We start from the raw sequence: 101985 nt of genomic DNA on the forward strand, positions 1-101985 counted from the left end.
AAGGGCTGACTCAGGGAACAGATCTCAGCTCAAGGTGAGGTCATTTCTGTTTCCTGCATGTCCCTCCAGCTGCTGACATTTTACCTCTTCAAGGACTGACTCAAATGCCATCTCCATTGTGGAATCTTCCTTGATCACCCCCCAACTTCCATCTGAGACTTCTGAGTTTCTCCCTCACTAGATCTGGAGGGTAGGAGTGGGTCTTGTTCATTTTTTGTTCTCACAGTGCACTTGCTAGAGACTGGCTTGGGAAGCCTTTGTAGGATTGGACTGGCCCTCAGCGAAAGTTCAGCAGTTAGGAGAACTGCCTTAGTACTTAGGAAGCTTCCTAGGGTGAATGCCAGCATCATCACTTACTAGCTGTACTTCAGTTTTCTCATAGGGTTGTTGTGAAGATTAAATGAAGATTGGACAAAGTCAGTCAATGTTTATTTCACAATCACTGAGCAGCAAGTATTCCTTGTGTACCAGTCTCTGTTCCAGAAACAACGTCATAAGAGATCATCAAGATTATCTCTGGACTTAAGGCATATCTTCTCTTTCTCTCTTTTATTTTATTTTTTTGAGACAGAGTCTCGCTCTGTCACCCAGACTGGAGTGCAGTGGCATGATCTCGGCTCACTGCAACCTCTGCCTCGTGGGTTCAAGCGATTCTGATGCCTCAGTCTCCTGAGTCACTGGGATTATAGGCATGTGCCAACACGCCCAACTAATTTTTGTATTTTTAGTAGAGGCAGGGTTTTGCCATGTTGGCCAGGCTGGTCTCCAACTCCTGACTTCAAGTGATCCACCTGCGTCGGCCACCCAAAGTGTTGGGATTACAGGCGTGAGCCACCACGCCTGGCCCAAAGCTTATCTTCTCAATGGCACACAGCAGAAGAGAATGTGATGTTTCCCAGGAGAGGTGGGAGCCAAGTGCTAGAGGGCTCTGAGTAAGGAGAGGGGGACACATTCGTGGGTCTTGGGGGCTTTTACAACTTTTACTACTTCCCAACATGTAAGCTGAGTCTTGACAAGGAGCTAGAATTTCAGCCAGTAGAAGTGGGGCAAGAGGGCATTGAGGCTGAGGGAATGGCACGACCATAGGCATGGAGAGGTAAAATATGGGAAGCATTTGGGGGCTGGCCAGCAGTCCTAGTTGGCAGGCGCTCCAGGTCTTTGGGGCTGGAAGGAGTGGTGGGAAATCAGGCTGAAAAAAGACAGTGGTGTGAGAGGAGAGTGCAAGAGAGAGCCAGGAGGTTTCAGAGCCGGGGCGAGCCCTGGTCAGAGCTGTGCCTGAAGGGGAGGGCAGGTTGGCAGGTGAAGAGGCTGTTGTAAGAGCCTGGGCCTGAGGTGGTCTGGCCCGAAGGAGGGCAGGGGTAACATTGGGGATGGAGGAACTGTGGGAGAACACTTCAGGATGGGACTGCCAGGGCCTGATGAGGGGAAGGGGCCCAATGGAAAGGGACTGATAAAAGCCCTCCTTCCTGACAAGGCCACAGACTTAGCTGCAGTTTATTATTTAGGTCATAAAAGCCCTTGGGATCACTTCTCTACTGCACTCATCACCTCTCTGGGTGGGTAGGCAGCTCCTCTCTGGATAGAACCCTTCCCAGGGTAGGGTAGCAGAGACCTGGTTTAAACACCTGACCTCCCCTGGCACCCAGCTAGAGGCCTGGCCATCAGCAGGAACTCAGGAGTTTGTAATGGACAGGGAGAGGACAAGGGGAAAGGTGAGTATGGATGTTATTTCTTCAGAGAAGCATTCCCTGACCTCCAGGTTAGGTTTGAATCAGGTTGCCTGATTTTGCCTTGCCATAGCTCCTTGCTCTTTTGCTTCTTGGCACAACAGTTTTAATGATGTGTGTGACACTTGATTGATGCCTGTCTTTCCTACCGGACACTAAGCCCCAGCACTTAAAATAGTTCCTGGCATCTAGTTGACCCTCAGAAATATTTGTTGAGCTAAATAGACAGATTAGTAGTTGCCTGGGATTGAGGACGGGAGCGGGATTGACTATAAACGGACACAAAGAACATTTTCATATGCTCAAAAACTGGATTGTGGTGATGGTTGTGCAACTGTTTACATTTACTAAAAATCATCAAACTGTACACTTACAGTGAGTAAATGTTACTATATATAAATTATACCTCAATAAAGCTGGTAAAAAATAAAATTCGGCCAGTCGCAGTGGCTCACTTTGTGAGCCTGGGGCAAGCAGATCGCTTGAACTCTGGAGTTCCAGACCAGCCTGAGCAACATAGCGAGGCCCCATCTCTACGAAAAAAAAAAAAAAGAAAAAACAAAGTTGGGCTGGGCTTAGTAATTACTTGATCCCAGGAGGTCGAGGCTTTGTAGTGAACCTGTTCGCGCTACTGCACTCCAGCCTGGGCGACAGAGCGAGACCCGGTCTCAAAAAAAAAAAAAAAAAAATCAAAATTTGTGGAATAAGAAAATTATGTGTCTTTCTCCACGGGATTGTAAACTCTATGAGGAGCGCTATATCCCCAAGATCCTAGAAGATTAATCAGCACCTAGTAGGTGTGGAACAAACCTCTTACCTTAACAGCGAGTCAATGAACCAGGGAGGGGAGGAGGAAGCTTTCCCGGAGATCCCGGCCCCGCAGTTTCCGGGTCCGCCTGGCGCTCAGCCAGGCCAGTCACAGAGAGACGAGCCCGGCGATTGGCCAGCGGAATGTCCAGGGGCGGGGCAGCGAGCGAGCGCGAAGCAATCCTGAGGCGGTCTCGGGGGCGGGGCGTTTAGGGGGCGTGGTCGTGCAGGGGCGGGCTCCGAGCGTGGGGTGGGCGCTTGCGCACTGCTGCTGCCGCTGTTGCTGCGGAGCCAGGAGGGGAAGCGATGGCTGGGCCCGCGTGGATCTCCAAGGTGAGCGCTGGCAGGCCGGCGTGTGGCAGGCAGGCTGGCCGCGAGGGCTGGCAGGAGAGCCGGTCGCGTGCCGGGTGTGGGCGGGCGCGTGGGCCAGACAGGGAGGCGGTGGCGGCCCGCGGGGACAGCTTGGGAGCCGGTCCTGGTCGCCCGTGCCCCGCGCTCCGTGGCCGGCTCGCAGTGTATGGGCCGCCCCGGGCCGGGTCAGCAGCGCAGAGGCAGGGACGGCGTCAAGGTCAAGGCGGGGGAGCGCCGGCCCTGCTCCTGCCGAGACCCGGCTGCCGTCACCCGCATCCGCCCCGGCCAGAGCCCAGGCTTCGCGCCGAGCCCGGGAAGGTCACGGGAGCCTCTGTCCCGGCTCCGCCATCCGGGCCGCTTCCCCGGCTGCGGCCCTGCTGCGGGACTGATCCCCTCAGCACCGCCCAGACCTCTCATCCGCTGTCTGCGCGGCCCTTGGCCGGGGAACCGCAGGTGCCACGGGCACTGGCGTTGAGCTTGGGAGGTTTTCCCAGGTGAGAGAATCCTGGGGCTCTTTTCCCTGTCAGATTGTTTTCCCTTTGGCGCTCTTCCCAGTCAGACCTCTAGTGCTCTTGTAGCTATTTCCCCTTCATAGGACATAGGGCATCTTACACCTTGAAATTACCGTCTGAACCTTCGGAGAGAGAGACCAGCAGAGCCTTCCTTTTACCTTTCATTGGTGGGAATCCTGCAATCTGGAATGCTTTAGCTCTCCTTGACAGCTCAGATGCCAGAGCTGGAAAAGGTTTCAGATCATCTATGCAGTTCCGTAGCTTCTCAGTGGAACTAACCTGTGCCTGAAGAAGAATTTGCTCAAGGTCACACAGGAGGTCGGTGTCAGAGCAGGGAGACGAACCTAGATGTCTTGGTTCCCATTTCCCAAGGTCACATAGCAAATGATGGGTACAGGCCGTCAGGCCTCAAGTCTCCTGTTGCTATGAAAGGGTGGTCCCCTAGAAATCTATAAACAATTTAACGTTTTTCTATAAGTTTGATACTACTTTTCTGCCTTTTTTTCGGTTTAAAGAGAGGTCCAGAGATGCACTGTTATTTAAGGAAAAGATCTCTGTACTGGAATTTAGGAGTCTCAGATTTAAATCCTAGCAATGCCACTGATTGGCTGTGTGACCCTAAGCAAATTACTAAACATCTGTAAGCCTTAATATGCCCATCTGTGAATATCTATACTTACATCACAGAATTGTTTGAGTATTAAATAAAATAATGTACATGAAAGCACTTGGTATGTACAGAAGGAAAACAGAAATCTGAAGCTTTCTTATCAATATGTTTATCTGTCTCCAACAGACAGTGGTTTTCATGGGCATCATTAACTGTTTTTTTTGTTCAATAACTAGATTCTACTTTGTCACCCTCTTCAGACCCAGATTTGCTTGTGATGATAACTCTTATGTCACATTTGCTGCTAAAAGTAAAGCAACTTCTGTGTCACTGTGAAAACTGAACTCAGTCCTTTAATCTCTGAACTTACATTTAACACCCAATTCATCTTTGGTAGGTACATTTGCCTTCACAGTGAGGCACTAAGGCAACACTTGATAATGATTGTGCTGGTAAATCTGTTTTGCCTTTAGTGTGATCTGCACGAAAAAACCCTCATAGTAGGTATTCAGAAAGTGTTGGGTTGTGGAGTCAGAAGATGAGATTCTCTGACATGCACTCCCTGTGTGACCTTTGGCAGAGTCATTTGACTTCTGGGCTAGCTTCTCACTTTAGGGATTGGAGCAGAAGGTGGCTCAGAGGCTGACCCCAGGATGGTGGAGGTGCTGAGCTGGATGCCGGTTTCAATCAGGACAGTTCCTCTGTTGAGTTTCCATTTCAGATTGTGGCCAGGCATGGTGGCTCATGCCTGTAATTCTAGCACTTTGGGAGGCCAAAGCGGGCGGATCACTTGAGGTCGGGAGTTCAAGACCAGCCTGGCCAACATGGCGAAACCCCATCTCTACTAAAAATACAAAAATTTGCTGGGTGTGGTGGCGCACGCCTGTAATCCCAGCTACTCGGGAGGCTGAGGCAGGAGAGTCACTTGAACCCAGGAGGTGGAGGCTGTGGTGAGAGAATATCATGCTCCTACCTGGGTAACAGCAAGACTCTGTCTCAAAAAAAAAAAAAGATTTTTTTTTAAAACCCATCTCAGAACCCGTGTAAAACACTATTTACATGTTTTTAAGTTAAAAAGGAAATGAGTTGTGGATTAAGATGGCCCACGACCTGAAGTCCAAAGTTCAGGGTTTTGGTCCAGGCTTCATGAACCTGGCCTCAGTTTCCTCATCTGAAAAGTGCCACTAATGCCTATCTCTACAGGTTTTATATAAATAAAATGATGTGAGAGAGATATATATATATGCATATGAGTATTCTATAAAGTAGAAGTCCTGCCATCTCAGCCTTCCATGTAGCTGGGACTACTGGTATGTGCCATCATACCTGGCTAATATTTAAAATTTTTTTTGTAGAGGTAGGGTCTCACTCTGTTGTCTAGGCTGATTGGTCAGGTCTTCTGTCACAGAGACATAAGCTAGTTTTGTGTGAATGTCTTTTCCCTCTTTTTTGGGCTGGGAGAGGAGAAAGGACTCATGTCAATTTTTTTTTTTTTTTTTGAGACAGAGTTTTGCTCCTGTTGCCCAGGCTGGAGTGGAATGGTGAGATCTTGGCTCACTGCAACCTCCACCTCCTGGGTTCAAGCGATTCTGCTGCCTGAGCCTCCCAAGTAGCTGGGATTACAGGCACCCACCATCACACCCAGCTGATTTTTGTATTTTTATTAGAGACAGGGTTTCACCATGTTGGCCAGGCTGGTCTCGAACTCCTGACCTCAGGTGATCCACCCACCTCAGCCTCCCAAAGTGCTGGGATTACAAGCGTGAGGCACTGCGCCCGGCCTTTTTTTTTTTTTTTTTTTTTTTTTGAGATGGAGTTTCGCTCTTGTCACCCAGGCTAGAGTGCAATGGCGCGATCTTGGCTCACCGCAACCTCTGCCTCCCGGGTTCAAGTGATTCTCCTCCCTCAGCCTCCTGAGTAGCTGGGATTACAGGCATGTGCCACCATGCCTGGCTAATTTTGTATTTTTAGTAGAGACAGGGTTTCTCCATGTTAGTCAGGCTGGTCTTGAACTCCTGACCTCAGGTGATTTGCCTGCCTCAGCCTCCCAAAGTGCTGGGATTACAGGCGTGAGCCACCGCACCCGGCCTCATGTCAGTTTTATGCTCTGCTTGTCACAAAGTAACCTTTAAATGGTGCTTCGGAAAATTTTATTTTACTTAAAGTTCTGGGTCGTTGTGATGACTTAGGTGCAGTACTGCTTTATTCTAAGATCATGCAAGAGAGATGACAAACATGGAAAAGACTGGTCATTAAAGAAGATCATTGCAAGTATTAAGGCTACTTGTTGGGTTGGAAACTCTTAGATAGAGATGTGACTGAGGCTGGACTCAGTTTTGTTTGATTGTTGTTTTTTTTTTTTTTTTAAATTATTGAATACCTTCTATGAGCCAGGGACTGTTCTAGACACTAGATACAACAGTGAACAAAACACAAATCCTTACACTCCTGGGTTTACATTGCTGCCCCCAGCATATGCAGGTAGGATGGGTTTACATTTTAAAATCAGTTGTTTGAGTCGGGTCTTTTTCATTCTTTCTTTCTTTTTTTCTTTTTTTTTTGTCCATTACCTAGGCTGGAGTGCAGTGGCATAATCATAGCTCACAGAAGCCTCAAACTCCTGGGCTCAAGCAGTCCTGAGCTCAAGCTGACTTAGCCTCCCATGTAGCTGAGACCATTGGTGTGCACCACCATACCTGGCTAATTTTGTAGAGACAGGGTCTCACTTTGTTGTGCAGGCTGGTTGGTTGGGTCTTCTGTCACAAGGACATGAGTTTTGTGTGAATGTCTTTTCCTTCTTTTTTGTTCAGGGAGAGGAGAAAGGACACATGTCAATTTTCTTGTCACAAAGTAGCCTTTAAATGGCCTCCCTTCCAATAGCCCACTCGCTGGGGGATGAATCATGCCCTAGGATTAACATTTTGGCCAATGGTTTTGGCATTCTTTTGGATTTGGCCCAGTCTTATTTTCAATGCAGAGTCATGACTATAGATACCAGAAGATTAGAGAATAAAATTCATTCATACCTTTCTTGGCTGTTGGTTGTTACATGCCAATAAATATTTCAGCAAAGGTTCAGACCCCAGAAAAAAACATCAAGATAGGATATAACAAATGTGTCTTTGCTCATGTATCTAGCAGGAGAAAAAGTTACTTTTTAAAAAATTTAATGCAGCCGGGTGTGGTGGCTCACGCCTGTAATCCCAGCACTTTGGGTGTCCAAGGCAGGTGGATCACCTGAGGTCAGGAGTTTGAGACCAGCCTGGCCAACATGGAGAAACCCTGTCTCTACTAAAAATACAACAAGATTAGCCGGGCATGGTGGTGCATGCCTGTAATCCCAGCTACTTTCGGGAGGCTGAGGCAAACCCAGGAGCTGGTGGTTGCAGTGAGCTGAGATTGCACCATTGCACTCCAGCCTGGGCAACAAGAGTGAAACTCTGTCTCAAAAAAAAAAAAAAAAATTTAATGCATTTTAATGCCTTTGGTCTATGTACCCAGTTTCTTTTTTTATATTGTTTATAATAATGTAGTATGACTTTGTACCAGTTCTCAAGGACTAAGTTATTAAAGTTTATAATAAACCTTTAAAATTTATATTTCTGGTATATGATAATGTTAATTGGAGAGAGACAAAAAAAAAACACGTACCAGTGGTAATATCTTGGTGTGGTGGGATTACTGGGTAACTTTTATTTTATATTTTGTATCTTTTCCTAGTCCCAGCAAACTGACAGTAATGACCACATTACCTATATTATCAGAAGAAGCAGTAATTTATTTAAAATCTTTATTCTGTATGGCATGGGCATCAGATGGTATTAAATAAACTTTCTTAGATTTTACTATAAAGTGTAATTTCTTAATATTCACAGAATAGATATAATGTATAATTGAAGGAGCACTGGACCAGGAGTCAGAAGACCTGTATGTGGGTTTCCATTTTGCCAATTATTCGCTGTGTGACCTTAGGCAAATGCTTTTCTTTGGGACCAGCGTCTCCGCTTATGAAATAAGCAAGTTGCCAGGTGTCGTGGTGCACACCTGTAATCCCACCTACTCAGGAGGCTGAGGCAAGAGGGTCACTTGAGCCCAGGAGTTGGAGGCTGCAGTGAGTTATGATTGTGCCTTTGAATAGTCACTGCACTCCATCCTGGGCAACCTAGGGAGACCCCATCTCAAAAAGCCTAAAACAACAACAAGAAATAAGTGAGCTGTGCTCTGGATTTCATGAGGAACATCCTGGCTCTAAAATTAATGGTAATTTTCTTAGAATATATGTTACCCCTAAATTGACCTAATGGTCAAGAATGTTGGCACAAAATGATCCACTCATCTGAGAAGAATCTGTATGTTTGAGCTGAAAAAGTAGTTTTATTCTACCTTCAACATCTTTTATTTGACAACTTATATTCGTTAAATTGACTTTGAAAATATACAGTACTTAAGTTCTCAATCTAAAGTAAAAATCTGAGTATTTAGGCTTTCAAATCTGAGATAGCTTGCCACATTGAGGTAATACATGAGATTTGTATTCCTGGGAAGCTACTGAATATATCTGTGCCAAGTTGCAGCATTACCATCCATCAGGACTTCCTCGCTCTTGTTTACTGTATGTGGTTTAATTCTGTGTGTGATATTTCTCTGTTGATATTAATATAGGTCTCTCGGCTGCTGGGGGCATTCCACAACCCAAAACAGGTGACCAGAGGTTTTACTGGTGGTGTGAGTATAATTATGTCTTTTATTTTTTCCTTTTAGAAGTTTCTCAAGAAAGATGCTCTAACATATTTATTATATAGCATTTTATCTCCATTCATTTAGAATTTGGGAAAATTGGCCATATTTATAATGTATGTTGAAATTATTGGCTGACATGCACAAATCTGTTAGGTTACTTGTGCATTTGAAAGAATTATCTTACAGCTGGCTATGTAAGTTTGTCACATTAATATCTTGAGGGAGCCTTGTTAAAAATAGAAAGTACCCTTGAGCCTGTTATTTTATTTCACAATCTCATTTTGGTGAGACAGCTTTTTTCAAAACTAGTACAAGTTGAGAGAAAATTGTTGAGAAGCTTCAAAACCTGCTTTGCATTTTTATTTTATGAGCTTCCCTAAACCCAGTAGATCGAGTGCCAATTAGGAATGCCTCGAACATCTATAAGCCATATAGGCTTATACTTGCCTTATATAGGCTTTGTAGACTATCACAGTAGTAGATCATCTATTGTTCATTAAATCTGCTGCTTTTAGAATTCCCAGCATCAGAATTCTGTGCTTTAAAAGCTGATACCACATTTTTGGAACATTCTAAGACTGTGGGTCAGTGACTTCCTATTTGTTTTGATCCCCGCCCCGCCTTTTATGGAATCTGATTTGGATTTCATAATTCCTATACTCCCATATAACATCTATGCCGTGAAAGATTTATAAGACCATAGTACATTTTTTCCTCCATTTACTTTCTGTATTGTGGAAGAAAAGCAGATTTTCTGGTGACTGGATGACATTTATTATTACATGTTGGGAGAACAGGAAGAAGTAGCCAAAACGTTCTTTTGGCTCTGCTTATGCCAAAAATACAGGATGGGGCTTGCACTTCAAGCTCGAGGATAGCCATGCTAGCATTTCAAATGCATTCTGAAAGCTAATAAGATGATCATTGCTCTCTGCTATCATTTAATTTTCAGGCTATTTATTTGAAAAAAAAATTAGCTTGATGGAGGAGGTTATTTTTGAAGAAATAAGAGGATGTATTAATCTTTCTAAAGATTTCTTCAACCCGAGAAAACTGGTATGAGCCTTAGCCCTGTCTAAGAATGAGGTGGGAGATTTGCTTAAGGCCAGGAGTTCAAGGGTGCAGTGAGCTGTGATCACACCTGTGAGTAGCCAGTGTGCTCCTGCCTGGCAATGTAGTGAGTCCTCATCTCTAAAAAATAAAAATTGAAAATCAGAAAAATGAAAAAAATAAAAATGTTTCTTCAGTTGTACAGAAACTAATCAGAAATAATTAGTCCACGTATCTGGGCAGACATCATTGGAAGGCAAAGGACCAAGGAAACTTGAATTAGTGACTTTTTAAAAATGCAGTTCCAGCAACTAGAATTGAAAAAAAGCCAAGCCCCTAGGTGGGGTAAAGTCCCAAGATAATAAAATATATGGTTCCCAAATGGAAAAAGAGGTGCTGATCTTCTCCCTTACATATTTTTATTTCTGCATTTGAAATGCTGGCTTCGTTTTGCCTGAAGCCTTAGAATAAATCATTGCTGTTACATTATAAAAACGATAATTGTCATTCTAAGTGTGACTCAGGCTTTGCAGGTATGATGACATATACTATTCTTTTTGGTTGCAGATCAACTTTGCCAAGCTTATGTAGATTACTCTTAGATTTAAGCAGACAGTTTTATAGAGGAACTAAGAAAAAAATGGAAGCTCTCTTGATAAAAAGTCTGATTTTCCCTGAGTACCAAAACAGACCTCAGTAATATTTTGGAAATGTGTCTGAAAGTGTTTTGCAAGACTGAAGAAGTTGCATGAGAAGCTTTCCAGGATCACAATGGAAAGGAAAGGAAAACACTTGCCTTCATGAGAAACCCTCTAAATTTTAGTGAGAGAACATTGTTAATTTTTTGTTGTTGTTGTCTTTGGTTTAAAAGATTTGAATTAATTGGTCTCCTTGCAGCTTGTCTGAAAAGAAATATCAATTAGGAAATCTACTTGGTAGTTTAATTTATTTTCGTTTTATGTAAAGAGTATCATTTGGGTTCTTTTTAAAACCTCTGAACTCAGGTAAAGAGTAGGATTGCAGAGTCTCTCCTCTGTTGATTCCTGCCTCCCCTTTGATGACCCCCGGGGAGGTATGTTTGTTTTCTTAACAGCATTTGAATCTTCCTGAGACATCTCATAAAGTGGATTTCTCTGTCAAAATATTCTTTTTTAAGCCTTCAAAAACAAAAATTCTTACTGTCTTCTTTGATGATTTCTTATGTTCAGGTTCAGACAGTAACTTTAATTCCAGGAGATGGTATTGGCCCAGAAATTTCAGCTGCAGTTATGAAGATTTTTGATGCTGCCAAAGTAAGTGGGCTTAAAAAATACATTTAATGATGATTCACTGAAAAGTTTTCTTAGCCAGTTGGATTCTGTGAACTTTTAGGATGCATTGCACCCATTTCTATGAAATTTAGTAAGGTCTGTTGTTAATCTCCACCGATTGTCACTTTAACAGTGTGTGTCTCAGTGTTTGCTACTGCCATTCTTTCTTTCTTTTTTTTTTTTTTTAATTTAGAGACGAGGTCTCGCTCTATTCCCAGGCTGGTCTTGAATTCTGGGGCTCAAGCGATCCTCCCACCTTCACCTCCCAAAGTGCTTGGATTATAGGCGTCAGCCACCGCACCTGGCTGGCTGCTCCTGTTGTTGATAGTTCAAACTCCTGCATTGGCATCAGTTATATGTAAAGTAATCAAAGTAGTACTGCAGTATTTGTGGATCTTTAAGTCCTGCTTGGGTTTAAGATCTTTTAAGCCCTGCCAAATCACCCACCTTTTTGCAAAAAATAAAATAAAATAAGACTAGAATTGCTGTTTCTAAAATCTATACAGGCGCTTTTGAAATAATCTCTTTAAAATAAAATTTCTGATGTGTTATCAAGAATGGAATGTTATTACTTCTAACAGCTGAGCCTTTGGTACAGGTAGATAATTTAAAAATTCTGTAAGTGGATTCAGCTGTAAGCTGCTTGTGAACAGCACCGTGTCTGACTGAGCTTGTGTCCTAGGACATGTTCAGTGTGCTAGCTGTACACACATGAAGGATGTAGGTAGAGAGAAAGGGATGCTTGTTTATACCTCCAACTGGTACATTCATAGGTTATGCAATACATACATACATACATATATATATATACATATATATAATATATATATATTTTTTTTTTTGAGACAGAGTTTTGCTCGTTGCCCAGGCTGAAGTGCAATGGAGCGATCTCGGCTCACTGCAACCTCTGCTCCCGGGTTCAAGCGATTCTCCTGTCTCAGCCTCCCAAGTAGCTGGGATTACAGGCGCAAGCCACCACGCCTGGCTAATTTTTGTATTTTTAGTAGAGACAGGGTTTCATCATATTGGTCAGGCTGGTCTCGAACTCCTGACCTCAGGTGATCTGCCCACCTTGGCCTCTGCACCAGGCCTGGCCTATATATATTTTTTAAACAATGTAATATTGTTTTTTAAAAACAGCTTTATCGAGATATAATTCATCCTTTTATTTATTTTTTATTTTTATGTTTCATTTGTTTTGAGACATTGTTTCGCTCTTGTTGCACAGGCTGGAGTGCAATGGCATGATCTTGGCTCACTGCAACCTCCGTCTCCCAGGTTCAAGCTATTCTCCTGCCTCAGCTTCCCGAGTAGCTGGGATTACAGGTGCCTGCCACCACGCCCAGCTGATTTTTGTATTTTTAGTAGAGGCGGGGTTTCACCATGTTGGCTAGGCTGGGCTGGAACTCCTGACCTCAGGTGATCCACCCACCTTGGCTTCCCAAAGTGCAGGGATTACAGGCATGAGCCACCACACCGGGCCTAATTCATCCTTTTAAAATGTACCTTTCAATCCAGTGGTTTTTAGTACATTCACAGAGTTATGCAACCATCACCACAATCTAATTTTGGACCATTTTCCTCACCGAAAAAGAAACCCCATACCCTATGCAGTCACTCCCCATTTCGTCTCTCTCCCTCCCTACCCCCTCCTCCTTTTTCTTCCCCCACCCTAGGCAGCCAACCACTCATCTACTTTCTGTACCTGTAGGTTTGCCTATTTGGGACATTTCATATAAATAGAATCTTATATGGTCTTTTATGATTGGCTTCTTTCACTTAGCATGATGTTTTTAAGTTTCATCCATGTATCAGTACTATATGATGTTTCTGTGAACCATATTCCTCTGCTACTTATGATATTCTAATTATAGCCACTGTTAAGAGCCCTTGTGAAAAAAAATAAGTGGGCAGGTGGTAGCTGGGAGTGATGACTGGGCACAGATAATGTAGAGAATCCCTCTGGGCCTGCTAGAGAATGACATCTCTTCTTGCATGCCAGGAACTTTCTGGACCTTTACTGTTTTTAGCAGTCACATCCAAAGTTGAAAAAGGGCTGGGCCCGGTAGCTCACGTCTGTAATCCCAGCACTTTGGGAGGCCGAAGTGGGCAGATCACCTGAGGTCAGTAGTTTGAGACCAGCCTGGCCAATATGGTGAGACCCTGTCTCTACAAAAAAAATACAAAAAAATTAGCTGGGTGTGGTGGTGGGCGCCTGTAATCCCAGCTACTCAGGAGGCTGAGGCATGAGAATCGCTGGAACCTGGAGGCGGAGGTTATAGTGAGCCAAGATTGTGCTGCTGCACTCTAGCCTAGGCGACAGAGCGGGACTCTATCTCAAAAACGAAGTTGAAAAAGTTTGTTCATCATTGCAGTATGAATGTCAGTTTCCTTTAAGTCTCTCCAGCTCACTGTGCTCTGTGATGTGGCATCTAGGCGCCTATTCAGTGGGAGGAGCGGAACGTCACTGCCATTCAAGGACCTGGAGGAAAGTGGATGATCCCTTCAGAGGCTAAAGAGTCCATGGATAAGAACAAGATGGGCTTGAAAGGTAGCACTGAAGTAGAGACGGGGGTTTTTACAGATTTCCGCTACAGGGGTTACATAGTTTTGAAAATTTATGCATTTAAACTGAATAAAGCCTGGCCATCTGTGAAGGTAACGCCATTCTTTTATGAAGTAACTACTCATAGTAAGATGTTTTATTCATTTGGGACATTTTTTTCCCCCAGTAAAAAACATTAAAGTATTACTGGATGATGCCAAATAACAGTATCTCTATTTAATCTTCAACTATATATATCTTTTGCTTAATTTTTACATTTGTATATTTATTTACTTACTTAATTTTTTTGTGACAGAGTCTTGCTCTGTCGCCCAGGCTGGAGTGCAGTGGTGTGATCACAGCTCACTGTAGCCTTGACCTCCTGAGCTCAAGCAATCCTCCCACCTCAGCTGCCCGAGTAGCTAGGACTACAGGTGTGCCACCATGCCCAACTAATTTTTAAAAAAGTTTTTTGTAGAGATGGGGTCTCACTATGTTTCCCAGGCTGATCTGGAATACCTAAGCTCAAGCAATCCTTCTGCCTCTGCCTCCCAAAGTGCTGGGATTACAGGCCTGACTTAGCCACTGTGCCTGGCCTACATTTTTATCATTATTTTAATTAATACATGTTTAAGGCCATAATTCAAAAATACTAGCATGTGGTAGATTTAAATTCAGCATAGGCTTTATTTTTATATTTTTTGAGAGTCTCACTGTGTCGCCCGGGCTGGAGTGCAGTGGCGTGATCTCGGCTCACTACAACCTCCGCCTCCCGGATTCAAGCTATTCTTCTGCCTCAGCCTCCTAAGTAGCTGGGATTACAGGCACACACCACAACGCCCAGCTAATTTTTGTATTTTTAGTAGAGACAGGGTTTCCCCATGTTGGCCAGGCTGGTCTTGGACTCCTGACCTCAAGCGATCCGCCTGCCTTGGCTTCCCAAAGTGTTGGGATTACAGGCCTGAGACTGTAGGTTAGAGCAAGCATAGGCTTTAAAGCCACAGACAGAACCAACATTGAATCTCATCCCTGCTACTTACTGGCTAGAAGGCTTGGGCAAATTTTTTATTCTTAGTTTATTTTTTCTTTTTTCGTCATTTTTAAATGACAGTAACAGAGTTGCTGTTGTACAGGGTGATGATAAGGATTATATCATGTCAAGCACATGATTACAATGCTTGATCCTCAGGAAGTTCTGAAGATAAGAAACACAGTTAATGTTCCAGAAAGCTCCCATGAGGAAGTTTTCCTCCTTCATTTGAATCTCAGGTAGAGAGTGAACTAGAGGCAGAACACATTTCACAAGGTAGCCGAGGTGGGTTAGTAGGTCACACGTGAGACCAGAATGCCTTCTAGTGTCATCTGGGTTTTCTTCTGTATAACAGGCCCTTTGAAGACCCCAATAGCAGCCGGTCACCCATCTATGAATTTACTGCTGCGCAAAACATTTGACCTTTACGCGAATGTCCGACCATGTGTCTCTATCGAAGGCTATAAAACCCCTTACACCGACGTAAATATTGTGACCATTCGAGAGAACACAGAAGGAGAATACAGTGGAATTGAGCATGTGGTATGTTCACTCCAGATTCTTTTTTATTCCTGCTTGGACTGCTTTCTGTGCATCTGGGACCCCAGAGACAGATCTGCTTTATCTCTGTGGGGAGTTGTGGGTGTTTGTCTTGGTGCTGGGTGTCTGGCTGACAGTACTCAAACAGATGTAAGGCATGGTGGTTCACGTCACAAGCTTGGGAATATGCCCTCTGAATTTTGAATCCCCCACTTCACAGGCGTGCTCTTCCGCAGATGACTGTCTCTGCATCTCAGTTTTCTTCATCTGTGCAGTGGGGCTCATAATACTTACCTCTTAGGGCTGGAGTTAACATGAACCCCATTGACGTAGCAGTGTGTGTGATTAGTCATGCTAGCTGGCACTGTGCAGGTCTGCCACAAATGTTACTGTCTACTCCCCACCCTCTGTCTCCCACTGCGTTGCTGTCACACTCTTTCCAGTGAGGTGGGACTTCCTGTCTTGCAGATTGTTGATGGAGTCGTGCAGAGTATCAAGCTCATCACCGAGGGGGCGAGCAAGCGCATTGCTGAGTTTGCCTTTGAGTATGCCCGGAACAACCACCGGAGCAACGTCACGGCGGTGCACAAAGCCAACATCATGTGAGCTCCTTGCGGGGGCCGGCACCCCATCTTGCTTTGTTGTGGGAGAGCAGTGACAGGGCTTCCCTTTCTCCTCTTCAGCTTGCTCCTTGATTCCTAATATCTTTGAAAAAGAACTCTGTAGCAATCCAAAGATATGGCATCTCTCTTCTGTCGGAGTCTCCTCTTTTCTCCTCTTTTTTTTTTTTTTTTGAGACGGAGTCTCTTTCTGTTGCCCAGGCTGGAGTGCAGTGGCGCGATCTTGGCTCACTGCAACCTCCGCCTCCCGGGTTCCAGCAATTCTCCTGCCTCAGCTTCCCGAGTCACTGGGACTACAGGCACATGTCACCATGACCGGCTAATTTTTGTATTTTCAGTGGAGATGGGGTTTCACCATGTTGGCCAGGCTGCTCTCAAACTCCTGACCTTAAGTGATCCGCTCGCCTTGGGCTCCCAAAGTGCTAGGATTACAGGCATGAGCCTCTGCGCCCAGCCTGGAGTCTCCTGTTTAGTGTGCCTCCCTGGGCGAATGACAGGAGCAAATGAGGAGGGGATGGTGATTCAGGTCCTGGAAGCTCAAGGAGGGACTGAGGGTTATCAGGAAAGGAAATTGGAGTCTTGGGGTCCCCAGATGCTGTGGCCATCAGCAGAGGCCACGTAGCATACGTTTTAGAAGTGGAATAGTGGGAGGCTTAAAGTAGTGCTAACAATACCTGATGTGTTACTCCAGCAACTTAAATTCTCATCCGGAGGCTGTTAACGTCCTCTGAATATATTAACAGTTTTCCTAACCTAAGAAAAGCATTGAACATGCAAAATAGTAAAACTATTTAAGTTACTATGTTAACCTTTTAAAGCAATTTTAATAATATTAGTGGATATTTCTTCATTCTTGTTAGATAACACTATAAAAATAGTCTTCTCTATTATGATCAAACTATTTTACATTTTTACTCTTTTATACTTTCAGAAGGATCCTAAAACATTTTCAGCTTATATTTTATTAACTACCTAAGAAATAATTTTATTGTAATTGGGATCAGGTAGCTTGGCTTCTGGAACTTAAATGTCTTGAACTTACTTTACTTCTTTGATTTGATTCTTTTCTTCCTGTAAGACTTTTTTTTCAGCAGTTTTTATTTGATTAAATACAGGCGGATGTCAGATGGGCTTTTTCTACAAAAATGCAGGGAAGTTGCAGAAAACTGTAAAGATATTAAATTTAATGAGATGTACCTTGATACAGTATGTTTGAATGTAAGTATATATTCACACTTACCTGCTACTTTTTATGGTGAATGGTGTCTGTGTGTTGTGGGGATGCAGATTTTGATTACTAAATGCACAAATGTATTCCTTGTAGATGGTACAAGATCCTTCCCAATTTGATGTTCTTGTTATGCCAAATTTGTATGGAGACATCCTTAGGTGAGTCTGGCCGCAACCTATTTATTTTAGCCTATGATTTACTTATAAACATCCTAAAATAATTATGGCTTAACATTTTCAGTTGAGTATTGTAAAATAGAGTATTTGTTGTAACATATGAATTGAATTCTAACAGTTCAGGTTGTGATATGAATGATTACATGTTGGGTGGCTTGTTCCTTCATTGATTTGCCAAATCATTGCTGGGCTCTTTCTCCCTAATCATTATTAGCTCACTCTTCCCAGTTTTTAAGTGTTTGATTGATTGATTGATTTCAAGGTTTTGTTATGTATAGCTAGGTAGGTGGGTGGTCATTGTTACTATTTTTTGGTAACTTTTGACATAATTTCAGACTTACAGAAAAGTTGTAAGAATAGTACAAAGAATTCCCTTGTACTTAGCACCCAGATTCCACATTCTCCAGATGTCAGCATTTTATCACATTTACTTTATTACTCCTTCCCCACTTTCCCTCCCTTCCTCTTCCTCCTCTCCTTTGTCTGTGCTTCTCTCTCTCTCTCTCTCTCCCCCCCACACACACACAGACATAAGATGTTGGCCAAATGGTGATTTTCTTTTTTTTTTTTTTTTTTGAGGCGGAGTCTTGCTCTGTCGCCTAGGCTGGAGTACAGTGGCACAATCTCGGCTCACTGCAACCTCTTCCTCCCAGGTTCGAGTGATTCTCCTGCCTCAGTCCCCTGAGTAGTTGGTATTATTACAGGTGCGCACCACCACACCTGGCTAATTTTTGTATTTTTAGTAGGGACGGGGTTTCGCCATGTTGGCCAGGCTGGTCTGGAACTCCTGACCTCAAGTGATCTGCCCACCTTGGCCTCCCAAAGTGCTGGGATTACAGGCCTGAGCCTGGGCTCAGCCTGGGCTGTGGACATGGTTTTCTGTTTCATTCAGTGATATATCCATCATCATAATCATGAATATTGATGCATAGGTTGTCCTAACTTGGCTGATGGGGGTCCCTTCACCATGTCTTCTGTGTCCTTTAGACACGGCCCTTCGTTCTTTGAGCCTTGCCTTGCTTTCTGACACAGTAAGATGCTCGAGGCTCATCTGTATTTTCCTAACCTTTGCCCTGGAATCAGCCATTTATCCAAGGAATGCTACTTCCTTTTAGTGGAGAATGATAATTAAAAACTAAAATCTGGGTGCTAGGTGAGATGTTTTATTTTTAAAAATATTTTTTGAAATGCTTTTCTTCCGCTAGTGACTTGTGTGCAGGATTGATCGGAGGTCTCGGTGTGACACCAAGTGGCAACATTGGAGCCAATGGGGTTGCAATTTTTGAGTCGGTAAGGATCCTGACACCTGAAACAGAACTCAGGTCAGAACAGCGTGTGAACTCAGGAGGAGTTATCTGTATAAGTATGCTTTAACTCCAGTTTTTCAAATTGTCAAAACAAAATGATGCTTTTTTTTTTTTCTCGAGACAGAGTCTCGCTCTGTCACCCACGCTGGAGTGCAGTGGTGCGATCTTGGCTCACTGCAACCTCTGCCTCCCAGGTTCAAGTGATTCTCCTGCCTCAGCCTCTCAAGTAGCTGGGATTACAGGTGTGAGCCACCACACCTGGCTAATTTTTGTATTTTAGTAGAGATGGGGTTTCACCATGTTGGCCAGGCTGTTCTTGAACTCCTGATCTCAGATGATCCATCCGCCTTGGCCTCCCAAAGTTGCTGGGATTAGAGGTGTGAGCCATTGCACCCAGCCTATGTTTGTTTTTATATATATGTTTGGGTATATATACATATATATATATATACCCATATATAAACATATATATATGTTTGGTTTATCTCTTCATTTCCCTCCAGATATTTATTATGTATCCTTCCTTACTTAAAATATTTTACCAAAAATTGACTGAAAAAGATTGTTGGTCCATATTTTTATACTTAAAAAAATTACTTTAGCTCTTTATTTCTCCAAGTCTTTATTTATTTATTTATTTTTGAGTTGGGGCCTTGTTCTGTCACCCAGGCTGGAGTACACTGGTGTGATCATAGCTCACTGTAGGCTTGAACTGCTAGGCTTAAGCAATCCTCCTGCCTCAGCCTCCCAAGTAGCTGGCACTGTAGTCAGGCACCACCATGCCTGGCTAATTGCTAATTTTTTTTGTAGAAATGGGGTCTCACTATGTTGCCCAGGCTGGTCTTGAACTCCTGGCCTCAAGTGATCCTCTTGCCTTGGCCTATCAACGTGTTGTGATCACAGGTGTGAGCTATCACGCCCAACCCAGAATTTATTTCTTCAGTCCGTATCAGATGAATTGCACGCAGTAGCTTTCAGTGCATATTTTGTATTGCTGAGGAAAGATGGTTAAGACTCCAGCTTCCCCAGAAGAGGACTGTTAGTTCTTGTCTCTCCCTTGATGATGCTACTTTTCCCGATGTGTAGGTTCATGGGACGGCTCCAGACATTGCAGGCAAGGACATGGCGAATCCCACAGCCCTCCTGCTCAGTGCCGTGATGATGCTGCGCCACATGGGACTTTTCGACCATGCTGCAAGAATTGAGGCTGCGTGTTTTGCTACAATTAAGGACGGAAAGGTAACAGGAATCTTGATTTACTTGTGCTGGGTAAAATGCATTGCTTCCATGTGTTTTATCTGAGTGAAAGGGACAGTGACAGATAATAGTTCTCAGGCGGGCCCAAGCATTTGATGTTGAACAAGGATTCTTAATGTGGGTCCCAGATTGAACGGGGTATGTGTGCACATGTGTGCATTTTCTGAGGTGAGGATCTAGATATTTCATCCAAAAAAAGAAGCACTGATGTAGAGACATCAGTGTACAGTGGAAAGGTCAGTGGTTTGGGAGGCAGCATCAGGTGCACACCCAATTATCCTAGTGTTAGCTGTGTGACCTTGGCCAAGTTCATTGACTTTTTTTGAGACAGAGTCTTGCTCTGTCACCCAGGCTGGAGTGCAGTGTCATAATCTTGGCTCACTGCAACCTCCACCTCCCGGGTTCAAGCAGTTCTCCTGCCTCAGCCTCCCTAGTAGCTGGGATTACAGGCGTGTGCCACCACACCCAGCTAATTTTTGTATTTTTAGTAGAGATGGGGTTTCACCATGCTGGCCAGGCTGGTCTCGAACTCCTGAGCTCAAGTGATCCTCCCGCCCCAGCCTCCCAAAGTGCTGGGATTACAGGCATGAGCCACCGCACCCGGCCAAGTTCATTGATTTTTATAGACAACTTTTTCCTCTTCACAACAAACGTCTGTTGAGTGTACCTTATAAGGTGTGAAGAGTAAAATGATGAATAGGGTAAGATGCTGAGCCTCAAGGAGCTGGGAATCTAGTGGCAGATACAGATGCAGATGTACCTCTAATACAATAGTCTTATATGTTACACTGTGTGCATCTATAATACAAAAGCAATACAGAAGTTTTATAAAAGTAATAACTAATATTAATTGAATACTTATGCAACTTTTAAGTTCTTTATATATCATCTCAGCAAAGTTTTTCTACAACTCTTTGAAGTAGATGCTATAATTCCATTTTATAGATGAGGAAACTGACGTACAGAGAGAATAAATAATTTGTCCAAGGTTTTACAGCTCCTAAATGACCCAAGTTGGTATTAACACGCAGTCTGGGTCTTACCCAACAAGCTCCACTGCCTCTGTAAGCAACTGTGGCCTGTGGAAGAAGTGTCGTGGGCTATTCCGAAGTTAGGGGAAATAATGCACTTGAAGACTCATCCCTAATTTGAGGTCCTTTTTAACAAAAATTGTGAAAAATATGCATAACATAAAATTTGCCATTTTAGCCATATTTAGGTATACAGTTCAATAATGTTAAGTACATTCACATTGTAATGTAACCATCACCATCAATCATCTCCAGACCAGTTTCATTTTCTCAAACTGAGACTCTGCACCCGTTAAACAGTAACTTTCCCTTCCCCCTCCCATCCTCTGACACCCGCCATTCTGCTTCCTGTCTCTATGAATTTGACTACTCTAGGTACCTCATGTAAGTGGAATCATACAGTATTTGTCCTTTGAGTCTGGCTTATTTCACTGAGCGTAATATCTTCAAAGTTGGTCCCTTCTTTTAAAAAAATTCTGTAATTTGAAATTATATCGTGTGGCCAAAATACAAGAAATTCAGGCTTGTTTTTAACAGCCTGATAGTCACATTGGAGGTCATATGATTTTCTTATTCTTTAAAGTTATATTTGGGAAGTTATAGTCTACAGCCCAGTAGAGAGGTGCCTGAATTACATAGTGGGCCCTTTTATTGTGTAGGATGGAAAGATAAAGAGAATTAAATATATTGGGGTCTGTATGCAGGAAAGAAAGGATAAGCTGGTAGAACAGATCGGTTGTATGGGAGGCTTTCTTTCCTAAAGAGGGAGGTTTAAGAGTTAATGATTTAGGCAGGTGTGGTGGTGCATGCCTGTAGTTGCAGCTATAGGCTGAGGCAGGAGGATCACCTTAGCCTCTGAGTTCAAGACCAGCCTGGGCCACATAGTGAGACCCCCGTCTCTTAAAAAAAAAAAAAAAAAGAGTTAGTGATTTAAATATTTCTTTTGTATTTGTTTCCCAGCCTCCAAAAATAGATCAGATACAAAAATTAGTTGGGTATGGTGGCATGCACTTGTAATTTCAGCTATTCAGGAGGCTGAGGCAGGAGAATCACTTGAACCCAGGAGGCAGAGGTTGTGGTGAGCTGGGATCGTGCCACTGCACTACAGCCTGGGCAACAGAGTGAGACTCCATCTCAAAAAATAATAATAATAAAAACAAAAATAGATCAAAATATGTCTCAGGTCTATTCCTGAGACATATTTCCCAAAGATTTTTATGAAACTTATTTAGATTTGCTTTTATTTAAATATCCATGACCAACTAATCTGTATTAGGGTCTATTGTGTGAACAAAGGGAAAATTTTGGTAAAGCTCCCTGCCTCCCTTTGCATCAAGAGCACCTTATTCTTTGCGGAGTGCTGTTGTATACACTATGAGATTGGATCCCGATCCTCCTGGGCTGGGTAGATGGTGGTGGAGTGGTTCCTCACTTTGAAATGAGGAACTAAATGAAAGAGCAGCCAAGTAACTTGCCCAGGTGGCATCTCACTGAGGGCTTTAAAATCTCCTTGGTTTAGTTTAGTTTGCGGATACATCTTTTATTTTTGCTTTTTCCTTTTCTCAGAGCTTGACAAAAGATTTGGGAGGCAATGCAAAATGCTCAGACTTCACAGAGGAAATCTGTCTCCGAGTAAAAGATTTAGATTAACACTTCTACAACTGGCATTTACATCAGTCACTCTAAATGGACACCACATGAACCTCTGTTTAGAATACCTACGTACGTATGCATTGGTTTGCTTGTTTCTTGACAGTACATTTTTAGATCTGGCCTTTTCTTAACAAAATCTGTGCAAAAGATGCAGGTGGATGTCCCTAGGTCTGTTTTCAAAGAACTTTTTCCAAGTGCTTGTTTTATTTATTAAGTGTCTACCTGGTAAATGTTTTTTTTGTAAACTCTGAGTGGACTGTATCATTTGCTATTCTAAACCATTTTACACTTAAGTTAAAATAGTTTCTCTTCAGCTGTAAATAACAGGATACAGAATTAACAAGAGAAAATGTCTAACTTTTTAAGAAAAGCCTTATTTTCTTCGGTTTTTGAAAAACATAATGGAAATAAAACAGGATATTGACATAATAGCACAAAATGACACTCTTCTAAAACTAAATGGGCACAAGAGAATTTTCCTGGGAAAGTTCACATCAAAAAGAGTGAATGTGGTATATTTCTAAATGATATGGAAAATAGAGACAGATTTGTCCTTTACAGAAATTACTGAGTATGAATAAAAACTTCAGATCCAAGAAATATATAATGAGAGATATAATTTTTGTTAATAAGACAAAGGTAATATATTGGATACAAAGACACAAATGTATTGTGTGTTCAATTATTTTGTTGTCTTGAGATTTAATATTCTTTCCAAGAGCTTTTAATGAAGCAGAGAGCTAGTACTTTGTTTTCACTGGATACATTTTCAGCATCATGAGTTGTCACAGCCTCTGAGCCCCTGATCTTAAGCCAGAAGGGCTGAGTGTATTGTAAACTTATTCTTGCATGTTGCTGTCTGGGAATGGACCACACTACAGCAGGTAGTTCTGGGGGCGATACTGCCGAAAGGCCTGAACACATGTATTTTGGCTGCAATTGAGGAACTTGGGATGCTATTAATTTTGTATTTCAGCAACTGCCCCTTCTCCTATCCCAAAGCACCAATTACTGCCCTCTGCCTCAGCAGTACCCGTATAAGATGACATTCCAAAGACTGGAGGCAACTCAGCCTGAGTTAATTCACAAAATTATGCCATGCTGGGGCTTGGGCTTGAGCTTGAGCTTGGGCTTAGGCTTGGGCTCAGCTTTTGACCCTCAGGCATCTCCTTTCCCTTCCTGTCTTCCTCTCCCTTCTCCTCTACTGCAGCATGATTTTCTTAATCTTCAGACACTCACTATTTTCATGAACAGTTACCCTCTGTCCCCACAACCAAAGACAACTCATGGCCTCCTTTGGCCCTTGTGTAACATTGCAAACCTGTGGCTTTGCAAAATGTATCCAGGTCACAAGGGGATTTTTTTTTTTTAGCAATGATATCCCTGTCTGGGTCACTTTTTAAGCTTGTAACCGCCCCCCCCCACCAGACTTATAATCTTAAATGTATTTTCCTTTGTTTAAGCTGCTGCTTCCTCTGTTTCATTGGATTGTGCCAGTTATCAGTGGCTCTTGGGTTCAAAGTAATAAAGAATTCCAAAACTGAGATGTTTGCTTTCTCCACCTGTTTCCTGTTCAGATGCCTTCGGTCATTTTGGCTCAGCTTGCACTGAGAATGGCTGCTTCCCGTATTCAGAGTGGAAGCGGGGTGGTCTGGTGGTGACAGGCTAACGTAGAGCTGGCTGCTTTTATGAGAATGCGCCACTTGACCCCATCCTGCACCTTTGTTTATTCCAGGGCACTAATGGTCACTCGCATGCCTGCTGTGCACAGTCCTGTGAGTTAAATGCCCACTACTCTCTGCACTGGTCCCACCTGCTCAATTGACAAAAAAAATCAGGTCCTTGTTGACAGTTCTGTTAAAAGGTTTAATATTCAAATTATACATTAAATAGAATCAGGCAGCAGCAGTTTTATTAAGCATCAAGTCAGTTGGCATGTGTGTGGCGGAGGAGTGCCTGGTAATGGAATAATAGGGTCGGCGATGCCCGCCAAGATTCCAGAGTAAGTCAGGTCGCTAGGTGAATTGTAACTGATTGCTTTTCCTGCAGCGCATGTGAGCAGTATCAGCCATCTCTCTCCTACCCCCTCCACAGCCTGATGCTGGCTGTCCTGTATGTGAGCTAGCAGCTTTTTAATCTACCTGGAAGTAAGGCCAAAAATTATCAGCCCTTTCGTTCTGGAAGGAGAGCTGATCTCATTTGTCACCTGAACAAAAAGCAATACTTAAACTGAATTAAAACTACCCACACGTGAAGCTTCTCGGAATTGTCAGCTATTGTTGGCGTAAGACCTGGTAAATGTAGAGCCAGTGCTGTGCCCTGACCTGGAGATCTAACAGACTTGCCAGAAATGCCTGTGCCCAGACTGAAGAGACCTGGGGCTCAGGAAGAGGCTCGGAACGCCTGCCCTCTATTCTATAGAAACTGCAGGCATAGGCCCTGATTCCATTTTTTGCTCTTGGTAAAAGGAGTCAATGATACCTTTGTACTTCTCCAAAACTGTGAGCCGTTTCAGTTTCATCGTGGGACCTAAAAGGGAAATGAGAAGAAATGAGTGAGGCCCAGGCTCTGAGAACTCTGAGAATGTGTGTGGTAAAGACTCACACTCAGTCCTATATATAACTCAGGAATTAAGCCAGATAATCAGGACAGTCAGTAGCCAGCCTCCAAGACAGTGATCGCTCCTGGTATTCATATGGCTTGTGTGTAGTCTCCTGTGTTATACCACTGGTTGTGGCCAGTGGAGTATAGATGAAGGGTTGGTATGTCACCTCTGAGAATAGGTTATAAAAGATCAGTTTCTTTTATATACATAGGAAAGTGGTGTAAGCTACATCTGCCTTTTCCTTGACCTGTACCCAGTTTTGACCTTCAGTCCATTTTCTCTGAAATGGATTTATTTGTTCCATCTCTTGAATGAATAAATTGTTGAAGCAATTAAAAAATAGACTAGGTTTCTGTCTTGGGCTTTCTCTTGGACCATTCTTCCTGGGCAAGCCGGCTGCCATGTTGTGAGGATACACAGGCAGCCCATGAGAGGCCCACTGGCCACACACGGATGTTTCTGGCCAGCAGACAGCAAGGAGCTGAGGCCTGCCAACAGCCACGTAAGTGAGCGCGGAGGTGAGCCTCAGCTGCAAGTGACTGCACCCAGCTCACATTGACTGTAATTCCATGAGACCCAAGCCAGAACCACTCAGCTAAGCTGTTCCTGGATTCTTGACCCACAGAAATGTGGATAATAAATGTTTATTGCTTTAGGCTGCTACATTTTTGGGGTCATTTGTTACACAGCAATGTATTAGATAGCTAGTACACATCATCTCTGCATTTTTGTGAATGTTTATACAACGTTGGACATTATGCTTTGATGGTTGTGATGGGGGTAGGGGAAGCCCAGGTTATGGGGAGCCTCTGCCATGGTCTTTATGAGAGGTCTTCCCCTAATTACTTTTCTTAACCTTGATTTATCCCCCAAAAGCAAGTTTGAAAGAACTCTGATTTGAGGTCCTGGGTAGCTTAAAGTGCCTAACTCACTCTTGACTGTGTAACTGGAAACTTTCTGTGTTAAAGTCATTGTATTAACTGCTTAGTGAAGACATCTTCTGTCTCTCTGACCTTGCATTCAATATGCTGGCAGCAGACAGCCAGATAAGCTCAAGGTCTCTGATTGCAGCTCAGCTTTGCTGTAGACAATTGCATCTGGGTTCAGCTGTGATGAATTTGAGGGAATCACACTGGTATAACCATTTCTACCTCTCCTGTTCTATGAACATCCCATGAACATCTCTTGGCTACAGCCAAGAGTGACTTCAGCTGAGGCTGCACCAGAGCCCTCTCCTGGTTCTGTGGGCAGTGGTCCAGAATAGCCTTATCCCTTTGTCACACAAGCTGACTTGCTGGAAGATCACAGTACTCTCACCCCTAGAACCATACGTGACTCCAGCCTGAACACTAGCAGGGCCTTGGTGTTGGCCTGGTAGTTCCATTGTGATTTTCGGAGAAAACAGTCCCATAGTCAAGGCCAAGTTAAATGTCATGTTCAGATTAGAAAGTTCTAGCACATATCAGCCGGGCGCAGTGGCTCACGCCTGTAATCCCAGCACTTTGGGAGGCCAAGGCAGGCGGATCAACTGAGGTCGGGAGTTCGAGACCAGCCTGACCAACATGGAGAAACCACGTCTCTACTAAAAATACAAAATTAGCCAGGCATAGTGGCCCATGCCTGTAATCCCAGCTACTCGGGAGGCTGAGGCAGGAGAATCACTTGAACCCGCGAGGTGCAGGTTGCAGTGAGCCAAGGTCACGCCATTGCTCCCTAGCCTGGGTGACACAGCGAGACTCCATCTCAAAAAAAAAAAAAGAAAGTTCTAGCACATATCTTATACATTCAACAGACTCCACATAACCACAAGCCCATGCATGGAGCCATCGATGTCCTCCAACAGGAAGTAGATGGGTGTCACCCAGATTCCTGCCATGACCTTCTCTTTGCCGTGGCTGCTTCCTAACAATCACCTCCTAGGCACTGCCATGGCCCTGTCTTCCCACACAGCCCTTGCAACGGTGAAAAGGAAAAACCTACCCAACTCTCCACCCGAAATGGAGAAGTCTCTCTCGAGAATGGCCCACTTCTGGATGTGGTAGGGCCGGGCCGCCGCGTTCATGTTGACCCTCCGGATCCCCTCTTCGATGGCCTGGTACACGGCCTCATCCTTCTTCTCTACGATCTCGGACACTGTGGTGGCTCTGCTGCCCACCCTCTGGCAGAACTCCACAGCTTGTTCAGTCAGATTATCAGTCGGGTCAGAGGTGTCTGGGTCCAGAGTGCACTGAAAAGCCAGAGATCAGATGAGGACCAAGCCTTACCCAACAAGACGTAAGCCCTGGTCCTGGAGGAGGTCTTACTGCTGTCGGCAAGGGTGTGAATCATGTGAGCTCTGTTTCAAAGAGACGGTTCTAGAATGAGTAGCTGCTACTGTGTTGAGCCTCGTGTTATCGTGGAAGGAGCAGTGATCTGAGAATTAGAAGAGCTCGGTCAGTGACGTCATTGTCTGTAAAGCAGGGACCGTAACTCCTGCCTGTCTACCACCCTGGGGTCCAAGTACCTGCAGAGAGCAATGAGGGAGGGCAGCAGCACTTTGTAGACGGGAAAGTGCCAGTAACATGTAAAGGATCATCACGGTGGCTTATGTGGGACAGAAGGAATTTCCACGTGCCACAGTTTTTCCTACAGTGCAGGCAGCACGGACTTGAGTCATTCCAGAATGAAGCCATGAGATCTGGATGTGCCCTGTGCTGAATGTGGCTTCTGCCAGCCAGACCCACAGACCCCCTCACTGGCTGCTCCTTCTGAGCTGGAGCCCCCCAGACACACCTTCAAGGTGAGCAGCATGGACAGGAACTTCCTCTGGTCCCCAATGAGCATGGCGTTGCTGATGATGGGCAGCTCCATCTTCACAGCCTCCTCGATGGGCACAGGGGGCACATTCTCCCCACCAGCTGTGATGATCAATTCTGGGGAGGCAAGGCCAGGCCCCCGGCACAGAATGTAGTCCAGGTGCCCCAGCTGAACCACAACCCAAGCCTCAGCCACAACCCGGAAGCCTCAGCACAGCAGGCAGCACAGCTGGAGATGCCCCCTTTCTGGGAGCCAAGAAGCAGTGGCAGGCCCTCCAAAGCAACTCACACCTGCTTGGGGGCTGGTGGCAGCACCCCGACGACAAATGCTCACCCAAGTTTCCCTCTCCTCAGCTTGTCATCCACGACTCAGCCTGCTCAGACATCTCATCCATGGCCCCCTTCTGCCAGTCCCAGTTCCTGCCCCCAAATAGCCCGTGTCATTTCCCTTCCCTGCCTTTGCTTAATAACTACCATCCCTGTCACTCACACAGCACTCACCACCATGCTAAGCACTTCACATGCAGTAATTCATTTAATTGTCACAATAAACCTATAATGAAGCAGACACTCTTATTTTTTTGCAGATGAGGAAACTGAGGCACAGAGACATTCAGTAACTTGTCCAAGCTCACATGCTAATAAGTGGCAGAGCTAAGGTTTTAAATCCAGTCCATTTCCAGAGCCCATGCTCTCACCTGCCCTGCTAGGATGCATCTCCCCTTGCTTGCACCCTTCTCCCTGGAAGGTCCTCTCCCATTCTTTCCTTCTGTCCAACAGACTGCCAGGCACTCAGTGCCCTAGCCTGCTGTTGTCTGATAGTACTGATGGCTTACTTCTAGGCTAGATGGCAATAACTTCAATAAAATAAATTTAACGAATGTACATTGACTAATTTTAGTGAGACTGTACTCCTGTCCCTCATTTCTATCTAATTCAAAAAAGATTAATTGGTCACATTCTGTGCACAGGTCCTGTGCTGACATCAGGCACAGAATAGAACAAGGCTGCCCATGGCTGCAAGGAGCCCACAGTGCAGGGGGGCAGTGAGACAGAGGGAGGCACAGGGGCTGCAGGGCCAGGGCAGGGAGGCACCAGGCCCAGCTGCATGCTAAACATGAACGGGAGTTGGCAGGCAGAGGGCAGGACAGAAGCTGAAGCTTACAGGCCTTAAGGGAACTGCAGGTAGCAAGTGAGGCAGAGGCTGGAGAGGAGCAGGGAAGATCTTAGAGGCCTCCAGTGCTGGCTCAGGAGCTGGATTGTGAGCAGGCAGCTGGGAATTACTGAATGGTGTGAGATCAAAGTTTTAGGGTACTCTGGTAGCTGGGGTGAAGAGTGGTTATTCAGGGGACAGGCTGGCTAGAGAGGAATCCATGGCAAGTGTCTATATGATCAGGGTTTGTCTAGGACAGCAGAAGTCAGGTGAAGAGGAGAAGACAGACTCTGGAAATGTGGGAAGACAAAAACCCAGCCTCCCCAACATATGCCTCATCATTGCTACCTCATTCCTGCCCTTTTCTCCTCACTACCGCCCTCTGCATTCTTACCAGCATCTTTTACCATTAGTAAATGATTTAAAAATCCCTTAGCAAACTAAGGCTAGAAAGGAACTTCTTTAATCCAATAAGGAACATCTAAAAATTTTTACAGCAAACATACTTTTTTAAAGATTTAATAATTTTTTTAAATAAATAGAGATAGGATCTCACTATGTTGCCCAGGCTGGTCTTGAATTCCTGAGCTCAAGCAATCCTCCTGCCTCAGCCTCCCAAAGTACTGGGATTGCAGGTGTAAGCCACTGTGCTCAGCCAAACATACTTAATGATAAGTTAGTGAATGCTTCTCCCCTGATATCAGGAACAAAACAAGGATGACCACTATCACCACTTCTATTCAACACTGTCCTGGAGGTCCTAACCTGTGCAATATGGCAAGAAAAAAATTCATCTGCTACTTGCAGATGATATAGTTGTGTCCATAGAAAATTCAAAAGAATATACACATTACTGGATTGAATATGTGGTCTGATCAAACGATCCACAAAAGGTCATTTGATACAAGGCCAATATGCAAAAAGCAGTTGTATTTCTATATACCAGCAGCAAACAAATAGGAGAAAAAAATTTTGCAGCAACATCTGAGCTGAAAAAAAATTTTTAAGTGATATTATTTAAAATACCTTAAAAAATTCTTAGAAGTAAATATAAGGAAAGATGTGCAAAAATCTCTACACTAGAAAACATAGGCTGGATGCAGTGGCTCACACCTATAATCCCAGCACTTTAGGAAGCTGAGGCAGGAGGATGGCTTGAGCTCAGGAGCTCAAGACCAGCCTGGGCAACATGGCAAAACCCCGTCTCTACAAAAATAAAAAATTAGCCAGTTGTGGTGGCTTGCACCTGTGGTCCCAGCTACTTGAGAGGCTGAGGCTGGACCGGAGGATCACTTGAGCCCAGGAGGTAGAAGTTGCAGTGATCTGAGATCACGCCAGTGCACTCCAGCCTGGGCAACAAAGTGAGACCCTGTTTCAAAAATAAATAAATAAATAGCACATTATTGAGAGAAACTTAAAAAGACCTAAGTAAATGGAGAGATTTATCATATTTGTGAATTGGAAGAGACAACACTATAAACATGTATTTTCCTCACCAAATTGATCTATAGATTCAATGAAATCAAAATCAAAATTCCACCCAGTTTTTGAGGAAACATATAATGATTCTAAAATTCATATGGAAATGAAAATGGCCAAGAATAGCCAAGGTCATCTTGAAGAAGAAGAAGAGCAAGGCTGTAGGACTTAGCCGGATATCTATCCCTGTCATAAAGCTATAGAAATTAAGACACTGGGTAATGGTGCACGGATAGGTGAATAGACCAAGGGAACAGAATAGAGTCCACACATAGACCTCTCATAGACAGTCACTTCATAAAGGACAAAGGTATCACTGCAAGGCAATGGGGAAAGGATGCTGTGTCCGTTGGATATGTATTTGGAGAAAAGCTATTTGGACCGTTACCTCTCACTATACTAGTTCTAAAAGGAGGGCCGGCTCTGGTTGAATTTGGTTTTCTGGCTACTATCCTCCCCCATGCAGGGATGTGGGTCCCCTCATCTGCCATTACAAAGAGGCACACTAGGCGGCGCCCATGGCACATCCAAGCAGTCACCTGTTGCTCCCGGGGTCTCACTGGAGGGTACCTGCCAGGGCTCATCAGCCTGCACATCCCAGGGCCCAAATGCCACCGTGACCTTTTGTCCCTCCCTGGGGTGGCCGAGCCTCCATGGCCATCAGTTGGGTCCTGGGCACGGTCGCACACTGCCTGCATGATGTCCACAAAGTAGTTTATCCACTCAACTTAGTTTCAGTTTCCCCCATGAAGCCCTGGTGCAGGATTCCCACGTGGATGTTGCGGGCATGACACCAACTTGGGTGAAGCAGGCAGAACATTCTTCCACAGAGGCATCCCCAACTATTTCTGTCTCTGTGGGAAGTTTGTCTTATTTTAAATTTTATATCCAATTTGCATTCTATTCCCCATCATATCCGTGTTTGCATATAAAAATACATAATACTTACGCTCTTGAATCTTCTGGAAAGATTTGCCTTGTTTCTCTAGGGGTCTGATTTCCAGCTCTGCCATTTACTAGCTGGGTGACCTTGGGCAAGTTACTTAACCTCTCTGGATGTCCTCATTAGCAAGTTAAGGTTAATAAGTACCTGCCCCATAGGAGAGTGGAGTAAATAAAACGATGTCACTAAAGGTGCCATCTTAATAAAGGCTCAAGACCAGCAGCTGGTGTAAACAGTGCTGGCAGTGGAATTCCTGCCCCCACCCCACTGCAGCTGTCCAGGGCGCTTGCCTTTTTTTGTTTGTTTGTTTTGGTTTTGTTTTTGGAGACAGAGTCTAGCTCTGTCTCCCAGGCTGGTGTGCAACGAGGCAATCTCAGCTCACTGCAACCTCTGCCTCCCAGGTTCAAGTAATTCTCGTGCCTCAGCCTCCCGAATAGCTGGGATTACAGGTGCATGCCACCACGCCCAGCTAATTTTTCGTGTGTTTTTAGTAGAGATGGGGTTTCACTGTGCTGCCCAGGGTGGTCTTGAACTCCTGAGCTCAGACAATCTGCCCGCCTTGGCCTCCCAAAGTGCTGGGATTACAGGCATGAGCCACCGCGCCTGGCCTGGGGTGCTCACCTTTGAGGCGCCCAGTGATGTAGAGGAAGCCATCGGCGTCCAGGCGGCCAGCATCGCCCGTGTGCAGCCAGCCTTCCTCGTCGATGGCCTCACAAGTCTTGTCCTCCATGTTCAGGTAGCCCATGAAGATGGTGCGGCCCCACAGGCAGATCTCGCCAATGCCCTCTGCGTCCTGGTTCACCAGCTTCACCCGACAGCCGGGCACCACCTTGCCTGAGCTGGCGAGGGAGGGGCCGGGAGACTGGTCAGAGGGAGCTGTCTCCTCCAAGCCCCCACTGGGGAGCCGGGGTCCCAACTGCTCGGTCTTCACTGATTGCTAGAAGGTATCCCCTCACAGGGCTTTTGTATTTTTACAGGGGACTTAGAGCTGAAAGGTAGAGCCAAGTAAAGGGTTTTAGGGAATGAAGGAAGGAAGGAACAAATGAAATGGTAATGGTAGAACTTGGAGCACTGTAATAGGCTGGCAGGGAGAGGAGATATTTAATCATAATAGATGATCCTGCAAATCACTCCCCAGAACTGACCGCCCTCACCATCCATTAGGAGGCTGGCCTGGTCCCCCCAACTCCTACCCCAGCTGGCCCCTGGGCCATCTGCTCTCCTAGAACACACTGGAGCACACCCCACCCCAAAAGACGGAGGGGCCAGAGGAAAACTGCTCCATAGGTTCAGGGGGCACCTGGGCTAGGCAGGCTGTTTTCAACCACAGACTCATGACACGGTGGCAGAGGCCACTCCCACTAGACTGAGGATAAGCTAGGGACTTGGCCCAAGATGGCATTGTTGGCTCTCAGGGGCTCCATAGCCCAGTGGCCAGGTCTCTGGGACCCAACTGGCATGCAAAGAGAAGGGGATCCCCAGGGCACTCAGCAGGCGGGCACAAAGTACCAGCAAGGGCGCATGGGTGTGCATGTGTGCGGCAGCCTCGAGCCTCACCTGTACAGCCGGTAGTTGTAGGGACTGGACATGAAGTGGGGGCCTGAGGTCTCACTGAGGCCGTAGCCCGCATACAAGCGGATATTGAGACCCAGGAAGAAGTGCTGTGTCTCTGCCGTCATGGGGGCCGCTCCATAGAAGTTCTTCTGACACTTGGCAAATCCCAGTGCCTGGCGGACCTTGGCTAGCACCAGGTAATCTGCCAGTCTGGTTGTGAAGGGCTTCAGGTCGCTGGTGGGAGAGGGAGAATGGTTTACAGAAGAAATCACACACACACACACACACACACACACACACACACACACACACATTAAGAGGGTGGTATGGTGGTATTCAGTGAGAACACCCTGGCTCGGCCATTCCAGTTGTCTGTTCCAGTTGGTTGGTTTGAATATTGAACCTGCCCATGAACATGCATGCAGATGTAGGTATGCAGGCACATGGTTGTGTGCAAATATGTCTTGACCCAGGAAGTCAGATTCAGCTGTGTACAGGTGTATGGGCAACAACACAGATGCATGCCATTTTGCACACACAATACACATGCACAGAAACTTGAAGTATGTATTCATGTATACACATGTACAAACGTGGGACCCCAGTGAAGCCCACAAATGCTTTGTTCATGCATGTTCATGTTTCGTGTCTGTGCAAATGAAGCTGTGGATGCACAGATATGTACACACATCTCATGAAACATACCATTTCACAGGCACATGGGGAATGGAAACTACTTCTAAATTGAAACCGAGCCAGCTTTACGTCACTGACCCTCTATAGAACTATGTGGGAATTTTAAAAGCTATAGAAAGATAGAAAGGGCAAAATATCTGAGGGGTCACTTGGGATGCTGAAAAGGCCGGAAAGCCTAAGTCCTGATCACTGTGGCCCCTTCTCCAGCCACGTACTGAGGTCAGGAGACCTCAGGAGATTGTGCCAGAAGCTGCTCCTGGGGAGGTGAATTTCACTTCAGAGAAAGCAAGTTAGTCCTCCCAGTCAGAATCCAAAGGTGGAGCGACTGTCCCCAGCAGGCCTTGGGAAACGCACAGGAGCTCAAGCCCAGTCATGGATGGGGCCTCTGCACGGGGTCTCCAGAGCTGCCCGGCCACTGGAACCAGGACAGGCGTGGCGTATCAGACCCTCACTGTGTTTTGGGTCAGCCCGCTCTCTCCCCAGGCCTCCCGCCCGTGGGCCCTTCGTACCTGCCAGGGCAGGTGAGATTCTGCTCCAAGGTCACTGACATGGCCCACAGCAGCATCTTGCGCCGGATGAAGCCAGACTGAGCTGCCACCTCCTGGATGCGCTCCATGATCTTCTCCCACACCCGGGGCACCCCCATGTGTGATGTGGGCTCCACCTCCCGCAGCGTGTTCACCAGGCTCCCCTGTTCACACCAGAAGAGGCAGGCCTGTTGGGTCAGGGGCATCTGGGGCCCAGGGGTCCCCTCTCACCAGCCAGGCATGCCAGTGGCACACACATGCTCCAACGGGCACCCACACACACCTGCACGCAAGGTGTGGCACATACTGTTTCCTCAATGGCTGTCGCCTTGCTTTTTGCTCACAGAACCCTGGTGGCAGGCAGCAGTCAGGCAGCCAGTGCTGACCTCAGTCTCATCCCAGCCCTGAGCGTGGCGACTCTCCATGAGTCTGACTCAGACACAAGAATCCCATTCCCCTCGGCAGCATTTGGTTTGAGAACAGACAGGTGACACTTTGGGACACTGAGATGCTGGTGGAGGGAAACTTGCTGGGGGGTTTCTGGGAAAGTTTTCCTCACAGTTAAAATAAGGGTCCAAAGAACAGGTATATCCTGTGAAGCTGGGATTCAGGGAAGGGCTGTAGCCTTCTGGTGATACTCTGAGGATGCCCGTCCTTGATCATGTCACAAGTCCCGTGAACCACTCTGACTCGACCTTACGTAATGGCATCAGGTTTCCTTTTTTTTTTTTTTTTTTTTTGAGACGGAGTCTCGCGCTGTTGCCCAGGCTGGAGTGCAGTGGCGTGATCTCGGCTCACTGCAAGCTCCACCTCCTGGGTTCACGCCATTCTCCTGCCTCAGCCTCCCTAGTAGCTGGGACTACAGGCACCTGCCACCACTCCCATCTAATTTTTTGTATTTTCAGTAGAGATGGGGTTTCACCGTGTTAGCCAGGATGGTCTCGATCTCCTGACCTCGTGATCTGCCTGCCTCGGCCTCCCAAAGTGCTGGGATTACAGGCGTGAGCCACCGTGCCCGGCCTAGTTTCCCTTCTTGTTTGGTCATTCGAGTCAGGCTGTGCCCACTGCAGCTGACAGAATTCTGACTGATACATGCACAGGAACAGCACACACACAAATGCACTCAGGGCCCACGGACACATGTGGACGTGGCCTGGCACATGGGCTCAGACGGACACACGGTAAAGGCAGACTGACCTTCAGGGCGTCAGGTTCGGCAAAGCAGACCTGGGCCCCCCACTGGATGCCTGTCCACAGGTCGTAGATCTGGGCGGCAATGTGGCTGAGGGGCAGGTAGCTGACTACCACCTCCTGCTGGACTTCTGCCGGCTGGATGTCACCAGCCTGGCTGCCGTACCGTGCCGTCCACGTGATCTGGAGGACAAGTAGATGGATCCCAGCAGCGTCCACAAGCCAGCCCTGGCGGTGCTCACAACTGTGGCCACCCTGGGGGCCAGCCCCACTGTGGTGCCCCCTGTGGCGATTCTGCAGGCTCTGAAAACCCCAGGACAGGCATCCCCTCCCCCTTGCTGAGCTCAGTCTGGGCCACAGATTGATGGGCTGTTCTACCTATCCCAGCTCCTAGAGCAGAGGGGCCCAAGGAGCTTTCCCAGGGGCTACTGGGGCAGAGCCATGGCCCAGATTCACCCATAACCCCCTTGCACCCCGCCCCCCCAACCCCACCGGGCATCTGTCCTACATTGTCTTGACTCAGCATCACGCCCTTGGGGTTCCCAGTGGTGCCGGAAGTGTAGACTAGCACACAGCACTGGTTGGGCTGCTGGGTGTCAATGATGGCGTCCAGGGCTTCCTCAGGCACTTCATTCCCCAGCTCCATGAATTCCTCCATCTGTAGCCAGATACAGGGAGCAGGCAGGCTAGGTCAGCTGGGTGGGCCCAATAGGCCCCACCTGGCGCCCAGGGCCCCACTGCCCATACCGTGTACACATTGGCCATCTTGTTTGGAGGAGGTTCTTTATATATCACGACTGCCTTTAGATGTGGCAACTGTTTCCAGATCTGCATTGACAGGAAAAATAGATCAGGTTTCAGTAAGAGAAATGTCACCTTCTAAAAAGTACCCCATCTCCCTGTGTGAGTCGGCTTAGTAAAGGTCTCTGGGTGCCCCGTCTCTGACCTTTGACCCCAGCAGGACAACTGCCACCCTTCACCCATAGTTTCCCTCCTGAGAACTTGGGAGCAGTAAAGGTGGGGATAGCCAGGGGACTGGGGATGGCTCCCCATTGAAGGAAAACCACCAAACAAGCTGGGGCTTGGTTGAACAAACCATGATCCAGCCACACAATGGAGTAGTGCTATGTGACTATAGGAGAAAGAGGGAGAGGAGCAGAGGGCAGAGGAGAGAGGGAGAGAATTCTATGTGCAGAGAGTGAGTGGTTTCTAGGATATATTATTAAGTGAAAAAAGGAAGTTTACAATATGTGCATAGTATGCTATATTCGTGTAAGAAAGGGGTGCAATGTAAATATATGTATGCAAACATGTATTTACTTATGTTTACAAAAAGAGGCCGGGTGTGGTGGCTCATGCCTGTAATCCCAGCACTTTGGGAGGCCAAGGTGGGAGGGTCATTTGAGGTCAGGAGTTCGAGACCAGCCTGGTCAACATGGTGAAACCCTGTTTCTACTAAAAATACAAAAATTAGCCAGGTGTGGTGGTGCATGCCTGTAATCCCAGCTACTCGGGAGACTGAGGCACGAGACTCGCTTGAGCCCGGGAGGCAGAGGTTGCAGTGAGCCGAGATTGCTCCTCGGCACTCCAGAGAGAGACTCTGTCTCAGAACAAACAAACAAAAAGAAACTCAAAGGTTAAACCAAAACCTGATTGAATTCACTGTGTATAGGCAGAGCGGGAATAAAGGGAAGAAGAAAGGGATGGAAGCAAAAATTCTTTGAGTGTTATCTCACATGATTTTGACTTTGGAATCATGTAAATGTCTTAACCATTTGAAAAATAAAGTTATATGTAAAAGGAAGTCAGGTGTGGTGGCTCATGCCTGTGATCCCAGCTACTTGGGAGGCTGAGGCAGAAGGATTGCTTGAGGCCAGAAGTTTGAGACCAGCCTGGGCAATATAGTGAGGCCGTATCTTTGGTGGGGGGACGGGGCGGGGAACACTACACAATTTTTAGAAAGGGAAAAAATGAGTTCCTAAAACTTGAAAACACTCTGAAAGAAATGAGTTAGCCCAAGATCAAGGAACCAGAAGAAAAAAAGAGAAAGAAATGAATTAGACCACATACTAAGTTAGTAACATAACCACACACACACAGAATTACATCAAGATCAAGGAATTTTATAATAGTGCACTTTGATCCCTCTTTTTCAGTGGCACTTACTCTAAAGGCAAAAGGGAATTTCAAATTCTATGCAATAGTCTTATTGGTTTCTGGGGTTTTGTTTTGTTGGTTTTGTTGGTTTTGTTTTGGAGACAGGTTCTTGCTCTGTGGTATGATCATGGCCCACTGCAGCCTCAAACCCCTGGGCTCCCATGATCCTGCCTCAGCCTCCCGAGTAGCTGGGACTACATGTTCACACCACCACATCTGGCTAATTAAATTTTTCTTTTTTTTTGTAGAGACAGGGTCTCACTATGTTGCCCAGGCTGATCTTGAACTCCTGGGCTCAAGAGATCCTTCTGCCTTGGCCTCCCAAAGTGCTGGGATTATAGGAATGAGCTGCTGCACCTGGCCTTATTGTTGGTAATAATACTGATACTACTATTTCAAAATTATTTGATATATACTGTCGGATTATGTTAATCCTATTAGGAACTAAGATTCTAAGGTAAAATAAAAGAAATACAAGAATAAAATGAAGTAAGCTAAAACCTCACAATATAACATTTGAAAAGTTATAGAAATAACAGAAATATCAGTGTGAACTCCTGATTTTTTGCTAAAATATATATTCCTGAGACTTCTGATTCTGATCACAAGGGAGTAACATCCATCGTTGCACTGTAAATACTAGGAAACTGGACAAACAGAATAGCTGGGTGGGCCCAGCAGGCCCCAGCTGGTGCCCAGTGCCCCAGTGCCCATATGGTGTACACATTGGCCATCTTGTTTGGAGAGAAAGCAATTGATTTCAGATACTGGACTACAGACAGCTCAGGACTGATATCCCTGAGAGAGGGAAACAGATGGGGTGAGCCTCTAAGTGTGCCCCAGCTTTCTGCCCAGGGGCAATTTTTGAGCTATGGGAGAGACAGACAGAGGGAGAGAGAGGGAGAGAGAGGGAGAGAGAGGGAGAGAAAGGGAGAGGGGGAGAGAGAGAGAGAGAGAGAGGAATACAGAACCCAGTTGTCTTACTGAGTTGAGGTGACCAAGATCAGAACTCAGGAAAGCTGAGGCGGCTAGAATTTGTGAGATAGAATATCAGCAGACAGGAGAGAACTATATAGAGAAAGGGTTCTAGAAATTCTTTTAGGGTCTTTGATTGACTCCCCATCTGCTCATGCATAGGGTGAAACTCCATGAAGCTGGAGGAAGACCAATGACCAGGGCTGGAAGTCAAACAGCAGCTGATGTAGGAATTGCTCATGTTTCCCCCCACCAGAATGGAGGGACCCCATCAGGCATTAAGCAGAGCCCAGAAGGGTCACGTCTTAGTGATGAGGCTAAATTAGCCTTAGAGTAAAGGCTACCTGAAGGCCTGGCCTAAAAAGCCTTAAACATAGCCTCAAAATAAAGTTCAGAGAGAAAAAAAAATGGAAAAAAATTACCTGTGGGACAATATCAAAAAATCAAATATACATGTAATTGGAGTCCCAGAAAATTTTTTTAATTGAAAAACAGTCTGAGAAATTTTCAAATATAAATTGGTGGATTAAAACTATAAATCTACCAATTTCAGAAGCTGAATGACTCCTAAGCAGAATAAACACAAAGAAAACCACCTTAAGATACAACATAACCAAATTGCTGAAAATCAGCGAAAAGGAAAAAAATCTTAAAAGCAGCCAGAAAAACAAAACACTATGTGGAGAGGAACGAAAATAAGATATCGTAGACTTCTTGTTAGAAATTATGCAAATAGAAAACACTGAAATGAAATATTTAAAGTGCGGAAAGGAAAAAAAAACACCCTGTGAACCCATAAATCTAAATCAGATAAAATGACTTTTAAAAAATGAACAGAAAAACAAGCACATTTTCAGACAAAGACAAGCTGAAAGAATGTATTGCCATCAGACCTGTATTATAAGAAATGTTAAAAAAAAGTTCTTAGTCTCTTTGTAGGTCACTCAGGACTTGCTTTATGAATCTGGGTGCTCCTGTATTGGGTGCATATATATTTAGGAGAGTTAACTCTTCTTGTTGGATTGATCCCTTACCCTTATGTAATGGCCTTCTTTGTCTCTTTTGATCTTTGTTGGTTTAAAGTCTGTTTTATCAGAGACTAGGCTTAGACTCCCACACAATAATAACGGGAGACTTTAACACCCCATTGTCAACATTAGACAGATCAACGAGACAGAAAGTTAACAAGGATACCCAGGAATTGAACTCAGCTCTGCACCAAGCGGACCTAATAGACATCTACAGAACTCTCCACCCCAAATCAACAGAATATACATTTTTTTCAGCACCACACCATACCTATTCCAAAATTGGCCACATAGTTGGAAGTAAAGCTCTCCTCAGCAAATGTAAAAGACCAGAAATTATAGCAAACTGTCTCTCAGACCATAGTGCAATCAAACTAGAACTCAGGATTAAGAAACTCACTCAAAACCGCTCAACTACATGGAAACTGAACAATCTGCTCCTGAATGACTACTGGGTACATAACGAAATGAAGGCAGAAATAAAGATGTTCTTTGAAACCAACAAGAACAAAGACACAACATACCAGAATCTCTGGGACACATTCAAAGCAGTGTGTAGAGGGAAATTTATAGCACTAAGTGCCCACAAGAGAAAGCAGGAAAGATCCAAAATTGACACCCTAACATCACAATTAAAAGAACTAGAAAAGCAAGAGCAAACACATTCAAAAGCTAGCAGAAGGCAAGAAATAACTAAAATCAGAGCAGAACTGAAGGAAATAGAGACACAAAAATCCCTTCAAAAAATTAATGAATCCAGGGGCTGGTTTTTTGAAAGGATCAACAAAATTGATAGACCGCTAGCAAGACTAATAAAGAAGAAAAGAGAGAAGAATCAAATAGACGCAATAAAAAATGATAAAGGGGATATCACCACTGATCCCACAGAAATACAAACTACTATCAGAGAATACTACAAACACCTCTATGCAAATAAACTAGAAAATCTAGAAGAAATGGATACCTTCCTCGACACATACACCCTCCCAAGACTAAACCAGGAAGAAGTTGACTCTCTGAATAGACCAATAACAGGCTCTGAAATTGTGGCAATAATCAATAGCTTACCAACCAAAAAGAGTCCAGGACCAGATGGATTCACAGCCAAATTCTATCAGAGGTACAAGGAGGAGCTGGTACCATTCCTTCTGAAACTATTCCAATCAATAGAAAAAGAGGGAATCCTCCCTAACTCATTTTATGAGGCCAGCATCATCCTGATACCAAAGCCGGGCAGAGACACAACCAAAAAAGAGAATTTTAGACCAATATCCTTGATGAACATTGATGCAAAAATCCTCAATAAAATACTGGCAAACTGAATCCAGCAGCACATCAAAAAGCTTATCCACCATGATCAAGTGGGCTTCATCCCTGGAATGCAAGGCTGGTTCAATATACGCAAATCAATAAATATAATCCAGCATATAAACAGAACCAAAGACAAAAACCACATGATTATCTCAACAGATGCACAAAAGGCCTTTGACAAAATTCAACAACCTTCATGATAAAAACTCTCAATAAATTAGGTATTGATGGGACGTATCTCAAAATAATAAGAGCTATCTATGACAAACCCGCAGCCAATATCATGCTGAATGGGCAAAAACTGGAAGCATTCCCTTTGAAAACTGGCACAAGACAGGGATGCCCTCTCTCACCACTCCTATTCAACATAGTGTTGCAAGTTCTGGCCAGGGCAATTAGGCAGGAGAAGGAAATAAAGGGTATTCAATTAGGGAAAGAGGAAGTCAAATTGTCCCTGTTTGCAGGTGACATGATTGTATATCTAGAAAACCCCATTGTCTCAGCCCAAAATCTCCTTAAGCTGATAAGCAACTTCAGCAAAGTCTCAGGATACAAAATCAATGTACAAAAATCACAAGCATTCTTATACACCAATAACAGACAAACAGAGAGCCAAATCATGAGTGAACTCCCATTCACAATTGCTTCAAAGAGAATAAAATACCTAGGAATCCAACTTACAAGGGACGTGAAGGACCTCTTCAAGGAGAACTACAAACCGCTGCTCAATGAAATAAAAGAGGATAGAAACAAATGGAAGAACATTCCATGATCATGGGTAGGAATAATCAATATCATGAAAATGGCCATACTGCCCAAGGTAATTTATAGATTCAATGCCATCCCATCAAGCTACCAATGACTTTCTTCACAGAATTGGAAAAAAACTACTTTAAAGTTCATATGGAACCAAAAAAGAGCCTGCATCGCCAAGTCAATCCTAAGCCAAAAGAACAAAGCTGGAGGCATCACGCTACCTGACTTCAAACTATACTACAAGGCTACAGTAACCAAAACAGCACGGTACTGGTACCAAAACAGAGATATAGATCAACGGAACAGAACAGAGGCCTCACAAATAACGCCACATATCTACAACTATCTGATCTTTGACAAACCTGACAAAAACAAGCAATGGGGAAAGGATTCCCTATTTAATAAATGGTGCTGGAAAACTGGCTAGCCATATGGAGAAAGCTGAAACTGGATCCCTTCCTTACACCTTATACAAAAATTAATTCAAGATGGATTAAAGACTTAAACGTTAGACCTAAAACCATAAAAACCCTAGAAGAAAACCTAGGCATTACCATTCAGGACATAGGCATGGGCAAGGACTTCATGTCCAAAACACCAAAAGCAATGGCAACAAAGGCCAAAATTGACAAACGGGATCTAATTAAACTAAAGAGCTTCTGCACAGCAAAATAAACTACCATCAGAGTGAACAGGCAACCTACAAAATGGGAGAAAATTTTTGCAACCTACTCATCTGACAAAGGGCTAATATCCAGAATCTACAATGAACTCAAACAAATTTACAAGAAAAAAACAAACAACCCCATTAAAAAGTGGGCAAAGGACATGAACAGACACTTCTCAAAAGAAGACATTTATGCAGCCAAAAAACACATGAAAAAATGCTCACCATCACTGGCCATCAGAGAAATGCAAATCAAAACCACAATGAGATACCATTTCACACCAGTTAGAATGGCAATCATTAAAAAGTCAGGAAACAGCAGGTGCTGGACAGGATGTGGAGAAATAGGAACACTTTTACACTGTTGGTGGGACTGTAAACTAGTTCAACCATTGTGGAAGTCAGTGTGGCGATTCCTCAGGGATCTAGAACTAGAAATACCATTTGACCCAGCCATCCCATTACTGGGTATATACCCAAAGGACTATAAATCATGCTGCTATAAAGGCACATGCACATGTATGTTTATTGCGGCACTATTCACAATAGCAAAGACTCGGAACCAACCCAAATGTCCAACAATGATAGACCGGATTAAGAAAATGTGGCACATATACACCATGGAATACTATGCAGCCATAAAAAATGATGAGCTCATGTCCTTTGTAGGGACGTGGATGAAATAGGAAATCATCATTCTCAGTAAACTATTGCAAGAACAAAAAACCAAACACCGCATATTCTCAGTCATAGGTGGGAATTGAACAATGAGAACACATGGACACAGGAAGGGGAACATCACACTCTGGGGACTGTTGTGGGGTGGGGGGAAGGGGGAGGGATAGCTTTAGGAGATATACCTAATGCTAAATGATGAGTTAATGGGTGCAGCACACCAGCATGGCACATGTATACATATGTAACTAACCTGCACATTGTGCACATGTACCCTAAAACTTAAAGTATAATAATAATAAAATTTTAAAAAATAGATAAATAAAAGTAATTGGCAATAATAAGTTTTGGTCTGTACATTTCATACATAAATGTGGGATGTTGAATATAAAAGAACAAACAGAATAGTTGTAATAAAATACTAATACAAATCTTAAAAAAAAAAAGAAAAGTTCTTAAGGCTGAAAAGATGATATCAGATAAAAACTTGGATCTACATAAAGGAAGACAGAGTATCAGAAACGGTAAAAATGTGGGTAAATATGAAACATATTATTTCCTTCTTTAAAATTTTCTCTGAAAGATACTCAGCTGGACTGGGTGCATTGGCTCATGCCTGTAATCTTAGTACTTTGGGAAGCCGAGGTGGGCAAATTGCTTGAGCCCAGGAATTTGAGACCAGCCTGGGCAACATAGCAAGACTCTGTCTCTACAAAAAATACAAAAATTCAGCTGTTGTCATCCATTTTACTTCTATAGAGGTTATAAACCCCACAATACATTGTTATTACTCTTGATTTCAACAGCTGAGTATCTTTCCTTCTTTCTTTTTGTTTTTTTAAGACAGGGTCTAACTCTGTCATCCAGGCCAGAGTGTAGTGTTGCAATCACGGCTCACTGCAGCCTCACATGCCTGTAGTCCCAGCTACTTGGGAGGCTGAGGTGGGAGGATTGCTTGAGCCCAGGAGGTTGAGGCTGCAGTGAGCCATGATTGCACCACTGCACTCCAGTCTGGGTGACAAAGTGAGACCCTGTCTTAAAAAAAAAGGAAAAAAGAAAGAAAGATACTCAACTGTTGAAAGCAAGAGTAATAACAATGTTTGTGGGGTTTACAACCTCTATAGAAATAAAATGGATGACGACAGCTGAAAGGATGGGAGGGTGGAAGTATACTGTTGTATGGTTCCACATTTCATGGGAACTGGTATCTTGGAGAGTACACTGTGATAAGTTAAAGATGCATATTGTAAAATCAGAGCAAACACTGATATAGTAACAAAGGATAGCTAATAAGCCACTGAAGATCAAATGGAAGACCAAAAGAAAACAAGATAAAAAATACAAAAAAGTCAGGAAAGAGGAGAAAAGGAACAAAGAATAAATGGGACAAATAATAAAATAGCCAAATGGTGGATTTATACATAATTTCATCAGATTGGATAAAAGGGCAAGACTCAACTATGTGCTGTCTACAAGAAACTCACTTTAAATATAAAGACACAGCTAGGTTAAAATTAAAAGAATACAAAAATATATAATGCAAACATTAATTATCAGAAACCTGGAGTGGCTATATTAATTTGAGGCAAAGTAGTTTTGGAACAAGAATTATTACCAGGGATAAGGAGGAACATTTCTTAATGATCAAGTGTTAATTTATCAAGAAAACATAATAATCTAAACACGTATATGCCTAATAACAGAGCTCCAAAATACATAAAGCAAAACCTAATAGAACCAGAAGGAAAAATAGACGTCTACAATAATAGAGATTTCCACATTCCCTTTCTTAGTATTTGATAGAGCAAGAAGACAGAAAATCAACAGAGATACGGAAGACAACATTAAAATACTACCAACCAACTTGATTTAATTAACATTTATAGAACCTTCTAGCCAACAACTGCAGAGTACACATTCTTTCAAATATGCATGGAACATTCACCAAAATTGATCATTATTCTATCACACCTACTCTGTACAAACAGAGTGTCTCAGGTACCAAAGAGCCCCAGGTAATGAAGGAAAGTTCTTTCTTTGGAGATTTCCAGCCAATGAATTACAAATTCAACATTTTGCTACCCCTAATAAAATAATTAATTTCAGGCAAACATCATCAAGGGATTCTAAAACCATTAGGAGAAAGGCTGATGGGGAATTTCACAGTGGAAGAAGAGAAGGTGGTCGTGAAGAAGCCCAACGTAACTGAAAGTAGTACCACCTGCCATCATGTGCCTCTTGAGGCGGTGCATTATGAAGGACATGGTATCACCTACGGGGTGATATAATGATTTAAAAGCACTTATATGGTGCTGCCATGGGTTGAATTGTCTCCCCCTCCACAACCCGCCGCAAAGAGATATGCCAAAGTCCTCATAGCTGGTACCTCCAAGTGTGACCTTATGGGGAAATAGGGTCTTTATGGAGGTAATGAAGTTAAAACAAAGTCATTAGGGTGGGCTCGAATCCAATATTCCTGGTGTCCTTATAGAAATGGGAAATTTGGACACAGAGACAGACACAGAAGGACGACGACGTGAAGACACTGTGAGAACGCCAGCTGAGGATGAAGGCAGAGGCCTGGGTGATGCCTCTACAAGCCAAGGAGCACAAAAATGGCCAGCCAACCCCAGAAGCCACCCTTTTCCAGCAGCCTTGGCAAATGAATACAAGTGCCCACCAAGAGTCAGACACTGGTCTAAGAGTTACCCTCATACCAGCCCTTCCAGGTGACCTCTGCGGCTGTCACCATCCTCCCCAAGGCCACACTGCATTTGAGCTCTGGCAGGTCCAGCCCAAGTGTGTGTGTTCACCCACTTCTCTACACCACTTCTGGTTAAACCCTGCTCAGAGGCCTTTGTACATCTAGCCAGGGCAGCTCTGAGGTCTTCCTGGGGCTTCATTTTATTTTGCCGTGAGCCAGAAGTTCTTGGCCTGGGCTGCCCACAGCCTCACCTGAGGCTATTTTCAAACTCACTCTGATTTGGGGATGCCCTCCAAGAGGTTCTGCCTCAAGGGTCTGGGCTGCAGCCTGAGTCTCCCCCAAGGATTCTGGCGCTGCCCTGCTGGTATCCCCCAAGGATACTGGCCCCGCTTGCTTTTCTCTTTCAGGCTTCAGGAAACTTCTCCTGAAGAAGTTTCTCCTGAAGAAACTTCTCCACTAGAAATGAGGATAGGCACCTACTCTGGCTCCTCTGGGGATCCCGATCGCATAGTCTTGGAAGGTTGGAGACCATTTGTCCCACCCTCGGGCACAGATGGAAGCTGTGGCCCAGGTGACATCTCCAGAATCACAGGCAAGCCAACAAGTCAGTCTCTGAGGCCTCCCTTGGGATGCAGGGAGCCCTTGAATGCCTTAAAGGCTGTTGGGCTCAGCTGGGACAGAGAGGTGTCCCCAGGCCACCACACCCCAGTATGGTGCATGCAGGGACAGAGCCAGTTAGGGGTGGGCCTTAGATCAGGAGGCATCATCAATGCTCCAGAAAAGACCCCGCTGGCTCTAGAGGCACTCTGAGCTCCTGCTCTGCCCAAACTGTGTCTGACTTGGCTCAACCCCCACCCTGTGGCAGCCCTCGCCACCCCCCATCACCCTGTTCCTCACCTAGACTTGAGTGCTCAAGATGTCACAGCCCTAAGCCACTCACCTGCACATAACCCTTCCACTGCCAGAGGACCCCGGCCCCCACAGCTCTTGCTTCCCCTTAGGGGAGACCCTGTCCCAAAGAGAAAGCCATGGAAGGCAGTGGCTGGACAGGAGTCCTACCCAAGGCCTTATCACCACTTCTGGGGCATGTCACTTGAGCCTCCATTTCCTTGCCTGTCAAATGGGTAAGTAGCCGTTGCCCTGCCTTGCTTGCTGTGTATGCGTTAGAGGGTTGCTGTTGAGGATGAGGACGCTCTGGATGGAGGGCAGGAAGGTTCCGTGTGAGTTGGAGTGGAGGTGCATGGGGATACCCAGTGTCTGACCCCATGCCCACTGCCTCTTCCTCAAACCTTCAGGATCTTTTCCAGCTGCTTCTGCGTGTCGACCACGATGACATTGGCGCAGCAGTCATAAGCAATGTACTGGCAAGCCTCGGGGGAGCTGGTGGTGTAAATGCCAGTGACGATGCCACTGTAGGAGACCCAGGAAGATTCACCTTAGGGGAGGTGCAGAGGGGCCACCCCCTTCCCCCATCCCCACATCTGTAGCCCCCAGACCCAGAGAGCTCCCATAGCCTGGCAGGAGGGGCTCCCAAGGCACCTGAGCACCTCCTCCCCTGCAGAGAGGGCACCAGATGCAGGTCCACCAGAAGGCCCCAGGGAGGAGGCAGGATGGTGGGGAGTGGGTCGGGGCTGCTAAAAAGAGATAAGAACCCTCCCCTACCCTCTGCCCACTGCCAACCCACTGGAGGCCCCGTCCCTGCCCCCACCACTCACCCTGCAAATACTGTGCCCACTGCCGAGAAGAACCACTCCGGGGAGTTGAAGCCGAGGATGGCCACACCGTGGGCCTGCTTCAGGCCGAGCTCCAGGTCAAAGGCAGACAGGCCAGGTCAGCCGGGCAGGGACTGGGACCCTCATGCCCCTCTCAGAGCCCCCACCCAGACTGCAGGGGACCTGAAGGCTCCACCCTCCCAGGGTCCCCTCAGTCAGAGAATCCCCTTGGAGGAGAAGGGGTTGGTCACTCAACAGCCCTCACTGCCCCTCCCAGGGCCTTGCCAGGGAGTCTGTCCGGCCCCTCAGCCCAGCACACTGGGCTTCCAGCCCGCCCTGAATGTGATCACAAATGAAAAGTGAGTAACAAGTGCTTGGCACATGGTAGGGGCTCAGCAAATAAAAGCTCAGTACGGGGCCCAGCATGGAGTATCAGCCCCACGCACAATGACGGCTTCTACAGTTATTGTTCCTAAGAGCCTTGCCCAGTGGGCAGTTGGAGAGGAGGCCTGTGAGGCCCAGAGCTGGGAGGCACATCTGGGGAGGGGCAAGGCCTTGCCATGAGGGGCCCCCTTACCTTCAGGAAGCCCTTGGCGGCTCTGCGGGCGAGCAGGTAGTATTGGGAGTAGGAGATGTGTTCCCACTTGTCCTGGCGCTTGAAGCCCAAAGCGCTGAGGTCCCCATACTTATCCAGGGCCTCGTAGAACATGCGATGCACAGTGTAGGGAAGCTGTGGGCAGCTGGGGTCTATGCGCAGGCGCACCCGCCCATCGGCCCGAGTCGTCCACAGCGCCTCCTCTGTGGGGTGGGGGAGACCACAGCTTGGATCATGCCAGCCTGAGGACACTTGTCCTGCCCTGGGCAGAGCTCGCAGCCCTTCTGGTGCTGACAATGCCTTGGGTCCTCGGCCTTGAGGCTGGCAGGCCAGGGTAGACTGGGGTAGACTGGGGTAGGCTGGGAGACCGCCTAGAGGAGGAGGTCTGACTCAGCCTTGAAGGAAGAGCAAAGTTTAGGGATGCAGCAAGGAAGAGGAGAGGAAATAACTGGAGGACAGATGGAAGTCCTAGACACTCTGTTCCTTCTTTTATCCCAGTTTGAATTTGCCTCCCAAGGTTGGGCAGTGGAACTGTCAGATCTCCAGGTGACTTCAGGGTATCTGTCTTTCCCTGCCCTCCTGTGAATGGGTTGGGGACAGATCCAGCTAGACAGAAGGTCAAAGCACCAAAGAGAATGACCCTCCCAAGGGTCTGGAGGAGACTGAAAACCATCAGCCCTGCTCTCCAGCCTGAAGTCTCCCAGTCTCAGGAAATAACAACAGTCTTTGCTCATTCTCCCCCTACAAATGAGGTGTCTCATTTAGTCTTCACAGCATGGGTTTGGAGAGCTCCATTGCACAGATGGGGCAGCTGCAGCTCAGAGAGGTTCAGTCATTTATCGAAGATCACACATCAAGGAAGTGCAGGGTCAGGATTTGAACTCAGGTGTACCTGATTCCACAGCTCACACTTAGGACATTGTCTGGAGTGCCACCCTGCCTTTAAGAGTCAGAGGCTTACTCTGTGTGTGGTGGGTGGGAACAGAGGTTTACCACTTAGTATGCAAGACTTGGACAAGCCACTGAACCACTGAGTGAATTTCAGGGGAAAGATGAGGACTCAGTTCTCAGGGTGGACATGAGGATCAAGAGAAAGGGTGTATATGAAGAAGCTTTGACCTATGGCTGGTGCTCCATAAATGCACATTTTCCTTCTTCCTCTTTTTTCCAAATTTGCAAAGGAAGCTTGGATGGGTGGTCTGGACCCTTTGGTCCCGTGAGATGTCCTTTCCTTGGGGCAAGGGTGGTGGTTCCACGATGATGGTGGGAAGGGATGAGAGCTGGCCAGGACAGGTGGGGCTGCCCTGCCACCTGCTGGCCAGACCCACCTCGCCTATTCTCCTGTCACCGGTCCTTCCCTGAGGCAGACAAATGAACTAGATGAGCTTGTTCCTCCTCTTTGACACTCTTAGGTTGCATGCAGACTCTGAGGTTGGCAGAAAGAGGTAAAGATCTGGGGGCTGGGACAGGAGAGCCCATTCCTCCTCCTGTGGAGGGCCGGAAGTAGGGATGACAAGGACATATCCAAACCCAAACGGGATACATGGCAGCCTGCAGGAAATGCAGGCGGGGCAGGGGAGGGTGCCAGAGAGGTGCTTGGCACCTCTGTATGGCAGAGGTCAAGACCTTCTGGGATGGATGCCCCTGCCACTGGCCATGAGGGAGCCCTGAGCCTTCAGGTAGTGGTGTGAGTCAAGGGCCACTAGGCCCCATCCAATCACTCCTCAGACCTCTCCAAGCCTTGCCCCATATCCCGGGATGCTAGCCTGGTGGACCCCGCTGATCTGCCTCTTCAGAGCCTCTAACTGTTGCATTTTGCTAAAGTCCATGCTCAGACCAGAAAGTCAGGTACACTTGGGTTCAAAAACTTCAATTCTGCCTCTGTGTGCTGTTTGACCTAACAAACCATTCTCTCAGCTGCATCTTCATCACCTGCAAATGTGAGGGGTTGATGAGGACATGGGGACACAGAAGCCCTCATACAGTGCTGGTGGGAATGAGACGGGACAGCCATGTGGGAAAACAGGTTAGCAGTTTCTTAAAGAGTTAAACATAAAACTACAGTATGACCCACCAACTCCACTCTTAGGTATCTACCCAAGAGAAATAAAAACACATGTCCCCACGAAGACTTACACACAGATGTTCTTCACAGCATTGTTTATGAGTCAAAAAATTGAAACAACCCAAATGTCCACTGACTGGTAAATGAAAAACAAAATGTGGTCAGAGAGTAGAATGCTATTCAGCTCTGAAAGGGAACAAAGTGGCCTGGTGCAGTGGCTCGCACCTGTAAACACGTGAGGAGACTGAGGCGGGGGATCACTTGAGCCCAGGAGTTCAAGACCAGCCTGGGCAACATAGTGAGACCCTATCTCTAAAAAAAAAAAAAATTAGCAGGGCATGGTGTTGTGTGCCTGTATTCCCAGCTACTTGGGAGGCTGAGGTGGGAGGATTGTTTGAGTATGGGAGGTCAAGGCTGCAGTGAGCCATGATCGCACCACTGCACTCCAGCCTGGACAATGGAGTGAGACCCAGCCTCAGAAAAAAAATTAAATCAAATTAAATAATAAATTAAAAAAATATAAAAAGGAATAAAGTATTGATAGAGGCTACAACATGGATGAAACTCAAAAACATGTTCAGTGAAAGAAGCCAAGTGCGAAAAAGGAAAGGCAGAAAAGATAGAAAGCAGATTAGTGGTTGCCCCGGGCTGGAGGTGGGAGTGGGGAGTGACCGTGGAATAGGCACAAGAGATCTTTTTGGGGTGAAGGAAATGTCCCAACACTGGATTGTGGGGATGTTTTGCAACTCTGTAAATTTGCTAAAAATAATCAAATTGTGCACTTAAAATGGGTAAATTTCATGGCATATAAATTATAGCTCAATAAAGCTACTTAAGAAAAACAGAGAGAGGGCCCGCATGGTGGCTTACGCCTGTAATCCTAGCACTTTGGGAGGCCAAAGTGGGCGGATCACTTGAGGCCGGGAGTTAAAGACCAGCCTGAGCAACATGGTGAAACCCTGTCTCTACTAAAAATACAAAAATTTGCTGGTCGTGGTGGTGCACATCTGTAATCCCAACTACTTGGGAAGCTGAGGCATGAGAATTGCTTGAACCCGGGAGGTGGAGGTTGCAGTGAGCTGAGATCGCACCACTGCCCTCCAGCCTGGGCGACAGAGCAAGACTCTGTCTTAAAAAAAAAAAAAGAAAAAAAAGAGAATGTTGACCCCCAACAAAGTGGTGCAAGAATCCTGTGCAATGGCCCTCAGAGCATGCCCAGGGCCTGGCATCCAGTTGCCTCTCAGTGGTTATTAGTTCTCTTCCCTCCCCTGGCACAGATTCCTCCTACACCTGGACTACAGAAAAGGTGACTTTCTCCCGTGGGCACATCTAGAAGCTCACGCTCCTCTGTATTCACCTGTTCACCCAGGTTGCCAAGAAGAGCAGAGGTGAGTCTTGGGATCTCCAAGCCAAACGTTTTAACTTGAGCATTTATAATCTCTTTTTTCTTTCCTTTTTTTTTTTTTTGACATGGAGTCTCACTCACTATATTGCCCAGGCTGGAGTGCAGTGGTGCGATCTCGGCTCCTTGCAACCTCCACCTCCTGGGTTCAAGCAATTCTTCTGTCTCAGCCTCCCGAGTAGCTGGGACTACAGGCATGCACCACCCTGTCTGGCTAATTTTTTTTGTATTTTTTGGTGGAGACAGGGTTTCACTGTGTTGGCCAGGCTGGTCTCGAACTCCTGGCCTCAAGTGATTGACCCACCTTGGCATCCCAAAGTGCTGGGATTACAGGTGTGAGCCACCGTGCCCAGCCACTATAATCTCTTTTTTTGTTTTTGAGACAAAGTCTCACTCTGTCGCCCAGGCTGGAATGCAGTGGCACGATCTTGGCTCACTGCAACCTCTGCCTCCTGGGTTCAAGTGATTCTCCTGCCTCAGCCTCCATTACTTGTGTAATCCCACAAGTAGCTGGGATTACAGGTGCCCGCCACCATGCCTGGCTAATTTTTGCATTTTTTAGTAGAGATGGTGTTTCGCCATGTTGGCCAGGCTGGTCTTGAACTCCTGACCTCAGGTGATCTGCCTGCCTCGGCCTCCCAAAGTGCTGGGATTACAGGCATGAGCCACCATGCCTGGCCTATAATCTCTTTTTAATGACAAAAATATGCACACTTGTTCCAAGAAATACGAAACAATTTAGCAGTCTATGACAGAAAAAGTGATAGGCCCTCTTTCTACAAATATTCATACAAGGACTTAGGTTTTATTTTGTTGTTGCAATTGCTTTTTATGAAAAATAAGGTGGCAGGGGAGAGAGATCATCTTATTAATGTATTAATCACAGGTAGCAAACCCAAAATGCTCATGGGACCAGGCGGGTAGTGTATCAGCATCATAGTAAATAATGTATAGTAATACATAATAAATGAATGAAGTGGCCCAGGATTTGCAAATGAAACCAGAGGCAGTCTTCTTTTCCAGGAAGAAATGAGCTCCCTCTCATTTTCCTTTAGACACATGGCCCTTGGAGTCCACCTTTTGTTTCTCTGCTTTTTATAGAGACATGGAACAGCGCAATATTTTTCTTTTCTTTCTTTTTCCTTCCTTCCTTCCTTCCTTCTTTTTTTGAGACAGGGTCTCATTCTGTCACCCAGGGCTCAAAAGATCCTCCAGTCTCAGCCTCCTGAGTAGCTGAGACCACAGGTGCACAGCACTAAGCCCAGCTAATTTTTTTTGTATTTTTGGTAGAGACGGAGGGGGGGTTAGCCATGTTGCCCAGGCTGGTATCGAACTCCTGAGTTCAAACGATCCTCCAGCCTTGGCCTCCCAAAGTGCTAGGATTACAGGCATGAGCCACTGTGCCTGGCCATATTTTTCTATTATACAAAAAACTACAGGCCAAGTGCAGTGGCTCACGCTTGTAATCACAGCACTTTGGGAGGCCAAGGCAGGATTGCTTGAGGCCAAAAGTTCCAGAGAGCTTGAACAATAGAGAGACCTTGTCTCTACAAAAAGTAGATCTTATCTCTACAAAAATTTACCCAGGTGTGTGAAGAATGTAAAGTAACGCATATGCTAATTAGATCAATTTAGCCATTCCACAAAGTAACGGGGACCATAGCTGCATGCCACCATTCCCAGCTTTTTTTTTTTTTTTCTAGTAGAAACAAGGTCTTGTTACGTTGCCCAGGCTGGTCTTGAACTCCTGGTCTCAAGCAATCCTCCTACCTTGGCCTCCCAAAGTGCTGGGATTACAGGTGTGAGCCACTGCGTCCAGCCAAATATATGTTTTAAATCATATGAATCAAATCAAACCTAGCCATTAGCCAAATCAACCATCTTTAACGTTGGTGATATTAACATGCCTGCCTCATTGTGTGCATGCTGTGTGGCTGCGTTGTACTCCATGGTTGGGCCTTATCATAATTTACTCCGCCACTCTCCACTGAAGGACGCTCAAGTGGTATCCAGCCTCCAGCCCTCCTTCTCGGTTTAGATTATTAGAAGGAGGTTTACCGGATCAAGAGAAAAGAGTGTTTAAAATCTTGATGGACATTTTGGACAGAATTCTTCACCTAATTTCTCCTCTCCCATCAGCTACATGGTTCTGTCTTTTTCCTGTTTCCTCTTCCATGGAGCCTGTGCTTTTGTGTCAGGTCATCTCATATCCTTCCTGGAAGGAAGGAATGAGGCATGGGAAGGGAAGGAAGGTTCATAGGTCTGCAAGGTCAGTCTCCTATTAGTCCAGCTGTTTCATGACAGGGACAAGAGCCCTAGCCCTGGAGGACCCCTTGTCACCCTTGGGAAGGGTGACAAGGCCCCCTGGCCAGCTGCATGACCCAGCCCTTTCTCTGCACAAGCTCAGCTGAGCCAGCAGGACCTGTCTGAGCCCCTAGACCAGCTGGAAGAGGAGATTCTGGTGGGAAGGAGGCTGCCCCTGCCCTCGCTGAGGCCCCGATCATCTCTTGCTTACTGCTTACTGAGCCCCTGACATGCGCCATGCCATTCTTTGCCCATCACCACTGTCACCTCCCAACTAAAGAGTTGAGTGGCAGAGCTGGCATCCAAACCCCCACAGTTCCATACCCAAGTCTGCTCTGTTCCCACAGGGTGCTGCCTCTCACGGTGAACTTCAAGGAAGACCCCGGCACCACATCTCCCATCTCCTCTGGGAAAGGACTATCATGCCTCCCGCCAAGTCCTGTGCCAGGTTCAGGCTGGATGACCTTGGGCAGCCATGACCTCCAGCCACCGGCCTTTTCCCACACTCCTGAGACTCCCAGAGTGACCTTGCTAAATCCAGATCTGACCTGCTCAAAAGCCCCCAATGGCTCTCATTGACCACAGGGAGACGTCTATACCAGGGCTTCTAAGGCAGGCCCTCCCCAAGGGGCTCACTTACCTTTCCCAGCCTCAACACACACCTTTCCTTACAGCCAACCTGAACTGCTCCCAGTTCCCTTTGGTTCCCCGTCTCTGTGCCTTTGCCTGTGCTGTGACTCTGCCTGCAATGCCCTTCCCTCCATCACATGCCCACACTTTACCGCTCTTCAAGGACCACGTGTTGCCTCCTCACTAAAGACTCCCATCCTGAGCCTAATGGAGGATGGGGTCATAGTCAGGGCTGCCTCTCCCACCAACCTGGAGCTCTGGAAGTCAGATTCCCTCCTCTCTGGGTCCTGGCTACCAGCAGCAACCCAGCCTCCAGCAGAGGCCAGGGGCCTCTTCTTTGGGGAAGAATGAGCTGAACTCTGCCCCACCCTAGTCCCAGGAGGGCTGGAGACCCAGTGACTGTGTGTCTAGAGGACTCAGGCCTTCATCTCCCCCCCACCTCACCCTTGCCCCCCAGGGAGGCCAATGAGGACACAGGACACATTGTGCTTAAGCACAGAGACAGGCTCACAGAGCGGGTATCTACCCAAGCAGGACACGCCAGCCTCCTTTCCCATCTTGCACCCCTGAGAGACTTAGGTAGGGCCTGCCCTGCTCATTGTCCTTCTGACCTGGGCCCAGCACAGCTCAGTGGCTTCAGCCTTGGGTGCCAGCTGCCAAGCTCACTCCTGCCCTTCAGAGCTGAAAGAAGGGAAGACAGATGCATCTTCTAGCCTGGGGTGTGCAATCCTCCCCCTTCTTCTCATGTCCATGTGTTCCCACCTGTGGGCTCTGCTCACACCGTGTCCTCTGCCAATCTCCCTCTCTATAGAAGAAGAAGTCTCTGGACAATGAGTTAGAAGGGCTGGGCCTGGGTTTTAGCTACTGGCAAGGTGTGCCAAATGCAAGGCAGAACGGTCAGAAGGGGTTGCCCACAGCTGTTGAGCCTTGGACATTGGCCCTGCAACCCCGACCACATGCATGAGACCGGAGCTGCAAGCCCTGGCCAGAGGCTCATGAGGTTGCTGTGCAGGAGCACTGCTCAGTGGGAGTGCTCCCTGTAGGTGGTGACAGAAAATTAGAGTCTCTCTCCTGCAGAGTTTGGAAGCCACTTGCAGAGATCAGGATGGCTGAGCTGAGACAATGGGGTGGTGGAAGTCACAGCATAGTGAGTGGAGTGCACAGAAGCAGGTGGTGGCAGCAGGGCAGGGAGAAACTGAATTGCAGCAATGCTGGTTGTCACCTGAGCAGGGAGCCAGGAAGGTCCATTCTTCCCATTCCCTGCTAGGCTTTTTCTTTTTTCTTTTATGTTCTTTCCTATTATTATTATTATTACTATTTGAGACAGAGTCTTGCTCTGTCGCCAGGCTGGAGTGCCGTGGCACTATCTCGGCTCACTGCAACCCCTGCCTCCTGGGTTCAAGCGATTCCCCTGCCTCAGCCTCCTGAGTAGCTGGGACTACAAGTGTGTGACACCACGCCCAGCTAATTTTTTGTATTTTAGTAGAGACGGGGTATCACCATGTTGGCCAGGCTGGTCTCGATCTCCTGACCTCATGATCTGCCCACCTCAGCCTCCCAAAGTGGTGGGATTACAGGCGTGAGCCACCACTCCCGGCCTCCTCCTAGCCTCTTTCTAAGCTTCTTTTCTTCCCTGCCTTTCCTCACAATAACCCACATCTCCTGAAGCCATCTGAACTCATCTCCTAACCTCCCTCTCTCCTTAGGTTTCTCCTAAAAGGAAAGAACTTGAAGCAGCAAAAATACAATCAGGCAAACAGACAATATCCACTGTCTGGAAGGTGCAGTGCAGTGCAGAACATGAACTGGTACAGCTTTGTTGGGGGCAACTGGCAATATATATCCAAAGGCTTGAAACAGAAACATCCTTGCACTTAGCAATCATACTTTCTGGAAGTTACTCAAGGGAAGCAATCAGAGACATGTACAGCGAGAATGTGGAGATGGATATCCATACAGCAACGTGTCTGTTAGCAAAGCCATTGGAAACAACCCGAATGTCCAACAGGGGACTGGTCTCTTATTCAGTTCATTATGGTAGAGCCGTATCATGGATTCCCATGCAGCCGTTAAAATAAAGTACAAAAATAATATTTAATGACATATGGAAATGTTCACAGTATAACATCAAGTGAAAAGGGGAGCAAAAAAGGGCATACAGAAATGCATAGACCACACTGAAAAGATCTGTATCGAGAGACTTAGGAAATCAGGATGACTGCCAGTCCTTAAAGTAGTCCTCATCTCCTCTTTGTGCTCCACCAACAGGGCACAACCATCAGCTCTGTCCCATGCCCAAACTAAGATCACTGCAACCATCAGCTCTGTCCCATGCCCAAACTAAGATCACTGCTGTAGTAACAGCCAAGAACGGGGCCAGGACACAATCAAGGTCTCTGTTGCCCAGCAAGGCACCCAGATCCCAACAGGAGCTGACTCCAAAAGGCAACCAACGACTAGATCTAGAGCACAGTGGAGAACCCAGAAAGCTCACTGCCTGCTGCCAATGCAGCACCACCAGCACACTGCCTGCCCACCAAGTGCCAAGTCAGCTGAGAGCTGGGGGTAGGCTTTCCCAGGCAAGGTTGGCACTCTCTGCCGCCTCCCTCTCCCTCTGCCGCTTCCTCCCTCTGCCACTTGTCTTGGCCTGACCCTGGCTTGTATCTTATCAATCCACCCTTTATGCTGGGGGCCACTGGGCAGGCAGGGAGCTGTGTTCTCTGGGGTTCTGGAATAAAGGCGTCTAAGGAGCAAAGGCAGTCACTCAATTAGCCGGGAAGGAAAACAACACAAGAGCAGAGAGCGGGAGGCTGGGGCTGTTTTCCGTGGTCTGTGGGAAAGGCTGCAGGAAAGTAGCTTCTTGTGCAGATGGAGGAATAACTGGTGTTGAGGAAGAGGTGGGTTTCAGGCCTAGGACAGATCTCTCTCCGAGAACGGTCCTGCAGGGCACCGACCCCAGAGGCCCTCCTCCAAAGGCCAGGCAGGAACCAGCCCCAGGAGGGCCCCTCTCTCCAACACGGGACCCTGTGCTGAGGGCCAGCCCAATGCAAGGCACTCTCAGGGATACAGAAGAGGAAGAGGCCACATTGGCCCCAGGACATGAAGAGAGATAAGGACAAGACCTAGCACAGAAGGGTCTGTCAGCTATTCAGTAGTTCCTCTGTGTCCGAGGGGAGAGGGCCCCTGCAGCTGCCACTCCCGGCCTTCTCAATGGGGACTGAAGAGCTCTGAGTTCTGGCCACCACAGCAGAATGACCCTGGGCCTCAGTTTCCCCATCTGAATTACAATTGGGGTAGACAAGATGTTCTCTATATGCTCCTCCATAGTCATTGTTTTAGCTTTTTAAAATTGCCTCTAGGATTCCACTTGTCCAGGCCTGGACCACCGGGGTAAGGGACCTGAGATGGGCTTTACCTGCCCCTGTAAAGGTGAGCATGCTCAGGAGATGTGCAGGAGACCTCAGGCTGGGTCTCCATCCGCTGGAGAGGAGCCGGGTCTGAGCAAGAACCCGGGCGTCCCAGCCAGAAGCCCTGGGCTGGCCTGCCCCAGACCTGCCCCACATGGCAGGGTCCTAGGAGGGGACACCCAGGCAGTGTCTGAGGCTGTCCAGGCAGGGGCTGGGTGGGTGCCTTGACCCCTGCGGAAAATGTTTCTCTGAGGACCCCCAGAGGTTCCACTCATTTTGGCTGGCAGGGCCGGGATTACCTGTTTCCATATCATGGAGAAGGAATCACCGGCACTCATTTCCTCTGACCCTTGGAAAGCATTTCCTGCCGGCCCCCATCGGAGGCTGCGGGGACAGGCAGGTCCTCTTGCCTTCCACTATCCCAACGGCCTCCTCCTGCTACCCGGCCTCAAACTGTGAGCTTCTTGAGGACAAGCATTGTATCAGGCCTCTTTCTGGCTCCCTAGCTCATAGCTCCAGCCTGAAACACCACCCCTTGCAACATTTGGGAAGGGTGGGAGTGACGAACTGAGGGAGGCCCAGCAAATCCCTTGACCCACAAAGGGCTTCACTGGACTGGAGACAAGTGGGGCTGAGCACCTAGCTTCCCAATTGCAAAAGCTCCTTAGTGGGTGTGGGAGTTTCCTAGGGAGAAGGCGGGTGGGGAGCCAGCCCCGGCCAGCACCTCCAGCAGTTTCATCCCCAGCAGCTGCTCACCCTGGGTGCCCTCCCCTCTCTGTGGTCTCGATGCTGCCCTTCTCCTGCTGGGCTTCAAGCTCTATCTAGAAAGGCCTAGAAAGTAAAAAGTAATGTGTCTCCAGGGCCCAGTACAAGGCTGCCTTTGTGTGAAGGTCAGATTCCAGTGTCTCGGTGGCCTGACTTCGCACGGCTGCTCCCTGGGAGTACAGCCATCTGGAGAGCTCAGAGCTCAGCCTGGGGACCAGAGCTCAGGACCTCAAACTTTTTGGGAACTCAAAGAGATCTGGGAGCCTCCGAGGGCTCCAGAGTGAATCCTGATTCCTGTGTACAAGACTCAAAGAGCTCCCTAGAGGGGCTGCCAGGGTCTGCAGTTAGATGAAAGGGAGGCAGGGGCTGGCCAGACTTGTGGGGGCCAGACCTGGAAGACCAGACTGCATGATGCTATCTAGGTCCCAAAGAGGCAGTGTGGCCAGTTAAGAGTTCCACCTCTTACCAGCTGTGTGACTCTGAGAAAATCACTAACCCTCTCTGAGCTCCATTTCCTCTACCAAATAGGAGTGATAGATTTGCTTTCCCTGCTGCTGATATGAAGATAAAAGGAAAGAATACAAGAAAGTCCCTTAGCACAGGGCTTGATTCTTCTTATTCAGGGCACAACTGTGTGAGGAAGGAGGACTTTCAGCTCTCCTAATCCCACGAATCCCTCCTCCCCAGCAGTCTTTGGTGGGGATAGTTGGCTTTTCCCAATCTTATCAAAAATGCTTTGTGAAAGGGCAGCTTCAAGACCCCTCCCAATCTGTGCCAGCCCCAATCCCCCTTCTTGTACAGAGACTAGAGCCCAGGGCTCCCAAGCTTCTAGGGAGTCAATGAGAAAGAGTCCAAGCTCCGCTCCAGGCCTGGCACGCGGTGGACACTCCATCCATGAGAATCTGGAACTCACCCACGCTGTAGCGCAGAGGCTCCCCCTCCACCCCCAAGGACACCAGGGCTGCAGGAGACGGTGCTGGGCAGAGCATGGCCCATGAGCCAGGTCTGTGGGAGCCCATGACGCCTGCTTAGCACTGCCCTGGGAAGCACCTGGGGTCCCTCGGTGGCCTCCGCTCTGGGCGCCTGCTGACAACCATGGTGCCTCCTTAGCCCCTCCCAAACCGCCCTTCTGTTTGTCACCAGCCCTGGAAGCTGAACTCCCAAGGGCAGAGCACTCAGTCCAGACCTCTAGGCCTAGAGGGAGCTTGAGGTTCTGAGGACAGCCGCAGGTCCTTCTAATGCAAGAGGCCCACCTTGCCCCCACAGCTCCCAAAGAGCAGCCCTCCTTCCTCAGCCTGTCCCTGCCCTTTACAGAGGACCTGTCTGCCCTCAGACTGGGGGTTCTTTGAGGGCAGGAAAGAAGATTGTCCGTCTCAGTCTCCTTCACAGCCCAGTGCACAGGGTGCAGGATCCTGGGGCACGCCCACCTTGGCCGTCCCTGCCAGTTTCCCAAAGTCCGGATACACTAGATCGTGATGGCCTTGTCACCTCCCTTGCAGTTGCCCACCCAGGCCCTGCCTCGCCATTCAACTCAGGGCCTTCTCCCTGTCCCTCATCTGGCCCCTGGCTGCTCAGATGCCTCTACTCCAGCCCTGTCTGAAGGGACCCTCTCTGGGACTCCCTACCCTGCTTGTTTAAAACCTGCCCATGCTACGTGTCTACTGCTGCACGGCTGCCAGACGACAGCCATTCAGATGAAGCCATTGAGGCCCACAGGGCTGGGGATTATGTGTTTCTCCCTCGGGATGCGAGATGCTTTTCTGGGGCTCCAAGGGACACGGAGCCTCCCCCCCAACTGGCTCCCTTCCTGCCCCTCGAATTGCAGGAATGCCTGTGCCATCACTCATACTCAGGACTTGCTGAGCTCCAGGGTTTTGCTGTGGCCCAGGCCCCTGGTGCCAACACCTGCTCTTTGAGCACCCCAGAGAAGGGATTATAAAGTCTGGGGTGTCTGAGCCTAAGCAAGTTGGTGGGACCTGCCCCAGGTGGCTCAGCAAGTCAGCAAGATGCCTTGGAATCCTGGGAGGATGAACGTGGGAGGCTCTCGGGACCCAGCTGTCCCTGTTCCTGGCCTCTCTCCGGTGTCTTTCAAACCATTCTCAGAAACCAGTTGGTCCTCTTCTTGGCCCAGTCCCTTCTCCTTTATCTCTGAGGCGAGCGCAGGGGGCATGAGAGGAAACACCCACCCCCACAGCTCAGGCCAGATCCCTGCCAAAGCCACCCAAGACACTCGGCCTGGGAGAGGGGCAGCTGGTCTGGCAGCAGTGACCCTCTGTGCTGGGTATCTATTGTTTTCTTTCTGTTTTTAAATTTCTGTTGTTGCTACAATGTTGTTGTGCAGCCAATAAAAGTGCACAAAAGCTGTATTATTATTATTATTATTATTATCATCATCATCATCATTTTGATGACTCTTCAGAGTCAGAGTAAATAACTCTGCCTTCCTTAAGGCACAATTATTTGATGGTGGAGATCAAGAAGATAACATGTAATGTTTCAAGCCTCCAAAACAAACCTTTCTAGCCAGCACCTGTCTGCCTGCCTCTTGCCCCAGTTAACCAGGCCAAAAATCCCAAGGCATTGCTTATCTGGGCTTTCTCCTGTCCCTCAGCAACCCTTTGCTGGAGCCCCAAGTTCCCAAGGCCTGGGCCCAGATGATGTCCTACCTGTCTATCTCTGGCCTCTCTTCTTCCCAACTTTCTTGAAGAAGAAATCTCCCCATCCCTCATTCCTTTCCATCACGCCTGGCCCTGATGGCAGCCATGAAGGAAGGGGCTTGGTGGGGTCCCTGGGAGCGTGGAATCAGCAAGATCCCCAGCTGCTCCTTCCCGCAGTTCTGTGTGGTGATCCCCCACACCACCCACCCCTCCAGCACACCCAGCACAGCACAGTTTCCCGCCCTGCCCCACCCTACCACCCCCAGCTGGCTTACCTGGAGCATCCCACTGGGCATTATTCACCTTCTCTGGCACTGAGAGCTCGAGAGCATGGTTCAGGGACTCTTTGGAGAGTGGCTGCCTGTCAGTCAGTGAGCTGGGGTGGTGAGGGGACCAGGAAAAACATTCATTAGAATGTGGGGGACCAGCCTAGGCTTAGGGACTCCGGCCTGGCACACATCTCAGCACCCCCAGGGGGACACTGGCACCTCTGTCTCCTGCAAATACTGGGGCCATCCACAGAGAAGACCCCAGTGGGAGTCAGGGGACAAGACCTCAGTAGTTGTAGGGGCTGACCCTGCCCCCACCCAGCCTCCCTCCAGGCTCTAAGGGCTCAGGAGAAAGGGAATTCAAGGCCTTCTGTGCTCTACTTTGTAGTGTGACCCTGGGCAAGTTCATGCCTCTCTCGGGGTCTCAGCGTCCCCACCTGGATGAGGACGGGGCTAAGGTCCACACTGGAGGATTCTGAACACCACTCCTGGAGAGGGCAGACTTTTGGGGCGGGGGTTCCCCCATCTGTCACTCCCTGTACCCACCAGTCCCCAGCCATGCCCAGAAACTGAGTGGAGCTGCAGGTACTCATAGGGCTCTCAGGGGTCCTATTCCGGCCCCCCAGTGAGGGCCTCCCCTCTTCCATGTGCTTGTGGGTGCACCGTGCACCCCATGTCTGTTCACTCCATGGAGAAGACAGACATAGAGGAGACATAGAGGAGGTCTCCAGGGAGACCTGAGGCCCAGGGCCTGACCCAGATCCCCCTCGCCTCCCAGGCTCGGTGACGCTGGCTAAAGGGTCTCCCCTTCTGGCCAACCTGAGTTTCATGGGTTTCTGGGCTTTCATTATCCTTTCAGCCTGACTGCCCTTCAGCACCATTTTTCCTCAGGGTTCACCTGGCCAGACCTCAACCTCCTAGATGGCTGAGCAGCTGGATTTCAGTACACACTTTAGGACTGCAGCAGGATTATAGAACTCCAGAGACACATTTCACAGTCAACAACTACGTAAACAGAATCCGCTGGAGTTGTGCAGCATGCAACCTGTGCAGCTGGTCATGGTGTCCCTGAGGGTAGGACCCTGGCTCCAGGGAGCCCTGTTTGTCTGTCAGTCAGGGTGAGGCTAGCCCCATCCCTGCCCAGTTCCCAGGAAGCTGGGCCAATTACCTGCTTCTCACATTCAGCCTCACTCCTTGTCGGCACTGCAGGTTCCGAACAAAACTAAGTTTGTGAACACACCTAGGCCCACCTGGCAGCCATCTGTTTAAGAACCTGAGATAGGTTTTAAAGCGAAAGATATCAGAAGGTTATGAAGGGAGGGGGACGGGGAGAAGGGGGATGACTGGGGAACCAAGGTGGCGCCGTTCTTGGGAAATTTGTGAGCAAGGCCTGGGCCACAGGCCTGGAGCAGCCCTTCCATTGCTATGGCGACCCACTCCAGGGAGGTTGTGGAAAAACTGAAGAGATGGCAACGCGTGCTTCCGGGGCGAGGCCTCCTGTGCCGGGCAGACAGAGGCGCGTGAATGCTGCAGAACTCGTCCTACTGACTTTGGATCCTTGGTTACAGCTCTCTGGGATAGCCAGGTAGAAGCTGCCTCCACTTTGGGCCGCAATGTTACCAAATGGCCCCTGAGCTCTGGGTTTAGGCAGTGACGGCAAACGAGGGACACGTACACTGCTAGGCTCAGAGGCCTGCACTGTGATCATATGGGGAAGACTGTGAACTTGGTTGATGTCCCAGCCCCATCTCAGCCTGTGTTCTCAGAAGACGGTGGACAGCACCCCAGGTTAGAGTTAGCAGCTGTAATCAGCCTCTGAGATCACCAGCTGGGCGGCCACCTCCACATTAGCCAGGCAGGAGGCTGTCCTTGGCTGTAATGTCCCACCATCTGAACTGCTTCCTCACAAACAAACCTGTTTTTAAATCCTCCTAATCAAAAGGTATGGGCAGCACTTCTCTCCCCACAGAAAATTAGTGTAAACTGGTTCTGGTTTTAAAATAGCTACACAAAGACTAAACGAAAAGACAGCCACCAAAGGAAGCCAAGGGTCAAGCGTACTTATCGTGATTAGAACCTTCTGTTTATAGGGACGATGAGGCTGTTGGCAGCACCTTCTTGCTGCAGGTGGGTGCCTTTTCCTGGAGGGGCAGCACCCAGTGCAGTGTCAAATTTCTTGTTGCTCAGACACTGATCTTGTCCAGCAACCATGGTCAATGAGAAGGTGGACCCTGGCCCTCTGCCAGCATCAGTTTAACAAGAACACCTTCCTCATCCCTGTGGCTGGCTCAAGGCACTGATTCAACTCTCTATGCCCTATGCTTACAGAATTTGGGGCGCATGATTAAGAGAATGTCAAAACCCAATTCTCCAAATGAATTAAGCCTGATCTTTTCCTTACTAGGGGCTTTGAGAGGTGGTCCCTTTGAAGAGATGTCATCCGAAATAGAATGTGCTAAACCTCCAGTAACTTCCTGCTCACGCAGAGTTATAACCAGTAACAGGCTTTCCTGACCTGACTTGTCACACAGAAACAAGTGAAACTGCTCAGGCCATCTGCCTCTCCTCATTGTGAGTGCTGTCTCACACTCGTTGTTGTTCATAATGGTCGTCTTTCAGTTTTTATTTTGTATGTATGTATTTATTTATATTTTGCAGACAGGGCCTTGCTCTGTTACCCAGGCTGGAGTGCAGGGGCACAATCACCACTCACTGCAACCTCAAACTCCTAGGCTCAAGCAATCCTCTCATCTCAGCTTCCTGAGTAGCTGGGACTACAGGCCCGCACCACAAAACCTGGCTAATTTTTGTATTTTTTGTAGAGACAGGGTCTTGCTATGTTGCCAGGCCTGGTCTCCAACTCCTGGGCTCAAGCGATCCTCCCGCCTTGGCCTCCTAAAGTACTGGGATTATAGGCGCAAGCCACCATGCTCGGCCATTTTTTAGTTTTTAATCCTCTCCTCTGTGACTAGCAGTCACTTCTTGCTACTTTCAGTGTGCTGGCTTCTAGCAATTCATCTCACTCCTACATTGCCATTTCTTTTTGTAGCAGAATAGAAAACAAAACAGCCAAGCTCGTTAGAACTGTAGGTTACGTTGGGGGACAAGTTCCACAATGGAACCTATCATGTTTTCTTTGAAGAAAAGAAGCTGAGGTTTGGGAAGCCGCCCCTACTCTGTCTTGACTCCTCAAAAGCATTTTGGGCCCTTCTCCTGATTCTTGCTGCTATTCCAGGAAGGACAGGTGGCTGTAAATGATCCTACAGGTGAGCTGATATTACTGTCATTGTGATCATCATGAGCACGCCGAAGGCGATTAACATATTATTCCTGTCATTCTGGAAAATTATGCTCCTTCTGGAAGGCAATAATCCAGAGGTTGGCAGAAGTCACCTAACATGATTAATGACAATAATGGTGGGAGAATGGCCTGAGGAGGCTGGCTTCTGTCTGCATTTTGAATTCCCAGGAGGAAGAAGAGCTTACAAGGTTGGCCCTTTTCACTCGTCTTTGAGGACGAGGACAAGGATTCATTCTCTGACCTCAGCTCACAGAAGCACACTTTAAGCTCATTGCCTTGCTCTCCTTTCACAGAAAACAAAAACACTTTATCAGCAGCTACCCAGCAGCATGGGAACAAGAAAACAAAGGGCAAGTTTGAGCAAATATGATGTAAGATGTGTGTGGGGGGCAGAGGAGCCTGGGAGCGTCTGCACTGCGCCTTTCTCTTAACCATCTCTTGGTGGACTGGTGTCTCCTTACCCCTTCTACCTTGCCAGAGGAGCTGATGGGAACCATTTGCACACAGAGCCTCCCAAGCCTCCTTCAACTCCTCCTGCAGGAAGCCCTCCTAGATTTCCCCAACACCCTCTCACCCCTATGGCTCTTGGATACTCAGGTTTGGGCTTTGATGGTCACACATGGCTTGAGAGCTGGGGCCACTTCTGATTCAGCTCTGTCCTCTGGCCATGAGTACTCACTGTTGGAGCTCAGTACATGTTGGTTGGACCTAAACCTTCTCAAGTTGTCACTATGTGTGTGACACATAAATTGAGGAGGACCCTCATTTCCCATGTGAACGCTTCATGGATGAGGATCCGTTTCCTATTTATTTCTGTTGCCCTTTCTTCTCACTCAGCCTTCAGCAGCCAGGCCACTGTTGTGTATAAAGTAGGTGCTCAATGAATGCTTTCTTGAAACAGGATAGCATCAAAGTTCACCAGTCTGTCTGCCTGCTTGGGCACAACTCACTTTACTAGCTATGTGGCCGAGTCACGGTTCCTCTCTGGCCCTCGGTTTTCTGCCCGTATCCTGTGGCTACTGCAAGGAGAAGGTGATATATAAGAAGTGCTTAGTACGTAGTCAGCTCTCATCATTATTACGCATGAGCTTTCATGGATCTTTGGGGGCTCAAGAAGAAAAAGATAACTTGGCAAGATTGAGAGGGTGACCAACAGAATGAAAAAACCCTAAACCCAAGTCTGGGGGTCCAGGTTGCGTGCCAACTACTTTCCCTGGGAGACTGGCTGAGGGGCGGGAGGCGGGGGAAGGTGGGCTCCTTGTTCCTTACGCGGTCCTCAGGATGGAGCTGGCAGACCTGAGCAGGAGCATCTCTGGCATGGTGCCTGGGGGGTGGCTGCAATCTGTGAGCTTGCCCAGGAGAGAGCCAGAACCTCAGAGAACATGTCACGGAGTCCCCCCGGGAGAGCCACAGCAGCCCCAGAGAGGCCCGGCTCCACCGGACCGCCCTGCAACAGAGATACAGCGTGAGTCACCGCTGGCAGCCTGGCTGGGCGAGGGGACAGCTGCCCTCTTTCCTGGCTATGACTCATCTGCTCCTGGGGTGGGACACCCTGCTGTAATTTATGGCCTCATAAGCCCAAACACCCTCAGATTCAATGGAGAATGCCTCGCAGGAGGTGGCTGCCTTGGGGCTGTGGTCTCCATTTCCCACAGCCAACTGATGAGCAAATAAATAAAATCTCCAGGACTCCTGCTTTGCAGAGACTTCTGGCTACTATTCACCAGCCTCCCCATCACTTCTGGTAGTTCCCACCTCTCTCTGCTCAGCAGGCAAAGCAGAACTGACTCCCCAATGGCTGGAGAATGTTCTCCATGGAAGGTGTTGCCTAACTAGTTCCCCATATCCTAAAAACCCCAAACAGGGAGAGCAATGCCTCCTCCAAACCCCACAGTGCTAGTCACACAGGCCTGTGCACAGCCTGATGCTCCCAATAGCAACAATATAGTCTGCAATGGCGATTCACGCTAGCTTCCCCATCACCCTGTGTGGCGGACCCCACGCCTCCTGCTTCTCTTTAGTCTGCATGGACTGCCTCACTTCAAAGATTGGGCCTCTGGCAGCTCTCTCCTAATTGCCAATTCCCAGCCTGAAGACCCCCATAGAAGACTCACGGTAGACGGTGTGCCTGGGGGTCTGGCTGCCCCAGGGTGCTCACCTTCCTCCTTCTTGCACCTGGCAGGCACAGGGCTCAGCAACCCCTCTGCTCCCTCAGCTAAGGCATGCTGAGTATGGGAGCCAGTCGCTGTGGATGCCCCAGGTTCCGGGTGATGAGGCAGTGGGGTTGGGCATGAGTGGGGACCCGCCCCAGCCTGCCCTAGGGCTGCTGTTGAGGTGTGGCCCCAGATACCTCTGACCTATATGGCACGGGACCCAGTTGCCCACCTGTGTGGCTCTTACATAAGAAGGGTGGGCGGCAGGAGAGGCAGTTTTTTGGCCATCATCCTTGGCACAGCCTTGGGAGACAGTTCCTGCCAATGGGTCCCCCAGGGCTGGGCGAGAAGCTTGTCTTTTTGTTTGGTTTGGTTCTTTACTAAGCACATGTACTATGCCGAGTGCCTTGTGTTGGCTTCTCCCATTCTCTCCACGGCCCTGCAATGTAGGTTTTATTAGTAGTCGCATTTTCCAAAAGAGGTGATAGAACGCTAGACTTGCTCAGTGTTGCCCAAGCAGCAAAAGACAGAGCCAGCATTGTGAGCAGGGATCTCCACGGCCTGCTCTGAAGCCAGGATGCTACATACACAAGGTTTACCCAGTATGTGTATGTCATAAAACTTAGCCAACCATCCCAGCTCCCCCCATTCCCACAGGAGAGCCCCTATTCCATGGTAACAAATATCCCTGCACCTTGCCCTGTGCCTTCCAATACCACCCCCCCCCCCACCCTCTACCTCCTCCTTCACTACAGGGACTAGCCGGTCTGTGGCAGCAGCCAGCCGCCACCAGCATTTTCCTGCTTCCTGGAGTTTCCTGGGGGCTGTCCCTGGTGATCTGCCCACCTCTCAGCCCCCTCTCCCACTTAGGGAGCTCACACACTCCCTCATCTTTAATTATTACCTGCAAGCTACAACTCCCAAATTCCAAATTGCCTCTGGCATGAGTGAGGGTTGGATGAGGTGAAAAAATGGAGGCAGCCCTAGCTAGTGTTAGGTGGAAATTTTAAGCCCTAATTATTATCTTTTGAGACAAAGTCTCACTCTGTTGCCCAGGCTGGAGTGCAGTGGCCCGATTTCGGCTTATTTCAAACTCCACCTCCCAGGTTTAAGTGATTCTCCTGCCTCAGCCTCCTGAGTAGCTGGGATTATAGGTGTGCACCACCATACTTGGCTAATTTTTGTATTTTTAGTAGAGATGGGGTTTTGGCCATGGTGGCTAGGCTGGTCTTGAACTCCTGACCTCAAGAAATCTGCCCGCCTCAGCTTCCCAAAGTGCTGGGATTAAAGGAGTGAGTCACTGCGCCCAGCCTCAGCCCTAATTTTAAGGCCAAGGAGCAGGGCACAGAGGCAGCAATTGGGACAGGGGTTGTTCAAGGTCCTCCACCTAGTCAGATGGCAAACGACTGTCAGATTGTTACCCTAAACTGGTAGGTCAATGCGAGCACTCTAACTTCAAAAGAATTCTACCCTTCACCAAATTTCAATTACATCTCAGCAATTCTTGCCTATTGCCACTTCAGGACACCCTAACAGTTTGACTCGAATACTGGTCCTGAGCCTCTGATGCGTTAGGACCCCTTTTGAGAAGCTGCTGGGAGCCCCCCCATAGACCCCCATCAATGCACTTTGCACCCCAATGCTCTCTTGCTGTTTTTTTGTTCTCACAGGACTTCGGAAGCCCATGCTATATTAACGACCCCAATCCTAGTGAATCCCAGAAAGGAATTCAGACCTCTCCTTTGTCCTGAAGAGCTAAAGATGAACTTGTTTCTCTTCTCCTCCTCCCTCTTCTGGTGAGGGCTGAGTCATGATGTTAATGAATGGAATTGTCACTGATACTTGACATTGGTAGAGAATGACAATAGAAATGTCCTCAAATGTCCTTCAAGGCTAGCTCTGGATGCACAGTGTCCAAATTGATGAGGTTTGAAAACCTCAACAGTGGCCAGGCATGGTGGCGCATGCCTGTAATCCCAACACTTTGGGAGGCTGAGGCGGGTGGATCACCTGAGGTCAAGAGTTCAAGACCAGCCTGGCCAACATGGTGAAACCCCGTCTCTACTAAAAATGCAAAATTAGCTGGGCGTGGTGGTGCATGCCTGTAATCCCAGCTACTTGGGAGGCTGAGGCAGGAGAATTGCTTGAACCTGGGAGGCAGAGGTTCCAGCGAGCCGAGATTGTGCCATTGCACTCCAGCCTGGGCAACAAGAGCAAAACTTCGAAAAAGAAAGAAAGAAAAAAAAAAAGAAGAGAAGGGAAGGGAAGGGAAGGGAAGGGAAAAGAAAAAGAAGGAAAGAAAGAAAGAAGAAGGAAAGAAGGAGAGAAAGAAAGAGAGAAAGGAAGGATGGAAGGAAGGAAACTTCAACAGTTATAATGCCAGCACATGGCTCATTCCAAGATCAGGAAGGCTTGGGAAATGTGTAATCTACCCTTTCGTCTCCTTACAAAACCCACTAGCTGACCTGCTGTGGTAGAGCCGCCTATGACACTCTTCAAAGCTCGCCTTCTCTGGGAGGGACCTCAGCCCTCATGCTTCTTCCTGGAGCTGCCCTGGCTGATCTCCTCCCAAGGCACTCAGCATTTAGAAACTGGGTATTGCTTTTTTAAAAAACATAATGGACTGTCATGAAATAAAAATATGAATTAAGTCCTCATTCCCAAAGTTGGAATTGATTTCTTCCTACCCCAGTGACTGACAGTTCCCTGAGGATCCTCCTTCCTTCTATGAGTATTGATTTAGCACCTCCTCTGTGCCGGATGTTGCATGGGACGAGGGGGTAAAGTGACAAAAATGGACACAGTCCCTGCCTCGAAGATTTAGAGATGACGGGATCGATTAACAAAGATGCATTCTTTGCAGGGCTGCTGGGCCCAGGCTTGGGGAGGGGGTATAATGATGTTAAAGGAGGAAAGCTGGCAAGGAGTAAAGGTCTGATTATTTCATGCGAGACAGCATGGGAGGCTAGCGCAGAGGAGAGGACTCCAGGCCAAGGTGATAGGCATAGACTGTGGACCATCCCCAGTCTGGGTTTTCCAGCTCACACGGGTGGGGTTTTGGGCTGAGCAGAGATCTGCTAGGGACCTATAATCTTTCAGAAAGGGTGAGGGCAGGGGTGGTTTAAGACATATCTCCCTAGAATCCACTAGGAAGAACATATTTGGAGCAGGTACCCTGGAGCCCTTGACTGACTGAAGCCCCCAGCCCAAGACCCCAACGGAAGTGTGTTTGCTGAGAGGCCTCAGTCCCCAAGGCTCATCTCAGCTCCACCTTGGCTCCTGCCTGGGTGGGTGGGGCAGCCCAGCCAGCTCACTTCTTACCCAATTGGCAGTGCTCATAGTGTCCAACTCTGTCATGCCAAATCCCACAGCCTGCTGTATACAAATAAATGTGTCAGACATCAAGTTCCACTCCAAAGCCCTAAAGGAGTTGGCAAGCAGCCTGGCCGTACCCAAGACAAAGTTCTCTGGGCACCAGAACATCTGGCTTCTAGCCCAGGCTCTGTTTCAGTTTTGTGACCTTGGGCAAGTCCCTGGTTCATTCTGGGACTCTGTTTCCTCAGATATCACAGATAAAGGGCCTTCTCATTTTCTATCTGTGACTGGTCATCTAGGGCTCTGGGCTGGAATTCTGCTGCATCAGGTAGGGACAAGGCTGCAAAGTTGGGTGCTGCCAGGCCCCCCAGGCCCAAGGATGCAGAAGAAAACCAGACAGGAATAATCACAGTACTAGCTAGTAACTAACACATACCCAGCACTGCGTCTCAGACAATGTTTTATGCACCTTACACATGCAATCTTTGTAACAGCCCAATGAGGTACTATTACCACCCTCACTTTACAGATGAGGAAACTGAGATACAGAGAAATTATGGAAATTGACAAGGTCCTTTGGTTAGCAGAGTCACAATATATACTTGGGCAAGTGGGTTCCAGAGTTTATGCTCCTAACAAGCCAGCCATACCGAATAGTCTCAGGCCTGTTGGGTGACTCGGGTGGAGCAGGATAGGGACAAAGAATAGGGAGGTACAGAGAGCGAGGCACTTCAGGGTCCTCTAAACCCCTGCATCCAACCATTCATCATCAGACCCTTTTGGAAAAAATTTTTTTTTTTTTGAGATGGAGTCTTCACTCTGTCTCCCAGGCTGGAGTGCAGTGGCGCGATCTCGGCTCACTGCAACCACTGCCTCCTGGGTTCAAGCGATTCTCCTGCCTCAGCTCCCCTAGTAGCTGGGATTACAGGCACACGCCACCACACCCGGCTAATTTTTGTATTTTTAGTAGAGACGGGGTTTCACCACGTTGGTCAGGCTGGTCTCGTACTCCTGAGCTCGTGATCCGCCTGCCTCGGCCTCCCAAAGTGCTGGGATTACAGGCGTGAGCCACCGCGCCCTGCCTGGAAAATGTTTTATATAAACAATGCGCATATATTAAATCATAATCCAGGTGTTTTCATATGTCGTATTGATGACAGACACAGAGAACGGCCAGTTGGTGGTTTTGGTTACCACAGGAAGGGCAGTGTGATGCTCAAAGCTGACATAATTTCAGCCCAAAGCAAAGGCTACTAGAAAATCACCATCTCCCCACTGCTTGCCATTTTTATTCTAAGTACCACAAGCGTGACTTTAGGTACTCCTCTCCTAGGAGGGCCTTACTTAACCCATTTGTAAAATGGGGGAAGGGTGGATGGGACGGCCTGTAAGTCCCAGCTCTCAAGATAGGTAATTCTCTACCTTTCTTCCAGGGAGATGAGAAGAAGAAAGAACACTGCCTATTCCTCAGACTCCAGAGGAACTTTATGGGGGTGGGGGTGGGGGTAGGGGTGAAGCTGGGGTGAGGCTTCTGCCAGTGGAGGCATTGTGGGGGCATTGTGCTCTGCAGTGGGCTGGTTCTGGCTCACAGACTTGGTCCCTGCCATGGAGGAGCCCAGGGTTTAAAGAGGAAGATAAAGAAACACATACACAGCCTGTACACGTGAGAGGCAGTTCTGAATGTGGCAGGCAAAGGGGTCAGGCAGTGGGGACACAGAGCAGAAGGAGCCTGGCCTTTTAGGGGAATATTATTTCACTTTTTAAAAAGTGAGAACTAACATTTGCTGAGCACTTAGTATGTGCCAGGCACTGTTCCAATTGCTTTACATAAATTAATTCATTTGATTATCTCCTATCAAGTGGGTACTGAATTACAATCCCTATTTTATGGGGAAATGGAAGCATAGAGAGATGAAGTAACTTGCTAAAGGTTATACAGATAGTAATGGGGATGATTGAGTTTCAAATCGAGGCAATCTGACTTCAGATTGCATCTCCCTTTTTTTTTTTGAGACGGAGTATCGCTCTCCTTTTTTTTTTTTTTTGATGGAGTATCGCTGTGTTGCCTAGGCTGGAGTGCAGTGGCGCGATCTTTGCTCACTGCAACCTCTGCCTCCCGGGTTCAAGAAATTCTCCTGCCTCAGCCTCCCGAATAGCTGGGATCACAGGCGCCCACCACCATGCCTGGCTAATTTTTGTATTTTTAGTAGAGATGGGGTTTCACCACGTTGGCCAGGCTGGTCTCAAACTCCTGACCTCAGGTGATCTGCCCACCTTGGCCTCCCAAAGTGCTGGGATTACAGGTGTGAGCCACTGCACCCAGCTGCATCTTCTTAACCAATACTACATGCACTGCCTGAATTTAGGTGAAGCTCTATGAGGTCCTTGGCACCTCTCCATACAGCTCAGCAACACAGGATTTCCTAGGAAGCAATCGACTGGAATTGCTTAGCACAGTGGCTAAGATACTTGGTTATTGTGCATGGTGGTGTGCACCTGTGATCCCAGCTACTTGGGAGGGTAAGGCAGGAGAATCGCTTGAACCTGGGAGGGGAGGTTGCAGTGAGCCGAGATTGTGCCACTGCATTCCAGCCTGGGTGACAGAGTAAGGCTTTGTCTCAAAAAAAAAAAAAAAAAAAAAAAAGTGAACTTGAAGACAAAATAGTAGAAATTATTCAATCCAAAGGGTAGAGAGAGAACTATTTTTAACTTGAACAGCACAAAACATTATTGAATGAAATTAAGGAAGACCTAAATAAATGGAAAGACATCTCATGATCGAGAGACTTAATATTGTTAAGATGGTAATGCTCTCCAAATTTATCCACAGGTCAACACAATTTTAATCAAAATCTTAGCTGGCTTCTTTGCAGAAATTGACAAGCTAGTCCTAAAATTTGTATAAAAATTCAAGAGACCTGGCCGGGCGCGGTGGCTAATGCCTGTAATCCCAGCACTTTGGGAGGCTGAGGCAGGTGGATCACAAGGTCAGGAGATCGAGACCATCCTGGCTAACATGGTGAAATCCCGTCTCTATTAAAAATACAAAAAATTAGCTGGGCGTGGGGGCGGGCACCTGTAGTCCCAGCTACTCAGAAGGCTGAGGCAGGAGAATGGCGTGAACCTGGAGGCGGAGCTTGCAGTGAGCTGAGATCACACCACTGCACTCCAGAATCTGGGCAACAGAGTGAGACTCCGTCTCAAAAAACAAACAAACAAACAAAAAATTCAAGAGACCTAAAATAGTCAAAACATTCTTGAAAAAGAACAAAGTTGAAGGATTTGCACTTCCTGATTTCAAAACATTGAAAACCTACAGTAATTAAGACAATGAGGTACTGGCAGAAGGACGGATATATAGGTGAAAGAAATAGAATTAAGAATTCAGAAATCAACTCACATTTAAAGTGAACAGATTTTCAAGAAGGCTACCAAGACAATCCAATGGGAAAATATTTGTCTTTTCAACAAATAATGCTGGGACACGCGCCAAAAGTAAATAAATAAAGTTAGATTCTTTCCTCATATCACACACAAAATTAACTCAAATGTATAAAAGATCTAAACGTAAATGCTAGAACTGTAAAAATATTAAAAGAAAATATTAATAAATCTTTGTGACCTTGTGTTAGGCAAGTTTTTTTTTAGATAAGGTTAAAAAGCGCACAAACAATAACAAATAAATTGGACTTCATCAAAATTAAAACCTGATGTGCTTCAAGGGACATCATCAAGAAAGTGAAAAATTAACCCACAGAATGGGAGAAAACATTTGCAAATCATACATGTGATAAGGAAATTATATCTAGAATATATAAGGAACTCTTACAACTCAATAATAAGAAGACAAATAATCCAGTTAAAACTGAGCAAAGGATTTGAATAGACATTTCTCCAAAGAAGATATGCAAATGGACAACAAGCACATTAAAAAATGCCTGGCATCATCAGCCACCAGGAAATGCAAATCAAAGTCACAATTAGATAGCACTTCATGCCCTGTAGGATGGCTGTAAATAAGAAAATAAGAACAGTGTTGGCAAGGATATGGAGAAATTAGAAACCTCCTATACTGCTGGTGGGAATGCAGATACTTTGGAATACCATCTGGCAGTTCCTCAAAAGGTTATACATAGAGTTACCATATGATCCAGCAAATTCCACTCCTTTGTATATCCCCAGGAGAAATGAAAACAGATGTTCACACAAAGACTTGTACATAAATGTTCACAGCAGCACTTTTCATAATAGCCTAAATATTAAAACAACCCTGAAGGGGGCCCTGCCCCTCCACACCTCTGGGTATTTCTCATGAGGAGGGACGAGAGACTGAGAAAAGAAATAAGACACAGAGACAAAGATATAGAGAAAGAACAGTGGGCCCAGGGGACCGGTACACTCAGCATGTAAGAACCTGCACCGGCGCCGGTCTCTGAGTTCCCTCAGTATTGATTACTATTTTCACTGTCTCGGTAAGGGGAGTGCGGCAGAATGGGGTGAACAGGGTGATGATGGGGAGAAGATCAGCAAGGAAACATGCGAGTAACAGAATCTGTGTCATAAATAAGTTCAAGGGAAGGTACTGTGCCCAGACGTGCACGTAGGCTAGATTTATGTTTCTCTTTACCCAAACATCTCAGTGTAGCAAAGAGTAACAGAGCAGTATTTCTGCCAGCATATCTCACCTCCAGCCACAGGGCAGTTTTCTCCTATCTCAGAATAGAACGAACAGTCAGCTTTACACGAGACATTCCATTCCCAGGGACATACGGGAAACAGAGGACTCAACTGCAAAGAGGCCTTCCTCTTTTACCAATCCTCCTCAGCACAGACCCCTTACAGGTGTCGGGCTGGGGGACAGTTAGGTCTTTCCCTTCCCACGAGGCCATATCTCAGGCTGTCTCAGTGGGGGGAAACCTTGGACAATACCCAGGCTTTCTTGGGCAGAGGTCCCTGCGGCTTTCTGCAGTGCATCGTGTCCCTGGTTAATAGAGAATGGAAAATGGCAATGACTTTTACCAAGCATACTGCCTGCAAACATATTGTTAACAAGGCACATCCTGCACAGCCCTAAATCCCTTAAACCTTGATTCAATAAAGCACATGTTTCTGTGAGCACAGGGTTGGGGCTAAAGTTACAGATTAACAGCATCTCAAAGCAGAAACAATTTTTTCTTTGTACAGATCAAAATGGAGTTTCTTATGTCTTCCTTTTCTACATAGACACAGTAACAATCTGATCTCTCTTTCTTTTCCCCACACAACCCAAATGTCCATCAACTGAGGAATGGGTAAACAAAATGTGGTATGTTCACATAATGGAATATTATTTGGCCATAAAAAAATGAAGTACTGATACATGCTACAACATGGATGAATCTTGAAAACATTATGTTAAGAGAAAGAAGCCAGTCACAGTAGATCATATATTGTATTAGTCCACTTAAATGAAATGTCCAGAATAAGCAAATCTATAGAGACAAACAGTAGTAGATTTGTGGTTTCTTAGGGCTAGGGGGATTGAGGAGAAATAGGAAGTGACTACTAATGGGTATAGGGTTCCTTTTTAAGATAATGAAAATATTCTAAAATTAAGGTTGTAAGGCTAGATGTGGTGGCTGACACCTGTAATTCCAGCACTTTGGGAGGCTGAAGTGGGAGGATCACTTGAGGGCAGGAGTTCAAGACCAGCTGGGCAACATGGTGAAACCCTGTCTCCACAAATAATAAAAAAAATTAGCCAGACATGGTGGCAGGTGCCTGTGGTCACAGCTACTTGGGAGGCTGAGGCAGGAAGATCACTTGAGCCCAGCCAGTGAGCCAGGTTTATGCAACTTCACTCCAGCCTAGGTGACCAAGCGAGATCCTGTCGCAAAATAATAATTAAAAAAAGATAACATTTTAAAAGCAACCAAAGCAGACGTGAGGTGGGATGGGGTGGGGAGGACATATTACATAAAAGGAAACTGATAGAAATGATAACTGACTTTTCCTAAGAAACAATGAAGATCAAAAGATACTGTAACAATACATTTTAAAGTACTAAAATAAGTAAATGATCAAGCAAGAATTCGTTTCCAGTAAATATATCCTTGAAAGATAAGGTGAAAGAATGACATTTTTATTTAAATAGAAGATGGGAGGATTTGTCACCAGGAAACTGCTGAGGTGGCTTGAAATCTTACCTGCAAATTCTGTAACACTTGCCCCATCAATAGGTAGAATCTAATTTCCCTCTCTCAGAATCCGGGCTGGCCTTATGACTGCCTTCTAACTAACACAACATATGGGAAGTAACCTATATGGCTTCTAAGGCTAAGTCAAAAAAGCCATGCAGTTGCCACCTGACTCTCTCAGGGCACATGCTTTTTGGATCCCTGACCTACCATGTCAGAAGTCTGGCTATCTTGAACGCGCGATGTTGGAGAGCATGTGAAGAAGCCACACAGAAACAGAGGCGCTGAACAACGAGAGCACATGGACATAGGGAGGGGCCTGTTGGGGGGTGGGGTGGGGGGGAGAAAAAACCTCAGGAAAAATAGCTAATGCACGCTGGGCTTAATACCTAGGTGATGGTTTGATAGGTACAGCAAACCACCATGGCACACATTTACCTATGTAACAAACCTGCACATCCTGCACATGTACCACAAAACCAAAAATTAAAATAAATTAAAAAAATAGAGACACGAAGGGCCCAGCTCTTCCAAATCCTAGCTTAATGAGTCTATTTCAGGCACCAGATGTGATAAAGAAGACTTTGACAAGTCCCTAGCCTCAGCCACCAGCTGCCACGTCAGACACTCAAATAGCTTATGGAGAGGCCCATTGGTAAAGAACTAAGGTCTCTGGCCAACAGCCAGCGTGGTAAGTTGAAAATGTCCCTCACAAGTTATCCACGTAGTGTTACCATGTGCCCCAGCAAATGGAAAGCTGTTAAAATTAGCTTATATGGCAAAAACTTGGAAGAGATTTGAAGATATAATTAAACGAAGGATCTTGAGACTGAAAGATTATCTTGTATTATCCAGTTGGGCTCTAAATTCAATCACATGTATTCTTACAAGTGGGAGCAGAGAGAGATTTGACATGCACAGAAGAGAAACAATGTGACCACAGAGGCAGAGATGGGAGTGATGCAACTACAAGACAAGGGTGGAATGCTGGAGCACCAGGAGCTGGAAGAGGCAGGGAACAGATTCTGTCCTAGAGCCCCTGGAGGAAGAGCAGTCCTCCTGACACCTTGACTTTAGCCCACCGAAACCAATTTTGAACTTCTGTCTTCCAGAACTGGGGAAGAATAAATATCTGTTGTCTTAAGCCACCAAGTTTGTGGTAATTGTTATAGTGCAATGGAAAACTCACACATCCGGTGAGAAACAGGCTTGTCAACAACTTCATGAGTGAGGTTGAAAGCAGGTCTTCCCACTCCAGATGGCTGTTACCCTGGCTGACATCTGGACTGAAACATCATGAGAGACCCTGAGCCAGAACCACTCAGCTAAGTTGCTCCTGAATAACTGACCGATGGAAACCATGAGCAACAATAAGTGACTGTTATTGATTTAATGCACTACATTTTTGAATGATTTGTTAAGCAGCAATAGATAACTAGAACACCTTCACTACAAAAAATGCTGTAGAAATTTATTCAAGCTGGGCCAGGCGCGGTAGCTCACGCCTGTAATCCCAGCACTTTGGGAGGCCAAGGCGGGCAGATCACAAGATCAGGAGATCGAGGCCACCCTGGCTAACACGGTGAAACCCTGTCTCTACTAAAAATAATTAGCCGGGCCTGGTGGCAGATGCCTGTAGTCTCAGCTACTCAAGAGGCTGAGGCAGGAGAATGGCATGAACCCAGGAGGTGGAGGTTGCAGTGAGCCAAGATCGCGCCACTGCACTCCAGCCTGGGCGACAGAGCGAGACTCTGCCTCAAAAAAAAAAAAAAAAAAAAAAGAAAGAAATTTATTCAGGCTAAAGACACTTGTCCCTGATGGAAACATGAATATACAGAAAGGAATGGAGAGCACTATAAATGCTAAATATATTGGGAATAAAATAAGGATCTCCACTCTTATTATCTCTATTCAACATTACATTTGGAGATCCTAAAAGATGCAATAAGGCAAGAATTAAAAGGGAAAATGACTGGAAAGGAAGAAGTAAAACTTTTTATTAATAGCTACCAAAATTTTGAACATAAAAGTCTTAGGGGATCTACAAAAAAAAGTGTTGGAATTAATAAATAAATTTAGTAAGGTTGCAGGATATATGGTCAATATTAAAAAATCAATTATATTTATACTAACAGCAACTGACTAGAAAATTAAATTTAAAATACAGTTTTAGCTAGGCACGGTGGCTCACACCTGTAATCCCAGCACTTTGGGAGGCCAAGGCAGGTGGATCACCTGAGGTCAGGAGTTTGAGACCAACCTGGCCAACATGGTGAAACCCCGTCTCTACTAAAATTACAAAAAATTAGCCAGGCATGTTGGTGGGCACCTGTAATTTCAGCTGCTTGGGAGGTTGAGGCAGGAGAATTGCTTGAACCTGGGAGGCAGAGATTGCAGTGAGCCGAGATCACGGCATTGCACTACAACCTGAGCAACAAGAGTGAAACTCTGTCTCAAAAAATAAATAAATAAATAAATAAAAATTAAAAAATAAAATAAATTACAGTTTTCATAGCAACAAAAACATAAAATTTCTAGAAATGTTTAAGAAAAAATGTGCAAGATACCTACACTGAAAGGTATAAAACATGGTTGAGACAAATCAAAGACCTTAATTAATGGAAATGCATACCATGTTCATGGATCAGATGATTCACCCAATTTGAAATATACAGTCAATTTATTCCCAGTCAAATTTCAAACAGTCTTTTTTTAATAAACTGACAAGATGATTCTACATTTTACATAGAAGTACAAAGGATCTAGTATATTAGGAATCTATTATTATGTAACAAATATCCCAAAATGTAGTGGCTTAAAAAAAACAAACACTATCTCACAATTTCTATGGGTTAGGAATCTAGGCATGGGCTAGCTCTGGCTCAAAGTGTCTCATAGAGTTACTGTCAAACTGTCAACCAGGGCTGCAGTCTTCATACGAAGGCTCAGTGGAGGAGAATGGGCTTCCAAAAGCTGACTCATGTGATTGTTGGCAGGATTCAGTTCTTTGTAGGTTGTTGTCAATTCCTCCCTGAATGTTGGCTAGAGGTGTCCTTCAGGTCCTTACCACATGGGTCTGTCTTAGTGTGAGCAAGAAAGAAAATGAAAGAGAGCAATCAAAATGAAAGACACAGTATTTTTGTCGTCTAATCTCTGAAGTGAAATCCCATCACTTTTTGTAATTATACACTTTTAGTTATTTTAAAATGTACAATTAAATTGTTATTGACTACAGGGTAATTTTTATGGTCATAATAAAACTTATATAGAAATAAAAAAAGAAATCCCACCACTTTTGCCATATTCTATGTTAGAAATGAATCACTAAATCCAGCCCACGTTCTAGGGTAGATGGTTACACAAGAATCCAAAAGGCAAGAATATCAGAGGGCAAGAATCACTGAGCAATATCTTAGAGGCTGCGTACTCCACCTAGCATAGACAAAACAATCTTGTAGGGGGAAATAATTCATGAAGTTAAAGGACCAACACTACCTGATTTCAAGATTTAGTATAAGGCTGTAGTAGTGGGCCAGGTGTAGTGGCTCCAGCCTGTTCATCCCAGCACTTTGGAAGGCCAAGGTGGGAAGATTGCTTCAGGCCAGGAGTTCAAGGCCAGCCTGGGCAATGTAGCAAGACTCCACCTCTACAAAAAAAAAAAAAAACTTTTAAAAAGCTAGAGAATGAAGACAGCATGATATTATATAAAGAAAGAGAAATAATTGCTCAATGGAAGAAAATCAAGAAATAGGCTGACACAAATGTGGTAAATTTTTGATAAAGGAGCCAAGCAATTTAATGTGGGAAATAGTAGAACACATAGAAAAATATATATATATATAATATACATAATATATATATATGACCTTGAAATAGCAAAGATTTCTTAGAGAGGGCACAATAGCACTAATCATAGAAGAAAAAAACTAGGTAAATTGGGCTTTATTAAATAAAAAAAAATTGCTCATCAAAAGACACACCATTGGCCAGGGGTGGTGGCTCACACCTGTAATCCCAGCACTCTGGGAGGCCGAGGAGGGCGGATCACTTGAGATCAGGAGTTCAAGATCAGACTGGGCAACATGGTGAAACCTGGTCTCTACTAAAAATACAAAACTTAGCTGGGCATGGTGCCACACGCCTGTAGTCCCAGCTACTTGAAGGCTGAGCCACGAGAATTGCTTGAACCTGGGAGGCAGAGGCTGCAGTGAGCCGATATCATGCCATTGCACTCCAGCCTGGGTGACAGAGCAAGACCCTGTCTCAAAAAAAAAAAAAAAAAAAAAAAAAAGACACACAATTAATAAAATGAAGATAAGCCACAAACTGGGAAAAAATATTTCCAATACATATATCTGACAAAATATAACCAGAATATATAAAGAATGCATACAAATCAATAATAAAAGGATTAAGGACCCAATTACAAAATGAGCTAAAGATTTGAAAAGATAATTTACAAAAGAAGACATGGAAATAACCAATAAGCACATGAAACTATGCTCAATATCATTGATCATCAGGGAAATTTAAATTAAAATCACAGCAAGATATCACTATTCACCCACCAGAATGAAACTAAAAAGAGTAACAATACGCATTGTTGACAAAGATGTGGGAACTTCCGGCAGCTTCTTTAAGCACACACCTATCTTCTGATCCAGTAATTCTATTCCTAGGGATTTACCCAAGAAAATGAGAACATATGTCCACAAAAACACCTTATACAAGAATTTCATAGCAGCTTTACTCATAAAATCCTCAAACTGGAAACAACTCAAATGCCCATCAATAGATTAATGGATAAAAAAAATTGTAGTATGGCCACACAATGGAATTCTACTGAAACATACAGACGAATGAACTACTGAGACACTTGGCAATACTGATCAATCTCATAAACATTTCGATGAGTGCAAGGAGCCAGACAAGTAACATTCTGTGTGATCCCAAGCACGCCATCCTCAAGAACAGCTGGAACATTGGCTGTTCAGAACAGTGGTTACTTATGGGAAAGTGAGGGTGGAGATTGATTAATTGACTGATCTCTTGCCTTAGCCTCCTGAGTAGCTGGGATTATAGATGCACACACCTCCACACCCAGCTGACATCTAAATTCTTATTTTACAGCTGCTCGGGGCCAGAGTCTGAGCTAGGCCCTAGATGTCCTTCACATGGTCACAACCTTTACAGTTTCCAAAGCACCTTCCCAGCCCTGTTCTACAGTGTTCCTCACAGGCTCCTTTCCAAGGAGCCAGAATTGTCTGGGTAGGAGGCCAGAGCTGGGATCCAGAGGTCTCTCATAGGACCCAGTGTGAGATAGGGTTTTTTTTCTACCACCACTGGCCCTAGATGAAACTGTGCTTTTGCAGAGCTGAAGAGGTAAGTAGTGAGTTCCCCTTCCCTAGAGGTAATCAAGTCAGAGTAGATTGATAATATGTGAATGTTGTAATACAGTGGGTTGGACTCAGTGACCTAAAAAATCTGCTTGCCTTGTACTCTGCCATTCAGGGGCTTGCCTGGAGACAGTGGGTTAGCTTTGGGCCCAGATCCTGACTTCAGGTCAATTTGAGCTCTGCTGCCCCTGGCTAAAATCTCTGCAGCTCCTGAGAGGATCACTGCTGGCTTGGGCTGACTTGCATCCGGAAGTTATCCAGATCCGTACACAGAAGTCTAGGACCAGGGTTGGTTTGCCCTAGAGACTCACGCTTTCCACAGATGTGTCTGACCCTTTGATCTTGGGCTCTTGACACCAGCACCTTGATTTCCTGTGGCTTTTACATGATAGTCCCAAATCTGCCCTGTTCCCACTGGCTTTTAGTCTCTTGAACACTACAAGCTCCATCCCACCTCGGGGCCTTTGCACATGCTGTGCCCATTTCCTAGAAAGTTCTTCCCCTAGCCGACTCCTACTCCTGTTTCATGTCTCAGTTTAAATGTTGCTTTACCAGGAGAGCCTGCACCAACCCTCAAGACCAAGTCAGATCTTCATTATATTCTATTTTTTTTAATTACCGACATTGTAAAAAAAATGTTTGTATTGTGGTAAAATACATATAACATAAAATTTTCCATTCGAAATGTTTTTAAGTGTATAATTCAGTGGCATTGATTATATTCCCTCTTTTTTTTATTCCTTCATGGCACCTGTCACAATTACAGTTTAATTGTATAATTATTTGTTAATGTCTGTCTCCCCTGCAAGCACGCAAACTCCTTAAGGTAGAGACTTGTTTTTGTTTTCTGTTATATTCTTCAGTGCTTAGCGCAATGCCTGATTATTCTACAATAAATAATTTTGAATAAATGAATGCATTCTTAACAAAAACAAAGAAAAACAGTAAAGAAACCAAAACATGAAACAACTGTGTTTTTATATAATGGGAAGTGGGCAGTGGGAGTGGGAAGAATTTCAGCACTAGAAAGCCCAGATAGTCCATGTTTAAGGACACTTGTGTTCTTTCAGTGACATTCGCCTTACGATTGCCCCTCGTTGGCTAACACACCCCAGAGAGGCGGAGCGCACTCCCTGTCATCCTGGGAAAGCTCTGTCAGTGGGAACAGCCTTGCTCATGGGGCTTGTAGCAGCCTCCTGTGACCGTTCCACATCCCTGGCTCTTAGGGGGCTCCTCTCTGCACCCAGTCTTTGGGTAGGCAGCGCCGGGAGAGTCAGCTAGGAGCCCAGAGTGAGTGTGGTCACTTCAGAGCCTGACAGCCCTCCCTGGGCCAGATGGGACCCTTGGAGCTCCCAAGTCCTGGCCTCCTGCCTCCACCTCACCCCTAGTCCAGCCTGTACTCACTGCTGCTAGATTCACAAACCCCAAACCAGGCTCTCCCCAGGCTTCTGCTGCTTGCACCCCTCCCAGGGTTCCTGTCTGCCTCCTTCTTTGAGCCTGGCTGCCCTTAGTCTGGCCACGTCAGCCTCTCTAGGCCCAGGAGTTAGCCGGTCCCCAACCTGACCAGTCTCATGGCCACCCGTAACATCTCCACAATCATGCCTTTGGTCAGCACAGCGCCCTGCTTGCCATCCGGGCATCCACAGCCTTTCAAACACAGGATGGACTGCCCTCTTCTGAGGTTCCTTCCAAGCCCTTCCTCCACAATGGGCTTCCTTAGGCTCAGGGAGACCGGTGTCTCCACTGGACAGAGGGCTTCCCAGGGTCAGGACCCAGGCCCTGGGCAGGCTCAAGGGGTGTCCCTGATGGAGGGCATGGTCTACAGCCACAGCCTCAAGGGCACAGAACACAAGCTTCCAGAGCAGGGCCAGTGTTAGCTCAGGCCCCACGGGTTTTGCCTCTCCTGGCCCTGGCCTGGCTGTTTCCTCCAGACACCTGTCCCAGTCACTGGGATCCAGCCCTGCAACTTGTGTGGCAGGAAAGGGAACTCTCGTGGGTCAGGCCAGGGTGCAAGCCCTCCTCGGGCTCTCAGCCTCCCCTTTCTTCCACCTCCTGTCTTCCCCTCTGCAACACTGGGAAGCAGGGGGAAGATAAGCCCCTCTCAGGCTATGGAGGAATGCAGACCCGCCTTTCCCCAGGAGCAGCCACCATGGCCACAAGGTCAGGGCAAACGGGCAGGTCTGAGATAGAGCCCTTCTGATATGGTCTGGCTGTGTCCCCACCCAAATCTCATCTTGAATTCCCATGTGTTGTGAGAGAGACCAGGTGGGAGGTAATTGCATCATGGGGGCAGGTCTTTCCCGTGCTGTTCTCGTTACAGTAAGTCGCACAAGATCTGAGGGTTATTATAAGGGGGAGTTTTTCTGCTCAAGCTCTCTTGTCTTGTCTGCTGCCATGTGAGATGTGCCTTTCGTCTTCTGCCATGATTGTGAGGCCACCTTAGCCACATGGAACTGTAAGTCCAATAAACCTCTTTCTTTTGTAAACTTCCCTGTCTTGGGTATGTCTTTATCAGCAGCGGGAAAACAGACTAATACACCTTCCCTCCTGGAGTTGGCCCGGAGGAGCAGAGAAGCAGAAAGGGGCATCACAATGGTCGCAACAATGATCTCTCTGCCTTATTTATCTATTTTTTGAGACAGGGTCTTTCTGTGTCACCCAGGTGGAGTGCAGTGGTGCCATCATGGCTTGACCTCCCGGGCTCAATTGATTCTCCCACGTCAGCCTTCTGAGCAGCTGGGACCACAGGTATGTGCCACCACATCTGGCTAATTTTTTTTTCTTTTTTTGAGACGGAGTTTTATTCTTGTTGCCCAGGCTGGAGTGCAATGGCACGATCTCAGCTCACGGCAACCTCTGCCTCCCAGGTTCAAGCAGTTCTCCTGCCTCAGCCTCTCAAGTAGCTGGGATTACAGGCATGCGCCACCACGCCTGGCTAATTTTTTTTTTTTTTGTATTTTTTTAGTAGAGACGGGGTTTCTCCATGTGGGTCAGGCTGGTCTCGAACTCCCGACCTCAGGTGATCTGCCCACCTCGGCCTCCCAAAGTGCGGGGATTACAGGTGTGAGCCACTGTGCTCAGCTTTTTTTGCATTTTTTTAAGCAAATTTTTGTATTTTTTGTAGAGACAGGGTTTCAACATCTTACCCAGGCTGGTCTCAAACTCCTGGGCTTAAACAATCCACCCATTTTGTCCTACCAAAGTGCCAGGATTACAGGTGTGAGCCACTGTGCCTAGCCTATTTTTTATTTTTATTATTTTTTTGAGACAGAGTCTTGCTCTGTAGTCCAGGCTAGAGTACAGTGGTTAATAGCTCATTGCAGCCTCACACTCCTGGGCTCAAGCGATCCTCCCACCTCAGCCTCCTGAGTAGGTGGGACTACAGGTGCACACTATCATGCCTGGCCAATTTTTAAATTTTTAGCAGAGACAAGGTCTTGCTTTGTTGCCCAGACTGGTCTTGAATTCCTGCACTCAAGCAATCTTCCTTCCTTGGCCTCCTAAAGTGCTAGAATTACAAGCATGAGCCACTGCACCTGGCTCTCTCTGACTTTAGAACAATGTTTTACAAGAATTAAGTTCTTTTCTCACAGCTGCTCTGCAAGAATGTCAGAGCAGGTTTAGCTTCCCTGTTTGACAGATGGGGAAACTGAGGCTCAGAGAAGGTATCTTGCCAAGGGTCACAGAATGGGTTAGAAGCAGAGCTGGACTGGAACCCAAGGCATGTGACCTCCAGCCTGCTGCTAAGAGTGTTGCTATGAGAGTTACTATGCCTGTGATGGGTAACTCTTGTGCTTTGAAAACATTTTCATACACATTAGCTGATGGAATCCACCCAATTTTTCTGCAACGTCAATGAAGTTCAGGCGTTGTATATTTATTTGTACAGAGGATGCTATTGAGGCTCAGAGAGGTTAAACAATGTATCCAAAGTCACTCAGCAAGAAAGCAGTAGAACTGACACTCCAACTCTTGGGTTTTTAGCCTTTCTCTTTCCCTACGGGGTCCCAAGACCCATTTACCCTTTCAGGAGGGAATCCTTCTCTGCACAAGCCTAGGGTTCTGCCTCAAGTTTGCCTACTTTCCTTCAGTGATGTCTGCAAAACAAGCCCAGTCCTCTGTGAGCGTTGCAGGGCACACAGGACCCTCTGCCACCCCTTTTCACCACAGGCCTGAGACATGGGCTCCTGTGGCCCTGAGCCCCACTTGGCCCCTCACTCATAGGGAGCAGAAGACCCTGAGATCCTGCAGACCTTGATTTTGTTTTCAAAGACTCCCCTGGCCCTGGCTGTCCTCATGCCTGTCTACCCCTGCTCTGGACACATTTATTTCTTTTTCTTTTTTTTTTTTTTTTGAGATGGAGTTTTGCTCTGGTGGCCCAGGCTGGAGTGCAGTGGCACGATCATGACTCACTGCAATCTCCACCTCCCGGGTTCAAGCAATTCTCCTGCCTCAGCCTCCTGAGTAGCTGGGATTACAGGCACGTACCACCACCTGGCTAATGTTTGTATTTTAATAGAGACAGACTTTCATCACATTGGGCAGGCTGGTCTCAGAACTCCTGACCTTGGGTGATCCACCCGACTCAGCCTCCCAAAGTGCTGGGATTACAGGCATGAGCCATCATGCATGGCCTCTGGACATATTTCGATGTGCTCCTCTGAGCATCTCGCCTGGCCTTCCTGCTCTCTGAGCCCACAGGCCCCAGGGAGGAGGGGAGGTTCCAGGACACCGGGGCCCAGAGGAGATCCTGAATCTGCCCTTGGGTGAGGAAGTCAGTCCAGCTTTCCTCCAGGGGCCCTTGACCCTCTGTGCATCTGACCTATGCCCAGGGAGGGGCTTGCCCTCATGCTCTTGGAGGCTTTGCAGGGAAGAGTCCCTGCTTCTGGAAGAACAGGAGTCCACTTTGGATTAGCAGGGTTCTCTGGAGACCCAGGGCAGGGCCCAGATGCCAGCCCTCGGAGGGGACTCTGCATCTCTGAGGCGCATTAACATCTGTTCCCATTTCCCTCTATCTTCCTTCCCCATAACCTTCCATCAGGACAGTGGCTGTAGTCTTGGTAGCTCAGACACTGGCAATTCCTCCCCATTACTACAGAGGACTTGGACCCTGGTATTTAGCCCCTGTCCTCCCCAGTTCTATGCTTCCGCCACCCAGACCTCTCCCATCCCCAAACTTCCTGTCTTGCTTTGTTAGGTCGTTCTCTCTGCCCACTGCTCTTGGCTCCACTCTGACCGTCAAGGTCCATCTCAGGCGCCCCAGTTAGAAACCTCCTTCTCTCTGCCCCTTCGCCTGCGCCCCTCCTGGACACAAATCACAGATGTTGGGGTCCTGGAGTTCCGTGTGTGTGTGTGTGTGTGTGTGTGTGTGTGTGTGTGTATGTGTGTGTGCACGCGCGCCTGCCTTCTTCCTGCCTTCTGGCCAGGGCATCCCAGGGCTGGGACTGAGTCCCATCTTCTCAGGATCCCCTACTCCCTGGATGGACAGGGCCTGGGCCAGGGTGGGCATTGGTGAATGCCTGACACGTTGAATCCACTTCCTCTAAATCACAGATTACTGGAATACATACAGTGGAAGGGCTTTAGGGAAACCTCAGCCACTGCACTCATATTCAGACAGGGAAGCTACAGCCCAGGGAGGGCAAAGGCACTTGCCAAGGTCACGCAGCAAACTGGAGCGGGAACCTCTGGCTCCCCACCAAAACTTATCTGTCTTTGACCCCCGCAGGTGAAAGGCCCCCTTGAGGAGACAGGGAAACATTCTTCTTGACTGAAAAATTCCTCCTCCATCCAACTGAGATCCAACTGGTCTCCAACTGCAGCCCCAGCTCATACCCCTGGGATGTGCCTCATTCTTTGATGAGCCTTTCTTAGCCATGCTAAGTAGCCCTCCAAATGACCAGTTCTTCCATCTTACGGATCACCCAGATCCTTCCCTTCATTTCCCGGGTGAAGAAACTGAGGCTCAGAGAGAGAAGCAGCTTGCCCAAGTTCACACAGCAGAGCAAAGTCTATAACTCGGCCCACAGGTGCAGTGTGCAGAAACCCAACCAATGACTTACCTGGTTTTCCATTTTTCTTGGGTGGTCCTCACAGTCATGTCCTGCCGGCTCTCCTGTGGGGTCTCTCTGCTGTCCAGCATGCTGGGGTCCCCGTGTGGGCGGCCGTATCCAGCTCCAGAATTGCGTGGCATCTGCCTCGGGCTTCCACTGAAGACAGCTCAGTCACCCACTGTGAGAGGCTGGCCTTGAGTGAGCAGTGGGGGTGGGCATGGGGCAGGGGAGGCAGCAACTAGAGTGACCCAAAGAGGCTCATTTCCTCTCTATTTTTAGAAGCTCAAAAAAAAATTGCTCCTCAGTGAAGTTTCTCAGAATTAAAACTTTCCTTTTCTTTGTGGTTTTGTTTCTCTCAAGATGAGGAGAATTTCAATGAAGCCAGTGTTCTTTTTGATGCAAATCCGCTCCGCTTCTCCCAGGAGGTCTGGCCAATGGGCTCAGGGCTTCTGGGCCCCCAGAAAACCTCCTCACTGGCTTTAAAAGGTCATAGTGGTTCTCAGCACAAATCCAGACCCAGATCCTGAAGTGGCTGCTACCCCTGGCTGCATACACTGTGCAACCTTGACTTGCGGTCTGCCGAATGCTGCCCTGGGAGGGATCTCACCCACTCAGTCCACCTCCCCCAGGTCCTGCATGGAGGCTGGAGACCCAAGGAGGGAGCCCACCCCGGGGGAAGGAAGGAGACATTTCCAACACTGAGACCATGCCGCATGGTCTATAGAAGCATTTGCACTGAAGACATGATAGAGGCAACCGAGGAATGTGACTTTCCAGGGACACATGAATAGAAGCCTGGATCTGCCCCTTCTTCTAAAGGAAAGAAGCATGTTAAGGGGAGCGGGGGGGTTTCAGGCAGCCATAAAGAGATGGGAAATTCACACAGGACAAGGCCTTTTTCTGAATACCAAAAGTCTCCCCTCTAAGACCGTGTATTCATTCCCCAGGGCTGCTGTAACAAAGTTCCACAAACTGGATGGCTTCAAACAACAGAAATGTATTGTCCCACGGCTCTGGAGGCCAGAAGTTGGAAATGAAGATGTGCGCAGGGCCACACTCCCTCTGGGGGCTGTGGGCAGACTCTTTCTTTGCTTCTCTCCCAGCTGCTGGGGGTCACTGGCCATCCTGGGTGTTTCTTGGCTTGCATGTGCATCTCTCCAGCCTCTGCCTCTGTCCTCACGTGGCTGTCTTTCCTCTGTGTCTATGCCTTAGTCCATTTTCTGTTGCTATCACTGAATACCTCAGACTGGGTAATTCATAACGAAAATAGGCCGGGTGTGGAGGCTCATGCCTTTAATCCCAGCACTTTGGGAAGCCAAGGTGGGAGGACTGCTTGAGCGTAGGAGTTCAAGACCATCCTGGGCAACGTAGTAAGACTTTGTCTCTTCAAAAAATAAAACAAAATTAGCTGGGTGCCACGCCGTGGTGTGCACCTGTGGTCCCAGCCACTTGGGAGGCTGAGGTGGGATGATCACTCAAGCCTGGGAGGTTGAGACTGTAGTGAGCCATGATTGCACCACTGCACTCCAGCCTGGGCAACCAGAGTGAGACCCTGCCTCAAAAAACAAAACAAACAAACAAATTTAAAAAAACACCAAAACACACACACACACACACACACACAAACAAGAAATTGATTTCTTAAAGCTCTAGAGGCTGGAAGTCCAATATTAAGGTGCCAGCATCTGGTGAGGGCTTTCTTGCTACATCATAACGTGGAGGGCATCACATGGTGAGAGGGCAAGAACGTGGTGCCAGCTCAGGTCTCTCTTCTCTTATAAAGTTTCCAGTTTCAACATGTGACCCCGCCCTGATGACCTTGCCTAATCCTAATTACCTCCCAAGGGCTCCACCTCCAATCAACATATTAATTTTGAGGTTAAGTTTCCAACATATGAAATTTGTTGGGAATTTTCCCACCATAGCAGTCTATGTTCCTATTTTCTCTTCTTACATGGACACCAGTCATTGGAGTAGGGCCTTCCCTGATGCCAAAGAACCTCATCTTAACTAACTATATCTGCAGAGACCCTATTTTCAAACAAGATCACATTCTGAGGCTCTGGGTAGACATGAATTTGCTGGGGGACACAATTAAATTCCATATACATTGTGGTGTTAGTGGGGATACCTATGAGATGTCCCCAAGAAGAAATAGGTCCAGTTTGGCCACAGGTGATGCTGTCTGGTGAAGGCAGGTGACTGAGAAAAAGCTGGGCTGCCTTCTAACAAACTCAGGGCATAGGCCACAGGCCCCCAAATGCTGCCTTCCTAATGCTGTTGAAGGTACACTGAGCAGGAGGTCTGGGGTCTGGCTGCAAGGCCTGAATCTCCCACTGACACGCCCTCGACCACGATCTTGGGCGGATCTCTGCCCTCTCCTGGCCTTAGTTTTAACTGCTTGAATCACGAGGGTGATGGCCTGAGGTGGGCCAAAGTGGCCACCAGCTCCAACTAGACGTGAGAAGGTGATGGGGAGTCCTTTACCCATGGGCTGATTGGAGGGATTGAATGAGTCACCACTGTAAGTGACAAGTCAGTGTCTCCCCACCCGAGGAGAACCATAATCAGAGAAAAAGACATAGAATGCTCAGCTCTGAAGTTCAAAAGCCTTGGTCAATATGAAAGCCTGGGAAGGTTTGGAAAAATGTGTAAGTTCTTCATTCCCAACTCCCCTTCCTTCCCCATCCCTCAGATTCTTATAGATCCAGGGAACCAGGAAGGGGAAGAGAGTCCAAACAGAAGCAAGGCCCTGGGGAGGGCCTTAAGAAGACCTCCCTTGGGCAGATCTTCCAGGTCTGAGCATATCAGGGACCTGAGGTGGCCCAAGAAAGCGACAGGGCCCCAGAGTGCTCAGCACAGGCCACAGAGAAAAAAAAGATGGCTTCAAGGAACCAAAAGCAAAAAGGCCCGGCAGACCCTCTCGCCAGGGCAGGCAGTGAACTGAGGGTCAGGTGGCTGCTGGAGGAGAGAGTTGGTGGGCTGGCAACAGAGGCTGATAGGAACAAGGTCATTCTGCAGTCACTGCGAGGAGGGCTGACCCCACCTGGGAACCAGGACAAAGGCAACATATCAACAGAAGCTCAAGGCTGGGACATGGTGCTGAAAAGGTCAGGCTGTAGTGGAGTCTGATTTGGCTGAACTTTTTAAATGGTTCATTTCATTTTGAAAAATAAATACAAGCAACATGCCAGTTATGTCCAGATTCCCTCTCTACTCTCTCCCTGGTTCTGTCCCCAGAGCTGCCCTGTGTGAGCCTCCCTTGGGCTCCCGGCCTCTGGCCTCTGGTTGTCAGGCCAATGCCAGGTGGTGGCAGGACAGCAGAAGGTAGAGAGAAAGAAAGGTTGGAGGTTTTATTCCTCTCCTTCCCTCCCGGCTGGCCACACTTTTGGCAGCAGTTGCACCCTTGTCCTTCTAGCAGCAGCCCCTCCAGCCAGCTCTGGCCTCAGGGGGAACAGTTCCTCCCCAGCTCCTTCAGGTCAGAAGTGTCTACCTCCCTGCAGCTGCCTCACCATCCCCTGTGGCTCCCTTAACACTGTCCTCACCTCTCTGTCCCTTCATTTTCTTCACCTGCCACTTTTAAGGGGGCCATCTCTTTCTTGCAGAACCCTGATTGATACGGTGGAACATGAAAATGTACAAAGGGGACTAACTGCTTGATGGGTATGGGGTCTCCTTTTGGGGTGATGAACATGTTTTGAATCTAGATAGAGATGATGGTTGCACAGCACTGTGAATGTACTAAATGCCACTGAATTGTACACTTTTTTTTTTTTGAGACAGGATCTCATTCTGTTGCTTAGGCTGGAATGCAGTGGTGCGACCGTAGCTCGCTGCAGCCTCAAACTCCCAGGCTCCAGTGATCCTCCCACCTCAGCCTCCTGAGTGGCTGGGGCTACAGGCATGTATCACCATGCCTGGCTAATTTTTAAATTTTTTTTTGGAGAGACAAGGTCTTGCTATGTTTCCCAGGCTAGTCTTGAACTCCTAGCCTCAAAGGATCCTCCTGTCTCAGCCTCCCAAGGTACTGGGATTATAGGTGCAAGCCACCATGCCCAGCCATGAATCCTACACTTTAAAATGGTGAATTTAATGTTATGTGAATTTCACCCCAATACAATGTTTTAAAAAGTACAAAGGGCTTCATAGTAAAAATTAAATTTTCCTCCCACTTTTCTGTCCCTCTCCCCACCATCCTTCACTCATTTCTTTTCTCCAGAGCCACCACTGTTAAAAATTTCTTTTTTGCATCATTCTAGAAATATCTTGGATATATACAAATGCTAACATATGGCATACACAGTTTCGTATCTTCTTATACTTGACAACATTTGCTGGGAACTTTTCATATTTTTGCCTGGAGAACTTCCTGGTTCTCTTTTTGTGGGGTAGGTACAGCATTCCATGAAAGGGCTGGCCCAAGATGCATTTCAACAGCTCTGTAGGATGAACATTTAGGTTGTTTTCAGTCTTTTGCTGTTACAGATGAAGCTGCGATGAATAATCTTATCCTTGCGTGGTTCGTACTTGAGCTAGTCTATCTCTAGGATAAATTCCTAGAAATGGGACGCTAGGACTTGACTAAGTTTAAACTTGAAAATGGCAGAGTTTTTGCGAAACTCTTATTTGGAGGGGGGGGGGGGTCCTTCCTCCCAGAGCTCCCAAGATGGTGGCAGGCCGCTTCCAAGATGGTGGCAAGCCTTGTGTTCTCTGACCTGGGGTTCTTGGCCTCATGGATTCCAAGGAATGGAATCTTGGGCCATGTGGTGAGTGTTATCGCTCTATTAGAAGCCATGGATCATGGAAGAGAACCGTGGAACCCAGTGACTAGCATTCAGCTCGATTAGGACAAACCCGGGCACTTAGTTGTGCAGGAACAATGGCAAGTCTTTAGCCAGATCGGGAGCGGCAATGGATGCCTCATTGGATCAGGAGCACAGTGGACACCCTGCCGGATCCAGACGGATGGCAGTCAGCAGCGGGTCTGCGACAGCGGCAAACAGCAGTGGTGGACGGCGAGCAAAAGCTCAGCTCGAGCGGTAACAAACATGGACCAGAAGAGAATTGCAAGATTTTTTTTTTTTTTTTTTTTGAGATGGAGTCTTGCTCTGTCGCCCAGGCTGGAGTGCAGTGGTGTGACCTAGGCTCACTGCAAGCTCCACCTCCTCAGGTTCACGCCATTCTCCAACTCAGCCTCCCGAGTAGCTGGGACTACAGGCGCCCGCCACCATGCCCAGCTGATTTTTTTGTATTTTTATTAGTGACTGGGTTTCACCATGTCAGCCAGGATGGTCTCGATCTCCTGACCTCGTGATCTGCCCGCCTCAGGCTCCCAAAGTGCTGGGATTACAGGCGTGAGCCACTGTGCCCCACCAGTTGCAAGATTTAATAGAGTGAAAACAGAGCTCCCATACAAAGGGAGGAGACCCAAAGTGGGTAGCCAGTTGCTGGCTGGAATGCCTGGGTTTATATCCCGATTGTTGTTCCTCCTGCTGTGCTCTCAGGCAATAGATGATTGGCTATTTCTTTACCTCCTGTTTTTGCCTAATTAGCATTTTAATGAGCTCTCTTTATTACCTGATTGGTCAGGTATGAGCTAAGTTGCAAGCCCCGTGTTTAAAGGTGGATGTGGTCATCTTCCCAGCTAGGCTTAGGGATTCTCAGTCGGCCTAGGAAATCCAGCTGGTCCTGTCTCTCAAAACCAACAGATTAAATGTCCTGCCATTAGCAGGAAGGGTGGAGAGCTGTAAAAAAATTTTTTTTTCCATTGAGTTACAGAAAATAAAACTGCAGTTTTGCCCACCTGAGTTTGTCGATTGAGGAAGTTTGTGCCTGCTATGCGTGTAAGGCCAAATGCCTCTGCACCAGCCTCTACTGTCATCGAAGTGATTGCTGCCCTCACTGGTTTTCAACTTCAAGAATTGGCTGGGTGTGGTGGCTCATGCCTAGCACTTTGGGAGGTTGAAGCAGGTTGACTGCCTGAGCTCAGGAGTTCGAGACCAGCCTGGGCAACACAGTGAAACCCCGTCTCTACTAAAATACAAAAAATTAGCCGGTGTGGTGCTGTGCACCTGTAATCCCAGCTACTCGGGAGGCTGAGGCAGGAGAATTGCTAGAAGCCGGGAGGCGGAAGTTGCAGTGAGCCAAGATCACGCCACTGCACTCCAGCCTGGGCAACAGAGTGAGACTCCATCTCTTAAAAAAAAAAAAAAATCAAGACCACTATTTTCCAATCAATTTCTTTATCACCTTCATTAGTTTTGCCATATTTGGTTTCCTCAGGGGTATAGTACATTATTTACTATTTTTCAACTCCATTTTATAATTTAAAAATGAAATAGCTTTATTCTAAGCAATTGAAGTACTTGTTATATAAATATATACAGATATTTCCCAATGCATGTTGAAATTAACATGAAACTACCTTTTCTTCTTTCTTTTTGAGAGATTGAGGGGGGTCTCATCATGTTGCTCGGGCTGGTCTTGAACTCCTGGGGTCAAGCAATCAGCCTGCCTCCCACAACAGAGATATTAAGTGTTTTGTTTTTGTTTTTAAAAGCCTTTAAAAAGGCTTGGGTGGGAGCGTCATTGCTGTATGTTTTCAGCATTAGCTTTTCTGGGCCACTTTTTTGTTATCATGCGTATGTATTACCAGGAGACGATTTTTTTTTTCTTTTTAAATTTCAAAATACTGCACCTGGGGCTCTGGATTGAGGCCTCGCAGTCGTCTCCGGGTGCAGGACGAGCAGGAGAACAATGGGCCTCTGCTGACCCCTGCTGGCCAGAGCGCCTCCCACCCGCCCAGGTCTCCACAGGACGGGGATCTTGCGCCACTGCCTCCATCTCCAGAAACAGCCGTCCTTCCTCCCCTGCCCCCAGAAGGCCTCCGTCAGCCACCGCAGTGTGCTCTGGATATCGAGTCTGGGGCCCGGCTGGGAGACCCTTGTGCTCCAGAGGGCACTGAGGCTCTGGGCTGCATTTGTGTCCCCTCTAGCCCTGTCTACATCTAGTGGGTGGGGTGTGAGTCCTGGGATCAGAGTATCCTCCAGCTCTGATAAAACCCGACTTTGCAAGGCCAAGGTGGGTGGATGACCTGAGGTCAGGAGTTCGAGACCGGTCTGACCAACATGGTAAAGCTCCGTCTCTACTAAAAATACAAAAATTAGCCAGGCGTGGTGGTGGGTGCCTGTAGTCCAAGCTACTCGGGAGGCTGAGGCAGGAGAATTGCTTGAACCCAGGCGGTGGAGGTTGCAGTGAGCCAAGGTTGCACCACTGCACTCCAGCCTGGGTGACAGAGACTCTGTCTCAAAAATAAATAAAATAAAATAGATAAAACCCAGAGATTTTTGGAGATTCAAACTCCTCTCCCAGGGACTCACATTCTCTGGAGCTATGGGTCACCAGGGCAGAGCTTTCCTGAGAGGAGGGGCAGAAGAACGTAGCACATAGAGGATTCTAACCTGCCAGGACTGAGCTGGGAGTGGGCAATGGAGACCACGGAGGATGGAGCCCTTTGGAGGATTAGGGAAGAAGGAGGAAGGGAGGGAACCCAGATGTCTGGGCAGCCTCTGCAGAGGAGGCACCTTCTTTTCTCACCTGGAAAGACCTGGATCAAGGGCCACGTGACCCGTATTCTCCAGATCTGCACCATATAGGGCAGGGGTGGAACACACTGGTTTTTGGATTTGCACCATGACCCAAGCCACGTCACCTCTCTGAGTCTCAGTTTCCTCCTCTGTAAAATGGAGAGTCCTGATTGCCAGGGGCAGAACCCCTAACTGAAACCAGCAGAGACAAAAAGGACCACGAGATGATGGGTGCAATGCAGGACAGGGTGAACAACTAAACACAAAGGGGCGAGGGGTGCTCTGCCACTGGGAAGGATCCCCTCTCCACCTCCCTTATGAGGGAGTGAATCTCATGGCTCACTCTGCACTGGCTCCCTCCTGTGGAGAGACCGGGGATAGGAAGACAGCCGTAAGTTCCCCGGCTTTCTCCCCTCAACAGAATGGTCCAAAGTGCAGCACACACAACCTGTCTGGGTCACCTACATGACATAGCAAAGAGCTATGTTTCCTTGTGCAATGAAGAACAGCTCAGAAATGCAACTACCTTCTATTTATTTGCTTTCCTTCCTTTTCTGCCTCATGTCCTTTTTTTTTTTTTTTTTTTTTTCCTGATTCTTGTGCCCTAGAATTCCACTTCCAATAAAGCCTTAGGACATAAACTTTGCCTTGGGCTCTGTTTTCTAGAGCATCTGGGATGAGATAGATGCTTATAAGCTGTTTGACCTTGGATACATGACTTAACCTCTCTGTGTTTCAGTTTTCTTATTTGTAAAATGGAGTCATGATTCCTAGGTTGCAGTGAGTTAAGTCTACTGAAGGCACTTAGAGTGGTATGTAAACATCCAGTTAGAATTCATTGCCGGGTGCAGGGGCCTACACTTGTAATCCTGGCACTTTGGGAGGCTGAGGAGGGATTGCTTGAGTCCAGGAGCTTGAGACCAGCCTAGGCAGCATAGTGAGACCTTGTCTCTACAAAAAGAAAAAAAAAAAAAAAAATTAGTTGGGCATGGTGGCACATGCCAATAATCCCAGCTACTCAGGAGGCTGAAGCGGGGAGGACTGCTTGAGCCTGGGAGTTTTAGGCTGCAGTGGGCCAAGATTGTGACACTGCACTCAGCCTGAATGACAGAGCAAGACCCCGTCTCAAAAAAAAAAGAAAAAAAAAGTATTCGCTGTTTTTAGTATCCTGGGGCCTGAGAATGCTCTGGACATTGGGACAGAGGCAGCTCATTGGCAAAAAAAAAAAAAAAAAAATGGAGATTTGAATGACTTTCTCCAGGGATCTCATCACGACAGAGCCACACAGCTGAGCATGTCTGTTGCTACCCAGGCTGCACCTTCCACGCTGGCTGCCCCTGACCTTAGGCAGTGGCCTGAGGCTGGGGGAGGAACACTGGATTGAGAGTCAACAGGACTTGGTTCCAGCTTGCATGACCCTGGGGGAAGCCTCCACATCGCAGAAGCTGTTTCCTCACCTGTAAATGACTACATTGATTGAACACAAACCCAGTGAGCACTTAGCCCAGATGGGGTCTGTGAATGTCACACCTGGAAGGGCTTAGAAACACTTCTAGCATTCTGCCTTCCTTTTAGATGAGAAAACTGGGGCCCTGAGAGAGGAAATAACCTGGCCAGGGTGAGGGAGAGGGCTTGTGGATTAGACAGGGACAGAGAAGGTGTGGCAGGGGGAGGGGATATGCAAATTCCTTTCTCAGCGCCTGAGCGCTAGCCTGGGAATACCTGGGAATAGCTTCCTCTGGCACAGACCCCCCAACATCAGGGACCTCAGAAAGCGGTATCTTTTCTGAATCTGGGGACCCCTCCAGGTTCTGCTTGGGCCAGCGGATGTGGCTGGGAATGGGGAGCCAAGGCCCAGGAGTCCTGGCAAACGGCCCAGACAGCCAGAAGCCAGGGCCAGCACAGGCTGGGGCAGATCAGTGCTGCTCACCGAGGGGCTGGACAGCCAAGCATGGAGAACTTGCTCCCCTGCTCAAACCCCATGTCCTACTTAATGACAAACTTCTAAGGCCAGGAAATGGGGGGCTGGGGGAACATCTTCAGCTGAGCCAGGCTGGGGCCCTCTGAGATTCTAGCTGAGTGTTGCCCCCACCCTCCTTGTTGATGTCCAGAGGGCAATTGCTGGGAAGAAAAGAGTGCCCAGATGAGTTTGCACTCAGGTGTGAGAGGTGCTTCCTGGACTTCCAGAACAAGGGAGGAGAGGGGAAGGAGGAGACACTGGTGTCCAGAGCCATGCCAGACATTCACCTCCAAGGCTTCATGTGTGCTTCATGACAGTCCTGCCAGAAGGCATTATTATAACCCTCCATTGTGCAAATAGGGACCTGAGAGGGCTGCGGCATGCCAACATGCCATAGTAAGCCAGTTTCAGAACATACACAGGGTGACCTCTGACCCAGGCCTCTTATCTCCAGGGCCAAGGGTGGGGCAAGAGCTCAGAGGAGGGCTCTGCAGCTATAGGGGGATGAGTGCGTGGTGGTTGCATTGACCGTGGGAATGGGCCTTTCTCTGCTTGTTCTCAAGGAGACCAGAAGAACTCATCGTGCAGGGCAGTTACAGCTGAATGAATTCGTGCTCTTTTCTGTCATGTTACCCAAGGCTGTAAAAAAAAGTTGTTTTTTTTTTCCTTCTCCCCAAACAGGAATTTGATCACCCCAATAGACCACTCTTGCCTGGTAGGACTTTGGGAGCTTCATTATTTATGAGGGTCTCTCTCAGGCAGAACCCAGCCAGACCTTGCCCCCACTCCAAGATAGAGCAAAGCCCCTATCACAGCCTGGAGAAGAACTGCCATCCTGGATGCTTGGGAACAGCTGGAGTCAGCCTTGATCAGCCCTCTGTGAGGACTCAGGAGGGTTCTTGGCAAGAAGAGTCGTCCCATCCCCAGGAACCATCAGCATCTCTAACTGACATCCTTCAGGGCCTCAACATCTTAGTAAAGAACATTCACACTGCAGGGCCATGGAGGCGAAAGAGAGTGACACAGAGAGATGGGGTGGGGAGAGCCCTTGAGTTGCTACTTGAGGGCTGGGCCCAGGTAGAGATTGCAGACACCCCACTGCCTCCTCCCACTCCAGCTTCCCACATTTATCTCCTCTGGGAAGCCTTTCTAGACACCCCGCATTCCCCAACTTCCTCATATAGTCCATGGAGACTCCCCCACCGCCTGCTACTCTCAGCTAAACTGCCACTTCTGCTCAGCTTGGAGCCACAGTAGCCTGGCTTCTCTGCTGGCCTCGTGGTCTGACCACACTCAGACAGATGTGCATGAATAAATGTGACCATGTATCCATCCCTCCAACACAAATTAACAAGCACCTATGATTTGCAGGGAACACTTTGGGGGCACAGGGATGAATAATACTGGCGTACCTATGTGTCCGGAATTGGTGGGTTCTTGGTCTCACTGACTTCAAGAATGACGCCACGGACCCTCGCGGTGAGTGTTACAGCTCTTAAGGTGGCGCGTCTGGAGTTTGTTCCTTCTGACGTTCAGATGTGTTCAGAGTTTCTTCCTTCTGGTGGGTTCGTGGTCTCGCTGGCTCAGGAGTGAAGCTGCAGACCTTCACGGTGAGTGTTACAGCTCTTAAAGCGGCGTCTCTGGAGTTGTTCATTCCTCCCCGGGGGGCTCGCGGTCTCGCTGGCTTCAGGAATGAAGCTGCAGACCTTCCAGTGAGTGTTACAGCTCATAAAAGCAGCGTGGACCCAAAGACTGAGCAGTAGCAAGATTTATTGCAAAGAGCAAAAGAATAAAGCTTCAACAGTGTAGAAGGTGACCGGAGCAGGTTGCCACCGCTGGCTCGGGCAGCCTGCTTTTATTCTCTTATCTGGCCCCACCCACATCCTGCTGATTTGTAGAGCCCAGTGGTCTGTTTTGACAGGGCGCTGATTGGTGCGTTTACAATCCCTGAGCTAGACACAAAGGTTCTCCACATCCCCACCAGATTAGCTAGATACAGAGTGTGGACACAAAGGTTCTCCAAGGCCCCACCAGAGTAGCTAGATACAGAGTGTCGATTGGTGCATTCACAAACCCTGAGCTAGACACAGGGTGCTGATTGGTGTGTTTACAAACCTTGAGCTAGATACAGAGTGCTGACTGGTGTATTTACAATCCCTGAGCTAGACATAAAGGTTCTCCAAGGCCCCACCAGACTCAGGAGCCCAGCTGAGTTCACCCAGTGGATCTCGCACCCGGGCTGCAGGTGGAGCTGCCTGCCAGTCCCGCGCTGTGCGCCTGCAATCCTCAGCCCCTGGGTGGTCGATGGGACTGGGCGCCGTAGAGCAGGGGGTGGCGCTCGTCGAAGAGTCTCGGGCCGCACAGGAGCTCACGGAGGGGGTGAGAGGCTCAGGCATGGCGGGCTGCAGGTCCCGAGCCCTGCCCTACGGGAAGGCAGCTAAGGCCCAGCGAGAAATCGAGCGCAGCGCCGGTGGGCTGGCACTGCTGGGGGACCCAGCACACCCTCTGCAGCCACTGGCCCAGGTGCTAAGCCCCTCATTGCCCGGGGCCGGCAGGGCCCGCCAAGCGCACGCCCACCCGGAGCTCCAGCTGGCCTGCAAGCGACGCGCCGCAGCCCCGGTTCCCGCTGGCGCCTCTCCTTCCACACCTCCCTGCAAGCTGAGGGAGCCGGCTCCGGCCTTGGCCAGCCCAGAAAGGGGCTCCCACAGTGCAGCGGTGGGCTGAAGGGCTCCTCAAGTCCCGCCTGAGTGGTAGCCCAGCCAGAGGAGGCGCCGAGAGCGAGCAAGGGCTGTGAGGACTGCCAGCACGCTGTCACCTCTCACTTATAAAGTTACTAGGAACTCCAGCTAGGAAGTGAGCCTTAGACATAAACAGCGAATGAAACAATACTGTTTTGTAAATCAAGTTTTTCTTGTGTCCCAGGCTCTGTGCTAAAGCATTTTATACACACTCTCTCATTCAATCTCATGCAACCTTATCAAAACCACTATTATCGTTTTTTATAGACCAGGACACTAAGACACACAGATATTAACTTGCCTAAGGTGGCCAAAGGGGCAGCAAATGACAGAGCCAGGCTTTGCACCCAAGCAACACCACCTGTCAGAGCCACCAGCCGTGTATGGGACTGAGGAGAGACGGCCACTCTCACTGGCAGGATCAGGAGTGGCTTCCTGGTGAAGGTGACTTGTCAGTGGCGCCAGGATTGAAGGCACTGAGTTTTGGGCCATGAGAATTCTAGGAACAAAGGTAGGAAAGTGCAAGGCACATGGAGTGACTGAGGAGGACGGTGCCAGGCCAGGAGAGGAGGGTGTAGACCTGGATTGAGTGGAAGGAAATGCAGTTTCATAGGCTAGAGGCCTTGCTGCCAGGCTAAAGTTTGGGGCTTGTGCTAGGCAGAATTATGGCCCCAAAGATGTCCATGTTTGGCTGGGTGCGGTGGCTCACACCTGTAATCCCAGCACTTTGGGAGGCCAGGGTGGGAAGATTGATTGAGCCCAGGAATTAAAGACCAGCCTGGGCAACATAGCGAGACCCTGTCTTTACAAAAAATTTTAAAAAGGAAATTAGCCAGGAGTGGTAACGTGCACCTGTAGTCCCAGGTATTTGGAAGGGTGAGGTGGGAGGATCGCTTGAGCCATGGTCGTGCCACTGCACTCCAGCCTGGGTGACAGAGTGAGACTCCATCTCAAAGGAAGGAAGGGAGGGAGGGAGGGAGGGAAAGAAAGAAAGAGAGAAAGAGAGGAGGCCATAAGCCAAGGAATGCAGGTGGCTCTTCTAGAAGCTGAAAAAGCAAGGAGACAGATTATCTATCCCCTAGAGCCTCCGGGAGGAATACAGCCCTGTGAACACCTTGATTTTTAGCTCAGTGAGACTTGCTTTGGATTTCTCACCTGTGTGATAAGTGTATGTTGTTTCAAACCACTAAGTGTGGTCATTTTCTGGAGCAGTTATAGGAAATTAATACAGCACTCTTACCTGAGCACCACATGGGCACTGGGGCTTCCAGCAACATTGTCCGATTGGCATTTTAGAAAGCTGGATTCAAATATTTACCAAGCTTTCTGCATGCCAGGACCATGCTAGGCCAAGGGGAGATAGTGCAAAAGAGAGGTGCAGCCCCTGCCTTGGGTGGGGCTGTAGCATCATTGGAGGCCACTCCAGCTGCCACACTGGATTAGAAGACAGTGCAGGATGAGCAGATTATCACTAACTGGCAGCCCAAACAGAAGCAGTTCCTAACTGGCAGCTGCAGAGCTTTTGTTTAATTGAGAAAAGACTTATCTGAAGGGCTCAGAGGAGAGCACTTTTCAACAGCTGTGCCAGAGCCAGCCCAGCAGCCACGTGGCTACAGCAAATTTATGCCATGGCTGTCCACTGCCCTTTCTCAGCAGGGCAGCCTTAGGGTCTCATAGGAATGAGGGGTGGGGTGGGGTGGGGGTCACCTGAGGTTTCTCAAAGCACCAAGCAGGAGTCTCCACTGGTGGGAGGAGTGTGCTGGAAGAAGGTAAGAGGGGCATTGAGGT

At 47.5% G+C, this 101985-nt stretch overlaps 2 protein-coding genes across 11 annotated transcripts; one reads left to right on the forward strand and one right to left on the reverse strand.

The window, feature by feature from the left end:
• The first annotated feature begins 1622 nt into the window (after positions 1 to 1622).
• IDH3A (isocitrate dehydrogenase (NAD(+)) 3 catalytic subunit alpha) lies at positions 1623 to 24041 on the forward strand. Of its 3 annotated transcripts, none has more exons than XM_019010873.4 (11): positions 1623 to 1712; positions 8670 to 8732; positions 11006 to 11089; positions 13544 to 13658; positions 15038 to 15225; positions 15691 to 15824; positions 16958 to 17060; positions 17167 to 17231; positions 18455 to 18539; positions 19643 to 19795; positions 22411 to 24041. In XM_019010873.4, the coding sequence occupies exons 1-11, from the start codon at positions 1686 to 1688 to the stop codon at positions 22492 to 22494; spliced, it is 1101 nt and encodes a 366-aa protein (XP_018866418.1). In that variant the 5' UTR covers positions 1623 to 1685; the 3' UTR covers positions 22495 to 24041. The 3 variants fall into 3 exon arrangements, with proteins under 3 accessions (XP_018866418.1, XP_004056642.1, XP_018866419.1); XM_004056594.5 differs by lacking the exon at positions 1623 to 1712 and adding an exon at positions 2649 to 2867; XM_019010874.4 differs by lacking the exon at positions 1623 to 1712 and adding an exon at positions 10365 to 10619.
• Positions 20956 to 88501, reverse strand: ACSBG1 (acyl-CoA synthetase bubblegum family member 1). 8 transcript variants are annotated; one of them, XM_055363916.2, is made up of 17 exons: positions 66935 to 67089; positions 66090 to 66267; positions 62688 to 62792; positions 61526 to 61626; positions 48003 to 48223; positions 47429 to 47517; positions 47003 to 47123; positions 36188 to 36268; positions 35949 to 36098; positions 35447 to 35623; positions 34232 to 34413; positions 33030 to 33260; positions 32094 to 32311; positions 27875 to 28014; positions 27083 to 27329; positions 24979 to 25026; positions 24340 to 24638 (listed from the first exon to the last, which is right to left on the reverse strand). In XM_055363916.2, the coding sequence occupies exons 2-17, from the start codon at positions 66137 to 66139 to the stop codon at positions 24619 to 24621; spliced, it is 2181 nt and encodes a 726-aa protein (XP_055219891.1). In that variant the 5' UTR covers positions 66140 to 66267; positions 66935 to 67089; the 3' UTR covers positions 24340 to 24618. The 8 variants fall into 8 exon arrangements, with proteins under 8 accessions (XP_004056641.3, XP_055219890.1, XP_055219891.1 ...); XM_055363914.2 differs by having other exon boundaries at positions 24340 to 25026; positions 66979 to 67090; XM_055363913.2 differs by having other exon boundaries at positions 24340 to 25026; positions 66935 to 67087.
• Positions 88502 to 101985: the final 13484 nt, after the last annotated feature.

This window comes from Gorilla gorilla, chromosome 16 (genome assembly GCF_029281585.2).
Source record: "Gorilla gorilla gorilla isolate KB3781 chromosome 16, NHGRI_mGorGor1-v2.1_pri, whole genome shotgun sequence".
In the NCBI taxonomy this organism is placed as follows: domain Eukaryota; kingdom Metazoa; phylum Chordata; class Mammalia; order Primates; family Hominidae; genus Gorilla; species Gorilla gorilla.

Bases quoted from the DNA above. Each gene is read 5' to 3' on its own strand.
- ACSBG1 (XM_055363914.2), bottom strand. From the start codon at position 66,139: ATGCCAGAGATGCTCCTGCTCAGGTCTGCCAGCTCCATCCTGAGGACC. The intron at 61,627-62,687 runs GTAATTGGCCCA...TCACCACCCCAG, and splicing joins AGGCTGAATGTGAGAAGCAG to CTCACTGACTGACAGGCAGC. The intron at 32,312-33,029 runs GTGAGGCTCGAG...CTCCCTCGCCAG, and splicing joins TACAACTACCGGCTGTACAG to CTCAGGCAAGGTGGTGCCCG.
- IDH3A (XM_019010873.4), top strand. From the start codon at position 1,686: ATGGACAGGGAGAGGACAAGGGGAAAG. The intron at 8,733-11,005 runs GTGAGTATAATT...TCTTATGTTCAG, and splicing joins CCAGAGGTTTTACTGGTGGT to GTTCAGACAGTAACTTTAAT. The intron at 17,061-17,166 runs GTAAGTATATAT...TATTCCTTGTAG, and splicing joins TTGATACAGTATGTTTGAAT to ATGGTACAAGATCCTTCCCA.